Genomic DNA, 144179 nt, shown 5'->3' with positions numbered 1-144179 from the left:
TACTTTTTTGCCACCTAATTGCAGAGAAAAAAAGAAAAACAACCATAACTTAGGTCCTATTATGATGTGCTACAATGGTTTTTATGTAACAAACCAACAGCACTGCTCGTGTTTGGCCAATATTGTTATTTAATTTTAAAGCCTTCCTCCAATGACTTGTTCATATCATCATGCATCCCGTTTCTATACCCTGTTTGTTCAATTGTGTGTGTGCCTTGTGTTTTCAGAAAACTGGGCCCAGACCCCAGTGTGTCCTCGCAGGCTCCGGGCTCCTCTCCGTCCCAGCCTTCCTCTGATGGATCAGAAGGGTCTCCGCTGCGCAGAGCAGGTGAAACATCTGACATCCAACCATCACTGTCACTGAATCAGTAATTTAAATGTTCAGGATAGAAATAAAGAAATTATGAATTGAACATATTATTCTTTATTCAAATGGTAAATATCAGTCTTTCCCAACCAACATATTACTCCACAAGTGTTTTAACAGTTGTTTAGGAACCATTTGTCCTACTTCCTACTTCCAACAACTGTGTTACAGCATTGATGAACTAACCAAAATCCAAGACATTTTTATTGCGTAATCACATCCCGTAATGTTTTTGGACCATTTTATTATCAGCGCGACATGGCATGAAGTAACATTCCCCCTGTTGCTTTAATTTGTTAGCGTCAGAGCCCAATCTGAAGGTGAAACACAGGCTGAAGAAACACCTGAACACACGCAAGAGCCCGCTCACCCGCAAAGAGAGCGCCCCGGCCACTGTGAAGCACAGAGTGCCTGACACACTGGGTAAATACACACATCTGAGTGGTGATGCATGAATGTTATTTGTGTCATTCAGTGACTTTTCATTCTTTTCTTCCTATTATTTTAAGAAATGATGTGCTGATCTGATATATAATGTAATTGAAATATGATAAAGAGGCATTATCCTATTGTACACACTGCGTGTCTCCCTGCAGACTCCTCCCCCAGCAGCAGCAGCACTCCGGTCTCCGGCTGCAGCTCTCCCAACGACAGTCTGCCCAATGAGAACGGGCTGCTGCCATCTGCAGGCGGCCTCTCGCATGAGGTGAGCAGCACACATATTGTTGTTGTTGTTGTTCAATATACATAAATTAAAACAAACACAGTGATGGACAGTTAGTAAGTATATTTACTCAAGTATTGTACTTGAGTTCAAATTTAAGCTACTTAAGTATTTTCTTTTCATGCAACTAAATACTTCTACTCCTACAATTCAAAGGAAAATATTGTACTTGTTACTGCACTACATTTATCGTACAGCTTTATCTATTAGTTACTTTAATAATTAACATTTTCTGCATCCAAAAACACAAGCATGAAAAGACAAGAGATTTTAGTTCTATATGTAAATATCCAACAGTTTATACAGTTACAGCTAAACAATTAATATACTAATTATTTATTGGCAGACTGAGTTGTAGCTTATAGGAATCCATTCACGTTTAGGTCTTTTTTTGCATTTAGTACATTTTGCAGATTATACTTACTTACTTTTACTGAAGTAACATACTGTATTAAATGCAGGAACTTTTCTGTAACAGAGTAGTTTAACTCCTCATCTGAGCCAGATTCATCCTGCTCTCAGTTTTTCCTTGCCAAATATAGTTGACATTTTTAGGCACTTGCAGGCAGGATACACCTCTTAACGTTTATGTTTCTTTACCGGAAATAAGAAAGGTACATCAATACAATAAAAGTTTCTCTTTAATTACGAAATCAGAGGAGAGGATAGATACAAAGAAAAAATCTAACTTTCAGACGGACTCTTTATTAAACAACGATTTAAACAAGTCGGCACACAGTTTGATTAAAACAATTAGATTTTGTTACATGCCCATGAGCTGCACCCAGATGCTGAGTAATGACATGTTTAAAACAACGACATCGGAGCACAGGAGCATTGAGTTTGTCAGCTGTTTGTACGTTATTCATTTAATCACATCCAGTCAACCTGTGTCACACCTGCCGCAGATTGCTGACTCATCATTCTACATTGTCGAGACAGCACACTCCTTTCAATCCTTTAGGCTTTATAACATGACATTCAACATGTGTGGCCTTGGTATCAAACAAGTGAATGGAGCATTATGTCCAAATAATGATTGAATGCTTCAAACAGTAGCATCTAAATGTAAAATGAGAGGTTTAAATTGAAGCTTTCTTTATTTTTAGACTGTTATAAGGTTTGCCATTACAGTTTAGTGCGACATGATTAAAATGTAATTATTTAAATGAGTTTATAATCTTTATTATAGAATACATAACCAGCTCATGTCTTCTATGATAAATGGGATTTTTTTATAATCCTTAAAAGTGCATATCATTATGAACAAAATTTTATTCAGATTTAAAGATAAATGTTTGATGTTTGTCATCTACAGGCGCAGAGGCTGCTGCTCAGAGACGGCACTCTCGCTAACTTCACCATCCAGAGCCCCTCCACCCTGCCCACTATCACACTGGGACTGCCAGCCAATGCCAGGGTAAACACTCAACTGAAACTCATGTGTATAGTTCTTTCGTAAAAGTGGAGTAATCTCATGATATTTTCACCTGACTAACGCAGTGATCTGCTCCATCTAAGGCTAGACATTACAGGAAAAAACACAAATCCATTGAGCCCTCATGACACTCCTCTTTTAGACTCAGAACACATTCACCTTAGTTTATTTGTGTCTGTGCTGTACATATTTTCTAATTGCATCTCATTTGATTATTTACCATTTTTAAAAAGAGATATCCATAATTCCCTCTGTAAAAACCCTAAGACACATATTTAAATGTTCTTTAACATCTTCATTCATACATTTGAAAGTCTCAGTTCCAGACACACTGTGATAAAATAGATTTCAAAAACACACATAGCATAACAACCCGTGACTTGAGTAGCTCAATAAAAATGATGAATGAATATCCTGTATTAAAGAGGACGTACATCAAATACAGTAAGCACTTTGCTCTTTAAATGTTGTTTCACTAGGACATTTGGGTCTACGAGTGCTACATATTTAAATGCGAGTGGATAGAGAGTGTTGTTGTTTTTCTCAAGCCACCCATACAAATTATTTGTGCAATCAGCATAGTACGCATTCTGAACATCTATATCTATGTCGGCCAGTAAATGTAGCTGTGATAAAAGGTCAGATCAGGAAGTTATCTGTTGCTATAAAAGCAGTTTGTGTGTGTGTGTGTGTGTGTGTGTGTGTGTGTGTGTGTGTGTGTGTGTGTGTGTGTGTGTGTGTGTGTGTGTGTGTGTGTGTGTGTGTGTGTGTGTGTGTGTGCAGGCTGAAGGAGAGATGTCCTCTCTGAGGGTGGGCCGGGTGCCCGTGGTTACAGCCGGGGGCACAGCGGTGTACCTACCCCTGAGCAGAGAGGATCAGGCTGGGCAGCTGAACCCACATCTGCCTGTCATCATCCTGGAATCCTCAGGACTGGTACACACTCCGCTGCTCACAGGTGAGACACACACACACACACACACACACACACTTACAGTATACTGCCCAACCAATACTGCATGTATAGATAAATAGATAGAATCGGAGGATGAAACCCTCTTTATTTGTCACATACATGCACACAGCAGAGCACACACAGTGAAATTGGTCCTCTGCATTTAACCCATCCTAGTACTAGGAGCATTGGGCAGCTATTGTGCAGCGCCCGAGGAGCAATTGGAGGTGTCCGGTGCCTTGCTCAAGGGCACCACAGCAGGGCCTAGGCGGTGAACTGGGACCTCTCCAAGTAGCAGTCCACTTTCCATATTTCAAGTCTGTTCGGGGACTTGAACCGGTGACCCTACGATTCCCAGTCCAAGCCCCTACTGACTGAGCCACTGCTGGACAGTATACTGCCAGAAGCTGACCAGTTTAGGATGTTGAACAACAATATGTTTGCATTCTATAACTGATGTTAATATCAGGCTAGAATGAAGTGCCATAGCCACAAAAGGAACGTTATACATGGATCTACTCTCACCATTGTCTCAGGTGTTAGACCACCATCTAGTGGTTTGTTTTCATTGATTGATCTGTAAGTAAACTAGTTTTGGACAAAGCAATTCATAAGTGAAATGATATGTTGAAATAAACAATATTGAAAAGTAAACAAAGATGACTCAATTCAATCAATTTACAAGGCAGCAGGTGCAATCCATACATTGTTGTACATACTGTACATGTTACTCTGTTTCCATGTGTTCCATTCAGTTACATCTTGTCCTTTTTGTCTTTGACCGGTTCCAGGCTTGGACTCCGTCCCGCTACAGTTTGCCTCCCAGTTAGATCACCTGGCCACTGGAGGCGCTCATCCTCACAAGCCCCTGAGCAGAACACGCTCTGAGCCACTCCCTCAGAGCACACGGACCCTTCACTCACATCTCCTCCAACAGCAGCACAACACACAACTACTGGAGAGGCTCAGACATCAAACTCACCTGGGCAAGGTATGGAGAAGTGAAGAGAGACACTCTTAAAGAATAATCCAAATAAATGTTTTAAGAAATAGTCTGTGTTGTCCAAAATACTGTACTCTACCAAAATATTTTTAAAAATGATTTCTGAATTGTAACCCTTTAACGGGCAGTTTGTTTACATATATCACTGAAAATGGCCTACTACAAGTTTGAAGCCAGGACTCTGTATTGAAAGACAGTCACAATAAAATGCAACATTTTTATGCTGTAATAACCTTGGGATTCAAAGTTGTGCTTTCAATTGGAGCATTCTTTTCTCTGAAGGCTGTGTGTCAGTAATAAGGCCACACAGTTTATCATAGACTAATCAAACATGAATACAGCAACGTTATATCCTGAATATTGCCTTTTAAGAATTGTTAACTGTTTTTGAAGGTGTTATTTAAATAAAGTTTTTTCATTTTTCTTTTTTTTAAATCTGCAGCTGATGTCTAAGTCCAGCGAGAAGCCCAGGTTGCATCAGATCCCCTCTGAGGACATGGACTCAGAGGACGGCGGAGCGGCTTCTCCCACAGAGCCAACCTATCAGAGCAGAGTGAGGGTGGAATCCCTGAGGGAGGCAGAGCCAACAGCATCCAAGAGCCAGGAAGAGCAGCTGAACCTGCAACACGCACTCATACTCAACCAGGTTAGTATCTCATGAGGGAATGTGGATGGAATGAAACTCCACCTGTTCTTCATCAAACTGTCCTGTAGGTGGCATCCTCACACTAGCATGATCCTGTTCCGTGGTTCTGCGGTTTGACAAGCACTCATTACATCAAAGAGGTCATTTCAGCATGGTATGGCTACAGGTTACTGTTACTCTTTCAGCAAATGTGTCAGTCACTGACCAGACAAACCACACAGTCAGGAATCCGGCTTTGTTGGGAGGTAGTGAATCGTTTTAGTGACTTGTATTTAAGAGAGATGACTTCCAGATTCAGAGCAACTTGATATTGACAGACCCAGACTGCTCTCAATGGAGCAGGTCGGATCAGACCAGCTGAATAAAACCATCTGAGATTTTATTGACATTAAGCTGGAGGGAGTTCTGTGGCTTCCAGCACTTTATATCAGTCTTGAATACAAATCACTTAGAGAGCCATGTACAGCTGCATACCACATGTGAAGCGCTGGAACTCAAGGTTATCCTCATAACATTCAGACGTGGCCAAACCTTCAGATTGTTGGCCATACAGAAAAATGTAAGGCATCACGGGCCAAGCATTAATAAATACATAGTTGTGGACCAATATCACTGAACGGAATTCATGTATTTAGACACAAACAACCTATTTAACATAGAACTTGACAAATGTGATGTGTCTTTAAAAATTACTAGAGTATGCAGCATTTACAAACAGTTAAATATTTGTCATTAGTATTTTATTGGTGGGCCCACATACTAAAAAATGTTTCTGTATCTGCTGCTATTAGAATTAATTTAAATGATTTGATACTTTGTAACTATAATACGGTGCATAGAGAGAGGTCACAAACAAAATGATAAAAAGTATAAATAAGGGAAGTTTAAACAAAAACGATCAAATATTGGTTTCTGTACCAAGAGTTTATGATTTCACTAAATAAGTCCACATTTAGTGTAAGTACATATGAGTGTTGCCGTTCCAGGCTAAGAAGAAGACCTTTAAAACTGTTTCTGTTCTACACTTTCATCTTAACTGTGTCTTCTTTTAAGTTTAAGGTTGTTAACTTATATTTATATATTTGACTTGACTCTATTTGTTTTGTATCGCGCTTGCTCTTCTTGCAGTCGTTGCTGTGGGAGCAGCAGAAGCAGCTGCAGCAGCTGCATCGACAGATGGAGACCCTCGCAGTGCCCATGTTACGTGGCGGTGGGGGGGTTGGCAGTGGGTTGGGGATCCATCGGCCCCTGTCACGTACACAGTCGTCCCCGGCCTCCACCTCTCTCACTCTGCCTGAGAAGTCCCTGAGCCTGGCCGCGCAGGACACCAGCAGCAAAACACGCTTCACCACCGGTGAGTCACATATGTTTATATGTTAATAAAATATGTAATGATACGATTTTCATAAAAAATATTTAAATCTTAGTGACCGAATGGCTCAGGGGTTCAAGCACAGATTAGATAACGGCATTTATGGTCCCAAATAATAATCACAATAATAATAATGACAAAAAAATACATTTTATTTTATTCTGAAAAAAAGATGCTTTGAACGAATAAATATGTAGGAAAGAAAGTCACCAAACACAAGTTCGTATACTTTATATTGCTTGTACAAAATGAATGTTGAAATGAATTCTGATTTTGTGTGTGCAGGCCTGGTTTATGATTCTCAGATGCTGAAGCACCAGTGTACATGTGGAGACAACAGCAGTCACCCAGAGCATGCTGGGAGGATACAGAGCATCTGGTCCAGACTGCAGGAGAGAGGCCTGAGGGGGCAGTGCGAGGTACGACAGGAAACACCATGAAAAAATCACATTTTATTTATGTCTGAAAATAGAGAGGTTGAACCATAATCTTGCTTTCTGTCTACTTTAACATTATTACGTCTACATCGTCCATGTGCAAAATATGATGGCTTATGTTATGTCACATTTATAGTGCTAACCTCAATTTAAACTGTTCATATAGACTATTCGTGGTCGCAAAGCCACTCTGGAGGAGCTGCAGTCGGTCCACACTGAGCGCCACGTGTTGCTCTACGGCACCAACCCGCTCAACAGGCTCAAACTGGACAACCGCAAACTGGCCGGTACGCAGCCCCTCACACTGCTACTTTAGTAAATTATTGAAAAGTATTATTAACCAGTGCCTCACTTCCAAAACTGTGCTCTGATGTAAGATAAAGGGTTAACATGACAAATAAATTAACTGAAATATATTATTATTATTATTAGTATTGTTATTATACACCAGACACTTAATTTACTTAGACTAAGTATATCAAAAATGAAGGAAAAAATATGCTCTACCTATACCAGCTGCAACGCTAATGCGATGAACACATTAATGCATTTTATTATAAAATCCAGTAATGTAATATATATATATGTAATATATTATTCTAAAACCGTCTGTTTCCGAATTATACCTCCGTTATTTGGTAATAACTAAGAGTATGAATGCAGCACTTTATTTGAATGTAGAAAACCATAAAATAAATAAATGAGAAATGTACTTAATAAATACACTTAACATTTAAGTTTCTGTTTCTCAGGAATCCTCTCTCAAAGGATGTTTGTGATGTTACCATGTGGGGGAGTAGGGGTAAGAGAAAACACACAAACACACACACACACAAACACACACACACACACACACACACACACACACACACACACACACACACACATGAATCTATTTTTGATCATACAGTTATTCTCAAAAGCTCTTAATGAAAGCTATGCAAAACTGTATTGATGAAAGATGATATTTCTTCAAAGCAAAGCAACAGATGAGAGAGAGAGAGAAAGAGACAGGGAAAGAAAGAGGGAAAGAGATTTGGCTTATGTTTGGCTGACAGTCCGTGTCGGACCATGACAACTCAGAACTAATGAGAACAACATGTCCATGACCGGGGATAAAAGAAATGCCTTGGATTTCAGTGTCAAAGCCAGATGGACAAAATGCTAGTTTGTGAACAAATAGAGAAAAGAAATAAAAATAAAAATGTTTTTTTTTTTATATCTGGACCCTCATCTGTGTGTATGATCATCCATGTCCAAGAGAAAGCCTTCAGTTTTGTGTTATTGTCCCATAGGGATCAGATATTATAAATATGTCCATGCTGTTTGATTTTATTCAGTCAGTCACTGGCCTGCATCGTTTGTCCCTCTCATTTGGCAGGTTGATAATGACACCATCTGGAACGAGTCGCACACTTCAACAGCGTCACGCATGGCAGCGGGCAGCGTGGTGGAACTGGCCTTCAGAGTGGCCAAAGGAGAGCTAAAGGTGAGAAACAGAAAGCATCACACGTCATTTGTCAGGCTCGTCCCCAAGTTTTCATTTAATTTAATCTGGAGTTTTTCGTTTGACTCACCCGTCCTGCTTTAAATAGGCCCTGTTTTGATTTAGGATTGTCCCTGTCCTGTAGTATGTTATAGTGGTTCTTTGCATGTAAATGGTCTGAAAAGGCTAAAATCTCTGTGTTTCCTCCAGAGGGGGTTCCCCCACTCCTTTAAGCACTATCTTCTCAAATGCAATGCGAGTAGTTTAGAGATTTCAAACTATGTTTTACAGATGTATTGTTCCCAGAGTTTACCACAGACTCTATGTACTGGTGTCACAAAACAATGTGTAAGCTATAGTACACAATAAAAAATATTATAGTGTTTATTACTGTCAAAATAAGTAAGAGCATCTCCAGTGCAAACCCTGTGATGGCAAAATGTTAGTGGAATGGTGGGTAATTTATTAAATTTTCGACATTTTACCCCTATGCACAAGTGTATACAAGTGAACACTATATAAAAAATATTTTTACCACCATACCTTGTGTCAGACAGCCCTTTCCGATGGGGAATTGAAGCCGTTATCTACGATGTCTTCAAACCTACAAGACTGTAGGACAGAAACATTTCCCCTCTTTGAAGCTGCTGGTACTGCTTCCTTGATCACTTATTTTGTTTGTGTGACTTAGGGTTTTAAAGGGTTAGATTAACCCAACTAGCCCAAAGAGTTCTCCTGTCTCATCGTGCTTTCTTTTTGCTAGACATGAATTTGTTCTTGTTTTCTTAGTCAGATTGGTCAAAAATATGATTGACTGAAAGTATTTATAGCTTGTAGCTTCAAACCACACAGTTCTAACCTAAAAAAAACAACAACAAAAAGAAGATGTAAAACAAGGCAGCCGCTTTACAACACAGAGAATGACAAACATCGTCATAAAGTTCAGTCTATACCGAGCAGTGGTCGTACACAACCACAGGAACAACCACTCCGCTTCAAAACAGCTGTTTCCGAGCTATACATATGGAAGGGAATGTATACTCTATATGTATGTACAATGCTACATAATAAGTAACTCGAATGGCCTCCATTTTGCATTGTATTCACATTGCAACTTGTCATGTGTTTGATCTCATGTTTACTCAACATTTTATGCTTTTTTTTTTTTTTTTTTTTAAACAAATATATAATGATCAACATTAAACAATAAGATGAAGTTCACTCTTAATTTAATTAAATGGGTTTTTAAAAAAAAGGAAAGTAAAGAAAATAAAAAACAAAGAAATTACAGCTTAACATAATTCTTATTTTTGGGTAGGCTATGGCTCAGGGGGGACATGGGGCTCTACCAATCAGAGGATTAGTGGTTCTATTCCCAGTCCCATGTTGAAAAGTGCTTGGGCAAGATGTTTAACCCTTATTGTAAGTAGGCCTATCTACAGTATTGAAGTGTAGCTAAGTTGCATAATAATAACAACAACAATAATAATAATAACAATAATAATAACAATAATTATAACAATAATAATAACAATAATTACAATAATAATAATAATGATAATAATAACAATATTAACAATAATAACAACAATAATAACAATAATGATAATAATAATAATAATGATAATAATAACAATATTAACAATAATAACAACAATAATAACAATAATGATAATAATAACAATAATAACAATAATAACAATAATGATAATAAGGTTTGCAGTCATACAGTATGTGAACCTTCAAAAAATAACAAAGAACCTGCATCGTGTGTTTTATTAGTAGGAATACATTTTGCCATTTAATTAAAATGGCTTTCAGTTATATTATTGGATAAAGGGTTCATAGGTACTTCAAATACAAAATGTCAATATCTAAATAACATTTGAATGTTTGTTTTCTCTAAGGAATATTTTTCTTTATTCGTGCGCCAAACCAACTATCTTCCTATACATCATATAAGCCTTTAACTTTGAAAGACGTTAGTGTCTTGACAGCCTAACTTTGTATACCATCAAACATTGATTAATAGCGTCTTCTTTTTCTGCACAGAACGGCTTTGCTGTGGTCAGACCGCCAGGGCATCACGCAGACCCCTCCAATCCTATGTAAGTGTGTGTATGTTTGTGTCTGAGTGTGTTTGTGCCAGTCACAGCCCCACCGCAGTGTTTTGTTCCTCTCGTCAGCAGCTTCTCTTTGGATGATACCTATGATGTGATACAACGAAGTGACACAATAAGGAAGATGAATAGTTTTTCTGTGGATGTGTTTTCCTCTTGCTAGTCTTTTTTAGGGACTATTAATCTTCTTCCTGTTTATCAGTACAGTCTTGTACAACTACTGTACTATTTGCCGTTTCATATTTATGACATAACCAACAGTAATGGACACATCAGACAGCCAAAGCTTAGTCATCCAGTATTCCCATGACTGTCTGTCCCTCTCGCTATAATTGAGCAAAATAAATGACATTTAAAAAAGACATTCAGCATTTTCTTTTCTCAGTTGAAGAGTTGTTATTATCCATAGTAAGCATATTTCCTTCAGTAGATGGGGGTCTGCATGCCCCAAGTTTGGAGAAATAGACAGTTAGTTATAGCATTGAATAATATTACACTGGCTGTAGTTAAGTACATCATACTACCATACTTTAACAATCCAAACTTTGCTTTTAAAGTCTTTGCTTTCTTAAGCACTGCCTTCAAACTTCATCTTGTCTTTTTGTGTCCACCAGGGGTTTCTGTTACTTCAACTCTGTGGCCATAGCCGCCAAGCAGCTCCAACACAAGCTCAGCGTCAGCAAGGTCCTCATTGTGGACTGGGTGAGTAGGCCTCATGCTGGTGGCTTCACTGTTGTTCTTTATACTGATGAAAAGCCACCGTAGTAATCCTGTGGAATCAGAGATCCTATATTTGTCCCACTGTAAAAGTATTCTATATTTAACAGATCCTAGTGTTTGAGTTCAGTGCCTTGTTACAGGCTAGTTAATTTGAAGATATCTCCTTTGGTATTGCTATGTGTAATATTCAAATGTGTTTCCTCCGTTTGCTAGGATGTTCACCATGGAAACGGCACCCAGGAAGTGTTCTACAACGACCCCAGCGTTCTCTACATCTCACTTCATCGCTATGACGATGGAAACTTTTTCCCTGGGAGTGGGTCGCCAGTGGAGGTGGGTGTTGTCCATGCCATGGCATGGGAGATACATATATATATATATTCTCATTAAACAATTGCCCTGCATGAATACAATATAACATGTGTTTTATTTTGGGTTCAGGTTGGGTCTGGAGCAGGCCAGGGTTTCAATGTGAATGTGGCATGGACAGGAGGCCTTGACCCCCCCATGGGAGATGCTGATTACCTCGCTGCTTTCAGGTACACCCAACAGCTCTGTTTGAAACACTGCAACACAAGCTCACATTATAAGAAACAAGTTCAAGTTGTTACTAATTTAAAGGGTTGATTCACAAAAAAGCTTGATTCTGTTGGTCCCTGTAAGTCATCAGGGTTCAAGCCGTGCATCAAAACAGCCGGGATGACTTATTGGCCACAAGTTTATAAACTTAGCCACATTGATCATTTCAATCAGGCGCAAAAAAAGAACATCATACACTTCTGCCAAACGTTATGGCTGTGTTTGTCTTTCTGTCTCTGCATTTCTGAAAGTTAGCTAAGTTAACCCCATAAATACTGAAGCAGATTTGATATGTTTCACGATTTTGAAATATAATGAGTTGTAATGAGTTGTAATGAGTTATAATGAGTTATAATGAGCAAATGAGTATTTGCACAACCCCTCTGTTGTCCTTCACACTGAGCCACAAGAAACACAGGTCGATGATCAGAGGCTCAGCAACACACCACCTCTGACGCACTTCCTACGTAATTAATAATCCTCCTCATTTGGAGAGCATGTGTCTGGCGCTCCCTGTTTCCAATAACTTGCCGTAAACGGTCTCCAGGTCCCGTGTTTGACAGACTGCGGATCTTTACTTCCTGTTTGTGGGTTGGATAATTGTCATCAGGGGGTGTTTGGTTCCAATAAAGTTTCAGCAGTGTGGGCTCTTTGGTCGTCTGATGCATGACCACAAGGTTACTGGAAAAGTTGCAGACATACAGTAATGGGGGTAAATGTGCGTATGCTCACAAGCATGCATATGTTTGTATACAGTAGCCTACTTGGAGACAAACACATGCATAATGTGTGGGCCATGATCTTAACAAAATTATGAAATTGAAAAATAGTGGGCAACTTTAAACAATGATCCCCTTCTGTTAGGTCCCTGTTGACCTCATATAAGTGGTGGGGACATTTTTTATACACTGAAGTGTTTGATCAGCGCATTAGCATTTTTGTGTCATTTCATCATCAGTAGGCTAAAGGGGGAATTATTTTAAGCTCCCATTAGTTTTTTTGACAACCGGTGCAGTGCCTGTGCCCCACTACTGCACAACGCTTACGTTTCCTTTTCTTTTTTCTAAATGTACTATATAAAATGTGTCTCACGTCCAAATTGCACCACTTGGGTCCCCAGAAATACATCTGAAAGTGTGGAAGGACCAACTGTTTTCAAACATGATCTTTTCAAATAACTCAAAGTGTTTTCATTTATAAAAGAAATAGTGTGCACGGTACTTTTAAGAACATTTGTTAACACATTATAGTTTTAAAAAGTAGTGTGGAAAAATTCGGCCATTTCAAAAAGTGGTGGGGACATGTCACTTGCGTCCCCAGTCTGAATGACACCTGTGATTCACTTGATCACTACCAACCAGTGTGAGATTCATTGAGACCTAAACTGCTCATTTGAAGAGTTTTAGATATGTCAGTAGCAGGCATTCTTTCTTAAGTGTTCTTGAGCAAAAACACTGATTCCTCTCAGCTCCAGGCCTGTTTCTTTGCAGCGTGAGCCTGACCTCTGACTTTTCCTTGCTATAAATTCCTATGAGAATAATTCTAAGCAGTGGGGGTAATACTCCCAGTGTTTTTGAGGGGGAACAATTCACCTCCATGGCAGTCTCATGGACTATTTTGCCAACGCTCAAAATATACTTTGAATATACAGCTGCCAAAATGAGTTTGCATTCTTGTTGGATTTATTTATCCATTTGCTCAGAATTGAGATTAAAATCTCTTCCTTTCTGTTTGTGCCTTAACATCAGAAGTGAAAAAGAGACTTCTAGATTTATGTAATGCTGGCCTCAGTGTTTAGTTTTCGTGGTGAGAGACCTTCCTTTAGTTTTGGACTGTGTAGAGTCTCTTTGTTTCTCCAAGAGGACTTGTTGTGTAGGTTTCTGTTTCATATCATGACAAAATACAGTCTCTTAAGTAATCAGATCTGGGGAGAGTTGAGCAGGATGGACCTTCTCTAGTTCAATGGAAAACCACAGAAGTGATTCAAAGTATCATTTTTAATGCCAGATGCATGGCCAGATCTGGACCTAATATTAGTTCTAAGTTATTCTCTCTTTGTTTGAATCTGCCCGAAGCCCCAGATGGTGAGAGTTTACCACATCAAAACTCTCACAGAGTTCTCTCACAGATAGAGAAAATAAAAATGTGATACCAGAGTTGGAATCACAGATACCAGGGGAAACTTGATCTGAATGACATAGAAAACTAAAATATTTCTGTAAAAATACAAATGTTAAATACATAAATGTTATACAGCTCTGGAAAAAATTAAGAGACCACTCTTAAAACTCTACATGTATGCCAGCCATTCCAGTGTCTGTTGAATTCAAACACAGAGAAATGTTGTCTTTAGTTTATAGAATACAATACAAAATCAAATAGAAATAAACCGGAGAAACTGCAATCATGTTAACATACAAAGGTTAACTGTAACATTTATTCATGCTAAACTTCAACTTGCTTTTTAAATATAAACATAAAAAAAGACTCAAATCTCAAGTTCAAAAAATAAAGAACTGTACAATTAAAACAAATCAACAAATAAAATAAAATGCTTGGGCTGAGTGTATTGTATCCAAGTACTATCCATTATTCGCAAATAAGTTTGTAATAATTATAATAATAATAATAATAGGAAAACTCTGCTAACAAGGAAATAAATTACATTAATATAGCAATTTGATATTCATTATGTAAAAAACAAAATAAAAACTATTCAGTTTAAGAGCATAGAAGCACACATTTTAATGCATGTTCTTGTTCAGAAGTCAGCCCAGAGCTATCACTGTTTTGCTGGTAAGAGCAGAGGTGAAGAGTAAACTGCTCTGCATTTACCCAGAAGTAATCGCTAGTAATATTTTAGGCTGTTTTGAAAGCAGATTTCTAATAATTATAATAATTACAGTAGCCAGCCGCTCCACACAATCTCTTGTCAGTTCAGAATGTGAAGCCACTACCTTAACCCTCTAAAATGAGCATTTCCCTTTCATGCAGTCAAAATCCTCCCACCCCCCACCCGACACTTATGCCTCCCTTTTGTAATTAATAAAGTTTGAAAATGCAAACCGGTCTCTTGAAGTCAAAGCCATTTAATGGATTACATTTTATACGTTTTTGAGTGCTCCGACTTCAGAGGGGGATCCTTGTTGCGTTTTCACCTTATCCTTCACTCTCACCCTGCCTCCCCCCCCCCCCCCCCCCGCCACTCCTTCTTTTTCCATCACCCAGACCCTCACCACCACACACATCCTCCCTCTTCCTCTCCTCCCTTGATTGATCTTTAATAAGCGTTCCCTCCTCTACCCCCACTTCCCCCCTCCGTCTTTCCATTAGTTTTGTCTGTAGTTGCTCTCCGTGGGGGGAGCGTGGCAGCTTTAATGGGTCTACAGGGGAGGTGGGTTTTTTGCGGTTAAGTGTGTGTGCAGGGAGGAGTGGGGTGTGTGTGTGCTCTGCTTCATATGCACAGGGCTGCGATGAAGGTTTTTATGGATTGCAATGACTTTATGAATCAAATCTTAACACACCGCCAACAGGACGACGCAGAAATCTTTTTTTGGTCATGCATGTGTGAAAACGGATCCATGTGTTGCATACATCAGTGTGTATCTGCGTGTGTATGCTCATGCTGGAATGTGTTTGTGTGTTTTATCTCTGTGTCCTCATTTATGTCCATGAGCTCATGTTGTCCATCTGCATGCAGTCAGGGCAGCAGTATGTGTTTGGATATATATGTGTGTGTGTGTGTGTGTGTGTGTGTGTGTGTGTGTGTGTGTGTGTGTGTGTGTGTGTGTGTGTGTGTGTGTGTGTGTGTGTGTGTGTGTGTGTGTGTGTGTGTGTGTGCATGTGTGTGTGTGTGTGTGTGTGTGTGTGTCAGGGGAGGGAGGGAGGTCTCCAAAGTCCCCAGGCAGAATAATGAAGGTAAATGGATCCCAGATGGACAGTTTTTTTTCCTCTTTTCTCTGTGTTGTCAATGACGTGAGGAGAGTGACAAGCCTCTAATGGGAAACAGACTCACACACTCCCACTTTGATCTCCGCCGACTGCATCGCGCCGCAGAATCAAGCCTCCCTCTGCCGCTCTCTTCCTAACAACAATAGCATTAAGGAAGTCTTCTGTTTGAAGTCCACAAACAACACTGAGTAGCAACAGCACTGTATGAGAGTTGACTTGTGTTACTTAAGGCCTGCGCAGGTTTTCCAACACAGAAACAATAGACCTTTGTTGGCTGCTGAGTCCAGCATCAGCCAAACCTTTTTAGATTTGACCATGAATTTATCGTCTTAAAAAGGAAGAAGACGTTTGGAAATGCACTGTTGGATTGGGCAATATTTCACTAAATATTATGGACAGCCTTCACAAGCAAACTTATGAAATGAAACCAAGTTAAAGTCTATCAATCAGTGACTTATAAATCAACTAAGATGTGAGCTACAGCTGATTGTACGAGTGCTGTTTCATGTTCTTCAGTTAGGTCGAGATTTGACTCTTTTAAAGGAACGGTTTGGATGTTTTGAAGTTGGGTTGTATGAGGTATTTAACTAACTCAGTGTGTTACCCACAGTAGATGACAATCATCATGCCTCCAGTTAAATGAAAAAGAGTTCTTCATGGTGGGAAAGCAATGTACTTCTGAGGGCTGCAGAAAAATACATTTTGCAGCCTCAAAGAAAGACCAACCAGATTAAAGTTTTGGTTAAGGCTACATTTCAAATATTGTAACTGCACTCTGACAGAGCTCTCATCCTGCTATCTATGCTGTTGGCAGGAAATAACAAACATGAGAGTTTTTGGTTTACCGCTGCCTCGATGGGTTTGTTTGTTCATATTATTGTGTGACTTTTTTGATGCCAAACTAACCAAAGTCACACAAATAATCTAACCGACCGAGGAAGCTAAAACACAGATAACAGCTTTAGTTTCCCAGCAGGCTGTCTGATGGCAAGGTCAATTGTTGGAAATATTCTTAAAACTGCAAAGCGTACACTCTAACAGATTTATTTGAATACAGTCATTGAATCATACCAGCACAGAAGCTAAGACACTACAATGCTCTTTTTAGGATCTTAGAGACTATATTGAAGCATGGACTTGTTTTGGAAATTGTTTTTCCTGTCACTGCATAGCTGTACTCTACGGTATTCTGCTATTGCTTTTTATATCACTTTTTTATTTCCTCTACATCTATTCTTTGTGTTGAGCTCTATAATTAAGTTTCATAAAGAAGATTTTGTTTTTCCATGGAGCAGTGTGTGTCTGATATATTGTATTATATTTTATATGTTTAAAATGTGTTATAATAAAACAATGGCTGTGTGTTGCAACATGGAGATTGCACACATGCAGTTTAACAGATATTACTTGTCAAAAAAGAGCTAATTAGCATACATAATGGAACAAATGTACAACAAAATGACACACTTGCTCTATTGTTATATATTACTTACTTAGCAGCAACAACAAAGTTTTTCATTGGTCTGTATTTGTGTTTGCATGTTTCCCTGCAGGTCTGTGGTGATGCCCATTGCCCAGGAGTTCTCTCCGGATGTTGTTCTGGTGTCAGCCGGATTTGATGCCGCTGAGGGAAACCCTGCTCCTCTGGGAGGCTACAAGGTCTCCGCCAAATGTAAGCACAGCTCTCCACCAAAGCCTGTCCTGCAGACTTTGCCTCGGCCTCGATTTTAGCAACAAGAGCTTCATGCTCTTGTGGAACACTATTTAAAGATATTAATAGATTATTACTGCTCCTGTCAAGCCCAGTGCAAGGCTTTTACCTTCACTCGCTGCATCACTGATGTACAGGCCATAATTACAGTCATTAGTAGTTGGCGTTTTTGCTGCGGGAGGATCCACAAGATAAAAATAGACATTTGTTTTTATAGAGTATTGGAAATTATAGCGAGACTCGATTTGGTTAGTCTTAAGTAAGGGGTCTCATGATTGCAGCTGACCTGTCAAACTTTGTTCTACTCTGCCTTAGCATGCTTTATAATTTGTGTTAACATTTCTGTGTGTGTTTGTTTGTGTTTGACAGGTTTCGGTTTCCTGACCCGTCAGCTGATGTCTCTGGCAGGGGGTCGTGTGGTGTTGTCCCTCGAGGGAGGTCACGACCTCACAGCCATCTGTGACGCATCTGAAGCCTGTGTCAGTGCACTCCTGGATATACAGGTAATGCATGCTGGGTAATGGAGTTCTATTTAGATGTTTGCTTTAGATTTATCTGTTTTACCAACCTTTCCAGGGTTAGTGGTATTTGACATTGAAGATAATATAGTTTTCAAAAGTCGTAGGCAAGGAAAGATGGAAAATATCAGCGATTGCTCCAAGCTTAGTTTAAGTTATTCCATGTGGCAGGAGTAATCCATCATCTGGAAAACTAAAAAATCTAGTTGGGATGTCAGAATTCATGAACCCATTTACTTGAAACACTAGCATTTGCCTATAAACTCATATTTTATACAAACAAACAAACTTTATTTTACTGGCAAGTTATCACCAGTGTTAATTAAATGGTACCTTGTTGTTTTTTTATACCTATAAAGTTGGACCTGATAACAATTGAATCTAACTTTTATAATCATATCTCCTAAGTCAATATTAACAAAGCTTTTATCCACTTTAAAACATGAATCAGAATAAAATACAATTTGGTTATCTTCATGGCTGCCTCTCTGTATCGCAGGACCCACTGTCGGAAGAAGTCCTCCTCCAGAGGCCCAACGCTAACGCAGTGTGCTCCTTGCAGACTGTCATACAGATACAAAGTAATTCATATTCTTTTATTTGTCAAAATTTGTGTGAATTCCCCTGAGTTTCATGTTTTGTTTGTTTTTTTTTTCTCTCTCTCTTCTTCCTCTTACCCCCAAACCCTTGAAATCGGCATATGTATTCAGATAATAATAGCATTCCAAAAACAGTAACCTGTTTCTATGTGGTTGTTGCAGGTCAGTACTGGCAGAGTGTGAAGGCCTACAGCGGATCCGTGGGTCTGTCCTACCTGGCTGCACAGAGGAGAGACTGTGAGGAAACTGATGCTGTCAATGCTCTGGCCTCCCTCTCTGTGGGAGCTCTGTCCAACAAGAGGTACAGCACACACACATTTGTATTTAATTTAATTGTTTTACAAATATTTCTTCCTTGTCCCACCCTACTGTGTTCTGATTTGCTTGTATGTCTTTGCACAGTAGAGCAGGACTAGGTGTTAAAAAAACACTAAACAAATACACATTTAACAATCAGGCAAAGACTAAAATCACTGGCTTCATGTTCCCAGCTCTTCACTCACTGCCTGTGTCTCCCCCTCCAGCCTCCCTGACGAGCCAATGGAGCATGACAGTGACTCCATGTAGAAAGATCAGAACAATCACCTCACTGTCAGCATTTGGGTGCTTACCTGTAGTGTTGGATGTCCTGCGCTGTGAAACCACCATGAAGGGGGAGTGTTTGTAATGCCACTGAGCCCCGCCCACCTGCCTTATTCACACACCAACAGACACACAATGCTGAAACCCAACAGGCCTGCAGTGTGAGCACGTCCAAGCTGGCAACCACTACCTTCTGAAACCTCACCAAAGAGCAATACAAGACATTTTTTTGTTACTGTTTATATCCACTTACTGACAATGGATGGTGTGTGTGTTCAGAGGTCCAGGAACCTTTATAGGAACAGACAGAATTCTGATGTCCAGCTCTGAATCCTCTTGAAGCACTATGTACCAGCAGCCTTAACAATGCCTTAACGTAAGGACCAACGGAAGGAAAAGACTTCCTTTCTCTTCAGGTGAAGATACACCTGATGGTTGCTCAAATAAGGAGGAAGGAATATGGAACATAGGACATGGAGATTGTCTGTTTGAATGATTTCTTTGCATGCAGTTTAACCACTATAAGAAAATGAAGACACAAACTGTGGTTTTGTAGAAACAAAGAAAAGGAAAATGTCCTTTTTATTGCACTGTTCATTCCATAATGTGAACCGTAAGAGAAATTCCTAAACTCTGGGATAAAAAAAACAACTACTCCTCTGTAGATTATTAAAAAGGAGGATTTGGATGACATTTCGTTCTCTGTATATCTGAGATGTCTTAAGTGAGGACACGTATCATCCTGATACTGTAGACTGTATTTCCTATGAAGTTAATCCAAAAAGTAGGCAATATTTTTACGAGCAGGATTATTTTTCCACTACTGTTCAGTGTCTCATACACAAATGGATGATGAACTGTCAATGTACCACTAGTATTGAAGACTGTATGTTATTGTTTATATTTTAGACTAAAGGAGCATTCATTCCACCGTGGCACCACTGAGGACCATTCGTACTGTTCTATAGTAGCAAAAATGTTAATGCACTTAAAGGATTTCACCCAAAGAAAACTGCCTTAAGACAGGACCCAACACAAGGGACAAGTATGGATTCTGCTGGACTTTTCAAACACAACCTGTGGAGCAAAAAGAATATCTTGTATGCAGACTTTTGTATACCGTCTATTTTGATAATGAATGTTTTTTTCATTTTCTTCAAAAAACAGCTTTGGAGATCCAGGCTCTCTCAAAGTGTAATTAAGGAAACATTGTGTTTTGTTTGCAACTGTAGCAGCTCTTCCTGTCACTTTACAATCAAACTATACAGTGCCATGCTAAACATGTCGGCCCCTCGTCCACACACAGGTCATGTCGCTTGCCCGTTTGAAGAATTCTTCCAACTACCCTGCTATAGGGGCATGTAAGGGCTCTGCATTCCAAAAGTAAAAATAACAAGATCGTGTTTCTTAGTTTGGAGGTTTTATTTTGAATCCATTTTTCATGCACTCTTGCTTTGACCAGGTTACGGTTTTGATGACCAATTCTTCCGTTTATTAGGTTACAGCTGCAGAAAACTGCGACAAAATGATTCAGTTGAAATAACGTGGCCAAAAAACAACAACAAATTCCATAATAATTCCATATCTTATTTTCGAAAAGTGAATATATACACTAAAGCTCTGCAATGAACTTAATGTTTGACTGTTCACATGGCTTTGTCGGAGGTTTTAACATCCATGATTGGATTTAAAGCAGCACAATCAGTTTTTTTTAAAAGTCTTATAGGAATTAAAAACAGAATGTAAAAGAAGCTTTGTAAATAGAAGAATAGCTTGAAATTAGCACAGCAAGTTAATGTGAATGGTCTAAGGAAGTGTTGGTTAGCACCCTGGTTGGAAACTGTGAGCGTTGCTTTAGTCGGACCCTGGGCATCATCTGCCCAACAGAAGGCCTCAAAGAGTTTATAGGAAGCAATATGATAGAAGAGCGAAAACTTTTCTCCTTAGCAGAAGTCCCTGTGAGAAATATTGCAGGTAGGGTTCTGTAATGTACATAGTATTCTTAACAGCAAGTGACGGCATTGAAACAAAATGCTGTGTCTCTCTTATCCAGCAGCAGGTGCATGTAGTTTCTATGAAGTTAATATTGAGTGCGTGTTTGTCCGTCAAATACTGTAAATGACCTCCTGTATTATATCCCCAGAGGCCATTATTGCCTCAACTCTTAATTCCCTTTAATACTGATGAAATGTGTACATTCTCACTGTAAATAGAAAACCCCAAGACCAAAATACACACGTCACACATGTGCCTTGATGCTTTCAGCAGGATGTGTATTGGTGACTCTTGACTAACTGGACTTACAGTAACTCTGTATCTATAAACGTGACCTTGAAATCTTTGTTTCATGCTATTCTTTATTATTTACCTGTATTTCTCCTGCACATTTCCTACCATGTGTATGTATAGAAAGATTCTATTTTGTACTGTTATTTTCATCTTTTCCTCTTGATTAAAACAAAAGAATTTCCAGTATTTAAGACAATTTGTGTTGTTTCTCTAAACTTCATCATATTAACTTGTATTATTCATGCATTCATGAGCATAACACAGACACTTTACAAAACCTTGTTTCTATTTAATTGTTAACTGAATAAGAAGAAAAGGAGAATCATTTATTATATTCATTATGAGCTGTTTATTTCAAAACACTAATTAGAGTAAATGAAAGTATTACCAGAATTGAAATATATTTAAATAAGCACATTTTAAGATAATTATCATCATAGGATTCTTCTTCCAAATGTATGGTTTGGAAGAGAGGAAAAGGAAATATTTTTTACCAAAGTGTACCAAGTAATGAAATTGAGTTTACTGTGATTTTCAATAGTTAGAGGCTATAGAAGAGGCTAACTAGCAATATCTATGAGTGCAGTTTTAATGACAGCCTCCATCTTGTCTCTAGCTGCAAGCTAATTAGCTCAGTACATTTTAGCTGCACTGTTAGCAAGCAGATAATACTGTATGCTAGCCTTAATGCTAGCTTTAGCCAATTATGACCACACTGAGATGTCCTTTTAATATTAAGGTTGAAAGTTTGGTTACAACAAATTGCGAAGTATGTTGCAATAGCCTTAGCTAGCTAAAAAAAATAATCACCTGTTTTAGTGTCTTCGTTATTTATGAATGTTGTCAGACAAGTTACTTAAATTGTGTTAATGGTAGGAATGAAAAGCTATGTGTTGAAGCGACCTTCAGTGATAGCTATAGTGTGTTTATTTTCAATGTCTTAACCTTTTTCCCATCCATTCCCTATGAGGTTAGAGTGGCATTGATCCCAGCTGTGTGAGCAGTCAGCTGCTAGAAACCTGGATCCACAGAGCAAGCACACTTCTCTGGTCTGTGAGATTTTCCTTTTTCTTATCAATGAGCATGTAACTTGTCTACTGACAAAGGGCAGAACATGAATAGTTTTTAAATTAAGGCAATATACACATTTATATTCATAATTTCCATCACAACTCCACTCTACTCCTACCTCAGCAGAGGTCTAATCAGATAAACTTGAAACACCCTATGTTAGCAGTCTTGGTTGCAGCACGTTTTTGCTCTTTTACTGAAAATAATGCACATTACAGCAAAGATTTTGATCAAAGCATAATGCGTTTTTTGAGAGGAAGATGAGTAGCAGTTGAAATCAATGTTAAGTAACATCAAATGTTATGATATTTAAGCCATTGTATTGTTCAAATCTCTACCTTTTAAGTGAACCCAAAGCATATTCAAATCTGTGAGACTCAATCTGTAAAAAATGTAGGTACTATTAAGTCCAACAATTCCACAGTGTTGATTAAAGAATGCTATCAGAAGACAAGAAGAGTAAAGTTATTTTTTTATCATTTGAATAATAAAAAATGGTTGGCAGTTCATGCCAATTCTGATAAATGTCGTTATGCCACACTGTAACTGTTCCTGTGTGGATTAACACTGTGAAACCTTAAATGATCTAACTCTTGCTAATGGATACGCAACAGTAAAGCTGGCTGCTGGCCAGTGTAGCATAACTGCAAAGATCAAGCTAAAAACTATGAATTTGAGCCCAAACAGGCTATAAATTTTCCCGGAGCCTTTAATTGCACATTAACGTGTTCTTTTTGGAGGAATTAACTGTTCCTGACTGACCAGGCAGAGGCACACAGACCTCATTAAAAAAAAAAGACCGGGGGAAGGAGGAAGGAAGGGAAAACAAGAGAGGCTGTTTAACAAGAGAGACAGGAGACAAAGAGGGTGTGGCGCCAGTATAAATCTTTGCACCGTTCATCATCCACTTTGAGCAAAACAACAAGAAACTCGTGAAAAAGTTTGAAGACAGTTTTATTTTTCAGACAAATGATTCATGTTGCATCTATCACTACGTCAAACATGTTTTCTGCTTGTGATATCCAATCACACTGTATCAGTGTCACTCACCACACTGTATTTTCTTCAAGTAAATTATCCTTAAAAACAAAGCCATGCTCTGATTGTAAACTGGTGAACAAGAAATTAACATCAATTATGTCAGAGATTATAGTTTGCTTCAACTGCAGGTAAAGTCTCTTAATACACTTTTCTTGTATTATATACAGGGTGATAAACACTTCATCTAAACAGTAAAAATGTTCCCGCTATTGTCCAGCTAAAGCTCTTTGATGGTTTAGTTTCTCCAGAAATGTCCTCTTGCCCCATATCAGTGTGCCCTTTTGATTTTCCTAAACAGTCCGTTTCTCCCAAAGTGAAGTAACTGAAAAGCTTCCATTTGCATCAAATGATTTAAACTTGATGGTAGCATGAACACCAGAGAAGATCACAGTCAATTTATTCAGCAGCTGGAAAGACAAAAAAGACAAACGTGTTACTGTTGATGAGTTTTTAGCCCTACAATTAAAAAACATGTATCCTTGTTCCATAAAAACAAGAACATCAATGGGGCAAAGACAACCAAAAACATTTAATTTCAAAAAGTTATGTCATCTATGGAAAATAACACAAAGAATTGTCACCATTTTAATTCATAACAAGCTAGAGTTAATATCCTAATTCAGAATACTTCTTTATGTAAATATAATAATACAAGGTTTTGCATGGGCATTAAACTGGGGGTTCAGTATTGACAGTATTGGCAAATCATTATTGTTGGGAATTTTCATATCACTGAAAAAAAAAAAAATTGTACCTGTCAAACAATCAGTTATTTTCCAACTGCTGTTTTATACATAAAATGCAAAGGGGCTGCTTTTCTCTTTTGGCCCGGAACAAAAATTATTTTGAAATGTCAAGTGTCTTCTAACATGTCAGTGGATGTTGGTCCTGTGAGACCACACTGTGCTTACTGTGAGCCTCAGTAAAAGCGTTCATTAGTGTTCACAGGAGCTGGAAACGTTATCCACCTCCCTGGGACATGCTAATGATCGGTTGCAGGGCTTAATGCATATTGGCAATGAGGAACAAGTGGTTTGTCATGGATATGTATTGAAACAAACAACATGTCAACTATCATCTCTAGTTTGGTCCTTTTTATAGGAATAGAAAGCTAAACTCTGCAGGTGATGTTCATTCGATTGGTTAAAATGTAGTTTTTTATGTGTGTATTTCAATATTTTAAGAGACCGCTTTCAAACCCAGACATTTGGAATGTGTGTGTTTCTGCATGGGTGCGTGCACAGGGCTACACCTATAGTTGTGCACATTTGTGTGTGTATAAATCAGCTCTCACCTCCTCCATCACTTCCAGTGGTTTATGGGAGCCCAGCAGGGAGCCACATCGGGCTCCTCTTTGAAGGTGACACGCATGATTCATGGCTTTTCAAGACCGTTTGTTTTCATTACGCCTCCTCGTCAGCTCGCTGTAGCTGCATCACTGTTTCGTGCAACGCAGGCACATTTGGGCCAGAACGAGAGGAAAGAATTTCAAGAGGAGAGTTTTTTTTGGCACTACAAGAAACAAAGGGGCTTGGTTTGGGTACAGAGAGAAGAAACTTAAATCGGGACGACGGCTGCCCTGCCCACAGCTGCTTTTTCCACCAGCGCTTGGGTTCAGAGGTGGTCAGGGAATCATGATATGTCTTGGAAAACTAGGAGTTCAAGGTTTGGAAAAGTCAAAGGTCCAATCTCTGTTGGAACATCCAATTTTATCTTTCCAGTTCTTCCTTTTTTTCTAATCCCTCCTCTGCATAGTGGCTCATTATATAACACAAAACGTTACACACTTTCTAGACCCAGGCTACATACCTATGAAGATGATGATAAAGACGGTGCGAAAGGTGGCAGTTATGATGATAAAATCAACAGAAATGACACCTGAGTTCAAGTTACAGAACCCGAGAAAGCCAGTGGATTGAATGTTACTATTGGTCACCTGTGATGTCCAGTTTTGGGATTCATGTAAACAGAGCACAAACATTGTCAAAAAGAATCCTTAAATAAGCTTGGAATCATAAGCTGAGCACAATGTCCCTGTTGTACTTCTTTAGAATGCTACTATTGGCATACTCGAGCAATTATATCTGCTTTTGGCAAACAAAATAAAAGAAATACAACAATCCATCTGGCTTCTCAACAATAGTGGCTTTAAAATCAGCTCCTTCCAACTTCAAATGTCAATGTTAATAAGTCTTTCTGACATCATTGAGGCAAGAGGAGAAGTTGAGGTGATAAATAGTCAACAGGTGAGCTGACACTCCTGAGCGCCTTTGCGTCAAGTAAGAGTATTTCCTTGTCGAGTGGAATTCATCATACGATTTACGACAACAGTCAAAAGATAAACTTTAGGAAGGGCTAGTGGCCAGCAGACATGGACGACCAGGCCCCCTCCATCCTCCAGACCGAGAAGGCGTAGCTCAGTCTCTCGTGGGCCAAGTAGTTACATCCGGCCAGCTTTGTGTCCATCTCGTCATTCTCCAGAACCTTATACAGGAAGTCGATGTATCGCGACGCCAATTTAAGGGTCTGGATCTTGCTCAGTTTGTCTGAGGGGAGCGTTGGGATTATTTTACGCAACGATGTGAAGGCGTCGTTCAGAGATTGCGTACGCTGTCTCTCTCGGATGTTGGCGATCACCCGCTGCCCGTGAGGGTCCTCCTGACTTCCGGGACTGTGGCCAGGAGAAAGGGACGGTCCCGAGGAAGGCGACCGATGTTGAGGACTCTTCTTGAGTCTTTTGGGTCTGGTCAGGGTGAAGGTCTGGATGTCTTCCCCTTGCTTGACCTTGCCATCGTGTGCTGATGTAGTGGGAGTTGTAAGTTGATCGTCCGCATTTGAGCCCGTCTGCCGTTTACGCCCGGTGACCCCAGGTGTTGCTACAACAACAGGGCAGGCGTTAAAAGGTGGTCTTCCTGTGTTTTCCTCGCTGGAAACCACCCCTCCCTCAGGGTGGTCATCATTGGACTTTTCCTGCTCTCTCATGCTTTTTTTCTGTCTTCTCTTGGGGCTCTCAACCCTTCACTTCCCTGAATATATCCAGTGCTTCTCTCTTGCGTTCAATATATCTCTCTCCACTCCCCCCCTTCTTCCCTCACTGTTTTCCTCTTGTCTGTTTGTCTTCAGGGAACTCCCTCTGTTACGTTTCTCCGGCCTCCTGATGTGTTGTTCTTCTTTTCCGAAAGTTATCAGCTTTGCCGAACATGCCAATTCGAAATGGGTAAGTAATCAGCGCTTGGCTTTGGATAACCACATTGCCTCCTTATCCACACATGTGGAAACGAGCCAATGGTATCTTTCAAGGTTCTGTCAGTGTGCACTGCATCGGCAAATCCAACCGTTCTCATGTCCCGCTCCTGTGGCTGCATGTGAGACAACAGCAACCTGAATCTGACTTTTTAAAGGGAGGGAACCATGAAACGTTCAGCTTCCCTCCCATCTGAGTCACCGATTGGTCCGGAGAACTTTTCTTGGACAGCTGAGCTGAAGACAACAGGAAGAATGAGCCATAAGCGATTGGTCGGATCAAAGAGACGAGGCGGAGACAAAGGTGCGTCGTGCAGCCAACCAGATCGAACCCTCGTGACGTTCGCTTCTTGTCAGAGAAGTTGCCCAAGTTTATAGGTTCCAGATTTCCTCCAAGGCAAGACGCTACCATCCCCCTTCTCACAGCCTGGCTCTCCTTCCCCCCTGCCTCCACTCTTCCACAACTCAGCACCATCATCAAGTATAGTTCAGAGAAAAGAAGAAAAAAAAACTGTTAAAAAAAAGGATCTCCACAAATGTTTTTGTTTCTGGGTTGAAAGTCCCATAACTTCTTTCTGCCTTATAAATAGTGAAACGTGGTGATTCTTTAACCCGTAACATTCCTGGCACATGTTGTAATGGTTAAATACGTGTTAAATAATTCTTTCATGGTTGACATTCTGGTTCCTTAGAATTATAAAGAAGTTACGATTGTGGTACGTAGGTCTGTCATCATTAATGATTGAATAGGAATAGACTAAATTACTAAAGGTTAATACAGAAATACAATAGTACCCCTTCTTAAAGTTCCATAACACTAACTCTGGCCTCCAATCAGACATCATCATAAGGCAAAAAATCCTTATTGGTGTTCCAAGAAATTATTGGAAAAGTTCCTCATCAGCTAGAAATGTCACACCTTCTTTATGAAGCAACAAAGACGGTGTGTTTTATTTCACTGCCAGTGACTTGGCTGTTATTTTTCATCATAGACCTGGAGGGAGGAAAGAGCTGGCACACTGTCAGCTCTGCAGCACTGAGGTCTAATCCCAGCATTAGGGAAAGAATGAGTTGCGTGGATCAGTGGGAGGCCTGCTCCACTGAGCTACATCTAGAACAAGCCTCGGTCCAGGTCCAACGTGGACTTTGCTCTTAAAACTCCTGGGTGAGACTCAAGCATGACTAACAGCCACACATCGAAAATGAAATGGCCTATTGTTACCTTTTTGTGATTAAGAGACAAAATGATTCCCTCTGAGTAAAAATGATTTTATTCAGAACTGAAGGTGTCTTCTTGTGAGCTTAAAGATGACGCTTATCTACATCAAGAAGGGACACTTCCATTTATCCTGCTCACTTTTGTGTATTCTTTTGTTCAACCAGCAATTGTTGGACTAATACATAATATATAACATGGAGTTCCAGTGATCCAGCGTTTTGTTTTTCTTCATCATCCTCGTTTATACCCTTGTGCAATCCAAGCCTTCATACAGAACCTAGATTTTCCAATAACATACTGGAGTTTTATTCCTATCCCATTGTTAATGTAATGAATGCTTATCCGTTTTCAATGTTATCAGCCCATTAAATGTCTCCTATCAATGTTCTAGGCCAAAACGACTTTGCCTATGTTTGTTACGGAACAAACCATTATGTAAATTACGAACGCTATGTAGCTGTGCTATCACTGATATGTCACTCAACTTTTGTTTTCACATGGGACAATGATCCTCCAAGGGGACATTCCTGTGTTTGTTTGACCCAATCATCGTCGGCACATCTCCCACTTAACCTTTATCATTTTTTTTTGCTACTTTTTAACCTGATAATTAACCACATTTGTATTTGTTTCTGGAAGCTTTTGTGTTAGTAATTCATAACGACATTCTGAACCCTTTCTGAACTTGATGAGGCGCTGATGGATTGAAGACAACATTCTGATGAGCTTAACCTGGGAACTGGATATGATGACTGGAGGTACATAGGGTGCAGGAGGCCCACAGTTAGTTTTGACTGCAGAAATGATTGATGATTGGCTGTTGCAGATTGTGGCAAAATGTAGTTAGTTAACAAAAATGGGGTACATCTATGATCAGCTTATTAGAAGCAGCAGGAGGAGTCAGACAGAGATCATTTAGAAGGAATAAATGTGAAGGGAGTCTCCCTGATTGAACTTGTGCAGAGCTACATGTGGCTGAGTTACGTTTCAAGTATTGAGATGAAATAGGATTAGTTCTCGACAGGGATTTATAGGTATAAGAACTCCTGAGTGACCAAGGTACTGAATCCTGTGTTGCGCTGGGGCTGCCCATTGCTTCCAAAGGGTTACCAACATTTGTTTCCAAGTATTCTGTGAACCAGAAGAGCAAAATAAGTTAAAATAATATAAGCGCCATATTGGAAAGGTTGTTTTTAAGTCCAGTCCTTACTCTTCTTTTAGCTCTGTTAGGTTTATCTTTTATCTCCTAGATGCTCAACCATGTTCCCCACTACATGTGTCTGCTGTTCAGTGTTTCTGAGCTCTTTCACAGAAAACATCTGGCTGGAAACAGGGTCAATGAGAGTAAAGTTGAAGTGCGGAAAACGACAACAATATGCTAAAAGTGGCTTAAAGCAATGCAGAGCAACATCTTTCACGCAGACATCAGCATTTGATCCATTATTAATATAAAGCATCTTACTTAGTGCAGCTCTAACACATTTGAAAGTTTGAGGTTTGAGACTCTGACGAAACCAGGCGTGCGATCACACAATGACCAAATTAATATAAACACAATCAGTCTAGTGTTGAATGACTAGAAATATTTACATCAGAGAGCCGGAGTCAAAGTAACAATCCTTCTCTCATGCAAAGCTTTGAGTATTTGTGGAAATTAGCGACCATAAATACAGCTGAGCAGCTACACTCATTGATTCCGTTTCATCTCATTTTCTGTATCCGTCATCAGAGCATGCGTCCTCTCCGCGGGCGATGGGGCACCTGTGATGGATCAAAACTATTTACACATCACAGCTCCCTCAAAACTCTTCCTTTCTTGCTCAAAAATAAATACCTCTTAGCAACGGGAGTGTGTGAAGGAAAATGGATATCAGGTCTTGATATAAACACACGTATTGGGTCAGGGAAGAGGGGAGGGGGCGGGCCATGCTCACAATGCTCGGTCTTGTCTGGGAAGGCCCCCCGGAGGCTGACTCATTGAGAAAAAAGGGAAAGAACACCGGACCCCGTCTGTTTGAACTGCATGCTCAAATGAGGACTTAGCATAAATATTTCCACCCAGAGAAATGGGAGAATGTTATCACATGTGCAGCTTATGTATACACACACGGCACACACACATGCTTGCAAATTCATGGGTTTACACTGTGGCATGCATTTACACACACGCACAAATAAAGACAGTCCAGTACATAAACAAATCAGTTAAAGGATGTTAGGTACACTATTTAGTTTGTCATTTCATAATAGCATTTTTTAATAAAACACCTTTTGTTGATTTTCATTTTAAAAATGTTGGTAGATTTGGTGTCTTTCAAAATATCCACCATGTACAGATATTTTTTTCTGAAAGGGGAATAATATATTGTTCTAAACTGTCTTTTACATAGAGTATTCCTGACAAGTGCCAATGTGGGTATTGTTTTTTTTTTCGGTTCACCTAACCCTGAAGTTTCCCCTCAGCTTCACGTAGCGTTTAGCTTCTTTCAGCTCATTGTTTTAGGTTAAATGTTATGTTTTGTTTCAGTCCAACAGCGTAGTCAGAAAACAATCTGATATACAGTATAACCTACCATAGCATCTAAAAGCAGACACACTGTGTAACTTATAGCAAGTTAAGACCTAATTATAGAGGATCAGACGTTAGTTACACCTGGAGTAAATTCAGCAGCTACCCTGCAGTATACAAAGTCATTAAAACTAGCTGCACCTTTACCAGCTTTGACAACGCTTTAATGATCAACAGGGGCGTCACTAGGTTTTAAGGACAGGGGGGGCTCAGCCCCCAGGAGATGCACAGGATGTGAGCAAACGTTTAATTTCACAAACAGCTAACAAAAACTGAGAAATTGCCTTACACTTTTTGGACAGATTTAACAGATCCTTTACTGTGTAAATGTTTCGGGCCACCATTACATCTTTAATACAGTACAACAACAAACACAGGAAGTACTGTATGTTCACAGCATTAACAACAACAAAAAAAGAAAAAATCACATAGTTACAGTGCCCTATTTAATCAATGCTTCTTATTCATTAACAGCCCACATGTATTATCCAAAACTATGCAAAAAAAAAAGAGCACTGTGTTCTCACTAAGTACATTTAAAATAACATGGCTACAATTGGCAGTTACTTGGTGGGTGGAAGCATCAAAGAATGTCGTCTGTTTTTAAGGGTGGCAAAGGCCTCTATCACTCTATTGTGATTTAGGTGCTGAAGTGAGTCTTTTTCAATTGACATGACTGCAAGACTGTGAAGTCTTTTCTGACCCATTGTTTGGCGTAGCCAGGAGTGCAGCCGGCGCAGTACACTAAAGGACCTTTCACACGAGCAGCTGCTTACAGGCACTGTTAAAGCAACTTGGATGGTTGCCTTCAGGGAGGGAAACATGTCTGAATCAAGGAGGTTGTGCACAGTCAACATATCTTTGGGTGAACATCCAGCCTCTGTTTTCCGGGCAAGAAAGTTTCTGGCCACCAGAACCTCCTGTTTTCAGGTCAGTGCTGTAGTGTTTTGCAAGTTCATTCAAGTGTGATTCACTCAAGAAGTTCTCAGATTTCGGACTGCATGCCTGGATGCCTTTTAGTAGCCCTGCATCTACACTGCAAAATCGTTGCTCAAGCAGGGAGCATTTCGTTCATTAATTACATGGGACTTTCTGTTGTTAGCTGGGGGGCTGGAGCTAACTTATTGTCACCAACAGCAGTGATCAATAATTACTCTCTTGAAAAAATGTCCTATATCCATTCATGTTCACGTTCTTCTCCTTATTCTGCTCAGTTAGTTCTGTGTGCTCCGCTCCGGTACATGCTGCGGGTACCCAGATGCAGAGACGAGTGCAACCTAGGTTGCAGTGAAAACGTGGACTGGATTTCAGTGATGTGGGCGTGCTCTATGAACAAGTGGAATGGATTGGATAACGACGCACTGACCCTGACTCTCTACCTTTCACTATAGGGAAAATAAGATTTATGATCATATTTAAGTGAATAATGACTGGTTGTATGATTATTTATGTGAACTCATATTCTGGCCACATTATATTGAATTTGTCGGCATTTAAAAAAAACAAAACATAACATAAATAAATAAATGAACATAAAATATTTTAGGGGGGCTTAAGAATATTTTAGGGGGGCTGAAGCCCCCCTAAAATAGGCCTAATGACGCCACTGATGATCAATACTTATAATCAAAATGAAAGTGGACCAATCTGCATAATGAATATTTTTACTTTTGGTAGTTTAAGTACATTTTTTGCTAATACTTTTTTACTTTTACTTGAGTAACATTTTAATTGCAGGAATTTTACTTGTAACAGAGTATTCCTACACTCTGGTACTTCTACTTTTACTCAAATACAAGATCTGAGTACTTCTACCACCTCTGTCCCTGTGTCTGCTAGATCAGTGCTTCCCAAATTGTGGCACACCACTTGGTCATGACATCTGACACAGCATCAACTTAGTGTTTGTTAAACGCTTGTTCTGGTTTTACGGCCCTGACTTTACTGGTTTGCTTCACTCTCACTTTTCCAGCTGTAGCAGGGAGACTTCTTCAGTGACCAGATAAACCAGCTGGGTGCAGCCTGCTGAGCTGGACTACTGTAATGGTGTCTTTACAGGTCTCACTAAGAAATCTATTAGAAAGCTGCAGCTGATTCAGAATGCTGCGGCTCGAGTCCTCTCTAACACCAAGAGAGTGGATCACATCACTCCAGCTCTGAAGTCTTTACACTAAGAGAGTGGATCACATCACTCCAGTTCTGAGATCTTTACACTGGCTTCCTGTCTGTCAAAGAATTGATTTCAAAGTGCTGCTGCTGGTTTATAAAGCATTGAATGGATTAGGCCCAAAATACATTTCTGATCTCCTACCACATTATGAACCATCCAGAACTCTCTGGTCTTCTGGAACGGGTCAGAAACTCCCAGAAACCTGCAGGTCCGCTGCTACTCTAACTACTATTAAATCCAGGCTGAAAACATTACTATTTGCCGCTGCTTTTAATTGAACTGTTCTTATCTAACATTGCGTTATAACTTTTATTCATGTATTTTATACCTGTTGTGTTTATTTTATTATCTTTTCTCTTAAATGACTGTTTTTAAATGCCTTTTTATAATGTGTTTCTGCTGCACCACTTGTAAATGCTCTTAATGTCTTTCATTTTTGTAAAGCACTTTGAATTGCCTTGTGTTGAAAGGTGCTGTATAAATAAACCTGCCTTGCCTTGCCTTGAGCGCTAAACAGCAGACAGACAAGGCTAGTGGATTCTAGCCTTAACCTGAGATACGGCTAGAGAGGATCTGTCTCATGTAAATATGAAAATAACCCCTGCGCAAAGGATTGTGGGTCAGAACAGCATGACGAATGATAAATATAACTTGATGCAGTATGACATTCTTTTTGGCATGATGCAATTGACATACTATATATTGGGACATACAAAATATTTTCCTGGCTTGCTCAATACCGTGGTATTATGGGATTTGGAACGCACAGTTTGTGAGAGGACAGATCTATGCATGACAGCATGATACATGCTTGTCATTTTAAACTTCTCAAACATTTGATTACCTTTTCTGGGAAACAAACAAACATGAATTTTGAAATACTGATGTTAACTGTCAGAAGTTTAGCACAAAGTTAGGGTAGTCCCCATAACTGACTATCAAAGGCAAAGGATAATGGGATAATCCATAAGGATCCCACCTGATTCCGAGAAAAGAAGACGTTGACTGCAGAACACACGTTATAAAGTTCCCTGAATATGAAATAGGCACTTTAAGCTGTTTGTCCTATTCTAAGGATCATTGAGTTTATCTAGACACAAACACATGTGTTTATACATTTCTAGATATCTGTCAACAATACAATCACAAATAAAAATGTGAGGCATCCCACAGACGGGAAATTATATCCAAGCATGATGTACCAACAGCAGTTCAAACTTGACTTGATAGGAGACTGTTGTCTGTTCTCTGCCAACACTTTGTCTGTTTCTTATAAAAGAAAACATTGTAAATGCTCTTGAGATTTTTGTGTTCTGCCAATGCAGGTTGCAATGAAATATTGCTTGATTCCCTCACGAGGTCCAAAGTTTGGTTGCCCCTCTGATACAACAATTCCAATTTCTCCATCTTATTCATTTTGATTGACATACGGCAAGTGTAGGCTACGATGTTCGTCGAACAGCAAGTGTAGTAATGTTGTATGATTTTATGATAGTGTTAAATCAATTGCTGTCAGTGTGTGTGCTGCTCTTAGGAATAACAACATTGAGGAGTGGGCGGGAGATGTTCTTTTCCATCAAAGAAGAGATTATTTTTGAATTCTTTACATATTATCTCACTCCAAGGACATCATTCACTATTATCTGTGCAACACACACCTCCAGTATAATAAGTACAACGCAACAATTCATACAGTGTCAAGTCGTTTTATTCAGTAGAACCAGAGGGTGTGTGTGTGTGTGTGTGTGTGTGTGTGTGTGTGTGTGTGTGTGTGTGTGTGTGTGTGTGTGTGTGTGTGTGTGTGTGTGTGTGTGTGTGTGTGTGTGACTGTCTCCCCCTGCAGGCTGGTAGCAGAGTGGAGGAGCAGACTCAGGCTTTCTTTGAAGTCTTCAACGAGGTCCTCTTCTGCAGTACCCGCAGTACTTTGATGCTAAAGATCTCAAGGTATGGAAAAACTCTCAGTACTCTTCTATCATGACATTAGGACAATGCCTGAGTAATTGAAATTTAGGCTCCTTTCCAGGGTGATTTTTGGCTATATAAATCAAATTATACTCAACTTAGAAAGCTTTATTGAGTATTGTGTCTGAGCATGGCAAAAACGTTCAACTTGACATTACTCACACCTTAATTAGACTATACACGATATGTTTTTCTTGTTAGATAACACTGTATCTAACCCTGAAAATACTGGATTTATTCTTTATTATTATTATTACTATTTGTTTTTGACATCTCCTCTTGTAAAAGCACTTTGAATTATCTTGTATTTCTCAACCTTATTCTATTTCTATTATTATGTCCTTTCCATTTACACCAGAATCACTTCTGTGTAAAACAATATAGTTTAACAGCATTAAAAACTCCTTCAACAAAAACTGAATATTATAACAATGATTAAGGTAAAGTCATTGCAGGAATATTATGGTTTCTGGGCATATTCTTTAATTTATTAGACATTTACATAAATTAATACAATCAAGTCACAAATGTAGTATTTCAACAGGAATACAACATTTCTTATAGTTTGAATTGCTGCCATCTATTTGTCTCTTTATGTATCTATTTCTAATCACCTCAAACTGAGATTTGTGTGTGTGTGTGTGTGTGTGTGTGTGTGTGTGTGTGTGTGTGTGTGTGTGTGTGTGTTGTGAACTGGCCCTTTAGGAACACAAGGGGGCGCCCGAGAATATACTGGATGTGATCAGATGGTCATGTTGAAACATACAGTAAACCAGGGGTGGCCAACCCGCGGCTGTCGAGCCGCATGCGGCTCTTTGCCCAGTCTCATGCGGCTCCTCAGTACATATGGAATTTTAATTGTGTGGTTTTTTTTGCGCATATGTATCCAGGTTCAAAAAGGGTTAACGACACACAAGTTCCAGGCCAATCGTTACACAGAGTTTTCGACACAGAAGTGCTTTAGCCAATCAGAATGCAGATCCTGCAGTACAGGAGGCGGGTTCTACTGCACTCGCGATGTGACAGGGAAGGGAGAGATCTGCTTCTGAACGGCGAAAAATAAAACTCAGATAAAACCGTAATAACTCAATACAAAGTTGTCAAATCAAAACGGTAATACTTTGCAGTTTTAGATGTGTGTGAGAGGGCCTGTTCACGGAAAGCTGGCCACCAACACAGAAGGACTCATGAGTTGCTGAATCGAGATAACGAAATAAATGAGAGAAAGTGCATCTCTGTCAGCAGAGCTTCTGCCAGTCTTAGGGTTAGGTAAAAGTTGAGATAGTTATCATCCGAGGATAATTAACTTAAATACACTTCATTTATTTTTAAATAACTGTCATGAAGCAGTATTTAAATCAACCTTAGTCATGGGTTTGTTTTAAATACAAACATTTAAATATTGTAAGCCAGATTTGTAAAGGAGTGTTCAACGCAATGAATGCCAACTTAGTTAAAAAAACAACAACAGCATGCATAGGAATACAAAAATAGTTTTCACATAATTAAGTGAGATTGTGTGTGAGGCAGTGCACACAATCTTAATGGCTGAAAATACAGTAACTGGCCTCTGGTGTTAATACTGATTTCTGTCAATATCATGGTGTGTGACATTTATAAGGATTCTGGCTGAGCAGAGGTATGTGTGTCTGTCTGTGTGACAGAGTGTGTCTCTATTGGAGTGTGTGTCTTTGAGTGTGTGTGTCTGTGTCTCAATTATTGTACATTTTTAGATTTTCATTTTCTATGTGTGAGAGATAGAGAGGGGGCACAGAGGAATAGGGTGTGGGAGCACACCAGTGGCGTAGTTATACCTATTTTAGGTGAACTTCAGCCCACCTAAAAAAAATAAATCCCACCCAAATGAACATTTTGAAATTGAAAAGAAAAATGTATATATATATATATTTTTTTCTCACATTAGTGTTGAGAGTTGTGCCCCCTCCCCTTACCAAGACCACACAGTTCTATTAGATAGCCTCTTAATTTGGCTCTCAAAGTGCACCAGAAGCATGCAATTCACTTTAAAGTGTTTTTAAAAATCTGCCCAGGGAAGCATGCCCCCGGACCCCCCTAGAGGATGTGAAGTCCACCCCACTCAAACTTCAAAACTAGCTATGCCCCTGGAGCACACAGAAAGGGTAAGAGCAAAAGAGAAAGGGCAAGAGAGAAGTGGGCGGACATACATCCACGATGTGTGTATGATGTGGCTCTTTGCAATAACACAGTCAAATAATTGTCTCTTCGTCTCTGACTGGTTGGCCACCCCTGCAGTAAACGATACACATACATAGGTGTGATATTTTCCTTAAAGATAAAGTATGCAACCCCCCAAAACAATGCACGGAAAATATAAATGATCCCTCTCAATCATTACTTTAAGATCTACTAGTGTGTGGTGGGGTCTGTGTCAGCATTGACCCTGCAGCCCATGCCTCTATTTTCTCTCTTCTATTTATTTTTCTGCCTTCAGGAAGTTTTGGGCATCAACAAAAAACCTTCAACCCCACCTGTGGCAGTAACCCCCAGCTACTAGGCCGGGTGTGGTGTGGACACAATGTTGGTTCTCGGACTTAAAATAAATGACCACTCGTTTTGGTTTGAAAATAGCAATAACAGTTGACAATTTCCCGGATAGGGCCTAATGTGTCAGTAATTTAAATGAATTTCTTTTTTAAGTCAAATTTTTTTGTGAACTGCTAATAAATACATTTGTATTCCAAACTTCTGAAGTTTCATACAAATTGAACAATTCCATTTGCTGATGAAGACCAAGTAAGCGGTCGAAGGCTCATAAAGCTCTTTTTATAATTTGAATTTAAATGTATTTTCGTCATTGATGTTTCTCACTGGCTTCCTCTTTCTCTGGCTCAGTGCACCCTTCATGTCCTTACTGATGTCCTTGTGTCACATCAATGTTTGTAGTCTAAAGCATTACTCATATGTTGTCAAACCGGTCAGTGGAAAGGTGTGAGATGCATCAGGAAGGACAAACCAAAACTCCATGTTGATCTTTATAATAGTGGAAAGTTGGGGATGGATGGAAATCATCAACAAGATGTGCTTGTATATTGAAGCATGTCCGATGATCTCATTTGTTATGAAATGTATTGCAAACCACCCAGTAAATATTATCTCTCTATTTTAGGAACTACATTTTAGGCTTCAATATACTGTATTGAGGTTTATGGGTTATGTTTTTGTAAAGCAAGGATAAAATACCTCCAGTTGAAGTTGTTTTGGAAACGTTCGGAGCCAGCACCTTCAAGCGGCTGGGTGTCTAATTAAAGATAATAGTTTTTACTTGTTTTTTTGGGTGGGTGATGACTAACCTTGAAACCTCAACTAAAGTCTCTTGAATGCATACAGATGTGACAACACTGAAGCGAGCGATGAGTCCTAGGAGATTCCAGCATATGTGATTTGTGATATTATGCAAACACGCCGTTTTAAATATCAACAATGGACCAAACAATATTGATGTTAGATCAAACCAACATCACCAGCATTTCCTATTTTCAACAAAGAGTTGTATACACCTTGTGGATTAGGTTATGGGATTTTAAAGTCTAATCCATGTTGTGAAGGGGCAAAGTCCTGCACAGGATAGGGAAGGTTACACCCCAACCTTAACACTAACCCATGTTTGAATCCACCAAACCACAAAAAAGTAGTGGTAAAAACTGGTAAATAATGTGTCCATTTATATAAATTCATGGGCATGGGTAAACTGAACTAAATTAGTTTTGGTTATGAGATTGAGAACATGAATATAATACTGTTTTTATGGGGGAAATCAGATATATATATTTGTAATATGTAAATGTTTAAGCATGATTCGTTGCAAAAAATAAATGAAATCCTAGCAATGATTGTGCTGACCATTCCAGCAAGCCAGTAAAAATACTTTTTCTCGGCTGGATTTGTGATTCAATATCGGAGAGCCTGCTCAAACCAGATTAAAAAATAAAGAACCTTAAAGTGAGTGTCGCACTCTCTCCTACGAAGTTAAACGTATTTTGTCCTGGATTAAAGTTGCCATTTAAAACATTCGTGAATTGGAACCGAAATAAAACAGAAAAAACAACAAAACTACTTGGTTAGCTTAAAAAAAATGATCAATATTTGGTTAGTTAAGTAACGTTCATAATTAAGCCAATGTTGACTCTTGGTTTCACGCAGGACCCAACAGTCCCATGATCCAGAGTCCTGTGTTTGTGGACTTTTGATTAGAAATGTAGTTGTTATTCTTCAAAAACAAGCTGGATTTTTTCTTGTTTTTTCTTGAGACTTTCTTGAAAATGTTGTACAGCATGGGGTTTTCTTCTTTCAGTCTTGCAGACATTCACGCACCTGCAATGCCTGTGCAAAGGTGTCGGCTCCAGAACTAGAACAAGATGTGCAACTTACATTATCTCGAGTAAGATCTCATGCTCTATGGCTTCATATGAAGATAGTCACTGAACTTTAATTGCTTTACATGACTACTGTAATGTGACACGTTTGTTTATACCATCAACCGCCACACCTACGTTGGTGGGAATTTCCGATATCAGGGACAGCATGGCCTCCTGGAAAGGAATGCTGCACTGCACACATTGTGGATACACCTCCTGCTATTCTGGTAATTTGTTATGGGCTGCTGACTTCCTTGTTTGCTGTGTATACTGCCTGTTGTCACTATAGACTCACCGGGTGGAAAGCAGAAACAAAGTAAAGAAGAGAATCTCAGCACAAGAGGTGGAGGCTAAGTTGAACAAAGAAAATACAAGAAATTGGAAATTTCCAACCTCAAACTATGTCTTTGCCAAAGCCGGAGGAGCAGCTAGCCTACGAGCTAAGCTGCCCCATCTGCCTTCAGCTCTTCTCCGATCCCTTGGTTCTCCCCTGTGGACACAATTACTGCCGATCCTGTATCTACAAAACCACCGACATCAATGGCAAAACACTTCCACGGTGCCCAGAATGCTGTGAGGAGTATCAAGGGTTGGAATCCCTGCAGAGGAACTTCAAACTCTGCAGCATCATCGAGGGTTACCGAGCCACAACTCTGCAGCTGGACCGGCAGCCTGACACTTGGAGGGTGGAGGTTCTCTGCGACCACTGCATAGACGAGCGGTTGGCGGCCATGAAGAGTTGCCTGAAGTGTGAGGTGTCGCTGTGTTCCAGGCACCTACAGAGGCACAATGAGAAGGAGGGCTTCAGGGCCCACGCCGTGGTGGAGCCCATGAACAAGCTGGAGCCCAGGAAAGAGCTGGAGATGAAAGCCTGCGCCACACACAGGCGTCCCTTCGAGTATTTCTGCTCCAACGACATGACCTTGATGTGCAGCACGTGCTTCATGGAGGGACAACACCACGACCATGATGTTCTCACCTTCAGCGTCGCCGAGAAGGAGATGAGGGCGGTGCTGGAGAGCCGCAGCAAGGTATCGCTTGTTTCATTTATGTTTAATAGAGTAGAGAAATGTGTTCCTTTTTTATCGTAATGTTAGTCTTGCAAACATTGAATTTGGGATAGAGTCAAAAAACAGGGTAAAGTTTGACCCTAAAGGAGTTTTATTGACAGATATTGACATTGGACAGATACAGAACCATTACCTCAATATGTTTCGATTAGAAATAAAGACTGTTCAGTATGTCATCTTCAAATTAAAGAGGTCCTTTTATGCTTTGTGGGGTTTTCCCTTTCCTATAGTGAGTTATAAAGGGTTGGGTACATGTAAATGGTCTACAAAAGCTAAAATCCCAAAGTTCCCTCCGGAGGAAGTATCTTCCTAGAAAACATATTGAGAAATAATACACCTGAACAATAAATTGATAGCAAACAGAGAACACTAGAGATTGCAAAATGAAAACAAGACTTCTGCAGTTTGAATGAAGTGGCTAGCGGCTATCTGGCTCACTGCCATGGTGCTTTGGAGGAGTATTGAATCATAAGAATGCAAAAGTTGTTCGACTGGTGAGAACCACCCAGTGACTTCTGACAGTGTTGGCTTGAGTTCACGGTTCCAGGTGACTAATTATATTACATCTGTGCCAGGAAGAAGTTCATAATCATTTCACTGAAATGTCACGTAGAAATAATTAGGCATCTATTTCTTTCAGTATGGAAAATAAAAAGTGCTAAACAGGCTAAATGTGCTCTTTGTGTGTGCAGGTGGTTTCCTTCAGGCTGCAGATCACAGAGAGTCTCCTGCAGAAGACAGCGGAGGAGAGAGGAGCGTTTGAAGCGATCGGAGACAAACTGGTGAACAAGGCGGTCGCCATCATGGACAGTATGGTTGCACTGGTGGACAGGTAACATACTGTAGTATTAAGTATAAGGAATATGCCCAACATTTGTGTTTAATTGCTCCAAAGTCTTTAAAACATGTCAAAGTGTCTAACAGTACAACTTCTGCATTTCTAAATCACGTGAAGGCTCCAACTTTTATTTAAATGTTGGAAAAAAGTATTCTAGATTAAATATTTTCTGCATTGCATATGTGAGCATTTCACTTGCTATAAGTTTATTAATGCCCCATACTTGATTGTATTTAGATTCCGATATAAAGCCATGTTCTCACCATTCAAATTAAAGTAAAAAAATAACCTGCAGTGCCTTGTGCCCAAAGACTCAAAGGAGAATATATATTAAAAATTCACTTTAAGGGCAAATCATAGACTGTGTGGTTCAAATGCATTGAGTGATTTAAAAAATAATTTCTTCAGAATTTGTGTTTAGTGAAAGCCCAGCTATCACACAAATTAAAAAAGTGTTTTATTACAAGCAGTATTAGTCATGAAAACACATGTTCTGTTTTGGTTACTTCATATCAGAGGTCTTACGATTCCTGTTTTTGCCCCCTCCCCTCACTGGTTGAAGTTTGTGACTTAGCTGCAGAATTGTGATGTCACATAATTTCATGGCCAATCAGGATTTACTTCCATTTTAATCAGAATCTGATGACTGCTGTTGGGTTGTATGTTTATCTTTCTTGGCCACTGTCAATCAAATCACATCAAACCTCACCCTGAGTCATGATGAAGCAAATTAAGACAAAGCTGTTGTCCAATCACAATGGAGCCGGCAAGCTGACCAATCAGAGCAGACTTGGTTGTGGTTTCAGACAGAGGGTAAAAATAGGTCATGCAGCATAGGCCTTATGAGAAAAACAAAGAGCTTTTTGAACATTAACCATTAACCTGAAATAAACATAATAGAGCCACTTTAAAATGAACATGACAGCGTTTAACTGTAGAACCATTGTAGTTTTTAAGTGGACACTAAAGAGGAAATGTTTAATTGGCTTCTAAAGCAGAACTGCACAGTAAAATAGTAAAAGTACCATGCCTGTACTAGGTTATATGATTCAAGTGATAAGTCAGTCTGAATACAATTGAAAGCAGATGTTCTTTCAGGCTTGAAGAGTCTCTTTATGCGATGGATCCAGTTTGTCAGCATTTTAAGATTGCTTGGAATTGCTTTTTGACCTAAGTTATCAAGTGTCATAGGCTCTTTAAACACACCTTTCAACTTGCACTATGAAAGTGAATCTCATGTATTACTTTTATCAGAAAAAGACCTGAAACATTCAAATGTGCTGTCCTTGCACATAAACACTCTGTTAAGAAAGGCTCTCCAAAGTAATACACAAACAATGCAGAAAAAAAAGGGTAGTAAATCAAATCTGGTGGAAATTATGATTTTTCCCAGTTTACCATGTTTTTGATATACTGCTGCTGTGTTGTGTTCAGGTACAGGGAGCGCCTGCATGTGCTGCTGGAGGAGGAGAGGTCCCTGCGCAGACAGAGCTGGCAGTTTGGACTGAATGCACTGGAAGAGCAGCAGCAGCAGTTAGTGGAGGTCCAGAGAAGTGCCACACAGGTCCTCAGTGAGACAGACACATGCGTCTTCATACACAGGTACAACAGAAGAATATATTGCCAAAACACAAAATGCATTTACATGTTTTTTTAATATATACTGTATATATACAGTATATTCGTCCAAAATCATCTGATAGAAATAGTTTCTAAACATATTCAAAACAAACGTTTCCCCTGATGAATTGACAGCATGTGTATTTTGATATTTACAAAGGTTTCCACATGTGCCATTAAACTAGATTTCATTAACAATAAAAGCTTCACAAACTACGGAAGCCCTGAGAGAACACTGAGAAAAAAAGTCTGATCAGGAAAAAACCTTCTGACTTGAGTGACGCATGAATTATATTTAAAAAAAAGTTTTGGTAGCAGTTTCTCATAAAAAAAAAAATGTTTGTTTATCGGTGAAACTGGAGGTAAATGAATGCTTTGCATTGTGGCCAAAAAACAGATTAACCAAGTTTTTTCTCTATGGTAATTTTTTATACACTTTTTACTAAAAGCAATCATGTTTTCTTTCAGGTGAGTTTTAATATCTCTAAGTACTTGATGCAAGCTCTGAAAAACCATGTCTTTATTCCTATTTAGAAAATAGAATAGTGATGCACTTCAGCCTCTATTGGCCAAAATGAGTATTTCAGCAACAAATAGGCCTACTTAAAAAAAGGTATCATTACAAAATATTTGCTAAGAATATTACATAGATTATCCATAGAAAATGCATCATTTTTTAAGTCATAAGCACATGTTATAAAGAAAAATCTGAATTTATGAATCACCAGAATGTGTTTTATTTCTCACTTGCCTCTCAGGGCTTCCATAACAAGTTGACATAAGATAATGTTATACATAAAAGTGTGCCAGATAATAACATGAACTATTAGCTATTAACAGTTTTAGGTAGGAGTTTAGCAGATAAATCGTCACATGTTTCTGCCTACTTGAGAAACGACATGTGATTCCAGACCCAAGCATATGGATACATGGTCACATGGTAACAACCCTCAACTGAGAGATTTCTTCTGCTCTCCAGGTTCATGCAGATTGAAAATAAGCTGAAAGGAGTCGCCACAGCAGGCAACTTCCCCTCCGTGGTCTCCTTGAAGGCCCCGCTGAACACCAAGCGTCTGCAGGCAGGCCTCAAGACCCAAGACTTCCGCTCTGAAATGATCCCCCTCCTGAATTCCCTCCATATCCTCCTGAACCCGCTGGACCTCACCTTCAACCTCTGCACCGCCCACCCCAACCTGATAGCGTCTAATGATTTGCGCACGGTCAAGTACAGCCCCAGCAAGCAGTCGTACGCGGAGCACCCAGAGCGTTTTACAAGCGCACCCCAGATTCTGTGCAGCCAGGGGTTCTCGAGTGGGGAGCATATATGGGTGGTAGAAGTGGGACCCAACAGCATGTGGTCCATGGGTGTGTGTTACAAGAGTATCCTTCGCCGTGGTGACCACAGTCGCTTGGGACACAACTCTGTTTCGTGGCGTCTGCAGTGGAAAAACAACAAGCTGACGGTGTGCCAGTCCTCATGCAACGTGGCTCTGGGGGAAATTACCAATCACCCACTCAAGATTGAGATAGCACTGGACTATGAGGCGGGGACTTTGATGTTTCATAACATCAGAAGGCACAGAGAGCACCTGCACACCTTCAGGGCTGTGTTTAAGGAGCCGGTTTACCCAGCGTTCAGTATCCATTCAAACACACAAGAGTCCTGGATCACACTGAACAGCGGGATGTAAACACAACTTCTGTTGTTTGTTATTTTACATGCTTAGAATACATTTGGGTATTCAAATTGCCAACTTTTGTAACTCTTGTATTACTTTCTCCTTGTTAAACGTCTGTAATAAAATGAACGTTTTAAAATTGGCAGATTTGTTAGGAATCGATCCTAAATGTTGCTTTTATGTGTCATTGTAAAGAAAAATATTTCCCCACTCAGAAATTAGATTCTTGTTGTTGTGAAGGCCTATCTATTAAATCCCTATAGCTTTATCTTTCATTAACACAAATTAATGCTTTATAATGCCATGCTTTTATACGTAACCACGTCTGTCTTATATTAGCATTTTAATCACACAAGAAAATTGTTTACAAAGCATTTTTGGTTATTGATATGGGGGATTTTTGTGGAGTATGTTAATTTTTTTCATACATGAATTTGGTTTGTGGGATTTTCTTTGTCATTTTTCTTAGGTATATAATTTTAGATGTTTTATTGTGTCTATGAAGTTACCTTCATTTCTTTTTAATTGTGTGTGAATTGTCCGTCTATGATCTTTATTTCCAGTAAACATCGATGTGCGTGAACACTGACCTTTGGGATGAATATGAGACACATATTTGTGTTTATGCAACAAATCAATACTTGGGATAATGATTGTGCATCCAAATGTATGTGTGTTTTACATTCCTGCATGCAATATGATTCGCTCTTGGCAGCGAAAAATACTGCTTTTTTATCACTGAAATAAAGTTTATTGTATTACATTAGGGTTGCCAGGTTGGGCTGTTAAGTGGTAACTAAGAGTCATTTTACAGTTTTCACTTTAATTAAACAAACATTTCATGATGATTTGTATTAATAACATGCATTTGTACAGGTACTTGCTCTTATAAAAAAGTTTTAAAAAAAAGTATGCTCCGTGTTTCACGCCTCTTTGAAAGGGGGATGGTTTAAGAAGAATCTGGCAACCTGCATTTAATCTGTCACACATTTTGTCATTGGGCAGGACAACATCAATTCATGTTAGTAATACTTTTCTATGCAAGGTCGCCTAACAGCAGAAGATATGGGTTCAGGAGAGAGTACGACCCGAAAGGTATCTTTCGGTGTCGATGATGAGGACCGAGTCAGGATTCTCCGTGGTGTCAAGGTAACGCTAATCAAGCTAGCGTTTGATAAACCATGCTAACATTACTTTAATCTGACGGCTAGCGCTAACTAGCCGTTAGCTGTTGCTTCACAGCAAATGAAGTTATTTATTATTCTGTGTTGCATATACGTTTGGTTTACAACCATTAAAGCGACTGCTGATGTGAGGAGGATGTACAGGGATGGAGGGGCTGGGACAGGTTGATGTGTGATCTGAAACAACCCTTTTTTCTTACACCAAGCTTATATCGTAAAATGACTCAGTTAAAGTTGTACCCTGTTTATTGGCAAAATAACATAATATAACGGATAATCAAGACCATCTAGGAAACTTCAGGTTCTTCTTGTTAATTCGGCATATACATTGCCCATCCAGAAGCACTCCATTATTTAAAATCTTACATTTTTACAATTCCCAAGCAGCTGTCAGCGTTTGCTACCAACGCTAAAGATAATACGTTTAGGTAGAAACTAAGCGAATGAATCGTTGAAGCTTGCTAATATTCAGTTGGAAAATTTATAATTGCTCAGTAGAGACATTGCTAACTCAAAAAGATATTAAAATATGTTGTAGCTATGAAGATATTGTTCATAATGTTTTGCGTTATACATTGGAAAATCTCGAATGAGGTTTGGTGTGCTGCTCTGCCTCTGACACTGCTGCTTTCAAGTGCAACTGTAAATGTCGGACTTTTAATTTACTCTACGCTTATACCATTTTCACAGTTGCATCCATTTATTTCACAGGTTTCCCAGATATATTTTCCAAATACTATATTTTTTCAAAATATAATAAGTTTGTTTCACTGAAAAAGACGTGCAACTCAAGGGCTTCTTTCAAAAATAAAAGTATTAAGCCACAGGCATGCACACACAAAACGGGCACAAAAACCTGTAGCGTGACTAAAGCCATAGCAATTTCTTATGGGAAATATTAGGTGTAGTGACCAAATGTCCTATAAGATTTGAAGGCACCGTCACATCTACTGTAGCTATACTGAAATGCAAGCTGGTCGAGTTTTACAGTAATATAAAAGATACATATGAAACTCAAGAAAATTAGAACTTTATAGTTGTTTTAGTTACAGAAATCATAATCATTGTTAAAATATTTGTAAAACACGGAAAGAACGAGCTTCACAGATAATCCTATTTACCAACTCTGCTTGCACATTCAAATCTAATGAGTCATAGGTACAGTGAGTCAGTGCTGCCTACTGTGGTTTTAAAGAAACAAACCATTTCCTTGGACGGACACACACGCTGCAGCTAGAGCTTCAGCTTTTATGCTGATTTGCAGGTTTATGTCTTATGCCAAAAGGTGTTACAAAATTACTCTATTTCCAAATGTTTGCACAAAGTTGGGTAGTCTTGTGTTGTTTAATATCTGTCTTTATCCATCTTTGCTTGTTTTTAAATACATGGATTCTATTTTTCCTTAGCTATCAGAAGATGTTCTCCAGAGGATGAGAGGAGTAGCCAACATTGCGCCAGAACGCCCCAACTCACCAACCTCAAGCCCTCAGAAAGACACAGGTATCATGCACCTTACAGTGTTCCTAAGAGATATAGCCATTGAAAGTCACATGCTTACCAGATGCATGCCACTGCACATACTGTATGCACACATTATACATCCTGAGAAAGCAATACAGTACCTGTAGCCTTATGTTTGCATATTAATATATGAAATAGGAACTAGGTTAACCATAGGTTGGTTAACTAGTACACATAAGTAAACGCTATTTGAAATCCGTTAACTTTACCAGCTCCTTCAACATTTTTTTTTATTCCTTGCGTTATAAAATGCTGCTACTTATTTTTTACCATGATGTACTTGTGTTTTTTTAATGTATATACACATACAGTATAAACACATACAGTATAAACAGCAACACACACACACACACACACACACACACACACACACACACACACACACACACACACACACACACACACACACACACACACACACACACACACGTCCATAAATATTTGGACAGAGACAAAGTTTTTCTAATTTTGGTTCTGTACATTACCACAATGACTTTGAAATGACACATTTCAGATGCAGTTGAGAAGCAGACTTTCAGCTTCAGTGGGTTGAACAAAAAGTTTGCATAAAAATGTGAGGAACTAAAGCATTTTTTAAACCCAATTCCTTCATTTCAGGGGCTCAAAAGTTATTGGACAAATTCAATAACTGAAAATAAAATGTTCATTTCTAATACTTGGTAACCCTTTGCTGGCAATGACTGCCTGAAGTCTTGAACTCATGGACATCACCAGACGCTGGGTTTCCTCCCTTTTAATGCTCTGCCAGGCCTTTACTGCAGCGGTTTTGAGTTTCTGTTTGTTTTTGGGCCTTTCTGTCTGAAGTTTAGTCTTTAACAAGTGAAATGCATGCTCAATTGGGTTGAGATCAGGTGACTGACTTGGCCATTCAAGAATATTCCACTTCTGTGCTTTAATAAACTCCTGGGTTGCTTTGGCTGTATGTTTTGGGTCATTGTCCATCTGTATTATGAAACGCCGCCCAATCAAGTCGGCTGCATTTGGCTGGATTTGAGCAGACAGTATGTCTCTGAACACCTCAGAATTAATCCGGCTGCTTCTGTCCGGTGTCACATCATCAATAAGCACTAGTGACCCAGAGCCACTGGCAACCATGCATGCCCAAGCCATCACACTGCCTCTGCCGTGTTTTACAGATGATGTGGTATGCTTTGGATCATGAGCTGTACCACGCCTTCTCCATACCTTTTTCTAGCCATCATTCTGGTAGAGGTTGATCTTGGTTTCATATGTCCAAAGAATGTTCTTCCAGAACTGTGCTGGCTTTTTTAGATGTTTTTTAGCAAAGTCCAATCTAGCCTTTCTATTCTTGAGGCTTATGAGTGGCTTGCACCGTGCAGTGAACCCTCTGTATTTACTTTCATGCAGTCTCCTCTTTATGCGAGACTTGGACATTGATACGCCTACCTCCTGGAGAGTGTTGTTCACTTGGTTGGCTGTTGTGAAGGGGTTTCTCTTCACCATGGAAATGATTCTGCGATCATCCCCCACTGTTGTCTTCCTTGGACCTCCAGGTCTTGTTGCGTTGTTGAGTTCACCAGTGCTTTCTTTCTCTCTCAGGATGTACCAAACTGTAGATTTTGCCACTCCTAATATTGTAGCAATTTCTCGGATGGGTTTTTTCTGTTTTCGCAGCTTAAGGATGGTTTGTTTCACCTGCATGGAGAGCTCCTTTGACCGCATGTTGTCTTCACAGCAAAATCTTCCAAATGCAAGCACCACACCTCAAATCAACTCCAGGCCTTTTATCTGCTTAATTGATAATGATATAACGAAGGAAATGCCCACACCTGCCCATGAAACAGCCTTTGAGTCAATTGTCCAATTACTTTTGGTCCCTTTTAAAAGAGGGAGGCACATGTTAAGGAGCTGAAACTCCTAAACCCTTCATCCAATCTGAATGTGGATACCCTCAAATGAAAGCTGAGAGTCTGCACTTTATGTCCATGTCCATTATATAACTATAATTGGAATATGTTTCAGTAAACAGGTAAAAAAACTAAACTTGTGTCAGTGTCCAAATATATATGGAACTAACTGTATATACGTGTGTATATATATATATACATATATATACACATTCATTTTGTAATAACGTGTTCTTACCTTTTTATAAGTCTACGCGTTCTCTTTTTGCCTTTTTATTGCCTTTTTTTCCCGCTTGGGGATGAATAAGGGAATTCTGATTCTGAACTGTATAGCAGTGGGGGAAAAGATTTTTACTGTTAATCTCAAATTTTATGTCCCCAACTTTGTTGTTTTAACACAAAGCTCAACTTTTTCTTGTTAAATGACAACTTCCTCCTTGTCATATATATTAGGACTTTATTTCCCGTAATGGAATAATGTTTTTTTGTAATATTACAACCTTTTTTGCCTGAAACATTTTAATTAAATTATGACTTTATTCTTAAAATCTTGGAGAACTCTTAAAATATGAACTTGTGCTGGAATTTTGCTCAAACACATAAGCTATTAAAATCTAGGGGTTTATAATTCAAATCTATTTATTTATTTAATAGGATAGCCGTTAGCTGATTCATACATAAATTATCGCTCTACATGTGTGGTCACTTGACTGGAATATCATAAATATTTAAAAGCATTACAGGATGCCTGAGAGCTTTACTGCATTATATTCCATTTTTATATCTTCAAATGTTATCTGATGCCTGAATGTTGTCTTTTCCTTTAAGACATTTCCACCTTACATTTATGAAGAAAAGGCAGGAATGAGTACACATTAACTGAGTGTTTAACGCTTACTCTTTTGCACGCCCTTATTGAAATATTAATGCAGCTTTTTTCCTGTTTTAATTCGCTATGTCTTGTCCAGGTGCCTCTCGCAGCGCTAGCTTAAGCCCCCCACCCCAGTCGAGCCCCAAGCAGCAGGCCCAGCCCAGCCCCCAGCCCGGCCCCCAGCCCAGCAGTAGCAAACCTGCTTCCTACGCTAAGGAGGAGCAGAAAAGGTAAATGGTTGACAAGCATTCATTTTTTCTGGTGATAATTAAAGAGACGTTGAAAACTTATGTACAAAAATATCCACATCAGACTTCATGTGTATTTATAGTTACTAATGCTGCGTCTTTAATTAACTGTAAAAAATGTGAAGCTTGTGGGTTGGCCACTGGCTGCCTATCTTTGTGCCAACTTAAAGGGCACGCAAAAAGAAACCGTCCCTGGTAAGTGTTAAGGCCCCAACAGTGCCCCTTTTCTGCTCTGAAATCATAAAAACTAGTCTAGCTGATTAAATAAAGCTAGGTGTTACAACTATGCTGCATTGTGACAGCATTGTCAGCCTGTTATGAAGGTCAATGGCTACTACAATTCACATATGAAGCTACAAGTATTGTTTAAAAAAACATACAATTTGTACCTTGCTCTCAATGAGCTGCTTATTCCATGTTCCCTTTGTGTGAGTACTTTTTCTTTTTGGGGAAGTCCGGGGCTCAGTGCAATATAAATGGATGCCTGTACATACGGCTAATGTAAAGTCATATCGTTGTTACCACATTATAGCTAAGGAATTTAAATGAAGTTACATTTTGGGTAAAATGCCCTCAATATTTTAAAATTGGGATAACACAGTATGGTATTTGCATACTCATGTTGACCTAAAGCAAACTGACACGTTTTTGCATCAACCTATGGTAATATACAGTATATACTCTCCTAACAACTGTAATAGTTTTAAAAGGAAAAAAAGCCTCATCAAAACAACTCTTTTTGAGTCCAGGAAGCAATCCAACCCATAAAACTGTTGGACAATAAACCTTTAATCGAAAAAAAAGAATAACCATCAAATTAGCATAAAACAAAGGTTGTAAAACTTATTGAAAAGTTCTGTATCACTGCTGTAGATCAAACTAAAGATTAACCAATCAAATCCATATTTAACTGCCTGGTTTATCAATCACTCTGCTATTTCTTATAACAAAAGGAAAAATATATAATTTCTTTAGTACAGTTTATATTCTCCATGTATTTGACTGGTCTGGTGAAAGTTGGTATATGCTGCCCCCTTGTGGAAATATGTTCAACAAAAAAAGCATTTAGAAAGGTGTGTGTGTGTGTGTGTGTGTGTGTGTGTGTGTGTGTGTGTGTGTGTGTGTGTGTGTGTGTGTGTGTGTGTGTGTGTGTGTGTGTGTGTGTGTGTGTGTGTGTGTGTGTGTGTGTGTGTGTGTGTGTGTGTGTGTGTGTGTGTGTGTGTGTGTGTGTGTGTGTGTGTGTGTGTGTGTGTGTGTGTGTGTGTGTGTGTGTGTGTGTGTGTGTGTGTGTGTGTGTGTGTGTGTGTGTGTGTTTCAGGTATGAACGGCAGCAGACTGCGTTGAAGGAGGAACTGGCCAAAGTGGAGAAAAGAGAGAAAGATGCAGCGAGAGATGAGATGACCAAAGCCTTGACGCAGAAACGCATGGAAGCTGAGAATGCCAAAAAACTGGTACACACACACACACGCACACACACACAAATTGCCTTTGCTCACATTAATGGTTGTGCTGTTTGATGTCATAGAAGTGTTTTTTTTCTTTTTATATTTTTATTAATTGAAATCGAGCGTCATTTTCAAGACCAATAGTCCTAAAGACAGAGACGCCAGTAATGGTTTTCAATGAATATAAAGTTGCTGCTCTCACAATAACAGGCAGGAGCCGCTCAACATAAATAACTACTAGAAATTGTATTATGTAAGGGACTAGTTTCTGCACTAACCATTTACTGTACACAAATTGTTGGTCCATAATTCTTGATGCTGCGGAAGTTTGCTAAAGCATGTTTACCAATAACCCTCATACACACATCAATTGCATATTTAAAATGCAATGCATGACAGTGCTGACTACATGCAATGTTGTTTCGTGCTTTTGTTTGTGTTTAGCACTGCGCAGTTAGATGGTCACCCTCATGTCAAAATTTAAACAAGAAATGTATTGATGTAATGCAGCCCCAAGAAAACAACATAGAGTATGTGCACACGTTTTCTAGAGCAGGTCAAAAGTCGATTTCAAAGTTAATATTAATAAAAGCCCTGTTGGTAAACAAATGAGATTCAAACTGGATTACATGGCTTTTATACTCTTGAAAAAACTGCATATGAGGTAGAGTTAAAGAATTCTGCTGTGATCCATGAACTTAATAGAAGTTGTCAAGTGATTTCTTTAAAAATATCCTTGCTATGAAATAAGAGGTCTTTATGTGCTTGTATGTAATGACCCCTCTTCCAGTTGTGCATTACAGCCAACATGCATCATTTTAAGTTTGTTTTGGGCTGTCATTTACAGTTTACTCGACCTAGGACTGGGTGATATGAAGAAAATCAATTATCAAAGTGCACTTTATTGTCAATTCCTCTATTTGTGTTACACAGTTATTCTAAATGATGTCTCTCACCATCCCAGAGAATATTAAAAGACATTTCTGTAAATGTCTTGGCCAATAGTTAGGGTATTTTTTATCTGTATTCCCTGGACAGACTACAACAAGTTAACAAGTCAATACAATCAGTGAAAACTTGCAACATAGAGGCTTACAATACATAACATGCTAATATACCACCCCCTCCCCCCAAAAAAAGAATTGCTGATAAATAATCACCAGGAATGTGGAAAGAAGTATTATCTTCTCGCTGTAACTTCCACAGCTGACCTGCGGAGCTGTCGTAATCTTTGTCTCTTTTTAAAAGGAATTCATTGTAGCACCTTCGAGTTGAACACTTGGCTTTACATGCGGTTTAGTGATAAAGCTGTGTAAAAGTGGATTTATTTAAGTAGCAGGAGATTGGTTTGTTTTGTCACATTTCCTGATTACCTCTGGTTTAATCACACGTTGGAGATAAATGAAGACTTCATATTACATTTCTATTTTCCATAGTGATGCTCCTCCTGCCTCCCCCTCCTTTCACCTCCTTCTATCTCCCCCTCTCTTAACCATTTTCCATCTCTCTCTTTTCCTTGCTGTCCTTCTGTCTTCTCCCCCTTCCCCCCACCCTCAATCTCCCTCTTCCCACCCCTGCCTATTACTCTCCCCTTCCTGCCCTGGAGACGGTATTATCAGTGCAGCGCAAGCGGTAAATTGCACCCTGAGAGTTTCCTGCAGCTGGAGATAGAAGCGGTGCGGGGTTAGAGGTATAGGCGTGGGAAGGGGGAGAGCTTGTTCTACACACCTGACGGCTCCTGTTTTCATGTGACTCTTCCTCCCTTCCCCTCCTCTCCTACCTGTCTTTCCCGCCTCCGTTTTGAGACATGCTGTAGTACCTGCCTTATCTCCACTCCAACACACTCCCTCCGCTAATAGAAAGCCACTGGAGGGACGACGAGAACTGAATGACTGGTTGAGCAGCACACCCCCCCCCACCCCACTATACTGAGAGCTGTGTGTAATTACTGTTGCTTGCGTTATGAATACATCACAAACATACTTAATATTTGCTCATATACATTTTTTTCACCGCTGTGGAATCAGAGGGCCTAATCGTCTACTTGCAATTTGTCCTATTAAAATACCACAAAACTTTTCTTTTTAATAATTCACAATGTGATGCAGTGGAATTTTAGTTTCAAAGGCTTAACTTTAATATGCACGATATCTACACCATAATTGTTGGCAATGAAAATCTTCTACCAGTGCAGCAAAGAATATACTTAAGACATTAAAGGAAAAAAAGTGCAAATGAACCAGTGGTGCAAAATAAACTATGTATGTAAAACAGAATAGGATAAAACACAATGTACAGTTATATGCTGTACAGTGAAATACTATGCTTATCTTAATAATATGTGGGTTGTAGACAGATGTATTTTCTCTAAGAAAGTGATAAATAAGTTGTAAATGGACTGGTCTTTACATCCCTCAAACGCTTTACTTTCTACGGGTCGTCATTGACCCCTTCACCCCTCATTCAGACAGAGCATTTTTCTCAACTAACCTAACATTCACACACATTCTCACACCGTTGGTCACGCTATTGAGAGCAACTTTGGGTTAAGTGTCTTACCCTACAGACATACAGCCACAGGTTGACTGCAAGTGGCTTTGGAACAAAACTGTCCCAGAGTCTGGTGGTCTGGGTCCGGATTTAACCAGGGTTATGGTCAGTGTATGCAATCGTTATTTCAAACCGTGCCAATATAAACCTTCCTTTTTTTTAATTGAAGGCCCTGTTTAAAAAACAAAAGGCCTGATTTTATGATTTTAAACTTTGGTTGCATTCCACACATGAATAGACATTTCTCAGAAGTTATTTCCTATTTTAATTATAATACAAAGAATGACATTTAATTTGCATACCGCTAAAGAGATGATACTGTTGAGTCTTTTAATTTCCCTCCTAAATGATTCATAGTTAATTCTAAGACAATACAATCTGTGTTTCAATATTCTTATAGTTTGAAGTAATATAACCATAAAACAAAGAAGGAACAATTGGTTTGGCATTTTCTACACCTGATTTATTGTTAGTAAATTAAAATGTCAGTTTGAATGTAAAATCAGACAGTGTATGAAATCAGATTTCAGGGTAAAGTAATGGCAGCGTTTTGCAAGAAAGTCACAGCCAATCAGTAAACACAATTATACAGAATCCTGTTACTTCTGCAGTTGCGCTGTGCTGAAGCCCCACGTCCAATCTGCAGCGTCACGGGAGCGCCACGTCCAATCTCAGATGTGAAAGAAGAGATATTCAAGTATTGGGTATTTTATTAGCTAAGAGAAAACAAATATATACAGTGGGGCAAAAAAGTATTTAGTCAGCCACCAATTGTGCAAGTTCTCCCATTTAAAAAGATGAGAGAGGCCTGTAATTTTTATCATAGGTATACCTCAACCATGAGAGACAGAATGAGAAAAAAAATCCAGGAAATCACATTGTAGGATTTTTAATGAATTAATTGGTAAATTCCTCGGTAAAATAAGTATTTGGTCACCTACAAACAAGCAAGATTTCTGGCTCTCACAGACCTGTAACTTCTTCTTTAAGAGGCTCCTCTGTCCTCCACTCGTTACCTGTATTAATGGCACCTTTTTGAACTCGTTATCAGTATAAAAGACACCTGTCCACAACCTCAAACAGTCATACTCCAAACTCCACTATGGCCAAGACCAAAGAGCTGTCAAAGGAGACCAGAGACAAAATTGTAGACCTGCACCAGGCTGGGAAAAGTGAATCTGCAATAGGTAAGCAGCTTGGTTTGAAGAAATCAACTGTGGGAGCAATTATTAGAAAATGGAAGACATACAAGACCACTGCTAATCTCCCTCGCTCTGGGGCTCCACGCAAGATCTCACCCCGTGGGGTCAAAATGATCACAAGAACGGTGAGCAAAAATCCCAGAACCACATGGGGGGACCTAGTGAATGACCTGCAGAGAGCTGGGACCAAAGTAACAGAGGCTACCATCAGCAACACACTACGCCGCCAGGGACTTAAATCCTGCAGTTCCAGACGCGTCCCCCTGCTTAAGCCAGTACATGTCCAGGCCCGTCTGAAGTTTGCTAGAGGGCATTTGGATGATCCAGAAGAGGATTGGGAGAATGTCATATGGTCAGATGAAACCAAAATAGAACTTTTTGGTAAAAACTCAACTCGTCGTGTTTGGAGGAGAAAGAATGCAGAGTTGCATCCAAAGAACACCATACCTACTGTGAAGCATGGGGGTGGAAACATCATGCTTTGGGGCTGTTTTTCTGCAAAGGGACCAGGACGACTGATCCGTGTAATGGAAAGAATGAATGGGGCCATGTATCGTGAGATTTTGAGTGAAAACCTCCTTCCATCAGCAAGGGCACTGAAGATGAAGCGTGGCTGGGTCTTTCAGCATGACAATGATCCCAAACACACCGCCAGGGCAACGAAGGAGTGGCTTCGTAAGAAGCATTTCAAGGTCCTGGAGTGGCCTAGCCAGTCTCCAGATCTCAACCCCATAGAAAATCTTTGGAGGGAGTTGAAAGTCCGTGTTGCCCAGCGACAGCCCCAAAACATCACTGCTTTAGAGGAGATCTGCATGGAGGAATGGGCCAAAATACCAGCAACAGTGTGTGAAAACCTTGTGAAGACTTACAGAAAACGTTTGACCTCTGTCATTGCCAACAAAGGGTATATAACAAAGTATTGAGATGAACTTTTGTTATTGACCAAATACTTATTTTCCACAATCATTTGAAATAAATTCTTTAAAAATCCTACAATGTGATTTTCTGGATTTTTTTTTCTCATTCTGTCTCTCATAGTTGAGGTATACCTATGATAAAAATTACAGGCCTCTCTCATCTTTTTAAATGGGAGAACTTGCACAATTGGTGGCTGACTAAATACTTTTTTGCCCCACTGTATCTGCTGATTTACAGCTGTCTCTTTCTAAGTTAAAGAGGCCATATTCTGCATTTTAGGTTTTCCCTTTCCCGTAGTGCTTTATATAGGTTTTTGTGCATGTGAATGGTTTGCAAAATTCCCAAAGTTCCCTCTGCCTGAAAAAGTCTTGATTAGACTCCTTTGTTTATCTCACAAACTTAGTGACATCACTCTCGCTAAGGGGAACTATACGTTCCTAAATGGCTGATTGTATCTCGACAAAGTTGATGCGCTCCTATGGTCAGAAAGCTATATTTAGCAGGCGGCCCATGTTAATATCACAGCCTCTGAGGGGGAAGTTTTTGCGCTGACAGTTATGCAATATTGCCTGGAGAAACAGGATGTGGAAGACTAAACATATGAGAAGCAAGAGCTGACAGCTGATTAAGCATTTACTAAGTAATTGGGAGCAAGAAGGATATGAAGATGAAAAAGAAGTGACTGCACATTTTGTGAATGTTGACAAATGAAGAGGAGCCAAGAATAAATGAAAGAGAAGATGACGTGCCTTTCCTGTATCATTTAAAGTGACTGCAGAATCATGAGGAAGTGGCAGAGCAGAGCAATGGGAGGATGAGAAGTAAGGAGCGACTAATACTGAAGTTGCTTCAGTGCTTTTAGGAGAGGCATTGGGGAAAGAAGGTTACAAGCTGATATTTTGTACAATTAAGAGAGCTTAGAGAAAGAGGACAGGAAGGAGGAGTATTGACAGGAAGGAGGAGAGAAACACATTGCCCGGCATTCACCTTGAAGAAAATGATGTTTGGTGAGTCAACATCACTGTAATACAAACGGTTAAAGAGGCAAACCATATTAAAGATGACAAGTGCTCTCCAAAATTCTGCACTATAATAGGGTTTCATATTCACTGCTTTTGTTTCAGTTGAGAATAAATCTTCCAGTTGAAATATATGAACTTTTCCGTAAACCCCCAGTGACTTCACTGTAGATCTGGTGTAGAAGCTTGTTATTGAACAACACGGTCAAAGACCTAAAGCCCATTCGTTTAAGCGTATCGGCCAGCAGACACTGGACAGTGCTGCCAGTGAGTGTTGTACTTGTATCGCCTTACATGTACATGTGTCCTACTGTCTCTACAGTCGAGAGCTTGGACAGACTCATTTATACAAATTGTGAGAACAAGAGATTCCATTTGTATTAATAAAATAATTTAAATATGTAAAGGGTAGCAGAAATAAATAATAAAAGTCAAGGAGCAGAAGCTAGTCTGTCATACAAGATCAGTGATACTTTTTTGAGCTATCGTTGTCATCTATCCATCCGTATTTCCACCCATGGTCAATTGTTTATCCAGAGTCGGGTCATGGGGGAAGCAGTTCCAGCAGAGGACCCCAAACTTCCCTTTCCATGGCCACATCAACCAGCTCTGAGTTTGGGTTTCCAAGGCGCTCCAAGACCAGTGGGAAGATAAAATCCCCCAGCTGTTCCTGGGTCAGCCCTTCGGTCTCCTCCCAGCTGGACTTGCATGGAACACTTTCCTAGGAAGGCATTCAGGAGTCATCCTTACCAGGTGCCCGAACCACCTCAACTGGATGCCCGAACCACCTCAACTGGCTCCATCCCAGTATGACTGAACTTCTCACCTTGTCCTTAAGATTCCAGCCATCCTCCGGTGGAAACCCATTTTCGCACTTGTATTCGCAATCTCATGACCCATTCTTCATGACCATAGGTGTGAGTAGAAACATTGTCAAAGAAACACTTTTGCACGCTCTGCCCAGCGCCCTGTGTCAAAAAGACTATGTGGACCCTACCATTGTGATGAATTAAAATAATCGATCAGCCCTACAACTAACTTTTTAAAGTGCAGCTAACTGCAGGAAAAAAAGGGGTTAGTGTGAGATTGAAAGAGTGTGCAATAGGTGAGTTGAGGATAAATTGGTAGGGGAAGTGAAATGTAGTATAAACGGTAGAAAGGAAACACTGTATGGTGTGAGTTTAGCCTTGGGTGTGGAACAAAGGTGTGAGGAGAAAGGAGAGAAGGTGCGTGGGAGCTCCGAGTCATGAGTCCGACAAGAATTTTTCAGCTATGTCGTTGCGTCCTTCTTTTCTCCTACCTTTCATTTCCTATCCGGCTTTTGTCCTCCTCTTGAGTGAACTCCTGCTCCCACCATTCCTCTTACCCTTTCTTCATCTTTTAGTCCTCACCCACTGTGCTGCGCAATGTGAACATTCTTTGTTAATAGCAAATCTTCTGCAGATTAATTTCAGAATGAGCGAGGGGAACGGGAGAATGTGAAGAAAGGAAGCAAGTCGAACTAAAGGGCTAAAAAGGATTTTCTCTTTTTATAATGTGTTAATGGCCTTTTGGTGCCTGTTGAAAGCAGGAAAAGGGTTATAAGCCAAATTAGCATAAGGAAAATCTCTCTCTCTTTTGCAGAACAATTAGGAATCGTATTTTATTAGCTGCCCTTTAACTTCCTCTGATGGAGTCTCAGCTAATTCAAAATGCCACTCAGCTTTCCTCATTCTATAAAAACGCCCTGTAAAGCACAACTGAGTCACGCAACAAAGAAAAATGTAAGCTATGTGTACATAACAGCTTTCTTTTAATCGTTAATCTTATAGAATACATTTTTTAAACAGATTATTGAAACACTGGATAACATGGACAATTGGTCTATTCATCCTTACTGTTTGAATCAGGATACATCTGCAATAACTGATTTTTTTTTTCACAGTTAAGCAGCAATCAAAAGTTGTATAACCCATAGCATTGATTTCACCTTTTAGGATGCTTTTGCAAACTTTTAACATAACCAAAGCAGTAAAGTTATTAGCCAACAGCTGAAAGAGGCTAGAAAGCCTATTGAGGTCAAGATGAACTGATAAATGCCTTATTCCCCATTGTTTTGTTGTTGATCCAATCACGGTCATATTACGGACTCATGTTGGCATCATGGCTTGTTAGTAACCACCTTTTTAAACACACAAAGCCTCATACATTGAACAGGGGGTGTCTACCGATGTATTTCATGATGTAGAAGATAATGTGAAAATCTTTATAAGCTTGTGTTAATCACAGACCCTTATTTCATCCTTCTAACCAAATACTTGTTTTAAAAACAAATGACTATGAGACGAGGGGAACTCGTCTCAAAGAATTTCTCAAAGTAGTTGCTCAAATATTCCGTTCACTGAGAAATGTGTCACAGTACAGATCCTAAAAAAGCTTTCTCTTTGGTTTCGCTGAGACTTCAATGCCAAATTGAGCTGTAGATTGACGGGAAATGTTCTGCGGATATTTTAAGACGAGCCAATCATGTCTTCATTTGATACATTATTTTTACAAATCCTTGCTTTAAGCAACAATGTAGACATACAATACCTGAAAATGTGTATGTTAAATTGTATAGCCGGGCAGATTGATAGACATTTTTGAACACATTTTTGGAGGCAAATTTCACCTGTATTAAGCCTGCATTTTAAACGTTAAAGCTCCATAAGATGCATCATTTGGCAGGTTTTACCTTTTTGGTAAAAACATATTAGACTCTATTTACAGTTGTTACTCAATGGCAGCTGTTGAAAAATGCTGGATTTACCGGTTCCCCCAAGTGACACTAGATGGCAACCCAAGCCTATTCCACTTTCCCTCTCTCTTCATTTCTCTATTTGCTGTCTGCTGCTTTGTATCTCTGCACATCATGCACTATATTAAGTTAAGTGTGAAATTGTCTTGTTGAACAGCCACAGTCACAAGTGGTATTGCACAGGTCCCCCGTGTTAATCTGATTTACCTAATCCCTCTCATAAAATGACCTTTCATCTCTCAAATTGTTTTTATTGCTTCAGGTGCGCCACAGTGACAGGGAACATTTTATCGTGATGTTTAAATGACTTCCAACTAAGAGGTGAATTCTGCCAAAAGCTGTTGACGGTCTTTGTCTCACCTGCGTTCGTAGTGATGAAAGAATATCAATCAAAATGTATTGTTCCACGGATTGTAACACGCTTAATAACAGTCACTTTGAGTTTCAGTCACTATAGTAACTAGCTGTGTGTCTGCTTGTTTCTCTGCTGGTTTAACAACACTCTTTCTCTGAGTGTGTAGTACAATCTGTTAGTTTATCCAACTTTCTCTTTTTAAGTAAAATACTGCACTGCTACTTACCTTATTTACCTGGAAAATTGTGGCCCACTTAAGGCCACAAAAGTTACATTATTAAAAGTATACAATGGATACGTTCAGGTACAGTGTTGATTGTACGTCACTTTGGTTTTGACAGATTTTATAGCCAAATGACTGTTTTTATGCATGAGAAACGAATGAAGATGGACATAAATCAGCAGAAGAGATATCAAGATTTCTATTCCTAAATTTGGGTCCAACTTCCAAAAGGATTGGAAACTTCCCATGATTCAATTGAAAATATATTTTACATTAGACTTCCTTTCCTGATACAGGCCCACCTCCGTGCCAGTTTCCAGGAGGCAAGCACGCAGTCTGCACTTTTATTTTGGTCTAATCAGGACTTTGTTTCCCAAGTCCCAGTATGTTTAAAGTTCTCAAGGCAAAAGCCAAAACCACCCTGATGGAGATGCGGTTTTGGTTTGCTATACCTTCTGTTGTTTTAAAGATCTGCTCTGAATTTGCACGGTTTGAGAGGTTATCAATGAAAACGTAATAAAAGGTAGAGCATTAGTTGTATTACTTTGAGAATTTAGCTGCATTTCCCTACCTTTAATCTAAACCGTGCCATAACCTTATAACTCTTTTAATTTCTTTACTGCTTTGATAATCCTCGTTGCACTACCACATCAAAAGCTCTATCAAAGATTGTCCACGTCTCAGAAATACTCCCCTTAACAACACTTTACAAAGAAGACCAAAGTGAAGCTGAATCCCAAATGTTTTATTCCCAGCAGTATTCTGAGGCGTCAGCGTCACTCCAAAGCGAGATAGCGTTGTATCCCTCCCATCTTTTTGTTTGTGCCGCAGCCGTGCTGGAATGAGCCAGATGTTGTCTCTGATTGGACAAACCCGTATCCCTTGTTTGTACCTAAACCCATGTAATCAGCCAGAGGTTCTCTGCTGATGGAGCGGCAGTGTTGTTTCTCTCACACACACTCAGGAAACTCATTCAGACTCTGGGTACGGGTGTGATAGAAACAGCTGTTTTCACACACACATACCTAGGAGAGAAGCAGATGGGGACATGGTTCATTATAGCCGTACATATGAGCTGGTGAATGGCTTGATGTTTTATCATGTACGCCCCTGACTGCTTATTTAGTCAAACATATGGTAACACGCGGCGATTATGCCGTTTAGATGAGTGAAAAACAGGTTAAATGAGTTGCTTTGCTTTGCATGGGTTTCGACTTGAATTTCAATAGATTTACATCCTTTGAGCAATCTGAAGATTCTCACTGTATGAATACAAAACACATTTTTGCTTTAATTTTGTATTTATGCAAAGGAAATATATTCAAATAGACTGTGAATTCATACACACAGAATTAGAAGGTAAGAAGGTGTAAGAACAGTAAGACAGACAATCTAAAGATATTAAGAGAGTAAAAGAAAAGGATGACCAGATCATAGTGAGAATGATGGGAAAACAGGGTTTCGAAGTGGGTCAAGGAGTTTGTGAGGTACAGATAAGCCCACAGTTGTATCGGTAATTGTAATCTGCAGGAACTGACACGGTTCTGCATGTAAAGTCATTAGACTGCCTGTGAGTGCTGAAAGATTATCTTGTAAGATGAGATAAGTTAGCAGGCAGACAGACAGGAAGTCCAGTTATTATTTGTTACTAAAGAAACAGACTGATTAAAAAAAAAAAAGAATAGATGTCTTTTATCTCAATAATGCAAACTTTACTAGTCCCAATCCACTTTTAGCTGATGCCTGAAGTCACATGTGTTCGCCGTTACTCACTGAATCTATAGTGTTGTTCGTTGAATAGGTTTGATTCCTCTGATGCCTTTTGCTAAATAACTATTGTTATTATTAAGATACTTGTTAAAAGTATTTTAGATACTAACTTGAAGTACACATTAATCTTTGAAAAGTAATTTCTTTCCTAAACAATCCCCCTTTTTAGTATTGCTGATTCAAACTGCAATAAACCTTACAGGAATGAAAACAGAAGGGATTTATTTGTATATGGAAAAACCTTTTGTTGAAATTTGCAATCATTTTTAAATGTAAATATGTGTAAAAAGCCCCTGAGTTTTCTTCTTTTTTTAATACTGTAGCTTAGCAAATTTAACAGGTATAATAGTGGTCTAATTTCATACCACTATAGCCCTAACCCTGTCACATTAGACCACATTTTATAATCATAAAATACTGTATAACAACAAATTACAACATGACAGAGACAGTAGTCAGGCTAAAAGAAATAGATGGAATACAGGAGTAGAACAAGAAGGACCGTTATTGTCCTACTCATTTCTCTAGCTGTAATTATCAGGCAGATTATTATTGAGAGCTAATTTATTGCCTCGCTGGGAGCTATGTGTTAAATAAACGCAGCAGAGTAAATAGAGAGAGAGGGGGAGAACAGACTGCTGCCGCTATCAGATGGCAACACAGCGCCCAAAGGGAATGAGTGAGACGCGTAAGTATCTATTCATACGTGTCAGTCCCAGCGAGCCCAAACACTAGCGTTCCATGTGTTGTGTGCTGATCCATTGGACTGGGGACTTTGGTACGCCGCCCTCCGATGCTCTCTTCCTGGCTCCTTCTGTATTGGGTCGCGGTGTTGGCCCTCCGTCGCTGATATCACTGTGGCGTCTACCCGGCAGACACGCCGACTAACAGCTCAGCCAGCCGCCATCTGTTGTCCCTATAGCGCAGCCTCAAAACCCGCAGTGTTCTGAGCACTGTAAAAAAATATGCTCCAAATTACATTACACGTTATTCAGCTGATGCTTTTAGCCAAAACCACTTAAAAACTATTCAATACCATAGACATGAATACGGAAGCCATTTGGGATTGTGTATCTCCGACTGTTCTGCATGTTGACTGCAGGGGGTTGAACCACTGACCCTCTGATTGGTAGATTAGTGCATTTAACCCCCTCAGCCATAGTTTGGGTTTATGCCGTCTGATTTAGACATTCATTAAGGCTATATTCCTCACATGTTTAATGAGGTATTAAAGCTTTCTTGTGGTACGTGCCATACTAGCGCCTAAAGTGATCAGTTATTTTGCTTATCTAAAAGTACTAATACCTGCATTCAAAATCTTTCAAAAGTAAATATTCAAAGTTATTATCATTAAAATATACCTAAACTATTAGCATTTATAGTACTTGTTAGGCAGGAGGGTCTCTTTCAGGGACAGGATATTATATTATTTCATAGCTATTTTTGCACTGTTCAGTAGTTCAGAATAGCATCATATTTTTTTTATAAAATAACCGGTAACTAAATATGTAGGATGGATATTGAGTATTGAAATACTCAAAGTAAAATTACCTCAAAATAGTTGTTAGTACAGTTCTAAAATAAATGCACTTGTGTTACTTTGCTTATGTGATGAGTTAAATGATAATATATTAACATTTCTGTGAGAAATGTAGGCATATTTCCCTACGATACCCTTACTAACAGGAGAAGCCGGTATTCTCGACAGTAGCGAATACTGGCAACCAATTCTCTGTTTAAATAAAAAAAAACTAAGAATTGTTTTTTTAAATTAAAAAAAATCTAATCAAAGAATAAGCAAACTAAAAAAATGTATCTGACAAGATAAAAGTTTGGCCCAGGTTGAACCTATGGATGGCATTGTCCAAAATGTCTTCCTTGCCCTATGTTTGTCCTATGTTGCCAGGTTAACATACTGTAGGTAATGTATCCGTATGATCCATATTTGCTTCAAATTGTAATGGTTGTTTTCTTGTCCCATTGCAACAACTATCCACCACATTTCATAATAATGGTGTGAGTTATTGTTCCTGCAACCTTGCTGAAAGACGTACTAACAACTCAAAAATATGACTTCTTGGCAGAGTAACAATAATACAATTAAATTCCTTACTTCGCGTGGGTACGATAGTCTAGAGATTGATCCTTGTGCTTCACAGAAGCAATACGTGCTTGTAAAGGATGGCAATACCTTTACACGGTTTTGTTTCGATGTTAAACACACAGATCTTACCTTTGGTTGTACATGCATACATTAAATGGGAGATCCCTTCTGAAATTTGCGGTCCAGCATTCAAAAGAACAGCATTACGAGTTTTCATCCATCAATTTCAATGACAACCCCATTTTTACAGAATCTATAAATCATATTTGAAAAATTTGCAGGAACAAAGTGTGCCAAGGGTTTTGCAACAACTCCGTCTCCAGCTTTTGGAGCTTTTAGATTGTTAGAAGAACCGTCACATTTATCTTAAAAAAGTATCTCCAGTTAACAAGCAATTGCAAACAACTGCTTAAATCTCTGTGCTTGATTTAAGTTCTGCAGTGAGTTTCCATGACAAAAGGTCTCATCTCTCCTTCCTGTGTGCTCACTAATTCCTGCTGTGATTTTTTTTCCCTGTCATTTATTTGTTTCATTAACCCGTCGCTCGTTTTCCCTCATCGTCTTCAGCTCATATCCCCCTCACTACTCCCTCTTGCTTTGTCCTGTCTAGCACATTAACACATTTGTGTTCTCTCTGTGCAGCTTCTAAATAGAAGCTTCACACCTCTAGCTGTGATCTGAATTGATTCATATGTAGAAGGTGTCTGAAGCAGGAAGAATGTGCGATAATATATTTGTAAGCTAATCTCCTGTTTAGCTCTTGGCTAGCAGCTGCCATATTCAATTATGCACCTGATTAATAACTACGGATGTTTTTCTCTGCACGTGTTTTCATTTGTTAAGTATCAAGTCTTCGTCTTGTTTCTTACCTTACCTTACCTGTCTTACCTTGTCATCTGGATGAGTTCTTATTCTTTTTTATTGTTTAATTTTCAGCCATTAAGGACATTTTCCGGCAATTTGAAAACCTGTCAGAGGAGAATGAATTTGATTTCCTGTATGACAAAAGTCAATCTTGTAAGACATTCACACAATGACGTTGTTTGTGTATTGTCATCATAATGGTTCTTTAAAAGCTATTTAAAAAAAAAAAAATCTATTATGTAGTCACATTGCACACATTTTTTGTCTTTAAACAGGATAAAATGAAACATCTTTATAGCTTGTTTAAGAGCAATATATCCTGGAAATGTTCACACTGCTTGCAAACATCACATCCAACATAATTTATTTTGTAAGCTGGATCATTTGGTCAATAAACTGATGGTTGATGTGACAACATACTGTAGTAAAACACAGGCATTGCACTGGGTAAAGTGTTGAGGAAAGGGGAGTAATTTAGTTTTTGAGGCTTGAAACTGTTTCAATAGTACCAAAACTGCCAATGAGGCATTAGAAGATACAAACTATAATTAATAATATTTTACAGGGTTTTTCTTTCTTTTTGAATGAAACAATGCAACTATTGACTCCAATAGTCAAAAACATGACTTCCTATTTATCTTATGTATTTTTCTTGACCTTCAAGGTAAATCAAGTAAAGATGTAAAGGATAATTCATAAGTACTTCAGAAAAGAAGGATGTTTTGAGATTATCCAGTGTGCAATTACACAGCACTGACTGTTTTTTTTTGCCAGTGATACGGCACTTCGCTTTGAAATTACTGCTTCAAAGAATTATGGGATGGCATTATGACCTTTCCTTTGGTAAAGGATGTTCATGCGGTGTCACCTAGGTATAAAGATATGAGGATGGAAGCAAGAAAGCACCTTTTCCTTAGATTATGAGAAATCAAATAGCTTTATTTCGAAGTTATTACTCTGAGCTATGAACATTCTTAAGCCAACATGAGCATTTGAGAAAGACTCTACGGACGGATTTCTTGTCATGTCAATGCTTAAATGCTGATACTGACCACATACTATTTTGGTCATCTTAGTTTAGCATTTAGTTGTGTTTAACTGGTGGCCAAGAAGATGCTGCTTGAGGCAAAATCAAGATATTACAAAAGTGACTACATTGCACCCTAAAGGGAAACTTGATTGTCCGTACCAAATGTACTGATTGACTTCTGTCTAAAATCCCATGGCAATCGATCCAAATGTGTTTTACAAAGAAGCTAAAAGCGGAAACATTAATCTACCAGTGACAATAGAGGATAACAAAAGTTAGTAGGCTTAATACTATGGGGACTATTGACCCCTGTTTAAAATACTATGGCAATCCATCCAATGGTTGTTGATTTATCAGTCAGGAAGGAATTGGTAGACCGACCGTTGGACTATCCAAATCTAATCCAGTTAGAATGTTGAGTTGCATACGAATTGAGTCAATTATTTTGCTGTATTATAACACTAGAGAGCCCTCTGCTCCAGCAGTCTTAATTTTTATAAAAATAAAAGAGGCTACTGCTAATAGAAAACAGAATTACAGATGGACTCAATGATACACATGAGAACCGACATGTTAGAGTGAATAAATGAAGGACCAAGGTATCTCACCAGAGAGGTGAGCATATAAGCCTAAGCAATCCTTTTGTGTGTGTGTGGTGTGTTGTGTGTGAAGTCACGCCTGGCTGGCTGTTATCTACCACAGACTCGCAGGTCCCTGGGGGGACGCCAGTGGAGTCATCTGATTCCCTCGCAGTTTCTTCTCCGACTGCAAATTAAAACAGGACCAACATAGACACTGATAGAACGGAGAATTGAGTGGTTTTTTTTAATTAAATACTTTCAGTTTCTGCCTAATCGTTGCCGAACAGATTCTTGTCTTACATATACAATTAACACATGTATAACACAATTTCAGTCCCTTTTTTTTTACTGATTCAACACAGTATGTCGTTTCTGTAACAAGGGGTCTTAAAATCGAACATAACAAAAGTTAGACTCTGATAATGTGAATTAGCGATTAGTTATTGGAGTTGCTGCCCTCAATGTTGAACCACCATTGATGACGTGACTCAGAAAATACGTTTATCGACGAAGTATTCGAAAACCTAAACCTTACCCTAATGAATTAGCCATAAATAAGGTAATGTAAGATATAAACTTGTGGGCAGTAAGTACACAACCCTTACAAAATGTATGTCATGAGTGTAGCCTTTTGTAGACTCACGCAAAACGTTTTGTATTACACCTTTTACCAAGCAAAAGCTCACACCCGACAGTGAAAGTATTTCTCACATCAGCAGCCCCCCCACTCTTTGTCTCTCCTCACTTAAGGTCTGTTTATGAAACACAGACGATCGGCTCTGATTTGATATGATTCAGCAGCCCAGATAATTATGATGAATCTTCCTTCCTATGTTCGCGTGTGCATGTAGACTCTCTTCACTTTCAGTGCTGATGCTGCTTTTCAGTGCCACAGTGCCGTGAGTCTGGGACAATAGTGCCTTTTTGAATGCTCCATTTTAATATTGACTGGCATTAATTTGCTAGGTGTACCAGATGTGTTAGATTTAGCACATTAGTGTGGTTCAGACAGGCTGTCAGTCTCAGAAATACTTATTAAAACGTTCCACATGTTGACTTTCCCAATGTGACACACGCACCCAGTTTGCGTCATTTGGATTCAGTCCTGCTGCTCTTTAAAGCATCTACCCCATGATGCGCTCTTCAGTTTGTACATTGCTATACATATTCTTCCCAGAATGCACGCAAATGAAACGCCAAATGCTTCCAAAACACCCACGAAACAATCTATATCTATACTTGTGAGGATCTCAAATAGATAATGCGTTCTGTAACTTAACCAGGAGTGAACATACTGTAGATGGTAGGTTAAAGTGCACCAAGGTCAGTTAAATTAATCTTTAATTTACAATTGTATCCCCACTTGTTATTGCTTGGGTCAGCAAAAACAGGGGAGTACAATAATGCATAATGTAATACTACATATATTTAGCAAATAATAAAAACAAAACATGTAGAATAATAACGTGATTAATTTACCAATATTCTTTTTTTTGTGTTTCAATTTAAATAATAAACATCATGGTGTTTTCTTACCATTAGTGCTTCTCTCTTCCTCCTCTGGTCTTTCTTTTCTTAACCTGGTTGTGTGTTTACCTTTTTCTACCCTTTCTCTTTCCCTTTTCTATGTCCTAACCTATAGTCTCCAGATGAAATAGATATGATGGTAAGCTCCTTGATAACCCTCCTGCTTTTCTGTCCATACCATCCATCCCACCATGTCTTATTTCCTCACTGGGCCGTGAAACAAAGGTTAAAACTACAATTAGTCTAGAGATGATTGTCAATGAGCCTTGGTATATACATTTATAGATCGTTTTGCTTTAATTTCTTTCCACACCACCCTGTCTTCGGGATGGCTTCTGGTTTTATCATCCCTTCTGCCCGTCCATTAAGATTATACCACCCCTTCTCTCCACATGTTTACCCTTTTCTTATCATCCATCATTCCTTCTTATTATTATTTCTTCTATGTCTCTGTCCTGCATGCATATTTCTTTACTGTGTGTCTCTAGTTGTCTTTTGATCCAGTGTCGTAAAAAATAGCATACATAAAGGTCATTACTATCATTAAAAGACAACCTTATTTTCCCTTTTTTTTGGAGAAACAGTGTTGCTCCTAAAACAAAACACATGTTGTATTACTTGCTTGTCCACAGTGTACATGTAAAGATCCTCAAAACTAATCTGGAGTTGGTGTGTGTGTGTGTGTGTGTGTGTGTCAGTCATTATATGATTTTGGAGAATTCTGTTTTAGTGCTATAAATAACTAATAATATAATTTAAAGAAAACTTAAAATAGTAATCCAAATGGTAAACACATATTGGACTCAGATGCCCCTCCCTCCCACTCACACACTTTTTTCCTCCTCAGACCTACAGTATGTAGCCCACTTTTGGGAAACACTGTTGTATCAGGTTGTGTAACAGAAAACTATCACTAAACGAATATAATAACTAAGATTGGAAGAAAAATTGTTAATTATTTCTTATGAACGCTTGACTGGTCTTCTACCTTATAGGCAGAATACGTAGTAGTACAGAGCGTTTAATCCCTTCTCTCTGTGTGTGTGTGTGTGTGTTTTGCAGGCTCAGCAGCTACAGAAGAAAGATGCACAGCTGAAAGCGTTGGATGCTTTCTACAAGGAGCAGATGGCACAACTGGAGAAGAGGGTACCACACACACACACACACACACACACACACACACACACACACACACACACACACACACACACACACACACACACACACACATACACAATCATTTACAATGACTTTATTAGAGGCTTTCACATATTCCCAAAGTTGCACATACTCTACACACCAAACTATAGGTACACACAAAGTCTACAAACTTCGGACACACTCAACTTTGTCACTTAGAAACACCCTCAGACCCTTGTACAATCACACAAATGCAGGCACAGTACACATACGATTGTCCACATCATTTGGGAAAGTTCACCCACTTTTGATTAACATAAAGTTGAACTAGCTAAAAAGAAATAGCAAGATCCTACAAAAATCCACCACAAAAGCATAAGGGGTGTCGGTAAAAAGGAAACACAGATTCTAACTTACCTGAGCTCTTCCACAGAGCCCTCACAAACCCTTTCATCCCCTTTCATCTGCCTGTCTGACATTTAGCAGGCAGGAAAGGTGTGGAAGCCTCTAGTTAAGTCTCAGCTGCACAAGATGGACCTTTACACGGGCACTCTGAGGGAAGCACTCCTATAGTTATTAAATGGCGTAGACCTTTGCCAGACAATATGTGTAAAATCTAGGTGCTAGGTTCTGTTTGCCATGGCTAATTGAAGCGTGTCCTGCTAAATTAGTGTTGGGAGTGGATGGAGTCACACGGGGCATGCGAGTGCCATCACTGCAGTGCAACAGTTACCCTCTGTTGGTCATATGTTTGGAGCTTTGTGCTGTTTAGAAATGATAATACCAGTGTTAAGAAGTAGTACCTTTGAAAAGAATACCAACAGACTATTTCATTCCCCTTTCTTTTTTCTTCCTCATTGTAACCCATTATGTGAATTCAGTTGAGTAAAACGCCAACACCAATCCTACCCTCAACATATTTCAACAAATATACAAATACAAGGGTTGAAGTCAAAATACATTTAATTTAAAATATAACCACACAGACTGTATGCGTTCATCAAAGTGACGTAACATTAAATAAAAAAAAGCCAATACTTTTTTTAAGGTATATTGTACCGATGTCAAGTCCTAATCGATCACAGACTCAGTCTATGATGGGGCCCCATTTTCTCACAACTCAGGTTCATATAAGGGATGCACCGATTGCAAAAATGTCGGCCGATGCCGATACCGATGTTAAGAATAACATTTTTGCCGATACCGATGTTAAGAATAACATTTTTGCCGATACCAATGCCGATGGCTCATGTTTTACTATGTAACCTGTAATGGTAGCACAATGCAGACTAAGGCAGTCTATCGCTTTTATGAGAGAGAGTGGGGGATACGTGTGTGCATGTGTTAGCGTGAGAGAGAGGTTGAGCGAGCCATAGTAAGTTTCTGGAAGTTAACGGGAGTAGCAGCAAGTATAACAAAGTCACAAATATATACCACGGCCTCCCAAGAACACTGAAGAATGGATTTAATTTACCGATCCTCCAGACACCCGGTACACGGGGCAGAAGTCCTGCAGCATGCGCAGCGTGCAGCAGCAGCTCCTCACAGAGGAGAGGAGACGCCCCCCCTCCGAATGACTTTAAAGTTACGGCAGACCCACAGTCACTGTTCTAATCCTTTAAAATTATGATTTGATCTGTCAGATTTAAAAACAACGATGCTAATGCGACTTTTCCCGGTCACGTAGCAAAACATAAACATCAGCGACTGCCATCGGTGATGTCACCTTATCTTACCGATGTGCCGATGGTGGTAAATAGGACTAACATCGGCTGATGCCGATGTCTCACCGATGTATCAGTGCATCCCTAGTTCACATATATATTTTTGCCTCTATAGAAGTTTGTACATGCTTTTAATGTTCAAAAAGGTCTCATACTGCCTGTGCTGCAGCACCTTTTTTCACCCTCTGTCTGAAACCAGAGCCAAGTCTGCTCCTATTGGTTAGCGGTCCGGCTGTTGTGATTGATCAATTCTTTAGAGATGTCCCATCCATCAGCCTATCACGTAGAATTTGTTGGAGCCCTAGCCAAATGGAGCTTGAGTGTTGCATAGTGATGTCATTATGTTACGGGAGTAAACAAAGGAGTTCAGTGGAGGCAATTCAGACATGGGGGGAGTGTGTAGGAGAGAAACTCCCTCTGGAGGGAACTGTGATTTTAGCCTTCAGAGTCTATTTACGTGCACAAAAACCTATTGTGCACTCTACAGGAAAGGGAAAACCCCAAAAAGTGCTGTCCATTTTTCATTTTTGAATTCCAAAGTACTGTTGGAAAATTTAACGGGAAAAAATCTTACAGCAGGTCTGGAATAAACCGTGTGCATATGTGCATGTCAGTTTAGTTTATGTTTAGTGTCTGCCATAAGCTACCATAAGCGGATAGAGTTTTTGGAAGCCACTGACTCGAGCAATGGGCTTTTTTCTGTTTGGCTAAATCTGAAGTTTGGACTTTTCCGAACTAGTCATAAAAAGAGCGAAAGAGAAGGAAGAAAAATGATTTCGTTTTTTCTTTCTTTCTTTCTTTCTTTTCATGCTTTCCCCCATGATTTTTTTTCCAGCATCATAACATAAAATCTGCGTTTTAATTATCATTCATGCAGCCTAAATAAACATTGGTTACCTCAATGAATATTCTTTAGACACATTTGAAACACACACACACACACACACACACACACACACACACACACACACACACACACACACACACACACACACACACACACACACACACACACACACACACACACACACACAGGTATTGGAGTCAGAAGCCTGGCTATTTGTGTTTGTCTCATTAGTAGCAGGTTGGGTTTGCAGAGGGAGTAGGAGGCTGGCAGGCTGGTGTACGGGTGGCACAAGCTGTGTTTGCTGTTGGGCTTAGGATGTTTGGAGACAGAACCCTATGTGTTGGTATATGTGTGCGTGTAGATATGCATGCATACTGTATATTCAGGTGCATGTGTACTGTATATGTAAATGGGGGAATTATGTCTCTATCCAAAGGCTCAGTGTGTTTGCAGACCGCACCAGAAGCCTGATAATGCCGTGGATTTCCTCTGTTTGACTGTTCCAAGTGTTCTCAATGCCTGAGGTTTAGTTTTCTCAAATTGCTCAGCTGAACTCAACCAAGATGGGCAAAGGGAAACTGAGCTAGGCTTATAACTATGTTACAGTATCTTACACCTTTGCATTCACATACTTGCTGGCAAGAACTTGTTGTACATTTGACAACATGCATTGGAATGCATTAGAATAAAGATGTTTTTTTTAATGAAAACAACTTGAATGACACCAATACCAAAAACACAATGTTCAGGGGTAGGGATGTGTTTTTTGTTTCTGATATCATGACATTAGTTAAGAGAAAATTACATGACATACAGCAGGCGCCAATCCTTGACCCAATTAGCTTTGTTGCCAAATGGGATTGGCTTTGTTGCCGTACATTTTTGAAGCACTACCCATTTCATAATGCTGACAATTTAATGTTGTGTGCTGCCAATGACGTTCCTGTTTGCTTTGTTAAACTTTATTGCCGCATTTTGGTCATATCTTCATTGAATGTGCTTCAATTGATCGGCTACCAATCTTTATTGGCCATTTTCCCTTTAAACAGTTGATATGTGGACAGTCACCTGACTTAATGATTCTGAATTGATGATATTTGCCTGCTTTCTCGCATGTTGAGTAACTCACTGGTCCTCAGCGCATTAGCACCCAAGCTTCCATTAGCGCATAAGTTAAACTAACTGATCAATTGTTATTTGACTTAAAGAGCAACATGCTTAAAGCTGCACTCACAGGATTCGTAATTTGCTCAAGCGAGTTTGGGCGCCGAGCCAGATCCAGAGCAGGCTGTGAAAACAGCAATTCCCATTTCATTTCTGTGGTTGAGTCCCCTGCTAGCTTGCACTGCTACATACAGCTCTCATCTGATTGGTGGCGCGTCAAAAGGTGAGCTGTAAATGAGGTCAAAGTTTGAATAATTTGAATTATTCGAGCAGAGCTCAGTGACAATATTGGGACCAAGACGCCGAGGGTAAGGCTTTGGCCTTGTTGATCGCACCGCTTTCTCCGTAGAAACAAAGCAGCAACGTTAGCGCAGAGCCGTTTCACCGCATATCATCAGCTTAATCAGTCAAAAATGATCTTGGTGGTTAACCAGTTACAGCTCTCTTTCTAATGTTTTAACAAACCAAAAGTGTTGTTGTTGGAAAAATCCATCTTTGTCTTTCAATTTCTTACAAATGCCAATAAAGGAAATGCATACTATTTGTTTGATTTTTGCGCATGTCTATTGTTAGTTTCACATGCAAGTTTTGATATATATGTAACTCTTCCTCCTCCCAATTCAACTTCTCGTCTTGCTTGCTCAGTCTCTCACACACACTCCTGTCCATGGCAAAGTATAGTTTGAAACTGGTGGAAATAGAGCATACAGAAGGAGATAATAATCCTCCTTCAAGTCTGACAGTTTCCTTGACACGCTGACAGCGGGCGCCTCCATGTAGCGCACCCGAAATATCTGCACACAGATACACACGCCCCACACACACACACACACACACACACACACACACACACACACACACACACACACACACAGCACTAAATGACGCCAATGGCAGTACCTTTTTTCCTGGTCAAACAGAGAAGCGGAGAACCTATTTAAAATGGGTATGCACATTCTGTATATTCACATATACGTACTCACAAGCTGTAACTATGACACGTTGGCTTTATAATCAGAACTTTTTTTAGTACCGTATTAAAACTCCACTTTTCTGCTGTGTTGCACTTTCTTATGGAAATGAATACACCCTGGGCCCGAGTCAAAGTTTAACGCTTTCCTCCTGCTCAATATGCTGCAGTGAGGACTTCCAATGTGACTATTAGTTTAGCTTGTTAGCAATATTTCCTCTGAGGCTGCACCCATCTGGAGATGAAGATAAGAGTTGCAAAATAAGTTTACATCACTAAACTTTGCAGAGTTGTGGCTTCCATTCCAGATACCTCATTATTTTTGCCTTAGCTACAGAATAAAGTGCTTCTGTACGTTGTGATAAACACTCTTGGGTTACTTTTAAGTTGTGTTTAACACATTTTTTTTGCTATAAAGTGCATGATTTATACTGTGTTTTATATCTGATAATATTTAAGTTTAACATCTGCCATTCACAACAACATCTTTTTTCTCTTATAGTTTCTTTACCTTTAAATTGAACTTTAATCCACTCTTGATGTTTATCTTAAACTTGCATACTAAAGCAGAGATGTTAGATACCTTTTTACACTATGTTGTCCATAAATGCTGTACGGGTCTAAGCTAATGTTGCCAGGGTTGTAAGTCATAACCATTAGCTTACTAAGTTTTCCATTAGTGCCTTCTGTGACCCCTCAAGGGCTAGAGAACAGTATACAATATACATTAAGACATGCACACCAAAGACGCAGAATGATGAATAGAAGTACATTTATTAAAAGGATTTAAAAAATGCCACATATATACAGTTCTCGCCCAGGATCAATTATTTTGTGTGTCTAACCAAAAGGTTAGATACTGTTTTTAATGTGTTCAAAAAGAGGACATATTATGCTTATTTTCAGGATTATTTTTGTATTTTGTGCCACTACTGTGACACGTTAACATGCATTAATGTTCAAAAAGGTATTTATTCTTCTCATACTGCCTGTGCTGCAGCACCTATTTTCCCCCTCTGTCTGAAACAAAAGCTCTGATTGGTAATCTGGTTGGCTATGTTGAGATTGGTCAACTGCTTAGAGATGTGTCGGAAATGTCCTGTTCCTTACTGCTGTCCTACATTAATCTTTGTAGTCCTACAAATACTTTCAGCCAGGTTAAAACAACCTTATCAATGCCCTACATGGACCAATTGTAGCGAGAGTGAGATCCTCTATATCCTGATCTGAGCTCAGTATTAGCTCTGACATAATTAATCTGTTTAAAAGAGCTATTAAAACAAATATACCTCATTACTTTTGAGTCTGCTTTTCACTCTAAAAAAGCACCACATTTAGGATCCCATAGCCACATTGGGGTTGTAAACCTATGTAGACAGCTGGGGAGAAAGGCTGCAATCATCATCAGTAGGGAAGAAGAAATATGTTTGGCTATTGATGGCTGATTTTCACAACTAACAGGCTTTTTGACACTCTACACATAGGCTGTGTTTTGCACGCTTCGATGGCCATCTTTAAAAAGTAATGAGCATTGGTTTCTCCATCATTATCTTTTTTGCTTTGCCATGCACATCACTTTTCCACTTGCTTTTCCTGGTCAGAAAAGGGTCCATTCGCTCAAAATATTGACCATACACCACAATTATACTTGCCCTGAGTATTTAGATAGCATAACGACATTCAGAGCTTCAGATGTTGGAACCACCTGTTTTTCCTAAAGACTGCTGGTCAGAAAATCCTAGCAAAGTTGACTTGAACAACTAAGCTACCAAGAGAGGGCAAGAGAGGTCTATATCACGTCAAATGAGTGAACATAAAGAGCATCTAGGAAATAGGAAAGTGCCAATTCAAAGGCTGCAGGTGGCCTTATAGTTGTAGTCTTATCTATGCAGCATTAAAAAGGAAAGTACATTGGAACATTTGTGGTAGGAAAAAGGAAGCAAGCTGGTAATAGTTGGTATGGACGAAGCTTCAATGACGTGTGTTCCATTATTTCCTGTTTTTCCTTTTTATACCATTTGTTGATTTGTCTGTTCAGACTCAAAAAGCTAATGCTGTGCCTCATTATATTGAGATAAAAACAAGATTTAGCTAATCTCAGTGATTGAATAACATTGTTACTCAAGCCTTTATAAATCCATCTTTATCTCTTTTAAATTGATGCTTTCGTCCATGGTGAATCTCTAATCTTCATCTGTGTCCGATTTTTATTGAAGCAGGGTAGATTACTTTTTTAAAATGTTTTTGTGGAGCCTCACACAAAATATTTCCATTACATAGTCGATTCTACTATATAATTTTTTTTTTGGGGGGTGGGGGTGAGGTTGAATAGGGAAATATACACACAAATGACACCCGGCTGCTACAAAATCAGAACACACAATTCTACACCAGTGATTCAGGTCCGATATCACCAAGTACCACTGGAAATCTTCAATTCTGTGCGTCATGGCCTTCTTGTAGACTTTTGAAATCATCATTCAACGTGATGTCTTGGAAGGCATTATGAAGCAAATCTTCCTTCAAGCGCTTGGATTTGTTAGAAGTACATGCTTACAGAATGTACCGGTAACGGATTTGTTCAGGTCCTATGCCCTGAAAAATGGGCTATACGTTGACCCAAACAATTCAAGATCAACGGTAAAATCAATCAGCTATGAGGGGTGGTCTTGCCAAAATAAACAGAAGGATTCATAATAAAGAAAATCAATAATCCAGGCAACCACATGACTTCCTGGAGAAGCATTCATTTGTTGAGCTACTGTTGTCATGCGTCACTGTTATTGGCAAATTTGTTTCACAGGGACCATTGAGAACATGTTTATTAATTGCTAAACCTAAGATCTATGTTTACACAGCTGCTGCAATGACATGAACCAAAATAGCAGGTGCTCTTGGAGGCGCCTACGACCTGATCTGCCACCATGAACACACGATTAATTTGTTCTCATTTAACTTTGTTCTCATTTAACTAGTGCAATGAGTACTTTTTTCTTCATGCGCACTTACAGCATTAGGACCAAATGCTCTGACTTAAAGTCTAATCAGTTGAATTCATTCTCATCGTTTGCCATCCCATTTTTTTAACACAAACAAATACAGGTATGTGGCAGGATCAGGAATGCTACTGGGGCACACCCTAGCAAGTAGTGGTCACTCGTTTGGCACCAATTGCTTTGTAAGGAACCCTTCATGAAAATGTCTTTCCAGCAATCATAAGCCATCCTTAGTTTTGTAATCTGTTTTTACCTCAGTTACATTCAGTTTTTTGTCCACTGCATAAGGAATAAATAGTGTACGTATGGCTCTCCTTTTTGTACCTTGCCTACCCTAGACACGTGCACACACTGGGCCCAACCCAATGTAAGAAGTAAGGGCAAACACAAACATTCTCCTGCCTCTTACAGACATGCCTTGTGCTGCTTCTCTTTCTTCATTCCTCTTTACCTCCCCTCTAGCCTCTTTCCTCCCCAGCTGGTACAGTTTGCTGGTTAAATATTTGGGAGTTGAGGAGTGGGTGCTTTGTGCTGGGAGGCCTAAGCTAGGAGGATCAGCAAATGAAAGGCTGCAGTTGTTGTGGATTAGCTGCTTGTTTTATCATAATACCACTGCCTGCGTGCTTGGGGTTTTGTGCTCACCGGGCAAGCTGCACAGTCAGAATTGTCCAATTCTTTAAAAATGAATGAGTAATGCATCTTGCAAGTGCTGAGCTTCAATTTTGCCAGAAGAAGCTGGATTTGCATAGCTTTCCTGTGGATGAAAGTACAGCTCCACAACTTTTCCTTCATACTGTAGCTTTGTTTCTTTTTTGGCCTGGGGTCTCCCGTGTGGTTCATCTCACAGTCAAGGTAATAGTCAGGTTAAATCACAGGTGGAATTCAGAGTTGCAGCTTTGAACTCATAAGTCTGGAAGTTCAAAGCCCGGAAGGTGCAAAATGGAAAATTGAAAGACAAGGGAGAATGCTATACAGAATAGGGGAAGAGAAAGCTGGGAGGAGTGCCGTACAGGAAATAAATTATTTCGTCATATATAGGGGACATTCTCAAGAGTAAATCCATGGATATGAGGTTAGGAAAAAAGGATATTGGATTTGAAAAGAAAGACGAAAAGGGTAGGATTCAGAAAAAAAACAGAAGTGATTTTAAGACTCTTTGCTCCAAAATACAATTACTTTTAAACAAGATCCTATCTTTTATGTCCAATAGTCTTTGTCGAACAAGTGTACATCATGAATCTGGTAACCAAAATTTAATTGTGATGATGTTTTGAAACAAAAAAAATGAACACATCAAAAAACATAAAGCTCCACTTATGCATTATGTTTATGTCTCCCTGTGTCGTCCTTTAGAATTCTGAAAAATACATACAGAGCAAGGAGGAATTCCACAGTGCTGCCTCCAAGACGGAAGCAAACGTGAGGTAAGAGAGAGAGACAAATACACACACACACACACACACACACATTTTCACACGTAACTGAGAATGCACACAGCAGAATAATAAGCAGAAGTAGATTGTGATCTGCTGTTTTTTTCAGTCAAATTCAAACATTCTCTACAGCACACCTGACTAATGTGATAAGTGTTTTAATTGGCTGCTTTAATTAAGCTGAATTTAACAATACCCTATTTCCCCATCCTTGCTTTTCGCTGTGGACTTGTAATGAGCCACAGCCTGGGAAAAGCAAGCTAATTATTGCCACTGCAGTCTGTAAAAACACCCAGGTCTTGACCTGATGTTAGGTTTTGTGTCACACCAGCAACTGGGCTTGCCAATAACACGAGTCATGCAAGTACTTATGGATGAGGGGAAAATGAGCTAGATTAGATAAGAATTACTTTATTAATCCCAGACTGGAAAATGTTTGCATTGCAGCAGCATAATACAATACAAGTCATTGCACATAGTAGAAAATAAAATACAAATAACAAATAAGGAATTCTACAGTACAAAAAACATGTTTCAGTTAGTTATTTAAACTGGCTGGTGACTAATGAGAAAAACTAGACTTGCGTGCAGAAATCTGACATGGCTGTTTCCATTATTTGCAAATAATGTGTATCCTTCCCTTGATTTAGATTAAAAGAGGCCCTATTACACTTTTTGGGGTTTTCGCTGTCCTGTATTGTGTTATATAGATTTTTTTGCATGTAAATGGTCTGCAAAAGCTAAAATACCAAAGGTTCCTCCAAAGAGTTTCTCTCCAACCCATGGTCAACCGTCACCCAAATTTGTTCAGTTTTTTTGTCCTGCTGAAAGACAAACCAGATAATCGACCACTCAACAAAAAAACATAACCTCCTTTGAAGATCGAACGAAATAAGAAGGTTGTACCCACCAAGTCACATAGCAACAACAGGCAAGAAACACACAGTCTGAAGATCGTACATAAGTTCAACCAAACTTTTAAGAAAACGTTAAGTCAATCAGTAAAAAATGTACCAAAACGTACGGCTGTTGATGGTAGCTTACATACAGACTTGAGAGCTTTGAATCTTGATCTCATATTCTTCCCTAAGCGTAAGTATATGTTTGAACTCAGCTCAGCTGGTAAATCAGGTGCCCTAACCGTCTGGTATGTTTCCAGTGTTTAGGAAACTTGACGTGAAAAAAAAACGTGATACTCGAACTCTTTTTCATCAACAAATATAATGGTTGAGATAGACTGCTGTAACTGTTAGCCTCTTTAGAACCCATATCATCGCCTGACAGTTTGAGTTTCTTGGCCCATCTGACTTTTCTAGAAATGCCACCATGTTCCCAGATCTCAGAAAATAACTTTGGAGAGTGCCATACTTTTATAGCCAACTGAAAAGATGGCCAAAGATCCAAAAAACAAAAGCCAAATTGGGAATAACTAATTATTCATGACAATAAATAACACATACGCCTGTTACCAGTAGCTGACAGTACCCTGCAGATGTACTGGAAGTAAAATATGAGGAATATTTCAATAATGTAGCATCAGGGGTGCAGAATAAGCATGGTCAGTCAATTCCTGATAACATTCCTGCTACACCTTCACAATGAAGCCCTAAACTTCAGTTTTAACAATAACAAGAGAGGGTTTTAGGTTAATTTGAACGCTGTCATCTGCAATTCAGGAATACCAGACCCCCAGTACAGAAAGATTTAAAGCAATACCAACATTCTTTTGATCTGTGCTGAAGACAAGGTGATCTTACCTCTGAGGGATCCGTACTGTAATACCAATAATCCTCCGCCGGTTGGGAAATGGTGTGTGTGGAGTTGAAAGAAGGTTATTCTTAATTCACAAGCGTTTTATCAGAGAAGATAAAATGATGCGAGCTTCCTGTATTATACGTTTATGGACAATTATATACAGGCTTTAGAGGGTGGATTAGGCTCTCTGTCATTCTGTAATCTAGTTTAATTCTTACCTCCGGGGAATTCAGTAGTGTTTCTTTGATGAGTGGTTAAGGTGAAAGGATAACAGTGTGTCTGTGTGTTCGGTCTGAAATAAACATTGTATTTCACCTATACTATAGTGGCTACAACATGTCGACTTCAACAGTACTGAGCCATTGTTAATGATACAATGCCAAAAATATGAATACAGTGCATTTTTTTATATACAAGGAGCCCAAATAAGGTGGGCAGTGAAGAAACACTTCTTCAAGTGTTCCAAGTAGATGTACATTTATTGACTTACTGCTCCCATTGTTTACGATTTTTATCTTCAGACTTAAGGGAATCCTCTTAAATAAATTAAATTTAGGATGCAAAAAGGCTGGACATTGATAGACCCTTTGAATCATTTGTACATAAGCAACAAAACAAAGTTCCATTATCTTACATTGTCAACCAGAGATTGTCCAAACTTCTTACAGACTCTGGCTTCAAAACCGTTTGAGTGAAGTTTCACATTGTGGATGTCTCCAAACCCCCTTCCCCTGGCCACAGTCTGTGTCCTTCTGTGTTATGTTTAAGTAAGTGTGTATACGTGCCTTTATGTTTGTGATGCGTTAATCCACAGTTAAATCCTTGGAGCAAAAAAGGAGCTTTAGCTGCCAGCTCTCTGTGGTTTGAGCGGACCCGAGAGCACCAGGCCACTGTCCTGTAGCACTCAACCGAGGTTGAACAAAAAGCCTATATAACGTTCCTATAGTTCTATTTCTTCAAATTTGTCAATAAATATTTGGTTTTTCCCATGCTATAGAACTTCTTAACTTAAGTTCTGCATGAGGTTAGATGAATTTAAGAGTCAATGACAACTGTGGCAGCAAACATTGAGACTACTCTGCATTACTTACAACTTAACAGAGGTATTTAGCATTGACAAGCTTGACCTAGCTGTAGAATTACAGATAGAGCGTGAATGAAATGACACTGAAAACAAATGTATTTTTTAGTCTTGATGCATTTAGTGTGTGAAATTAAGCAAGACACCTTCCTCTTCAGTTGAACGTATTAGAATGAAAGCGAGATGGAGACAGACCAGAGGGATAACCCTGCGTCAAAATGCTCATGTCAGTATCCAAGGAATTTTAACAAGGCCATCTGTCTGTTACAGTTGTAGACGAACTAGACTTAATAGTCTGCCTTTGTGCCTTTCAGCTTTTGTCAGATGATACCAGCCTATGGAGATCACTCAGCGATAAGGCTGGAAACATTGACAATCTAAGTCCATAGTCCAAGTTAAAAAGGAAGACTACTACGCTATTTCTTTGTGCTTTAAGAGGCAACAAAAAAAATGGCAGCACAATTAAATCTGATTTCGATGTATCTTAAAAGTGTACGTTTCATGCCAGTGAACTTCCGACAGAACAGTTATAAAGCAGCTTGATTAGGAAGGAAAAGGAAAAAAACAGTTATGCCACTAAGGCCTTTCTTTAATTTAAAACGGTCAGGATTGCTCATTAAAAGGTATTCATCATGTTAGTGCAAATCATTTGGGACATAAAATGACTGAAAATTATAGTAATTTCATGAATCTGACGTGCCAAGCTTTTACAATCACATTTTATATGAAATAGTAGAAAGTAAAGTTACCAAAATTAAAGCTGTTACATAGGGGTCAACATTTCTGAGCAGCAAAAAAAACAAAAAAACAAACTCTTAAAAAAACATTTAAAAAATACTTAAAATGTTTTCTATTTAGTATAAGCTATGACCATTTTGTAGATGCACCTAAAACAATTTAAAAGAAAAATACTATTTAAAATAGTATTTACAAAAGATTAGCAAAAGTAAGGAGCTTTACTGAAATGAAGCACTTTACCTCTGCTTAAAGGCTCGAGACAAGTGTAGTGTGAGTACTATAGAGGACCCTGTCTTCCTGGTTGGGATACAAATGGATAGATGGAGGAGGAGGACTGAAGAGGTTTGGAGATACAAGATGAGGAGAAGAGGATGTGTGCCCTCAGCCAATTGAAAAGCTGTCAGGGTGCAGGTGCATACAAGCTACAAGCAAGAGATAAGAGGCCTCTCTGTCTCTTTTGCTGTTTTCCTCTTCACCTCTCCTGCCCTCTTTAGTCCTTTTTATCATCTCGGTTTTTCTTTTCACTTCACCACAACACCAGTATTTTAATCAATTGGTTAATGGTAAAACGGCCTGTTCAGGAATTCTGGCTCTCTGAACATGTCAAATGCCATTTCCTGCCTGGATAGATAAGGGTGGACCTGTTTACTTATCCATTTCTCGTTCGCGCTTCAGAGCATCAAGGTTCTTTTGGGGCAGTGAGAGTTCTTCCTCTTTTCTGTCTCTATACACCAGGGATTCAACTATTTTTTTAATAGGAGCTATCCAATCTTAAGGAAATTATTTCCACTTCTCAAAAAATGCTAAATATTTCAGAAATTCTGAAATCCTTTGTTCGTCCCACAGTGGGGAAAATGTCCAAAAAGCAAAGAGACAGTGCAGATAAAGATAACATAAAAGTGTAGACTAGCAATACAAAAGAGGAAAGCACACTTTAATGAAATACAAATCCGATAAGGTAGAAAAGAGAGGTAGCAGCATTATAAAAGTAAGTAATCATATAGAAATAATTAAGTAGCACAATTTCAACCCTATTGGGAAGCTTTAAAACATGTTCTATTTCTAACAATAAGCAGAACCAGGCTACGTTTTATTTATTTCAAACTAAAGTAAGGTTTAGACTAAAGGAGTTTTGAGATGATCCCTGATTCAGCACACCCGACAATCAGAAGAGCCATCTTTTTCTAGGGCCTTGGCCTGTACCAATGTTGGGCCCTAGCAATGTGTGGGGTCTACATATCTAGTCATGTACATCATTTAGGCCACCTTGATATTTTGAATCATTTAAAGACATGACGTTGGTATCTATCTTTTCATCTTAGAATCAGGAACCACGTACTGTTTCTCTGTGTATTACCCAAAATGTTGGATATTGTCTTTCTCTGTTGATCTTGGATCATTTAATGGAGTTGTATTTCCATCTGGCCAATTTTTAAGTAAAGCCACCTGTGGCTTAGATGTAACCAATATGCCTTCTCTATAAAATCTCTGTACACCCTGGTTGTGGACTGTTCAAGAGAAGACTGCATTCGCAACAACAACCACGATGCCCTTGGCAACAAAGCTGGGACAAGGACTTCACAAGAGTTATAGTTGGAAACTAGAGCAGAGTTTTAAACAGAATATCAAACATGATTATAATCCTGACAGTGTAGGCTCAAGTTGTTTAGGGATACGAGAACTACCAGACAAAATGCCATGGTTTAATGATAGGCAATATAGATGCCTGACCCTATAAAATGTGTAGTATGTGATATTAAAACAGTTCTTGCAGCACTTTTTGTGAAAAATTGAAGATGTAAGACTAAGTGATGGCCCATACCAACCACCCTCTTTTTTACTGGACCCACAACCTGGATGTTTTGTCGGGCTCTTATTACCCTGGTAATAAAAAGACAGAACATTTCTATGGGCTGTATGTTGTGTTGTTGGAATAGCAAACTCAAACCTCACTCCTGAAGGATTCAATAACCTTTAATCATAAAACCAACTACGCTCAACAGAACCACCATGGATTCCTCTTCGCAAAAAAATGTGATTGAATCAGATTATAGCATTTCTCTTACAAAAGTAGGTCCGACCTAATTATGACTTCAGCTATCGACCCATTGCCCGAATAAATATCCGGTTCTACAGTGGTCCTCTAACAGCTCAATCTGATAGTTTTAGGGTTAGGATTATATATGCTTATGCTGTTTGTTTGAGAGTGCAAAGCGCACTAGTGTCTATAAGTGATTGAAAGGGTACTACAATGGCTTTATCCTTTGCGGTTTGTGTATAGTTTTAAAGCTTTAACTCTTTTCTGTTTTAAGTGGCATTATTTTTTCCAATGTCTAAAGTTAAAACAGACATTTAAAGATGCAAGTGTTTTAGTTTTTGGCATTGAAATACACAGCCAGAGACAAACAAAATTAAATAAAACACTTTAGAACATATAAATAATAAACTTTGTCGGCATTGTAGCCCTTAAGTCAATTACAATATTGGATTTTCTTAATTTTCCTTAGGCGCTACTTCCTTTGAGATGTTAACACACTTTTCTAATTAGCTGCCTCGAACACAGTACAGATACCAATACTTTGTAGTTGACAGGATAAAAATAAAATGGTGGACAAACAATGCCTCATATGCATAGCCACAGCCAGTAAGGAAAACACACAGAAAAAACATCACTTACTCTTAGAGATGCATGGTTTAGAGGCGATAAAAAGCATCTTTCTTATCAGTCTCGTAGCTTTGCCAGAGGCTTTTGTAGTTGGTGCTGTGTTTTGTGTCTTTTCCATTTTCAAATTTCTCCCCCTTTCATTTCTCTTTGTCTCGGTAAGCTGGTTTGCGTGGTCCAGAAGTCTGAGGCCTCTGTGTTCCAACTGCCTCCGCCTTCGCTGCCGGAGATTAAAAATAATGGGCAGCACCATTAATTAAGCAACTAATCTTGCTGTTTATGTTTTGTCATATTTACCGCTCACAGATGCGTGGAGAACTCTCCCAAAAAATGACTGCTCCCACTCACAAAAAGTGCTTTCGTAGCACATACGCACATTTACTTCAAGAAAAAATACATCGCTTGAAGCGCTGTCAGGGATGCTGCTATACCTCGTTCAGGCTGAAAAACCAAAGCCACCCCTCTCTCTCACTCCCTTTTATTTATTTATTTTTGTAAGCGGCTCAGTTAATATTGTTGATTTAAGACCTCACCTTCAATTTGGTGTGGCATGTGGACGGGGCTTTAGCTTTCGCTGCGACAGAGCCAATTTTCTGCTCCACGCGCCTTTAATAAACCGACACAGCGCTATCAGGAGACTTTGGCTTTCCCTGATGAAGGCCATTTATTTCAAATTAAAGGAAAGTTCCTTATCTTCAGTGGCCTCAAACGGCGAGAGAGATAAAGATGGCGCACTTTGGTGTCGTCCTCTCTATGTTGTTAATGTGATGAGAAAAAAGGAGGGGGGACGAGGGAGGGAGAAGTAAGAAAGGAGTTGGAGGGAAGACGGGGACAAAATGTGGAAAAAGACAGTTTAATAAGATAAACCATCAGAGGTTGTATGAGGGGGGTGAGTAATCTGATAGGCTGTCATCATTTGGAAATGGGCCTTGTGAGAAAAATACCACAGACTGCATTATTCCTTCCCTTTCATCGTTTTATCTTACTTCCTTTATATGTTTTTTCTGTTCCTTTTTCTCTTTAACCTCTATCACCCATGCTCAGATAAACTCAGTCGTTTCATTCACGGTACTGTCACTGATGATAAAATGTCCGTGAGTGCCTGTGTGGATATGGATATGCTGTAATTGAAACGTGGGGGTCAGCGCTTCTTTATGATTCAAAGCCATAAAGACCCTTTAATTTGGCTTTCAATTAAACTAGTGTTAAATGCTCCTTACTGAGAAACGCAGGGGGAACTGCACAGAGAAGTCGGCACGTGGGGAGGTATGCACAAGTTTGTGGTGCTTTCATGTTTACGGTGTACTACAAATTGTGTGTAGGTGTGTACATTTGTGCGTGCGTCTTTCGTGGGCGAATATAACCCGCTTGTCTCTGCTTCAATCAGTAAGAATCCATTACAGCGAGGCACCCAGGCAGCAGGCCTGTCATAGTTAACAATCACAAAGATAGACAGTCAAAGACCAATTATAATACAGCCCGCATATCAAATTAAGCACGGCTGATTCTGTCTCTCAAGGCACGCTTTTCTGCTGTATTTGATCAGAACAATGTTACCCACTCAATTAAATGTGATTTAGGCCTAATTGCATGATTTGCAATGAACCACGCACCACACACGCCAGAGGTTGTAAAAAAGGTGTCAGTGGTTGAGGTTGCTAATTGTTTTTCTTCTTTGGCTTGCCTCTTTTAATCAGACTTGTTTCTTTTGCATGTTTTTCTCTTTTTAATAGTTTTTATTTTTTTCATGAAGTTGGACAAAGCAAACTGTACCAGTAATGCAGATTTTTTAAGTCAGACATTGTTACCATTTCTGTGTTAGTAAATGTGTTTTCTCACATGTAGAGAAGAAAAAAACATCTCCAACTTTGAATTAGTATTTAATGTCATCATAAAAACGTATACACTGTGTCTAAGAATGTAGTCACTATGACAAGATGGTGAAGTACAACCAAACTCAATCCGATCCTGTCAACACCAAGATAGCGATTTTCAATCATCAAATAGCCACGTGCTAAATCATACCCTGCTTTGTCGTGTAGTTTACACTAAAATGCACAGTCATGGTCTTAATGAACATCATGCCGTATCAAGTAAGACCAGAAGAAAATGTTTGCTGATGTAACGAATGAAGTGAGAAGTCGGATCATTTTCTCCACGACTTCTATAAAATTGACCTCTAATTCACCCACAGAAGTTTGGCCCCTGCTGCTCATTAGAAATAATGCAGGTTTAAGGCTGCTTTTATTTTTATCAGCTAGAAGGTTCAGGTTACTTTTTGAAAAAAGTGGCAAATCATTTCCTACCAAATCCTAAGAAAAATATCAACATATATGCCCTTCAAAATGTTCCCGAGTTGATCTCTAACTGTGTCTTTCTGCTCTTACAGTATAGTGTTAGGGTTCATCATTATTTATTTTAAGTATTTCTTACATCTTATAAATACCAACAGAAAATCCAAGTCTAAGTAATATACAGTACATTTAAACAATCTGTGCATTTGTCTCAATATTCAAACAACCTGCCTCTGCATATTGAACAAAGCCAAACAAATTAAAGTTTAAAAAAGACAGCTTGGAGAGGAGTGTTGTTGCTCTCTTTTAAGGACAGAAATTTAAAACAGAAGCATAGAGGATGTGTTTTAAGTTTATTTTGTAATTTGTTTGTTTTTGTTCGAGAACTACTTTATAATAATAACTGTAGCTAGTAAGGCCTTCAAGCACTATCATCCTGGATTTTCGTTTGTCATTATGCTCTTTGGAGTTGTTATTATTTAAAATAGTAATTCAAATGTTACTAATGTCACTTATTCCATCTTTGTTTACCTCTGTGTTTTCTGCAGGTCTCGCAATATGAACCCGGTGTGTTCTGGCCTGCAGGCTCAGATTTTATCCTGCTACAGGGATAATGGAGACCAGACCCTAAGGTGTTCAGACCTGGCCAAACAATATATGCAGTGTATCAATGCAGCAAAGAAGGTGAGTGTGGAATGTCAGGGAAAATCCAAAGGGTTAATAAAACAAAAGTATCATCACAAATTGTACTTACTCCCATATATAGTCATATCTTTTGCAACCTTCCACTAAAGATAATAGTTATGTAAAAACAATATCATATTGTACTTTACTTGTAGAAAGTTTGCTACATAACAATCCCATCAGAGTGGTGGCTTTTGAAGTTTTCCATCGACAGACACAGTGTTATTTTCAGGGCTGCACTGTGTCTGATGTAAAAGAAAGAAACTCCTTTTTTTTTCTCAAGTTGTCAAACTTATTCTGGGGGAGTTAAGGATCCAAAAAAATCAAATTGAAAGGATTTTGAGTGCTGTCACTTTAGGTTTTTTACATGGAGAAAAGTCTTGTCATTAGAAAGAACTTTCCAAGTGAATGACTGATGTAAAAGTATGAAATGCAATCCTCCAGTGCTACAAAACTTGTTTTCCTTCCAATGCTGAAAATGACACCTTTTTCAAACACAGTCTAGGTTTCTGGGATGGCATCAGTCCTCAGTCGCAGTTCAGCTTGTCACTGCAGCTATCAGCCTTTTGGGTCTAATTTTATCAAGTTTTTGGTCTAACAAGCAGTACAAGTAGACATTTTCCCACACAAGATTAATGACATCTTGGATATTTGTTGAATATGACTGCAACAAATTGCATTAACATTGCCAGAATTGAAAACAAATCCTTATAGTAGTACATGATTTCAAGTAAAACAGATAGGGTCGTAAAGTCAGACGCAGCATTACTTACTGTAGACTCATCATTACAAATCCACTCTTAGATTTTCTTTAAGGTAAAACTCCTCCTTTTAACCCAGTCTCTAATCATAAAAAAGAGGACGACATATTATATATAGGCTATATATATATATATATATTTTTTTTTTGTTGTATTATTATTTTGAAAAAGCCAAATTAAAAAGATGGGTTTTTAATTTACTTTTAAAAATGCCAATCGAGTTTGCTGTTCTAAGATTCAATGGGAGATTGACAGATTTCTTGTGAAGTACTCTTAGTAGTTCTAAAAGAAAGACATTGGAGGATCTGAATGTCCTTGTAGGTTTGTAAAATCAAAGGCAGTCACTGATGTACGTAGGGGCCAGTTTATGTAAAGCCTTGTTAAAATCTATTCTGAAAACATCGGCAAGCAGTGCAGTGATGCCAGCACAGGGGAAATGTGATCGCTCTTTTTAGTGTTTGTTAAAATTCTGGCTGCAGCATTCTGAATTAATTGCAATTCCTTTACAGATTTTTTAGGGGGACCAGTAAAAAGAGAATTGCAGTAGTCCAAGCGACTTGTTAAAAAAAGCATGTAAAGCCATTTCAGCAGCATTCTAAAATAGAATGGTCTGATCCTGGCAATGTTCCTTTTGCAACTTTGTTGCTTAAAACATTAAGATCACAGTCTAAGATTTGATAATTTAGTCAAATGATAAAAACATTAACAACATTGTGTTATATAGGTTTTTATAAATGGTCTGCAAAGGCAGAAAATTCCAAAGTTCCGTCTCTAAGCAGATGACCAATCACAACAGAGCCGGCCAGCTAACCAATCAGAGCAGACTGGGCTCTGTTCAGACAGAGGGTGAAAAGAGGTGCTGCAACACAGGCAGTATAAGAAACATAAAGACCTTTTTGAACATTAAAGCATGACACAGTAGAGGCACAGAATTCAAAAACGAATAAATTGATTTAGCTGTTTTCTGATAGTAAAAGTATTCATCTTACAGTTAGGGCTGTTTCAAAGTAAAATCAAGTTGTTAACTATTTATTCAGTGAGTCAATGACATCCCCCCTCCTTTCTTTGTCACTTTTTTTGCAGTTTTCACCCATACTGAAACACAGTTAAGAACCACTGCTTATGCATGCACTCTGTAAAATCCGTCCTTTGTACTTTAGCTCTCAGCATTCCTCAATTGGCTCTACTGTTTTATTATTCAAGAGAAGACAAGGTTTCTCTCCTCAAGCGTGTGCAGCAGCTTTAAGTTACAAATGCACAGAAAGTTGGGGAGAAAATGAGGAAGTGGAGGGGGGGGAAGTTGCAGGAGAGAGAACTGGAAGCTTGCCCTTCGAAAAGTTAGTACAGTACAGGCATCTGAAGGTGTAGGTGCTCACCCCGCACCTTGACAGCGTGTTACTCACATCTTCCCTACATTGCTCAGGCGCATTGAGGCTTCCCCTGGCATAAACTAATACAGCATGTGATAATCAGCTCGCTGCAACTTGATTCCTCTGCTCTTATGCTGGTGTGTTTTGCTGCGTGTATATGTGTGAACTTTTAATGCCATGTATAGCTTTGTTTCTGTCTTCTGTAAAATTCATATAAACTCACTTTTGTATACGCACAACTACTGTGAAGCTATGAGTCAAATGTGCTTAAAAGGATTGATATTGCGTGCGTGCGTGCGTGCATGCGTTTTGCTTCATTATATTAGCTGGTGTGAGATAACGAGGAGTGAAGGGAAGAGTCTTTGAAGACTGTCTTTAAAGACTGTATGCAGATCATACAGTGTGTGTGTGTGTGTGTGTGTGTGTGTGTGTGTGTGTGTGTGTGTGTGTGTGTGTGTGTGTGTGTGTGTGTGTGTGTGTGTGTGTGTGTGTGTGTGTGTGTGTGTGTGTGTGTGTGTGTGTGTGTGTGTATATGGCTTGAAACATGCATTCTGCTTTAACCTACACATCAATGTCTTTCTTCCTGATTAGCCCCTCAGGCGTCTGCCTGACTTTCACCCAATTTGAACGTCAATTACAAAGTTTAAAAAGTTTTTCCTCCGTTATGTGTCTTTAGAAGCTGTCACAGTTCGGTTATCACTGATGACTTGGTTTTGCTTTTCTAGGGGAGTAGATACAGAGTAAGCCTTGAATTTACTGAAAGAACCAAAAGGCCTGGCACACTGTTGGTTTAAGTAAATCAACTCATCATGTTGAACTTATGTTTAAACAAAAAAATAGCCTTATCAATGCAAAGCTACTATTCGTTAATTAATGCTTATTAATCCTAAGGTACTAAGTAAATGTATTTTGGACAAGAAATCAAAGAAAATGTAGGTTTTCTTAGATTTTCATATATTTATAATATTAGGACATTATTATCAAATAAGGTTTTTACGTTAGGTATGGTTCCTCAGCTACATTTACAGTTGCTACTAAAACTAGCACTCGGAAAACTACAATGGTAGTTGTAGAGCATAGACCTATGCAAAGGCCATCTGAAGGTAAGTTTACGCGCGTATCGGCCCATGGTGCAGAATGAGTCCACAATGTAAAGGGTTCTTCCTTGGACCATTCACGGTTTCATCAAGTTTTATGAAAACGAGCATATATATATATATATATATATATATAAGCTGTCATATTACTGTAAAGCATACTCTACTTTAATGTCAAATCTTGGCTTTTGACTTTTTTTGAAGTCATTTAATGCTAATTATAATTAAATTCTATTGCAGATTCCAACCTTACAAGTTTGTTTTCCGTTGATGCGTCTATTTGTAACTGAAAAATGCTGCCAAAAAACATTAACATTTCAACAATCTGTTGGGAAATACTGATGCTGTGATAATACATTTGTTTGCATTTAAAATAATGTTTTCATTTCAGTTTGAATCATCTTAATAATGACAGTTGATAAGTGAGGACTTCTTATTTGCATATAGGACTTTAAATCCTTTCTAAGAGTTGGAAAAAGCAAACCAATGATGTGTTGTCCCCAGGCTTACAGTGGGACTGAATGTGGTCCAGTTTTTGTTTTGAAATTCCAGCCTAACAGAAGCGACTGTGATGTGTTTTGATCAGTGCCTCAGCGGGTAAGTGCACAGGCCGGCAAATCACAGATGTCTTCCCACTGGGTTACAGCACCATCTTTGTGTGTGCTTGTGTACATGCGTGCGTGTTTGATGGCAAATGAGGGGAGGATCCCACAGAGACCGAGCAGACGAGCTCCAGTCATTATCCTCCGGGAAGTCTGGGTCTGACGTTGGCACTACTACATGTAGCTCTGCCCAGATTCACGGCAGGATTTTCTAGTTATTTGTCTGCAATTTCGGATGGGAATACATATGCCACACAATCATGCAAGCACTGTCTATGTGCATGGTGGGATTCTAAAGTCATTTAGAGCCAGTCTCAGAAAGAGGCCTGCTCTGATGCTGATCAATGTCAGAGGCTTGGCTCACAAGGAGAGAAAGTGGCAAAGAGATACAAAAAAAACAATTGAAAAAGGTGAGAAAATACCAGAAAGGAGTGGAAAAGAAGAAAAGCTGAAGGATATACAGGGAGTAAAAAGATTTGGAAGAAACATAGAGAGATGAGGGTGTCACAGGAGCTACAGTACAGTGAGGTCGGGATCTGACCGACCGCAAGTTGAGACCTCAGAAAACTTTAAACGCCGTTATTTTCCCCTCCAGCAATGCCAACTACTGAAGCACACCCACACGTTGAGGTCTGGAGCCCTGCTGTGGAGTACAGACATACAAGACTTTGGGTCTAATACCGAGGGAGTTACGGCTAAAATTTAAAGCTGCCTGTCAGACTGGAGGAATAGATGGAAAAGAGTGAATCCAAGAGAAAAAAAACGTTATAGAGTGCCGAAGAGCAGCCGAGCGATTGAAAAGGAGATTTGGAAACATCGTGTTTAAAGAGTGATTGGTATTGATCTCATGCATAATGGCCATATAGAAACAAATGAGGGACGTCCAAATTACTTTTCCCCTGCACTGTTTTAGTGCTTTGGTGACAGTTTATTACCCCAGAACTTCTGGAAGAGTGTGAAATGCCTTGCTTTTGTTGCTCATTTGCTGCAAAATGCTTGCAACGTTGGCTAAAGTACTCTTAAACCACCCGTTCCTCTGGTGCCATCCATTGTGATCAACTCTACAGTTGACTGAGCTTTTAACAGCCAGGCAGGAAAATTGCTTTTATTTTATTTGAAAAATATAAGAATGCACACCATTACTTTACTGAATAGGTAGGACATCTGATGTTTTCAAGTCACAGATTTAATCATATGCGAAAAATTTAAATATGTGTGTAGCCTGTTACATGAGTAAAGTTAAGGGTGGCTGTTCTGCATGTGCAGTTTACTGTGGTCTATATAATAGAAATGTTATCTATCTATAAGAATGCACCCAACCGCCAAAACAGTCGTGAATAACAGTTGACTAGCAGACATACAACAAAAATAAGGAATATCAAGAGAAAATAAGGCTGAAAATTATTTTTCTTGCTCTATGCACAACAATAAATGAGGACAATAAATGAGATAGATATGCTCAGCCCATGTGTGCAATCTGTAGATTCTTACTAAATAGGACCTGTTGTTTTGTAATTTGCCTTTCCTATGGGTTTTGTTAGCTGTCGAAGTAGTTGAAGTCCTTGATCCCTGACAGCCAATGTGAGGGACAGTAGGAGGTCTTGCTGATTAGATGTCAGATTTGTCAGCCATCATACTGTAAGACATTCACCCAAAAATTACCCAGTGCATTAAGATTGACTGTCCTTCTCCTCCTGAGAGGCATTCAATTACACCTTTAATTCCCCTTTCTTCTGCTTAGCTTATAATTTAAGATGTTCGACTTTTCACTCGCTGACAGTCTTGACATCCAGGTTTAGTTGAAACAGCGGAGGAGGTTTGACTGATGACATGTCATGTCCTCTGTCCATCAGAGGCCACTTTACAGATTTATTAAGTGCTGTGTTAAGATGGAGTTGTATAATTTGCACATGAATCACATCCCACTTTTAAATGTCTGTATCGTTAAATTAATAGAAGTGACCCCATTCGCAGTAAGAGGATCGAGAAAAGTGAAAGCAAAAAAGAACAGTAGACTGGGGCCTTACCATAATGTTAAATACACTTTAAAACTCTGCTGCAGAACTGATTTTCGTGCAATAATTTGTTCCATGTAGCAGTTTGTGGAATTGTTCCAATTACTTCTAGTATACTCGGAACAATTAAAATGCCAATGCCCAACGACATTGGAAAATGTAGTGAAACTAGTAATCTACACACTCTATTTATGATAGGAAAACACACCGCACAACGTTAACGATATATGATAAGTCTTAATGCTAGCTGAGAATATCAATTCGCTAGCCAGGTTGGCTTAGCCTTTCTTGCAAAAAAAGTTATCAGATTGCGGTAGCAAAGGAATGAGCCCTGCTTCCAGGCTAATGTTGGCTGGGCTTGCATTGCAATAACTATCTAGTCACACTGCAGTTAGTTGTTTTTTTAAGATTACACAGCAATTTCTTTGGAAGATATTTGTGTATGGTTTCTTATCTCTAAGGCCAGGTAGGCATATATAATAGGCTAGTTGTATTGTGTTATAACATCATTTGAATCTCAAAATCTGAAGTTGATATTATTGATATACTATATTTAATGATAATATTATGATATTAGTATACATAGATAGTATGCACCTTAGCGGATCAGCAAGGACAGCACAGCAGCATTGCATCAATGTGAGAGTCTAGGCTAGAGATGTCCAACTAAATAAGGAAAGGAATCCAGATATTACACAAAGTGTTAAGAGAGTGAAATGTTGCTTTACGAATTTCAACACTTGATACCGTCACCTTGATTCCAATTTCAGATACCTGTATTTGCCTAAATGAATTAGTTTAAAGAGAGAAAACATTTTGACTAAAAGTTGACTAAAATGTAATGATTTTTCATTGACTAAAACTGGACTAAAATGTTTGAGTTGTCGTCCACTAAAACTAGACTAAAACTATGAAGGATCAAATGGACTAAAAGGTGACTAAAACTCTTAAGCATTTTCTTCTAAAGACTAAGACTAAATCTAAAATAGCTGCCAAAATTAACACTGGTATTATCACAATTCCACGCAGTGCTTGATAAAAATCACATGTCCTGTGTTAGTAATTTCCTTGCTTGCCTTTGTTGCAAACCAGCCGTTGTATTTGTTTTGCTGAGAGTTCCTGGAACCTAAGTTCTTTAGTGCGATCTTTAGGCAGTGTCAACATTTAGGTTCAGAAAGTCACCCACAAAACAGAACCGGAAACATAGTATACAACTAAAGTCAAGTTCAGATCAACGATTGGAGCCTTTAGAACGTTGATATGTTTCAGCTGAACTTAAAAAGTGTCTGAGTCGCAGGCAACACCATCAAACTGCTTAAGTCACCAGTGGTTGGTTTTGGTACATAAGTAACAAATTGATATCCGTTCAAAGAGCAGTGCTCTTGACATAGGTAAGAGAGGACTCTCTCCTCAAAGAGTTTGAGGAAAAGCCATGTTTGTTTGAAACAAGGCTATGAAATGTGATCAACAAACCAAGTGTCTTTGGTCACATTGCACAATGGTTGGACTGCCCCGATTTGGCCATCATTTTGTTTATTATTTTCACTGTTTCTCACCAAGAAAGTTAGAAGTACAGTGATCGTTGCTATAGAAATGATACATATGCTTGTCTATTTGATGGATATTGGCATTTTTCAGATGAGTGTTTGAAAATGTCTACTTTTCGTTTGAACTGGGCTTTAAGTTAGGGGTCATTAAACCCCTGGTGTAGAGATGTCTTGATTTAACTGGATTTTCTTTACACCAAAGGAGGTATCGATTGACAACATTGCAATATACTAAGAAATGTATGCAAAGTTAAGTTGTTCCTATTTATGTAATTGGGGTTGTGGAGGGACGTTTTGTAGTCAATGCAGGCAAGCTTTCTACAGCCCCGTAGAGGGACAATGTACATTTTTTAAAAGACTGATGTAATTCAAAATGGTAGGTCTCAATAGAGGCATAACAACAAAGCCTTTCGTCCCATCAGAGACCAAGAGGATTAAGTGAGAGTAAGACTATTGTGCAGGAGTCTGTTCTGTTTCTGAGGCACGCTTAGTGTGCAAGTCTGATTCCCTGTGGACAGCACACCAGAAGATAAGGGGAAAGAGAAAATAGTTTCACCAAGTTTTGATAAGTCCATTCTCAAAAGAAAACCCTATGGACAATACTGATACACTGATAATAAATCTGTATCTGCGGCCCATCTGAATGCAAAACAGACTTTCACAAAGCCAGTGAATCACAGCGGTATAAAACCTTATATTGATTTTTTTTCCTTTTACCTTCAGTTTTATTGTTGATTGAACAGGAGTCATGCTGGTACAGAGATCACAGCAGCTCAGCTACTCTGCCGACAGATAGACAACAAAGAGATGAAAATACAAAGAGAAGGCTTTGACGAACAAAAAAAAAAAAACATGATGTAGATAAACCAAGAAACTGTTGAGAAAATGTGAAAGGCCAGTGATAAATAAATGGAGAGGCCTTGAAGAACACTGAACATAAAAACAGATGAATGGAAAGGAAGAAAAGGAGGGGAGTGCTCAGGCATGATGAGAAAGCACAGTGAACAAGAAAAGATTAGGTGTAGAGTGAAGGCTAAACGTTAACATAGAGTAGCTTGATATCAGTTTAAGTGAAACAAATAATGGAGCAGCCTTCCTCAATAGGCAGGATAAATGAAAGAGAGAGATGAACACTGTGATAAGCACTGATTATGGATTTATAAAGAAAACTGGATAAAGCATTGCTCAGTAAAGCATGAACCCAAAAATGGACTGACTATAAAGCATTTGCATTTGACTTTCCTTAGGCCCCGCCTTCAATCTGCCGGTCTCAGATCAGTCACATAAAGGAGAGGTAAAACAACTCTCGATTCGGCTTTTAGGGCATAATATCTTTATTTAGACCCTAATAATTTAGGTAGGGGTAACAAAAGGTTTGTTGGACAGATCTCCTTTTAGCAATGTTAGTCCTTGGGAAAAGTATTTTCGGGCCCAAATCACGGCATGTGTTGTACCACAGTTTGGCCACTACATATTTGCTTCAACGCGACGGCGCCATGCCTGGGATCTTGATGCTGATTTTGCTACGCTTGGAGAGACATTATAAAAAAATAAACTGGAAAAGTGCAGAACAAAAGCATGGAAGAATGAATATAGAGAAAAAAAAATGTTTTGCTTGGTTGGAAAACAATAAACAGTTGAAGAAGGAAGGGGAGAAAATAGGAGGGCAGCAAGTAGTTTGGGGAAATCCTGAAGAGAAGGAGTTGGACACTGAAGAACAGAGGTCGAGGCAGACAATGGGAGATGGGGTGGGAGCTTTGGTTTAGAGAGAAAATGGAGGAGAACGATTTTGAAAGATGCACAATGGGGAGAAGAGGGAAGGGTGTACCAGGCATGAGGCTCACGTCAATAATTGGATTATTGGGGGAGAAAGTGGTGAGCATTGGGAGATGGTAAGCAGTTATAGAGGAAGGGTTAGAAAGAGATAGCAGGCCCCTCAGCAGTCAACACTAATGAAGAAGAATGAGTGCTGCTTGCTGGACCTACAACTGACCACACACACACACACACACACACACACACACACACACACACACACACACACACACACACACACACACACACACACACACTATCACATACTTTCACTTAGGTATGAGCACCTCAATTTTTGACACAAAATGTGTGAAGCATACAAGTAGTCAAACTCCACATTCACCTTGTTGCTATGCGTGAATAAACATTACAAAGTTTCTTGCAGCTTCTTTAAGTTAGGCCTAATTAAGGAACAGAGTTTCAATTTTTATATTTGTTGAGACAGAAAAAAAAGAAAAGACAATCTTAGGCTTTGAAGTTTCCACCAAGCTTTCAAATGAGTGTATATTGCTCTAATTGGGGCTAAAGTGTTGTAGTGTTTTTGTATCCTCTTTCAAAGTGCCAAACTTTTCTACAAAGTTGATGTACCATGGAGCAGATTTTTAATCCTTTGACATTCTATTTGTGAGTCAGGGTGCTTTAACCATTGTGACTTCACTGAAAAAACGGGAATGAACAGACATAAAATATCAAAATTCTTAACAAATTTTGTTTTGCAAAGATTTCGTTTTAAAATGTAGTGTTCTTTTGGGGGATAATTTTGTCAGATTCTTGTTTCTGTTCTGCTCTCAGTTGAAGGTCTGTTTGTGCCTCATTAGCTGTGACTGCCTACAGACAAGAAAAGAAACAAGCTATCCTTTAACGTTTTTATTCCACCCCAGCTCACAGTGTTGAACCAAAGTTGACAGAACACAGCAGTAAGTTGTGTGGCGCAGTGATGAAGGTCGAATCACCAAAAGTTTTATTTTCTATTATATTCCTGAAGTTAAAACTAATCCATGAAGGTCAGAAGATGTAGTACATTTATGACAGATGACGTCACCAATGTATGAATGATGTTTCTGCTCGTATGGAGCTTTGATGGTCATAAGGAGCTGACAAACGTCATGATGCACGTCATATATTGGCAGCGTGTTGACTTTTAAACGCAATGGACCATCAATGTCATATGGTTTAGTCCTTACCTTTAATAATTTGAACCCTTTGACAGGACATGTATGAGCTAGAAAGTAGGTTGAGCTGGCTTAAAATAATATAGAAGCTTAAGATTGATTTTGTTGCTACTAGGACTTCATCAATCCGTTGGGAGCTCATTAATATCTGTTTAAACACACACACACAGACACACACACACACGGCATAAGAACACATACATATACACCACCAATACCCTTTCTCCACTGAAAATCAGTTGCGTTCTAGTTAGAGCCAGCATTGCTGCGGTGGAAACTCGAAGAACTGTTTCACAATCAGACACTGGCTCCTAACTGGCCCTGGAGATGCTGAAAAGGCGAGTGAGTCCAAGGTTTAAACATCAAGTCAAGAAACTAGGCAGTTTTACCTTAAAGCTAAAATACTTTATTCAGTACTTTGTAAAAAAATCTCCTATAAATACTTTATTTCTATGGTATCTGTACAAGGATTTGGTTTTCCTGATCTTTAATAAGGAAGTCTAGTCTGTATGGAAATATGTTAACCTTACCCTTTTTTACAGTACGTAACAAACATGCCCAACTACGCTTAAATCGGCTCCTAGAGTTTTTTGAAAAAGTTTTATCAGTTGGTTTATCTGTTTGTGTTTGCTGTAAAAAACGGTTCTCCTTTGTATCCATCTTTAATGAATCTTCCTTCATCTGTCAATTTTGTTTTTCTGCCTCTGCTTCCTTTAAACCAACGCCTTTCATCTAGCTTTTACTTCTGTCTGCAACTGTCTTTTTTCTTTTTTCTGGTTAACTCCACTCTTTGTCTCTCTTGTGTTATTCTGTCTTCTCCTATCTGTTTTCCTTTTTCTAAACCCCTATCTTCTTTTTTTCGCGGCCGCCTCCTGCATTTCTCTCTCCCTGCACCGCAGTTGACTTATTGATTTCATTTTCATACTGTTGGCAGTTGTTCCCTATGTCATAAACCATCAGCGTTGCCTCCTTTCAAGCCGGCATTGATCATTGTACAGCCGATCACAACCAATCACCGCAGAGCATCATTATCTGCTCTCGCTCCTTGTCTTTTGTTGTTTGTCAGCCTTGTATTGTGTGCTCTGTGGGTTTTATTTTTTAATGTAGCAAATCAGCACTCTGGTGAAATAACAATTTTGTACATTTATGTATTTAATGAATTAGGCTTTTCTTTCTTTTAGTTCTTTTTTTCCCGGAGGCGCTTAAGTGTTGTGAAAAATGCCTCATTCAGAACGACATCTGATGTCTTTAAAAGAAAACTGCATCACAAACCTTTCAGAAGAAATGAGCGCAGCCTCTTCTTGCAAAGAATTGAAACTTAACCATCCACGCAGATGCCTGTTTTTGACAAAGAATGTCCTCAACTACTTTAAGCAACCCTTGTGTTACACGTGTAACTTTCTCTTGCTTTCTTCTTCTTTGAGAGTCATAACAACTCCCAAGTCTCTCTGACACATCTCATTCGGCCTCCATCATCCCTTTTCTCTCCCCACTCCTTTATTTCTTGTCTTTTGTTGCACTGCTATCTTCGATCGAATCGGACATCAAGCCATATCTAGAGCCTCTGTTTCCCCTTTTGTCCGCCTCTTGGCCCCCAGTGGCCCTCAGACACCTCAAAGCCCTCAAACCAGGGGAGACTCGGGGGTGTGGAGACATAAAGGGAGGGGGTAGAGTTGAGGGTACTCACAATAGCCTCCTGAGGAAGTGCATTTTCACCAGCTTTTGTTCATCGACCTTTCCGAGCGCCACCACCCCTGTCGGCTCGCGCCACGAGACCCCCTGTGCTCTTTCCCTATTTCTACCTTCTCTGAGGGGGCACCCAGATAATAGTTCAACACAGCCCCCTGATTTGTGCTCCACTGAAAGCCACCTCGGCTGCATAAGCAATTGACACACTGGGTTGTTTTTTTTTTGTTTCACGCTGGTGTTTTGGCCGGCATTTCATCGCCCTCCTCTCCGACGTGCTTAGCAAGAAGTTTTGTGGAACCAAGACCACCAGCTGGGATAAGAGAGGACAACAGCAGGGCTTTTGTTACCTCAAAGCAGCCTCAACATTATCGGAACAGTCCACTTTGTACCAGCCTCTCTTTTGTGTCCCATTGTCACTCAATCCGTCAGTCTCTCCCCCTCCTCCTTCTCTTTATGAGTCGAGGCCTGCCTCTCCTTTTGTTGATTGCTCTTCAATTCACTCCCTGTACTCCCAAAGAGATCAATTATTTGTTTTCTTCTATATCTGGCCTTTTTGTTAATAAATAAATACCATTGTGTTATTGTTTGCTCATGTGAAACTTGGAAATTGCTTTTTTATAGCAGTACTGCAGGTGTTTACGATTCATTGTCTCGCCAATGCACAGAAGGCGGAAGTTTATTCCGAAAACCCTGGCTCATGAACTTGTCATTTGGTGTGTCCGGTCAAGTCTAACAATCTGTGCTTCCAATTAACATAGTACAACAGATTTTGCTACAATTAGCCTCTCGGTATAGTATGATATCATCTGCTTAGTATAGTATCCAGAGGTTAGGTTACACTCCTTCATAGTGATTTAAGTAGTAAAGTGTACTTACTCTACGTCTACTACACCCCTCCTGTCGTCTTTCTCAACAGTATAACTATTCAGAATGTCTCAGCCATGCTAGAGCCACTGCTAAGCTGTACTGACAGCGGTGCTTTGAGCTTCGTTGCACTTCAGGATGGTTGGTAGTGTGAGTGGGAACAATGGAGCAGCATGCATCTGGGATTTACGAGTACAACATTTATAAATACCTGTCAGTAAAAGGAGGAACATAAACAATTGCATTAGGATAATCATTTGGGGTCCTTGACTGACAGACAAAAATCTATTTAAAAAACTGACAGTAACCCAACAACTTACTCTTCTCTTAAGAACGTTTATAACCTGTACCCTACTGTCTTCGGCCAATTAGACGTTGGTACTCATTTGTACTTGGAGTAACAACAAAATAAATTAAATGTACCCTCTCAAAAGGCATAATCAAGAAATGCATAAAGTTAGTTAAGTTGATTAATGCGTAAACATTCCCTTTATTGGTGTGACTAACAATACCACAGAGATCCCCACAAAGACTTTTTGAGTGGACTAATGGAATTAGGGGCCTCTACAGAAAGATCAACAAATGTGTCAGTTGACCCGTCAAACAAATGTTGTATGGATGAGCGAGACCCTTTTAGTTTTTGCTCTCAGCATCCATACCAGAACATGCATTTTGGTAGTGGATAAGGCTTCATGGCAACCTACAGTAACTCAGAAAGTTTCACATCTGAATGTTAGCTAACATGGCCCAACTGTATATTCTAGATGTCTACTACTGTTTCAATCAAAATTAAGAAAAGTCAGAAACCTTGTCATTTTCTTTTGCTAAAGTTTTCAGTCCAGTTTTGTGTTGTACATTTTCTGATCTGAAGATTTGGAGGAGGGTAAATTCAGCCAATATGAAGTTTTGGTTGAGAATGCTAGCAACGTTTTCTTAACAGTCGAGAAATGTCAGCATAGGGACAGCTGGATTGGACGTTTTTGGTAAGTCTGATACCAACGATCCAAAAATCACATACACTTCAAACCGGGGAAGGGATTTAGAAGTCTGGAAAAAGGGTAACGAATCGTGATTTACAGGTTACATCGTCCACATTAGAATTTACGACTTATGTGTTCTGTGACATTTTACATTTAATAACTTTGGGTTGAAGATTTATAGATTATTTTAAAAATGATTAACAAATTAATTGATAATGAAAGTACCTGTTATTTGTTGTGTTTGCTAGTTTGGGAGGCACCTGGTTATCTAGGTAGCCTCAAAAGAACTTTGTTAGTGGAGACAATCTTTGCGGGTATGTGTTCTCCTCCACCCCCCTCTCCCGCTCCATCGTCATCCCTCAGCAGTGGAGTGGTCAGGCCTATCAACCACAGCGCCTCAGTCTATCACCTGAGATCCCAAATTGCCTGCCAGTCATCAGATAAAATGGATTTCCAATTGAGTCAACTCTGCTACACTGGGTCAGGCAGATTGGAGAGCAGGCAGACTTGTTCTAGCTCTCCTGACTTTCTGTTTGTTGTTAGTTTTTTCTTTCTCTGTTCTACTGTGTTTGGCCCCTCTTCTTCTTTCCCCACTATCCCTCACTCTCCCTCTGTTGGCTAGGTGCATGTGAAAATAAAAAAAATCTTGTTGTAAAAGGACAGGTACCAATTCGCTATCTGGGAGGCACTGTGGAATAACCCCAGCAAGTCTTCTTAGTCCATACTTAAATTCAGGATGGATCTTCAATTAAAGCAACTGGTGGGAAATCCATTTGTTTGTTAGTGGGTGACTTCTGAAGTGTTACAAGTTTTTTCGAATAGAGTATAAGACCACAAATACCATTTTCAGACCTTGTACTGAATCAATACAGAGATCTATAATTGTTCATTTCAGTCATAAAGTGGCTATCCTATACATTACACTAAAACTGAGCTGTCATTTAGACAGGGCCAACCACCTTTTACACAATTATCCATAGTATGCTAAACAGAATTCCTGCCTCTCAAGTATGAAGATGTACTACTTATCCCTGTTTGATATACATTTTATAACTTTTTTAAGTGTCTAATTAATCCAAACAGATAATGACAGATTGCTCGATAATGAAAATAGACTTTAGTTCTGGTATTTTTGATTGTTGAAGATAATTCTCTCCTCCACATCCACTCCATGCCATCAGGTTACCCTCATTTCTTATAAAATGGCATCAAATCAAGAGCTAATTTGTCCAGGCATTCTCTTCGCGTACTGATCTTTCGAGATGTAAGAAAACAAGATGACCTCAAAGTCCAATTGGATTTTTATCCTACATGACACAATTTGCAAATCAGTTGAAATTTGCCCTGTTGTCAATTATAACATTTCTATTTTCCAAAAGACTCTTTTTTCATGTTGGCTCGAAAGCTTCAAGGTGTATTGGACTGCCAATCATGCACAACAAATAAGAACAACACTCTTAGCACAAACATAAAAACAAATATCTTTATTGTGAAACTGCAAACCAGGTAGTTGGTCTCAGTTTAAGCTTTGAAAGATGTTCAAAGTAGTCTATTAAATGTTTGCATTTCACATTTCCATTTTTGTTTTAGAAACAAAAGGTTGTTTTTTTCTATGTTATTATAGTTCTACATACTTTTGTAAAATTGTTTTTTTTTTAAGGAAACTCTGAAATACTGACTCACCAGTATTGAGCTGACTGGTCAAAGGTCTCCACCTCATGTACTGAAGCTTTAATTGAAGTTTATTCAAAGACTTTTGACCAAATATTCAGTCATTGTAATTTAGCGTGTGTAAACATCTACTTGTCCAAGCGCAGAATAAAGCAAAATCAAAAGATGAGGGAGGGAAGAGAATGTAAGGTGAGGAGAGGAAATCTGAGGGATGAGATGAGAGGAGCCATATTGATCACTCTGCTCGGTGAGTCTCTCTTAATGGTCTCACTTTCACAGCTGGAACGGTCTCTGTGGTGTTTAGAACAGATAGCATGAGTCTCTACACACACATACATGCACCTAAAGTACATGAATGCCTTTCAGACAGGTCAATGCTCCGCAGGCCTTCAGTCAATTCAGCTCATTGCATCATTGCACACGGGTTACTAGAAGACTTCAGTGGGGCCAGTAGTGATTCTGAAACAACCTTCTGAAGTGAGGCAGGGCTAAACCTTATTGATTTGATTAAAACATAATATGGTGTTTGCTTGACTTTATGATAAAGAATCAATGATAAATAATATATGTTACTCTTCTATTGATAACTTGAATGGTCAATGCAGAATATACTTTTTGAAGAAAGCATTAAATGAAAAAATAATTGCCCTAGGAAATTTGTGTTTTTGGGTGGAATAAATAATTCATCCTAGATGTCTGCAGACTAAAGGTTGAAGATAACATATAATATAAATGTTCAGGTTCATATTAGTATTTTGTGCCTATATTGTGACATGTTTCCATGCTTTAATGTTCAAAAAGCTCTTTATTTTTCTCATACTGCCTCTGCTGCAACACCTGTTTTCCCCCTCTGATTGAAACCAGATCCCAGTCTGCTCTGATTGGTTAGCTGGCCGGCTCTGTTGTGATTGGCGAACCGCCCAGAGATGTCCCACCTCTTATACTATCACGTGAAATGAGTGTAGCATAGAGATGTCACGATATGGCAAGAGTAAACAAAGGAGTCCAATCCAGATGTTTCAGGCAGGGGGGGGGGGGGGGGTCTTGAAGAGAAACTCTCTGGCGTCTACTTTTGGACTTTTCCATCCACAAAAACCTATTTAACACACTAAAGGGGAAGGGAAAACCCTAATAGGGTGTCTTTAATGCATGTTTTAACCACCCTAATAGCTTGTATGAATCCAGTATGTGCTCTTTTTCATAGTTATTATTTGGAATAATAATGACAATCTGTTGACGTGTTTCCACCTGTTGCATGATCCTTCTTTTAAGAAATTTGCACTTTGCAAACACTCACTCAAATACAATTAAAAAAACTGCCTCTTCAGCCTTGTGCAGCTGTCCAAAAAAAAAAAAATCATGTGTGTGGAGCTGAATACGTCACATCTGCATTTACAAATCAAATGTAAAAGTCAGGGTAAAATCTTTCTGTGGTAATCAGCTTTTATAATTGTAGCTAGTAGCCATCCGGTTTTCTCACTTAGAAAACATAAGAAATAACCAAGGCAAAGAGTTTATCAACCTTCAATATTATTTAACACCTCTCCATGCTACACTATTGACACCATCACGCTAAATTGTGCTGTACATAACCAACTTTTGTTGATTCTTTTTAATAGGTTGCACTCAAGGTTATAGGAATAGGTCTAAATGGGGGCTCAGCACTTTCCAAATTTGTAAGTTCATCTTTGGATCCTCTTTCCGGGATTTGAAGGTGTTAATTGATCATAGTTGTCTGATGTATGCCCTCTCACAGTGTTTGAGACAAAATTGTGCAATGAATGATGAATCCTGGTTGTCAGAACTTTCCTCTTCTCAAAGTACACAAGACGCTCGGGTTTCAAGGACCTTATTGATCTTTGGTTGAAAGATGGAGGTTGCAGTGCTTGGATTGAATTGCTTTTTGCGGTTTTAAGCAGAAGTTCGGTAGGTCTGAAAGGCTATGCAGTAGGTCATTGCATCTCTTAGATGAGCATAATGCTACAGGTGGCAGTAAATGAGAATTCACCCAAATCTTCAATTATACATCTCACACGTAGTAGGGAGTTCTGAGTGTCACCACGAAGTCTGGTTCCAATAAATCAACACAAAAAACACACTTAAAACCTTAAGATTGGAAAAAGGTTAATCAGTTAAGCATTTTTGCTGCGGTTTCATACCCATCGTATAAAAAATAATGTAGCCACATGATGAATAGAAGCCTGGATATCCGATTTTTTGTGTTTTCTAAATGTTAAGTAGAACAAAATGGCCCAAACTTGAATTACATTGGACAAAATAAACAACATATGTGAAGAAAAGAGCCTTAATCATTTCTTAAATAAAATACCGAACACAGACTGCATCAAAAAAGACACACAACAGTTACAAGAAGAAGGAAACATTTTCGTCTTCCCGTAGGTACAATTTGTCCCAACAGGAAAAAGCCTGTGAACTATCGATGCAGAGCTGAGTAACATCTTTCAACAGGTTCACTTCCATTACTGAGATAATTAACCCTACTATTACCTGCTCTGACCTTTTACTTCTGCTCCGTAAAGGCTAGGAAAGCATGCCCAAAACACAGACAGTCCTTTAACCTAAGAGCATGTAAAAGGTCGGAGGGTGTGGCCCGAGTGCACATGGACTAACTCTCGTTTCTTTCTTCTTCTTTTTTTCTGTTAGAACCTGCTGGTCAATCACGGATGAAGAGTGGATGGAAAAGGGTAAAAGTGTTATTGACGTAGGCTTTCACTTGGGCACTAGGAGCGGCACTTGTCGCTTTCCTGTTTTGAATTACGAGAGAGTTGATTTGCTGTTAGCATGCCATGTTTTAAAAAATAAGTTCTTATTATGCTATTTATCTGCGGTATCATCCTGGAAAGTTGCTTTATTATTCTGCACTGCTACATTCTGCAGGGAAAGCTTTTCGAAAGAGAAACGAGTGAGTATTAGATTAATGGTCGGAGTCAGTACACTTTCAACAGTCATTCACAAGATCAGCAGAAAGTATTTCTGAGATCTGTGTTGTGAAGGTCATTCAGGGTCATCACTCCATCGTGTGAATGTGAAATTCAGTTTACGTCCAAACCTCTGCTTCCTTTGTCGGAATGAAAAGGAAGAAAATCATTTCAGGTGTGAGATGAATAGAGTGCATAAGGGCCGTCCTTGTTTCGATCTTTGACTGAAAAACGAAGAACTGAATCGGTTTTATTGCTTTTGAATTTCCTGGTTTTATATTTTTTTAACAACACAGGAATAAGCTCAGGTAATCCTGGCCATGACTCAAATCCATCAGACCTGTGATGTATTGTATCATTTTATTAAACCATTCATATCCTGTTTGTGTCCAAAGGTCTTTATTTTACACTACTCAACCTGCTTATATTTATACTTACAATTAATGTATTTTGTTTTTAAAAAAGCTAAGTATATTTAGTTTCATTTATTGATAACTAAAGAGAAAAGAAAATACCTTCAATTCTCCCCTAACCTATTCTCTTTGTATAGCACAGGTTGAATGAGTAGGTCAGGTGTATGTAGGTATGTTCATGAATTAGATGATTTATTAAAAATACAGTTACAGACGGAGCAAACCATTTGAAATCTGCAATCTTAACTAAGAGGCGTTGAACTTTTACAAATACTAACACAACAGGGTTCTCAGGGTCGTTGGAACGTGTTTAAATATTAGATGAACAATTGAAGATTTTGAAAATAAATAGAAAAGGGTCAAATGCTTAAAGAATTAAGATAAGAAATTGAAGTTCATATTTCTTTCCGCATGCTATACCTGTCGCGAGATGTAATTACTTTTGATTTGTGTCTCAATATGCCGTTTTTGATCCATGATTGTATCTTGAAAGTCCATAAAAAGTCCTTGAATTTCAATTTCAAGACGTTGTGGAAATCCTGAACTATTTGTATGCAGACTGTCCTAATAATGTGTTACACAGCATCATTGTTTAATGAAGTCATTTGATCCCATTGACTGTTGCCTCCTCTAGCAGAGCTTCTTAAAATGACTGCTGAAAAAAACTCCTACAACAGCTAGTTTACATTAAAAACTTTCAACTGGTGGAACTGGGACTTTTTTTCAGTCTGAAATATTTAGTGCTGACCACTATTATTGACCCAAAATGCTTCTACGACACTGTCAGTTGCCCAGTTTGAATAATTGCTGGCAATGATGGAGCAGCCACGGAGAGCTGTTGGACGAAAAGCTGAAGGCAACAGGCTGCACACCTCCAACTCCAAAAAGCAAGGTAATTATTTGTACTGTGGGGTGATGTGTTGAAAGCTACTTATTACAATCCCAACATGAAATCATTTTGTGAATGTTCATGGCGCGGAAAAAAACAAACATGAGATTGTTTTGCTGTGCTCTAAACAGACACCAGTTGCTCTGCTTCTGTATTCTGACAAAGTAGCGGCTCCACAAAGGTTGCTGCTTCTAGGTTTCTGAGACATGTAATATCAATTTGAACTTGCTGTAACAAAAAGACCACTGGAATGAGAAGCTGTGCTGTAGTACTTTATTTCAGGCGTCTTGAACTCCAGCCTTGAGGTGCAACACAAATGAGTAAGTATTATCATGTAGTTATGTATTTATAACTCTGCTATTCTTACGCTCCCCACAACTATTCAACTATTTACTTTTTGGCCTGCATTAACCAAAATAAATCATTTCCCAGCTGGATTAGCCTTTAAAAAAAAAAACATATCGGTGTAGTGACTGTAATACACATAATTCACCTCCTTCTAAAGTGTGGTTCTACACACTGTTGTTTCATGCCTGTAAGTATGACCGTTGGTTTATGCTTGAAAGTACAACTGTAAAAAGGGATCGTGGTCCCTTTAATTAATCTGTGTTTACGATGACGTGGAGCCCCATGCTTGTTGGTCAGGACAGCGCCATCTTGTTTTGTTAACTTTGACTGTGTGATTAAACGAGACACGCATTCGTGTGCTGAACTGTAATGAACGTCTCCTGCGTTTCAATACGATCTCCACATCGGCTATAATGTGTTGCACAAATGTGTCCTAAAACCCCCAAATGAGTTAGCATGTTGCTACTTCCTGTTCCCTCTCTCGAAGTCAATGGATTTTGAACATATTTTTGGTAGGATGTCTGATATAAGATCTTTGTTTAACAGCAACATCATTATATAACGCACTGTTGAATAACTAAAACTTCTATGTGTCTGAAAAACAGCAGTAGCTAACAAGTGGCTTAATGACACTACCGAACTGCTATCACCCTATTAGCTGCCTTTAGCATAGCGGTGGTGTTGCGCCTCCATGTGACCGTGATGTAGTTTGTTTACAGCTTAACGTTAGCTTTGTACTTCTGGGTCTTTCATTTTCTCTTAAAACATCATTAAGCCTTTACAGTCCAAAAATACAGGTAACATGAATAACGTTCTCCAATATTCATAGGGCTTACACTCAAATGTGTGATGTCCTCAAGCATAATGTCTAGAATGGCTCTAAATACAATTTATTGTGAGATATTTTAGGGTTAGGGTCAGGGTTGGCCAGGGAATGATCTCAGTGTGTAAGTGTATAATTTTGTGGTAAGGGGTAATACAGTACATTTTCTCTTTATGTTGTAAACCAACATTGTCTTTCATTTTCCGAAGCAAAGACGATACCAAAATGAAAATTTGAAACAGGAGGCAAGCATTAAGTTCAGTAGGGCCGTCTCACAGTGATGCAACAGATGGTTCGACAATGAATTTGAAGCAACGCCTTTTTGAAGACATCCATCTGTATTAGGATTCATATTTAATCTGTTTAGAAACAGCTGCTAGTCCTCAACCTCGCAGCTTTTTAGCCTGTGGGAGATTCAATGGAAATAATTAGGAAGACAAAGAAAACTGCTGTCCTCAGGCCTGAGCTGGAAACAAATCAAGACAAAGAAATGCGGGGATTGGAAACAGAAGTTGAATGCTTAAAACAACTGCAATTCACCTATTTTTGTTTAATAAAAAGGAGAAAGGAGAAGAAGAAATATGGGGGAGGATTATTTTTGCCAAAGCTGTGTGGACTTTTCCGTGGCAGGTGTGTGCCTCCTTTGAGTCAGACTAGGAGTACCCAGGTGTGCAATAATGTTCTCGATTGACTTAATGTAACAAGTTTGACTCGAGTGGCTACATTTTCTCTGCTCGTTGGTCATTTTACCTTGAGTTGTATCTTTCGATTCTGTAGTGAGGCTGTGGTAATTGGCTCGGATGTTGGCAACGCTCTGCTGCTATGCACCTCGCTGTCGGGCTGTTGCACACACGCACACATTTGGGCACTAGCGGCCAATCTTAATAAAAGAAATGACACGGGGGTGGAGGAGGGAAGGGTTGGGGGGAGGGGGATGCGGTCACGCAGATGTTGCTACGGTAACAGCGGTGAGCAAGGAGCTGGAAGGCAGCAGGTTAGGAAAAGAGACGTGAGGAAGACGACGTTCGGCGCATTCGAATGCATCCTCGCTCCCTGCACGTTGATCCCATGTCATACCCAATTACCACTGCAGCGAGGGGAAGGGGAGGGTGGTGCAGAGTGGGAGGAGGGGGGCTGTAGGGGGCCTGGGGGTGGGGGTTGCACAAGGAATACAGAAAGAGGAAAAAAGGAGTGTTATGGTGTAAGGTTGAACCTTTCCAAGCAGCGAGGTAAACACCCACGCTTGTCATTACGCGTTCAGAAGGGGAAGGTTGTGGCAGAAATCTCTCTTATCTGCAGCTTCAAGAGAATGTGCGCAAGGCGGGAGAAGATTTCTGTGGGTGACAACTTCCCTGTGATATGTAAAAAGAGTGTGTGTGGTCTACAGATTCAGCTCTATATACACAGTGTCCCCTGCACCATATTATCATTCTCCTTTACTGACGTGTGTTTGTTGAATATGTTTTTTTTTTTCATTTTAATTCCTTTATATCTTTATCCTAATGACATTCCACCAAGAAATATAGTAGCCTACCATACCATAGTTTGTGCCAGTATTTCGAACAGTCCTGATAGCAGTTTACTCATTACAACGTAGTCACGTAGCGAATGCAACAGGCCAGACAGCTTTAAATGGAGTAAACTGAAAAGTACTGCTCCTGTAATGTTGGTTCCAAATTGCACAGAAAACGAAATGGCAAGACAGACATAACATAGGGAAGTTGTTCGGTAAAGTGTGATGGTTGTTAAACAATAATAGGAATACTTTAGTAATTACGGTATTATTGCCCTAACTCTACTTGAATGTAAACAAAATATACAGAGATAATAGAGGCTGGATAAAGTTTGAACCCGGAGCGCCTCTGCAGCATGAGGTAATAATGCAGGGGTGGTTTTGGGGCCTTAATACCTTGCTTCAGAGGTGTATACAGTGTGAAGAAACATATTCCCAATGAATGACATTGCCACAATAACCTCAGTAGCTTAGTGTTCTTAAAGCAAAACCTAAACTCCTCCTGTTGCTTCCTTCATTGCCTTGCATATTACTTTAGCTTCCTGCCATTGGTGCCCTTTGTAAATGTTGTGTAGTGGAATAATGAACAAAGCAGGTCTAGTCCAAACTGAACATTTACTTTGAATGAATGCAGCAGTTTAAAAAGGAACGGTGGTTGTAGTGGAAACATGCACTTGACATCTTGTATTCTTTTTCAAAAATCGGAAAACACAGAGACTTGAACTTCAAAATAAAAGCATTTCCTGTCAAGCATTTCAAAATTAAATAAGGTAACAATATGCTTCAACATTTATCATGCTTATGTCAGTAAGCAAGTAAACAAATCATTTCTCTGCGTTAAAAAAAATAACAGTAAAAAAAAGTGCCATAATGAGCGGTCTATTAACCACTGACTGAACTGTGACATGGTTGAAGTAGAGCCCTTAGATCACCTGAAGGTCGGGGTATTGCCCACAGCAGCTGAACACTTTCACCCATTGATAATCAAGGCTTTATCTCAGCAATAAACTTGATGCTTAAATTAGTATTATTAATAATGGCAATGCTAGAGGAATAATGGACCATATAGGAAAACCAGATAGTCAACCACCTTGCTATTTAAGTGAACTCTATGTTTAATATACACATACTGCACCTTACCTCCATTAAAGCATTGTGGTCTACACCCAAAAGTGTGATCCCAACTAAAACCTATAACATTAAAACATATTATTGAATCTCAATCTCAGAAAATCATTTTTTTTCTCATTAATGCATGATATGTTTCTCTTCAACTTTAGTCTCAAAGAATAGTCATTTTTATTCTTGTAAATGTACTACCTTAATAACATTGTTGTCAGTATAGTACACCATTCCCCCTGCTAAGTCATTTAAAATTTCAAGATATTAGAATAGAATATATGTGTTGTTTTTCTTAGTTTAATATTTGTGATGTTTTCCTAAGGAATCTCGTAGTACTGCCCATTTGAATGTAGACACACAAATACGCAACACATGCTAACACTCTCACACACCTGCCACAAGGGAAATCAACGACTCTCTGTTATCTCTCTCCTCCATCAGATTATCAGAACACTGACATCTATTAGCCCGACACTCCATCTGCTGTGTGTGTGTGTGTGTGTGTGTGTGTGTGTGTGTGTGTGTGTGTGTGTGTGTGTGTGTGTGTGTGTGTGTGTGTGTGTGTGTGTGTGTGTGTGTGTGTGTGTGTGTGTGTGTGTGTGTGTGTGTGTGTGTGTGTGTGTGTGTGTGTGTGTGTGCAGAGGTCTTCCTCACTGCATTGCTCCTGCGATTAAAGACTTACACCTCTCTAATGCCTTTGGACGGATGAGAAAAAGAAGAGTGGATGAAAGAAAAGAAGAAAAACTGGACAGGGAGAGAACGGTCTGCTTAACCTCCGCCATCTGACAGAGCAGACCGACGTGCAGCGAGAGACCGATTTAATCCCTCTGTAGTAGCTCGGATTAGTCCTGCGATTTATCACTGCCTCGCTCCTTTCTCTGGGCCTCGCTGCCATTTTCTCTCCCTTCTCATCCCTTTCTTCATTCCCTCTTTCTCTCTGCGTAATGCGTCTGGTACTGAGTGGCTTAATGCTGTGTAATGTGCTGACTTCCCTTTATCTGCCTATTGTCATTACTCTCTCTTAAGGACAAAGGATTCCTGTAGTGAAGCCTCTGTGGAGCTGAAATGGTAATGTCTATAGAAATAACTGTCCATGAGCAGTTAGTACAGAAACAGCCTGATACAATTATAATAATTAAACGATGGAAATCACCGATTCCCACTTAAAAGGGCGACAAACATTTTCAGAAATGTGCTTATTAGTGTTCTCCCTAATCAAAAGATTGTCAGGATGTAAACAAAGGTTGCGGTTTGGTTTAAATCCTGGTCTAAGAGTCACAGTTTGCTGCAATTTTGACAAAGAAAGAACAAATGCACAATAATTTCTTTATATTTATTTTGAACAAACAGAAGTGCAAGTGTCAAAGACGGCATAGTGCCCACTGGCAACTCAAGTCAATTATTTTTCATTATTAACTAAGAAAGATTAAAAAACATATATATTACAATGTATGTTTACCAAGTGAGGTGTTCTGGAAACAGGTCGACCACGAGGGACAAATGTGCCCATTTGCTTCAATCCATCCAATTGTATCTCCCTTGTGTTGTGTATTTTTATGGGGAACTCTTGGATAACAGTGGGATGCATCATCCCCTCAAGGCTGCCAGAATTTGATCAGTGGTGTCCAAGATGACGTGTTTGACAGGCAGACAGTCCTCATACACCAGCCTTGTTAAATTTTAACAAACAGACTACCACTCCCATGCTGTCAAAATGTTTGCTCTCACTGGCACATTAAATGGCCTCCACCTTGTTAGGTCAAAAAAGTTCTGACTTGCTGTATCCTAATAAATTTAGCTTTAGGAAGAAAAGCTAAAGGGGAACTGTACTGTCCAGCAGCCTTGTTAAAACTGGACAAATCTGTCTCTGCATTGCAAACACACTTGTGCTGGGCTCAGTACCATAGATCCTGTTAGCCAGCAGAGCCCTTTTTAATATTTTTTTGTATATTTACTCAATACCAGCACTGAAAATATAATTATAATACATAATGAGAACCAATAGAACACTTTAAACTTCTGTGATATGCTAAACATGTTAAGTTAACTATGATAACTAAATGTATGATATGCTGTAGTAAAGCTAAAATATAAACTAGAAAATTCCCCTCAGATGTTGACTGTTTGACTGGCATTGAAACAAATATTTCAGGAGATATTGCAAGTGATGTTGTTAATGTGTCTGAATGAAGTTTCAATCACACATGCTGGACAGTATGGAATAGTTTAAGATAGTCTGTTTTCTAAAAAATAAAATAAAATTGCCATTTCACTAGAATGCTTAACGACCCACACTCTTAAGGAAGATTTCAGTGTGAAGATTGTAATAACAAAGCTTAATATGCGCTAAAAAACACAGTTTCTGACTGAAGTATACATTCAAATAGTGGCGTATTGTGGCACTGTTCACTTTCCATACAAATTGTGGCGTTGTTTGCATTTAATAGTAAAACAAGGTGTGCTGGTTCTTTTGAAAGTTACTTTATAAGTGGGGATAAGTAGAGATGTATTAGATTCCTTTATGTTCTGATTACGAGATGAAATGTAATAGAGCTAATCAAATAACGTTTTACAGTGATTTAGTTTTTAGCTCTCAATGAGCTTGTAAACTGGTTACTTGAAACAATCCAGTTGAATTAGTTCCCAACCCCAACTCCATTCTTGCTTAATTGCTAATCTCACTGCAAATAATGACTAACTCATGGAAAATGGAGCAGATACACCCAGATATTCCCTAGCTTTGCTAAAAAACCCAAAATGTTGCCCATTTCCCCAAAATGCTCAATGATTTTCAATAATAAATATGTTTAATTTCCTGTATAATGCAACTATTATCAATTCTACTTCACTAAAAGTTGTGACGTGTGGTTTCAGGTAACTTCCAAAATAACTATTTTTAAGTATCTCAATAATTGAACTTTCTTTTGGAAATACAAATATACTGGCCTAAAGGAATTTGATAGTGTGATTCTGTGAGCATAGCTTCAACAAAATGTTTTTTGGGAAAAGCCGCACTTTTGCGTGCATATCTTCATGTATGTGAGTAACATAGGGGTATTCTTAAAAGAGCAGAGAGGAAAAAGTGATAATGATGTGGGAGTAAACTGGGTCCATGTCTGCTATGATGACCCTCATTATAGAGCAACCTCTTACTTTGAGTTGCATCACATCATTATATGTGTGTGCATGGGGTGTATAGCTGGATCTGTGTATAAGAGAGATTCAACACATTGTTAGTAAGGAGAAGAAAGAATAATAGGTCATTGTATAAATAAAGCCTCTTCTATATGGTCATTAGCAGAGTTGGTCTTTTATTAAAGACTGAACCAGGGGACACGCAGTTAGTGAGGCTTCTTGGAAGTTCAATCTAGCATTATGTGGATAATATGATATGGAATATGATATGACTGTGAGAACTAATAATGGGGATACCAATCGGGGAAATAACTGGTAAGTTTTAGTGTGTAGGAATCTTCGTTTTTACATCTTTCTTTGAAAAAATGGAGACAAAAGTCAAACTCTCAGCAAATCAAAGAAGGATATTTCCTTCGCTGCTGTAAGCTTATGTTTGTTCACCCCTTACTGACATAGAATGGAAGGTATTTAGACTTCAATGTTAATTTGGCGCGTTTGTGTGGTATTACACCTCTAGCTCTACTGTACTCCAAGTGGCCAATGTTTTTAATCTTTGGATGACCCACACAATTGTTACTTACTCTGTCTGATTAGATTTGATCCTGCATTAATATCATTTGACTTTATCATTACAAGATTTAACTCATAAATAGTGTTTAGGTTAACATCCAAGTAGGCATTTTGACTGTGAAACTCTTTTCTGAAAGTTCTGATATTTCTAACTTTCTATCACATATTGGCTGGAGAGTGGCCTTGTCTCAACATGGGGTAGACAAATATCCCATCATGCATTTTACTTGTACCAGTGGCCATGCTGAAGGATTTTAGCCAGACTTATAACTGTAAATATGTTCTTCTACATAAAAGTGTATATATTGCTAAAAGTATTATATCTCCTCATTCGTATGTAATTGACTGAAAGGAATGACGTCTCTGTGGTGTTTTTGTACATAAAGATAGAATATCAATTGGAAAACACATTGTCTGATATATAAAATCTGGCATTAGTTGTGGCCAAGTAGGGATAACAGGTTTTTAGTGGACTGCATTTCATCGTCAGCAAGTTAAAAGCTCCAAAAATACTTTTTTCTGTTTTGAAAGTGTGTTTGTGGGCCAGAGAGTTGATTTTGGTCACGCACCAGTGGTTGAAATGTATGTTTAAAATGGGGATGTAACCTAAAGCAGTTTTACTATTACATTTATTTATTTTATTTATTTAAGACACAAATTCCAACTCCGACTGCGTCTGACTGAATCTCCCTCACTTTTCGTATCTTATCCCTTTATTTTTTCAGTATGTCAAGAGTGGGGACCTCATATAATTCCCATCATGGCTTCATTAGTTTAAATCTGAGCAGAGGTTTAATAAGAATAATGTAAAAACCCCTTTTATAGTTCAGGAAAACTAGGATGCAGTTCAGACAGGGTGAGGATCAGTAAAGGGGAAATTATTATGTTCAGTATAATTACAAATGCATGGATTTGAGCAAGATTTGAGTGATGCTGTATGTTTGATCGTGAGGAACTTGGCCTTAGATGTTATAATTGAAAGGTTCGGCAAACCTTTACTCATCCACCATGACACCTAGGATTGCTGGCAGATCAATAGAAGACGCGTCTCGTCTCTACATAAATGAAGGTATAAAACCGCTTGCATCCTCCTGATAGAGACCTTATCAGATCGGACTAAAGATGTAGCGCTGCTGTCTCTGTGCCCTGCAGATATGCCTCAGGTTTTCCTGTTATTTCTTTCAATGCTTTATGACGCATGCTGCAGAGAACCTATTTTTCAAGGCGATGCAGACAACACAATCCATATGTCTGATACCCATTATGGAGACTAACAAATGCCCAATGTCAGAAACTCTTAGGGAGTTTCATCATCGATGTCTCGCGCCACCAGGCACTGAAAAGTCCATAACTTGTGCAATGTTTCTGTCAGTGAGGCTCATATTGCGAATCTGTGACCCTGCATCCGCTGGGGACAGCCAATCATGACGTAGGCACTTTATCCTTGTGAGTTGCACTCTGCTAAAGATGTTCTGACATGCTGTGTTGATTCTGCTGTGACTCAACGACCGTTTGGACTGTCTAAACCGAATTATGTTTTAAAAGAAAAAAAAAACTTTCAGCGATTTTAGGAAAGTGGAGCAGGGTGGACCCAATTGCAGGAGGCAGTAACTTAGGACTGAAAGTAACTTTAACTTTAGGTAATCCAGGAAGGTTAATGCAAGACCAAACATAAGCAAACTTCTCAATAACAACATACAATGACATGCAGGGATCCAATCCAGACTAGCAGAAATAGTCTTGTTCTTATGTCCTTAAATTTGCTGATTTGACTGCATAAATGCGTCCCAATGGGAAAGGCAGTCCCAGGATGGTGCACTCACAACGGTCAAAAAATTGAGGGTGGATCTCTGGACACTTCTTGCACTCAGTGAACATCATTTTGGCTGTGTATAGCAGAAGTTACGCGACCAGCCGCAATTGTGATTGCTATTGTTAACATAGGACCATAAAGTTATAAAAGGGCCAAAAGGAGCCACTGTTAATTTGACAGGGTTAATAAAGTAGTCTGTATTAATTTGACTAACTAGCTAACCGCAGCGATCAGCACTTCTGGTGGGACGGTGTACGACTCGAGAGAATGCTATCCAATCAAAATTCACCCACTGAGAAAATGTTCGCAGGACACAACATACAGTGTAGGAAGGGAAATATCCAAATTAAGACACAAGCAGGACTCAAATACAAAGAGAAACTAATTAAGGAATTAAGTAGTTGATCAGGTGGTTGAAGGCCTAATGGGGAATGGATGAAACTAATAACGCCAGACAATAAAAAGGCAGGAAAACGCAGCTAGTAAAAACAGACATGAAACAGACTGAGAACACCTCAAGCGATCATGACAGATATTGATGACCTCGGAGACGTTCCCAACTTTTGGGTGTTACTTTATACAGATACCTTTACCCCTAAAAATACAGTAAAACTTTTTGTAATGGCCCTTCTCTGAACTAGAAAGCCTAAAATAGGAACATAATCATTTCAAAACACTAAGATAGTATGGCTTTAATAACAAAGGCTATATTAGAGCTGCAGAAATAAATCCAAGTAAACATAATGCCAGACGCAGCTCTCATTAAAAACACAGGATCTCAGGTTTGATGCCCACCGTTTTAATGAGGTTACCTTTGATCTTAAAACGTGTCTTTAGCTCCTCCCGCTCTTCCTTTTAATGAGAGCTGCGTTGAATGTGTAAATGTTTAAAAACCCAGAACTAACTCTGGCCTGGAGACTCAGCCTGGCATGTTGCTTATTAAACGTGTAGAGCCATTAGGGACTGGTTTAATACATTTCCTGATGTTTTTTAGCTGAAGGTATCAAGGTAGTCTTATGTTGTACCTGTTGCCAACAGCAACCACACAGATGTATTAGATAAGCGTGAAACCAGAAACCTTGACATCTTTAGTGATGAATTATTTTGAAAGAGTGATGTTGAATGCCTGCAGTGTGCCGAGATGAAAAGCTTGTGAAAGCTGAATTGGACACGCACTATATTTTATGCAACTATTATATTTGATTTTTCTTTTCATTTTGTGTGTATTTGGTTCTTTTGATGATTCAATTTCACTGCATTGATTTCATTTTATAATTTAGTATAGTAGGACTACAGTAGTTGCTGTAAGATTGTGTGGGTTTAATGTGATTTGTTTCACATGCAAAATGCCATAGTTTAACTTGGAGATTATTGTTTCCTATGTCTGTGTTTTCAGATATGTCTATGGCTTCTCTCACAATTGATAACAAATTAAGATTTGGGTAAACCAAGTCAGAAAAGGATAAGTTGAACAAATAAAACAAATTGCTTCATGTTCACAATTTGCAGAACGAAAAAATCTCCCTTTAAAAATGAATAATTTTGTGTTGGTCTAATTTTACTATTTCCAACTCCATTTTCGATTAAAACTGTTGATTGCTGTCCTTAAAGCCAACAAACCCTCCCCCCCAATGTTGCATCTAACCTCTGAACTCTCCTAATAGTATGCTGTAAAATGAACGCCATATGTTTAGATAAGAACAGTAACTGTTCAATATTTCTTTGACTTTAACATTGTTAATTTGTCAACTGTTTTCATTCTGTGGAGAAAGGTATATAAACAACTGCTGAGAGAAGACAATCATGTACAATTATTTTTTAGCGTGCTAGCCAATAGAATTGTGAGTTTTATATAGAAATGTCATCATATTACGGAAGTAAACAATGGAGTATAATGGAGGCATTTCAGACAGGGGGGGAGAAATAATCTCTAGAGGAATCTTTGGGATTTAGGCTTTTACAGGTAAGAGGAGATTCAAAATGCATACTAGGGGACCCCTTAATGTGTTATAATATCAGAACAATTATTGTTGTTCATATCCACAATTTCTTCAGATTTGGTTAGTGCCCATTCATTCCCATGATTCATCATGTTTTTTTTTATTGTTCTAATTTTTAACAATTTGTTTTGTATGAAAGTTGCAACACAAGGAAACATACATTGAACATTTGAGAACATAAAAAATGTATAAAAAGCGATTGTTAACTTTTGATATTAGTCATTAAAATGATTATATTTCCCATTCAGAGGATTATTTTGCCAGTGTTCGGCTTCTAAATGTCTTACTTACTGCACTTAGAGACTTCCAAAAAAGAATGTTTCTGCATTTGGTCCAATGTAAGGACATTTTAAAATGTTTTTATTCGAGTTTGTTTATTACACTGCAGCATACAGACTAACTAGCCTTGAGAGTCCATCCATCCATTTCTCCCGCTTTACCGTCAGGGTCACGGAGGTAACAGATCCAGCAGAGAGCCCCAAACTTCTCTTTCCCTGGCCACATCAACCAGCTCTGACTGGGGGATTCCAAGGCGCTCCCAGGCCAGCGAAGAGATATAATCCCTCTACCTGGTCCTAGGTCTACCCCTCGGTCTCTTCCCAGCTGGACGTGCCTGGAACACCTCCCTAAGGAGGCACCCAGGTGGCATCCTCACTAGGTGCCCGAAAAACCTCAACTGGCTCCTTTCAACGCGGAGGAGCAGCGGTTCTACTCCGAGTCCCTCCCGGATGACTGAACTTCTCACCTTATCCCTAAGGGAGATGCCAGCCATCCTACGGAGAAATCCCATTTTGGCCGCTTGTATCCGCGACCTCGTTCTTTCGGTCATGACCCATCCTTCATGACCATAGGTGAGAGTAGGAACGAAGATGGCCCGGTAGATAGAGCTTTTTCGTCACAACGGTGCAGTAAAGCGACTGCAGTACCGCTCCCGCTGCTCCGATTCTCCGGCCCATCTCACGCTCCATTGTTCCCTCACTCAAGAACAAGACCCGAGATACTTGAACTCCTTCACTTGGGGTAAGGCTTCATTCCCTACCTGGAGTGGACAGTCCATTGGTTTCCTGCTGAGAACCTTGGCCTCAGATTTGGAAGTGCTGATCCTCATCCCAGCCGCTTCACACTCTGCTGCAAACCGATCCAGTGAGTGCTGAAGGTCACAGACCGATGAAGTTATTAGGACCACATCATCTGCAAAAAGCAGTGGTGCAATCCTTAGCCCACCGAACTGCAGACCCCCTCCCCCACGACTACGCCTCGGAATCCTGTCCATGAATATCACAGACAGGATTGGTGACAAAGCGCATCCCTGATCCCCCTTTTAAAAAATGGAACCACCACCCCGGTCTGCCACTCCTTCGGTGCTGTTTCCGACTTCCACGCAATGTTGATGAGACGTGTCAACCATGACAGTCCCTCAACACCCAGAGCCTTCAGCATTTCTGGGCAATAGAGACTTTGAACACTGCCCCCTCAGGTTCAATGTCCCTAGCCTCCACAGGGATGCCTGAAAAGCTCTGCCGGAGGTGTGAGTTGAAGGCCTCCTGGACTTGGGATTCCTCCAGACATTCCCAGTTCACCCGCACTACACCTTTGGGCTTACCAGGTCTGTCCATAGGCTTCCCCTGCCACTCGACCCAACTCACCACCAGATGGTGATCAGTTGACAACTCCGCCCCTCTCTTCACCCGAGTGTCCAAAACATGCGGCCTCAGGTCCGATGATACAATAACAAAATCGATCATGGACCTTCTGCCTAGGGTGCTCTGGTACCACGTACACTTATGAGCATCCTTATGTTCGAACATGGTGTTTGTTATGGACAATCCACGACTAGCACAGAAGTCAAGTAACAAACCACCACTACGGTTTAGATCGGGGGGGCCGTTCCTCCCAATCACGCCCCTCCAAGTGTCCCCATCATTGCCCACGTGTGCGTTGAAGTCTCCCAGCAAGACTAAGGAGTCCCCTCCAGGAGCCCCATACAGGACTTCTTTCAGGGTCTCCAAGAAGGCTGAATACACTGAACTGCTGTTTGGTGCATAAGCACACACAAAAGCGAATACTGGCAAAATTGAACCAGTCTTAGTCTGGCCCCTTACCTGGGACCAAATTGCCATGGGAGACCCTACCAGGAACACAAGGTTCCAGACAACACAGCCCCCAGGTTCATCGGGGCACACAAACCTCTCCACCACGATAAGGTGCTGGTTCTCGGAAAGGGCCTTGAGAATCATGTATACAATATTTGAATTAGCAGAACCGACTTGCTTACATTCATATTAAATATCGAAAAGCTGGGTTGAATTTAACAACAGGGTAGTCAAATAGTCTGCTTACCTGCACCCTCAACAATTTATTATTAACAAGGAACCAGGAGCCAAAACATCTACTTATTCGCTAGCATCCAGTTTCCCTCAAACTGCCCCTTGGACATGCCATTATTTACCCAATTATAACAAGACTGCTTTTTTTGTATTTCTTTACCCACAGCTTTCCAACCAAGCTCCATTTAATGATGTATGACACAGTGTCTGCTTTGCCTCCCCCTATAGTCATCTGATTGGCAGACAGGCACTTAAGAAACCACCATGAGAAAAACTGCTTGCCTTTTAGAGTCAATTCAGTTTTTCCAAAAACAATATGTAAATATATCATATATTCGTCCCACAGCCTGGAAATACTAAAGTCTCACAGCAGCAAAGGGACAGTGCAAATTAAATACAACTATAAAATAAATAGGCTTATATATTAAATAGAAGGGGCAAACACAAACATATGATAAATAAAATAAAAAAGCACTCAACTTTGGTTGAAAAGTGCAAAATATAAGTAAGAGAACTTGTAGCCTATAATAAAAATAATAAATAATCCTAAAGTAAACATTTTTTAGAAATTAGCTGTTGTGTAGCTTTATGGGTGTCATTAAGAGGGAGTGCTTTTTGAAATATTTTTGTAATAATTGTAACCTTAATGTCATCCGCTCACTGTCAGTGCTCTAGAATTAACATGTATTAATATTAATATTGTTATTGTTATTCATATATTTATTCTTATTGTGATTATATTTGTTATTATTATTATATTTTTGTATCATTTTAACTATTTTAATTGCTTTCATTATTATTATTTACATTTCTATGTATGTAAGTGAATGGGAGATTGTGAGTGTGTTTAAGGTTTAGATGTTGTCTATTGTAGGTTTTCACACTGAGGAAAGGCTTGGATGACACACACACACACACACACACACGATGCTCTGAGCATAGATCAACATTTCACATTTCGCTTTGATCTCGTCAGACAGTTAATCATGTGAGGCTTTACTTTGTTAAAGTCCCATTTCAGACAAATATGCAAGATGAGATTTGTGGAATAAAAAGCCCTGTGGGAACTATGGCTGTGCGATTTCAACTGTGGCCTTCTAAATTTGTGTTGGCTCGCTTAATTGGGGCTAAGTCTTATCAAAACCCTGTAGTATATTTCTAGCCTAACTAGAGGTTGCTATGACAACATGCCAGTAGGTAACAGAGGTCTTAAACACAATTGGAGAAATAAGAAAATATCCTACAAGCTGGAGACTTCCAAAGCCACTAATGAGCCTCCAAGTTTGTCTTTCTTTTGTAAACTAATGAGCAAAACATAAAACTTAGCAATACAAATATAAATGCTTTACTTACCATATTTGTATTTATTTTTTAGAAGGCAAGAGCAGGCAATGAGACAACATATGATGAGAAAACAAATAGTCAGTTTGGTCTTTTGCTCTTAATAATAATAATAATAATAATATAATAATAATAATGGTATATTATTACAGAAAATAATAATGAATGAATAACTCTTTCTTATTTTCTAATTTTCATTATTATTATTTATATTTATTATAATATATGTTTTAACAATTTCAACCGAAAAGCTGTCACATGTTTTCCCACCAGGTGCATCATTTTTTAGATTGATAGATTGGGAGAAAAACCTCTGGACATCGTGTTTAAACACAGTAACTGTGATGATAAGAAAACTGAATGATTGCCTACACATTTATATTTTTTCATTTTAAAGCTGCAAACTGTCTCTTGAAGAGAACTCTTCCATTATCCTGCTGCAACTTCACACAACTAAGCCCATCACATAATCCAGCAGAATTGAAGCAAAACTAACCAGATATTTTTTAGCTCCAACACTCGTTGGAGGAATGCAATTTTCTCCTCGAGAACTTTATTGAGTCAGAAGTAAAGAAATATATTGGATTTGTACTCAGAGGCTCAGACTTGCCAAACATCATATTGCACTTTGTGGTGAGATCCTGCAGCACATATCGGATCTTTAGGCAAACAACTGCACTGCAGAGCTTTAAAGAAATAACAGCAATAACACTACAACATTTTTGCCTCATGTATTTGTGCTGGCTGGATTTGCACGGTATCGAAATGTTACCTATATTGAGTGCGAATAAAAAAAACGTTGTCCACTGGCTAATATTGGCATTTCATTAGATATGAAACAGCTCATCGGGTGTATCCATTGGAATCTCAAATACTTCATGCAAAGCTGCGGGAAATGGTTATAACTCAATCTAAAAGAGGCCCTTTATTCTTTTCCGTTTCCTGTAGTGTGTTATATATTTTTAAAACAATGAAACGGCTCCATTAGACTCCTTTGTTATCTTCAGTAACATAGTGGCATCACTATATGTACTGTAATACTCACGCTTCTATTGGCTAGAACTCCAACATATTGTACCTGATAGGCTGAGGGTCAGGATATCTCCAAGCGGTTGACCAATCACAACAGAGCCGGCCAGCTAACCAATCAGAACAGACCGGGCTCTGGTTTCAGACAGAGGGTGGAACGAGGTGCTGCAATACAGGCAGTATGAGGAAAAATAAATAGCTTTCTGAATATTAAAGCATGGAGACATCTCACAGTAGAAGCACTAAATATGAACATGAAAATTAGCATAATAGGGCCCCTTTAAAAGATTTGCTTCAGTTCAATCAACAATCATTTTAAAGTGCAAAAGAAAGTCACAGAACATGAGTTTGCCTTTCAGAAATAACATTTCCACCACCAGGAAATGTTTTATGGATTTGGAAACAATTTTCAAGTCAATCTTTCTGAATCAAAGAGTGAAATCCATTGGAACAACACTTTTGTATTTCTCATGCAGCAATCTTTCAGGGAGTCTAAGCTATAGCTGCAATGGAGCAGAATGCAATACAGCCTCAAGACATTTAGTCTGAGAAAGTGGCACGACTATAAGCTGTAATATTCTGAATCTGTATTTTAGGCTATAGAGTAAAGCCATTTCTGATAGAAGAGAAGTCACTTTTTATATTACTAAACAGCACATGGCGTATGATAGTATGAAAGATAAAACAATTCAAATAAATGTAGGAACAAGTAAAGCAGACTGAACACTGCACAGTGGCTGCATGCACACATGGTGAGATCACGAGTGAACGATAGATGGCAGTCTTGCCTTCACTTTACACACACACACACACACACACACACACACACACACACACACACACACACACACACACACACACACCGTGTCCTACAGTATAATGTTCCCTGAGCCATGAGTGTTTTTCACAAAACACCTGAAAGAGAAAAGGTATTAAGACAATTTTACCGCAAGAAAAATGTGAGGATTTATCCAAAGCTGATTAACGCTAAGTTATTATCCATTCCAAAACTACTAAGACATGCACACACAGCAACTGAGAGGCAACCTGCAGGCTACAGGCTAATCACACACGGTTTATTCCATGAAGAAATGACTTAGAATTGAACCTTGACTTGCAATTATGAATTAATCTATTTTAAATGTTTGTTTTCTCCGGCATGCAATGTATTTTGTTATATTTTTCTGGTCATATCTCTTATTACTTTTCAGATTTTATCCGTATTGACCAAACAAGAGTGCATTGGGATGGGAAGATATACAGTAGAAAAGTATTGGGTAGTAATGGAATAGAGAAAACATGTGGAGGTGAAGAGGGGGATGAGAGCAGGGCAATGGCGACTGGAGGAGAAGTATGAAAAGGTGGTGCAGAAGGAAAATGAAGGTGCAGAACAAAAGGAAGATGGTGTGAACATAAGTCCAGTTGCTGGCAGAACCAATAAGAAGAAGGAGGAAAGGTGGAAAGAAATTGAGTAGAGGTGATGTTCAGGAGGACGAGCAGAATAAAGTAAAGGACGTTCTAAGACGGAAGAAGCAAGCGCAGAGGAAGTGAGGAATTGACGAAAGGAAAGACGGTAAGCGATAGAAGGAAAGGAGGTAAAGAAGAACCAGGTGTAAAATAAAGGAGGTAAAACAGGAAATGGGGTGCAAAAAAGTGGTGAAAAAGAAGTGCTATAAAAGCAGTAGAAGCTGTAGAAAGAGGAACAGAAATGTAGAAGTGCGGAAAAAGATGAGAGAGGGCAAAGTGGTGGAAAAGATGTGCTAAAAAGGGAGAAAGAGCTGCAGGGAAGGGGCAGAAAGGATGGTACTGAAAATGACTCCAAGACAAAGGGTTACTGAAGAGATAAAGGAGAGGAAAGGAGAGGAAAACATATATTAAGAGAAAGAAGTAGGTGCAAAAACGAGAAGATAGAGAGGTACAGTATGTCCAAGAAGGAAAGAGGTGCAAAAGATGGAAGAATTGCGAGGGAAAGGCAGGATATGAAAGGATGTGAAAATAAAAAAAGAGGTGGAAAGAGAAAATAGGAGAGTATAGCAGATGCCAGCTTTACAGCAGTGCTCCACTAATCTGTGTCCGCCATGCTCCGCATATGAAACACCAAGTGATGACCGCTGTGATTCACTACTGCTGGCCACAAACCAGCCACTGGCCACTGTGTGTGTGCGTGCGTGCGTGTGTGTGACTTTCCACTCAGTGCAGAGGGCTCCTTTTAATAGCAGATCTGCTTTGACATGATTCATGACGACCTGCCTCCAGGGGGGGCACAAGGGACACAGGCGCACTCACAAACACTTTAAATGTTTGTGAGTCCACAAAATAGATTTAAATTTTACATAACATGTAAATCCTGCAGGAATCCAGCGTCCCTCAGGGTGCCATTACATGTCCATGCACACACAGAAGAGGGGGAAAAAAAGGTCTTCTCTTCATGTGGATCCAACATACACAGGTGTGTGTGGTTATGCAGGGCACACAATAATACACACACAGGCATTGGAGATTGTGAATATTGAGGGGGAAACACAGCGCTGTCATCTCACATCTACATCTACAGCAGTGGACCCCGAGCCGCCCAGCCAAGTAGCCACTAATGGAGCTTTGATTGACAGGTAGAGACACACACACTATCTCCGTGACTCACTCATCCACAGCTGTGTGTGTGTGTGTGTGTGTGTGTGTGTGTGTGTGTGTGTGTGTGTGTGTGTGTGTGTGTGTGTGTGTGTGTGTGTGTGTGTGTGTGTGTGTGTGTGTGTGTGTGTGTGACCCTTTGTCTAATGGAGTCAGTAGGAGCAGGTAGGGGGAAAAGGATATGCATCAGTGGAGGAACAAAGGGGGTTGATGCTTTTTAAAAGCTATGTACACAGATTTTATTTGGGTGGAATTTTACTCTATAATTCTGAGTAGACAATTTCTTTTGTATTACAACTTGTTGCATTGCACTTCTCTATAATTTGCAGTTTTTCCTTCATAGATGGCCTTGGTGAATTCAACCTCAATGGTGAGGAAATATTTTGAAAACCATTTTCCTCACAGATAAAAAAGCCAGATATTTGTGTGACTCAACACTTTCTGTTGCAAATAGAAAGCTCAAGGTAGAGTACGGAAATGAAAGGAACTATTTGTATGCTTAGACGAGCACTTTAAAGGGACAGCAAGAAGAATATGTATACAGTAAATGAGTCAATTGATATTTCTAAATACTTTGAAGTCTCTACAGTGTCTTAAATTATGGATAATATCACTTAATGTTATGCATCTCCAAAGACTACAGTTTAATTCCATAGCTGTTTCTTAAACTTATTAAGACTAAAAACACACTAAACAGGGCCTGTGTGGAAAAGAGACACATTTACATAATTTTAATTTCAGCAAGTTGCTAAAGATTCAGCATTCCTAATTAAACCTCCAAAGTGATTGTAGTTAGGATTTGACTCACAGTGTGAGCATCAACAAACACACTTGTTATGTGTAGTAAATGTATTTTTATTTCTCACAGTAGATAAAAAGCGATGAAGAAAATAACAAATTAGTAAACTAATTTAAAATGATTTGAACAAAATAAGCTTGTTTGTGATTTAACATTTGAAGTTGAGACGCTACCAGTGTGTCAATATTTTAACTAATAATATATATATATATATATATAAAATTGGGGCTTTATATTATGAAATATTTGCTATGTGCTTACATTTCTGGAACAGAAATCTGAACATCGTATAAAGCTATCTTCTTCTGGTTACATTGTGTTGAAATATTACAGTAAATGTTTTTCCTTCTTTTTTCAAAGGAAATGTTGGATGTCTATTTGTTTCATAACTTAGAACATAATGTTCAATTTCACCATATTTTTAGGAATATTATGTTGTATTAAACATAATCATATATACAAACCCCTCTGTTTAAAGCCCTATAGAATATAGATAGGAATACAAGTAAAAAGTTTGATGAATGTAAATTCTACAGCAGGTCTGAGCATGAGAAAAAAGCTCATTTTGAGAACAGGTAAAAAATGATGATGTCACAATGGAAATTCCATAGGTCCATTAGTTATATTAAGACACTAACACAACAATTCCCAGACATTTTGTATATAATGTATTGATTTATGTACTAATTGTGGAGCACTGCATTGTGCAATTGTTAGCAGAAGGTAACCATGGTCACTTCTGCAGTGTTTTTTGTTTACAATGCATAAAATGTACACAAAGAATTCGAACAGTCAAAAATGATGGCACACAGAAACTCCTGTTGCTGTTTAAAGGCAGCAGAGGACATGGTTCACTTTTGGCCACGCCCTAATCAGTGATGTCACAGCAGGTGTTACCAATCAGCCACCTAATCAAAAACACCTGCTGTGAAACAGTACTGCAAAGCTGCTCCTTCTGAAAGCAGAAAGCCACAAACTGATACATTACAAAGGCCGTTCAGGAGCAACACTTTGTGTAGGAATCCCTACAGTAGCTACAGCAGTAGCAAGTCATTTCGTTCATTCTGCCTTCCAGAGGCAGTGGAAGCACAGCAGCCATATTTTATTTACTGTACAAGAGCTCTACTGTTGGGTTGGGGTTGAAATGAGGAGAGAAGATACTACATGTGGCACAGAGGAAGATATCTTTAGGCTGAGAAAGAAGGTACAAGTCCACAAACACAACACACGCCTGTTTGTATAAGAGAAAGGGAGCACTGCAGCCATATTACTTATTTAGGCTGACAATCTTTAGCTTAAACATATTTGTGGTTAGCTTGCAGGCTAATAGCAGACATTTCAGTGGCTAATGTTAGCATACAGGTAGTAAATTGTTGGACATTGTGAGGGCTGCACCAGTTTCTCCATCTTTACTGTCTACCTGCTTTGTTGCTCCCTGTTTGGTTCTTCAGAGGGCCTACCTAGCAAGCCAGTAATCTCAAGCCTCAATATATTTATGGTTGGCTTTTAGGCCAATAGCAAACATTGTAGTAGCTAGTATTCGCGTGCAGGTAGCAAAATCAATGGAGATTTTGAGAGCTGCTTGCCATTTCCTTCCACTTTTGGTCTTGTTTTGAATATTTGTACAAATGGAAGTGCCTAAAAACATAGCATGTGTTTCCTAATCGTCATTGCTATGAGCCCCTGTGATTAATACAATACAGTAAGAGGTAGGTAAAATACTGCACTTAAAAAAAAGAAGAACTTCATCCTTTCTGTTAGTGCCATGTTCAGTTTCACTAAAAGAAAGTTGAATATAATTTCATTTTTTAAAATTCAACAAGAAATGTGTTCAACTTTAGCTGTATGAAAGCAGAAGAGAGGCAGAACCAAGGACATTTCTGTTTATTTATTGCAATGTGCAACAATGTTATTGCATGTTCATTCATATCTACCAGTTTTCAAGTCAAACATGTTTGGTTTCATTTGAATGTCAAAACTAGAATTACTTAAGAGCGCTTGGACTAAATTCCAAAGACCACCTTGTGCCAAACAATTCGGTGTAAGGCCAGTATAAGTATGCAACGGTCCATTTCTGTTTCACTAATGTGTGTGTTGCCTGGTGTGATCTGACCAAATCCAGCAAGTGGTTCCAGCTTTGAAGAGCAGTCTAACAATGCATCATCTTGTTTGGTGCTAGCCAACATGTGCTAGCAGCTGCTGTTGTATTGGTCTTGGCAGTCATCAGAGGTTTAGGATGGATGCAGAGCTGCAAGGTTTCCAGTGTCCCAATGTCACGCAGTATGTGCTTTGTGTGTTTGAGTTTTAAACCTCTGACTCCGATTGCCGTATGGTTGCTGATGATGGGCTTGGCAGAATGGCATCTATGTTAAGTCTTGGGATTCGAGCTTTTTCCAGTTTAAGCATTAAAGAAAGGCCAGTCATGACCACAAAGTTCAAGTTCTCTTTTTGTATTTTTGTCCGACATTGTGTGGAAGTCGTTTTCAGTGCTGAACTTGCTACAGACTGTCTCAATGTCTTTCCTACCATCTTTCCCTCCTCTCAACCTTGTCCTGCATTCATTTCAGGGTCACTCTGGTGTAAATGAGAGCATTGTTCCAGAAGGGGAAGGCGAGCTTTGCAGACAGGATTATCTGTTTGTGTTGAGCCGTGGGATTCAGTTCCTTCTGGATTATGAGCTGGTCAGCGAGCTGCAACACTAAGCTTGTTATTATTGTTTTGGGAGAAGGAGACTGAGTTCTAAGCGGAAAATGTAGAAGAAATGAGGATATAAAGTTAGGCAGGCAAGGGGGGAAAAAAAATGGAGTGATTATATGTTTAAAGACAGTGTAAAATCCAAGCTAAATATTAAATGATTAAGTGTATTTGGAAGGAAGGACAAAGATGAGTAACAGCAGAAGGATAGAAAATCACTGCATCTGCAAAAACGGTTGTCGGATGCAGGTTTTAATGGAGAAGAGGAAAAAATGCTTAGGTGTGCTTTTTCTACAAGCAAAACTGGTATAGGAAACCTGAGGAAAAATATCAGTGATGTTCTTTTAGGAAGCAGACATCCTAAGAAAGACACACAGTCAGACAGACAAACAGGAACTTGACTCCACAAAGGGTCAGGAGATACTGGATCCCACTGTCTTTCTGGAGAGAACGCACCAGAAACTTGCACCATGTATATTGACACAGCTCTGTGCAGAATATCGGGAGCCATGCTTTTTTATATAGGCCTATTGTTTATTCTGTATGGGTCTGTTGCTTTTTTTTCTTCTTAAGCAGGTGCTTCCACTAAACATGTCACCTTGGTTCCATGTCCCAAGCAGGTATCAATTCATTCATTGTGGCAGGGCAACTCACAGGTTGTCAACTTCAGTCATTAGTTAAGACAAGCCAAATGTCAAATCACTGACTGCAACGTAATCAAACTAGAAACGCATACTGTATTCATTTAGTTATTCATTTTTTGAAGTCCCATTGCAAAGAGCTTTACTTGCATAGTAGTCATCCAAAAATAACAAAATGGTAAATGGACTGTACTTATATAGCGCTTTATCCAGTCTTTTCGACCCCTCAAATCGCTTTACATACACTTTTGCTCTAGGTAACTACCTTTCATACACATTCATACACGTTGGCCATGCCATCGGGAGCAAATCGGGGTAACGTATCTAACAAGGCCCTTCTGAGATTGTGCTCACTATACTGGCTAACGCTCATTACCGGTAACGTTTTCAAATATAGTTTATAGCATTTTTGAAATCCATGTATTGTGACGTGTACACATTTTAAGCTTTTGGTGTCATTTATCTTCTCATTCCAAACTATTCAAATCCTGGCGCACAGTCCAGGTCTTAAACGTGATCCAATCCACACCACCTGGTTAGGTTTAGAAATTGACCCTAGTTTGTGTTAAAAAAAAAGTTAGAATTACAGATTCAAATGCAACCATAATCCAACTGAAATGAGTGCACTCATCAACAAAGCTGCTGAGCCCAATCACAATGTCCGTTACAGGGTGAGAAGCAGGATTTTAGCATCACAAGGTCTTTCGTATTTTTTGGCTATCTTTTTAGAGTAGGCTAGCTGCCAACATTCTCTCCCGATATGTTCACAAAAGAAATGACAGCTTGTTAACTTTGATCATTCATTCAAAGCTGGACTCTCTGTCCTCTCTACTGAAATGCTACAGATGCAGCAATGCCATGAGAGCAAATATGACCAGTTTGGTTATACAGTATAATAATGAGGTATATTAAATAAAAAATAAAAATAAAGAGTAATGTCCTTTTAATGAAATATCTATACACCCAATCTTTCCTGACTAACTGGTCTGCTGGTTGATTCCTCTTCCCATCTCCCATGTCCTCAGCCTGTCAGCGTTTTGACTGGGGCTGCTTCAGGTACTGTACTCTGCTGACACTGATGGTTGGACCGTGCACATCCCATGCACTCAGGCTGAAAACTCAACCTGGCATTTTCCTGGAGCAGGATTGGAGACAGGGGAGAGAGAGCACTCTCGCACTGACAGGTAGGTCCAGCGCCTTACTCATGACACAGCCATATCAAGGAAACCAGTGGCCGTAAAAATCCTCAGGATCTAATACTGCATGGAAACAATTATGCCAGAATGTATTCTGGGTCTTTCCTCTAAACCACCAGTGTACAGAGCTCCTTTTGCATCACAAATTACTTTCCTTTTTGGTTAAAGGTGGAATGTTAGCCTGCAGAATGAGACTACACACTGCTTGAAATATACGAAAATATTCTCTTGGATAGCAAAGGTATTCTGTTTGATTCATAACTTACTTTGTACTTAAAGAGTCATGAAACTAGGGAGGCAGCACTGATAGAGTAAGTGCACCAAATTGCTTGACAGCGGAATTTTACAATAAGGTTGTTTCAGCTTTTGAGATTATTTTAAATTGAATATCTGCAGGATTACCTCACACCTTTAGTGGCGTATCCAAGGTTTCCCCTGTTGCTCAATTGTGCTCAATAGGAGTGGTATGAGCCATCTGTCCACTTTTATTACTTTTATCCCTGTCCTGTTCTCCACCTTTTGATTCTGTCTGCTGCGTTCATCTCTCCACCTTCTGTCTCTGTGATGTCCTCACCTCACCCTACATCTTCTCAAGTTATTCACTCCCATTTATCCATTCGCTCCAACATCACCATTCCTTATTCCCTGGTGTCCGTCACTCCAGTGTTCTGCCTCTTTCGGCCCTATGTGTTTCTGAAGTTAATCACAGCGTCTCCATCACGCCACGAGGGAAATCTCCAACGCTACTCCTCACTTCATCTGGAATTAATGCAGGGGAAGGGTATGAGATCCTGAGAATGGATAGTGGGGGCACTTGGAGAACATGCAGAAAGGCAGGAATGCATTCTTTACATTAGATATGTACAGTACACCCAGGTTGATAGATGCTGAGTAAAAAGAAAAGCTGAAGCTGTTTATTTCTTATACATGTGTATTTAACTTTGAATTAGAGACAGGAGAAGATAGTGAAGACGGGTGCGTAGGTAATGAGTTTAAGGTGTGAAAGAAGGTCTGAAAGATTAAAAGAAAAGAAGATGAATGTTATTAAAAAGAATGGTTGAGGTAGAGGAATGTAGAAACATTATGCAAAAATATCTCTTGTGTCAAGCAGCCCTCATTACTTTTATGTTTTGCAGCTGTGATGTTTTTAATTCTGATCCCTAAAAGAAAAAGACCAAGAGATAGAAACAGTGAAGCAGAGAAAACGACAAAGACAAGGGCAGTTTGCTTCCTTGGGTCAGGACTGTTATATAAGGATGACATATCTCTGCGAAGTTGATTTGGACAGACTGTGTCAATCAAAGTTGTTTTAACTGCTCGAGGAATTTTCTATGAATTCTGCTTCATCATGCCTCAATATTACCTACACATATTGGCAGTGGGCTCACATGCTGCACTGTCCAACTGATGGTAACTGTAAGGTGTTCAGATTTATACAGTTTACTGCTTGGTTGATTATTTGTTTTTTTGTTAACGCTGCCAAGGAGGTAACATTTTTAGTTGAGTTGACAGGCCCGATTTTCATGACACATGGTGGCCAAGAAAAAGCAATTTCATGTTGGTGTTAAAATGTGCTTTATGTATTTTACACTTTTTTTTGGTACTCTTGAATATAGTAAATATGGAGTTACCATCGGCATTGATCTTATCCTAGTTATCATTTCTATGTCCAAAAGGAGAAAATCCAGCATCATTTGTATATTTTGTTAACGGACAAGTGTTAGTGTAAGATAGAATTTAATGGCCGGGATTAATTGCGAGGTAACCAGCAGAAACTTGAGGAAGTAACTAGTTTCCACAGTTTTTGTACGGATTAAAAACGTAAGGTATATTGTGTTAGTTAGTGAGCATTAGAGGTGCTTTCGTAGCATACTGTAGGCTCAGTGTAAAACTAAAATACATCTTTACTTCCGAATAACTAGCTAAATATAAAGCTAATGTCCTCGGTTCAAACAAAGACAGGAACAGTACACTATAATGCCAATCAGAGGGAACAGAAAAATGTTTCAGGTTATTTTGACACCACATGAATGCAGTACAAATGCCCTATCATGCAATATTATCAAACAACATGTAATTGGTTCATTTTGGCCCATGCTACGACCCTCCACCAAGTTTGATGAAAGTTGGGTCCGTAGCTTTTCCGAAATTCCATACAAGCAAACAGACTAACTGAGCCCTAAACACATAACGTAGGAGGTAACTACGGTTCATTATGATTGTGCTGATGCTGCAGACTATGTTGTATTGTTGCAGGCTGTAGCTTGAGGGTCTTGCTCCTTTGCAGCTTGTCTGCAGCCCCAGCTGGCGAGAACTGAGCTTCACCCACAACATCAGATACACAGGATTAATAATGAATGCATAGACAGCCATCTAGCCATCCACAAAGGCAGCCATCCAACCCTTGTGCCTGTCAACTCCCTGTCAGCCAGTCAGCCCGCCATGCAGTTGGCCGCCAAATCAAAAAGCAAGCCTGTTGGTCAGAAATCCAGCCAGTGAGCCTTCAAGCCTTGAAATCAGCCCGCCGATGACACAGCTTTCCACCTATTTATCAAGCCAAGCAGCCACACTGCCATCCCTGCAGTCATGTCCCCACTTGTGTTTTTGAATCCCACCGTGACCCCCATCGTCGTCTCTCCAGTTCCTCATCTCCCTCACTCCCTCCTCACTTGTTTGCATTGTTCCCCTATGACCCCCCTCAACCACCAACCCAGCGCTCTGTTCTCTTCCCTTCTTCGTCTCCCTCATCTGTAAAAAGGGCAGACCTGTCAGAATAGTTTAGCTACAATGCGTTATTTTCTCTGAGGCATGGACAGGGTCAACTGACCCCAACTGTGTATTTACTGTCGGGAAGGAGAAAGGGGGAATTCATAGCAGAAAGATCTAACTGCGGCTGAGTGTTTGACAATTCCGATATTTATTTATTTTTCATGAAAAATGGAATTTCAGGCCTCGTAACACTACCATTCAAGTCATAATTCTGGGATGAAATAACACAGAACAAATTGAATAATATTTCTTGACTAAATTTGTATAATTTAATAAAAAGTTACCTAAAGTGAAAAGGTCCAAATCTTAATGTGCCACACAATGTTCAACATGGTGTAAAATATCCTAACTGTGCTCTTTAAAGGTGTGTTGTCAGACTATGAACTCTGGGTAAAAGTATTCTAATGCAGTCCTTCAGTCAGTGTTTTCAACATGTTACAGGCTTCACAATACATCCAGGCAGAAAGGGCTTACTGGATTTGAACAAATTAATGTCACAGTTTACAAAAAGCCCAAAAGAAATTGGATGTGGTTTGCAGTAAGAGTTTTAAAATCAGCTAACTATCTGCGTAGTGAAAGCCACTATTGGAAGAGCAAAACTTTACGTCCCCTGTCAGTATCTACCCAGGGTGTGTTCAGGCGCAGAACTGCGTTGTGATCAGTGTTTTGTTAGCACTTGAAGCCTAATGCATGTGAACACAAATATATTAACATAACCATTTAAAGCCTTAATATATCTTCTGGGTTGTAGTCATGCAAGCAGCATTGTTACAGCAGATACCTTAATGCATCTCCAGTTGGCCAATTTCTAACAAGGACATGCCATGTTTTTTCTTGAGGACATAAGGCTCGATTTCTACCATGTACATTCTTAGTTTAGTATGCTAACATTTGTGAGTTAGTACTAAACACAAAACAGTTTACGACTGAGGCTGATAGGAATGTCGGACAATATATTGCTATACAATATAAAAACTTCCATTAGAAGATAACAATAACCAAGCCGCTGTGGCCCTCCTAACTGCTGCTATGGAGAATTTGACATATCCAAATGAATTCACATTACAACGTAGCGGTTAGATGTAAATTCAATGTTTCTTCCTTTGGGAAATGCAATCTGCTTTAGAAGAAGCCTGAAGAACTATTCTGTTTTGTTGTTGTAAACAAGTACATTCTTTTCCACAATCCCCCGCAATATGACTTGTTACATAAAGTAAGAATAACAACTGTCGCATCACTCAATGTCAGAAGAAGTGAGTGCACACATGATGGCTTGTGAGCTGTTATGTCATGATTCAGGGCAATGTTGTTGCAATGCAAAATAACAGTGCGAACAAGACCGCACAGTAATTCTCTGCATGTCCAATGTGCAATTGATTCTGTGCACCGGGCCGTGCCTGGGTGCTAACCCAAGATCAAGTCAAGCACGTCCTGGTTAAATTGCATAAGAGGCTGAACTGCCTTTTGGGCAAATTAAGGTTCTCTGTCGCCCTGCTGCTGACTGTACCAATCCTTCGCTGCCTCCTTCACCTCTCCTTCTTGCAATAGCTCTCTTTCTCCCGCCCTCCTTCCTGCACTCTCTGTCCCTTCCCTCCTTGTACAGTCTGAATCCACGCAGCCGAGTTGGCCAGGCCCGTCTGCTTGCCGTGATAGTAACGGCTTTAATAAAAACGCTGTTTGGGGGATGAGAATTGAATTTCATACTTGGACGCACTGACACTACATGTGTTTCTTTTTAATAAAGAAAGGAGAGCGAGCAGAGTCAGAGAGAGGGAGAGCAGAGCAGGGCAGAGCCACTCGGCCAAAAGAAGATACGCTCAGGCTTTTCTCATTTCTCCTCACATTCTTGCCTCCTTAAGCTCAGCTGTGTGCTTGCTGTTCCAAGGGGGAGCTGGAGGGGACATCTGGCTTGTCAATCAGTACATTTCCACACCTTTACAAGATAAGGCTTTTCAACTGTTTCTTTTTTTTTTTTTTATCTCAGCTTGTTTCCTCCTCCACTGTCTCTTGTTCCTACAGTGTGAGTCATAGCGACATTAAATAATCAGTAATTAGCTGTTTTTATTACTGATTATTTAATAACACATTACTGGTAAGCCTTGTATCCAGTTGCATTTTAGTTTGACTATTCTGGTTTGTTGACATGTAGAAATAACCTTTTGGTTGGTCTTGTGTATTAGCATCTAATGCTGTTAAAGAAAAAAGCTTTTTATTTTCATTTTTTTAAATTAATACATGTGATTTATTTTGCGCTTTTCCTGGTGCTCAAAGTCCTTTTTAAGGAGTAGAGGTAGGGTTAAGAAATGGTTAGTAATTGGAATGGTTTCATTAAGCTCATTATAAAAACTTGTGGGAATCTTGGGAGTTCAGGAGCAAAACAAGCGCAGCACCTTTCAAAAAGCACATCAGTAAAGACAGAAGGGGCATTACAGAGTTGTTTCTGACTCTCCTGAGTTCAGTGGTACTGTTGTAAATTATTTTCAACTGAGGTTGAAACTAAGCCTTTACAGTATTAGAACTGTTTGTAAGTCTCAACAAAGACCAACCTGCAAAGCCGTTATCCCGTCTTTTATTATCCCTCCATGCCGCCTAAAGCCAACATTAATTTGCTCATGCTGAACCACTAATTTGCAGAAGACAAATATTCTGTGAACTCTGGGAAATCTGGTGCAGCCAAAGATGAAGATAAAGTATTGATGGAGATTTCCCGTTTAATCTTTTCTGTATCAAATACAGTATTCACAGTAATACAAGTGGTACCTCTCAAAAATATAAACAATAATCTTGAAGACTGGTGTTTTGAACTGCTTCTTGTGACCATCTGCAGCCGTGAAGAAGGTTTACAGCATCCGTCATAACTGAAAAAGGAGACAATTATTCCAACAAACGAAAGAGAGAGAAAAGATTTGTCTCCTTGTCATTTCCATCCCTAGATCATTTGAAAAATTCATTTCCCACTGTGTCATTTGGGATAACTACATGTCACAAATGTTCATTGGCTCCATGGAAGCTGCCGCTGACTGGAGATGTAGTAAAACGGTAAAAAGCTGAGTAGCCTACTGCAAGCTTGTATTTGCACAGCCGCAATTTCAACGACACAGCAGAACTCCAGCACCAAAATATTGATTGCTTGGAATAGTGATTAAAAAAGCCTTCCTCCGACGAAATTATGACAGTCGTACAGGAAGCTCAATGTTTGAATTAATTTTGATAAACATGTTAGATCTGAGTAACTCTTTACCCTCTCTAGACATGTAAAACATTTCAGTTCTAAGAGACCCAGAGCCAGCTACTAGCAAAAGCTGTGTCTGAAAAGGAAGTCTAAATAAACATGATGTTGACCTCAGGCCTCTCTTACTGACCCTGCGTTGATTTCCTTAACAAATCTGACTTAAGCTCGCTGCACCGTGGAGCTGCATGGCCTCTGACATGTAGGTCAAGAATCACAGGCTGAATGATGCCCACTCAAAACAAATCACCAGTGGAAGAAATATAAGAATTATTAAAATGCTGGGATGCTTTCTTAACCATCGGCAGAGATTACAACGGGCGCAAAACCCAATACAATAGATCCCTTTCTACCAGAACAACACTCATTCATACATGCAAAGAGAATAATGGCTGCTAAGCTCTTTTAGAGATTGTGTCCAGTCACTGTGCGATCCTTTGAAATGAAGCATTCTGTATGAGAAGAAACTGAAGGGGAAAAAAATGTGAAAAGTAAAAAGAAAACAAATGGACACAGGCTAACACAATCTTCCTGTGGGCTTAGCTGAAGGCATCTGTCAACACTACCTGTCCACTTCAGGAGATGATCTGCATCACCACCATAACACATGTCGTTTCCTTGCTCTGACAAATAATGGAGGGATCCTGCCAGTCGCCAGATTGTGAGCAGTGTTTGTCAGGAACCCACTATTTTGTAACACGTTACAGAAATGTGATAACTTTTTAGTTTAACTTGCACTTTAGTAATTGAATTAAGGTTACGGTGGCCTTCTTTGAAACGGAATAATATTACCAGGGACTTTTTTTTTTATGTGATGTAAAATGTACCCTCCACATCTGCATTCACACTTTTTTTACTGATGTTATCTCCTGGATATGATGTCTAGGTTCTCCGTAACACATGAATATATATTTTTTAAAATATATATTTAGATTTAATATATAGGCCTATTAATGTTTTACATAATATTCACAAATATATCTATATTAAACTGCTTCCTCTTGAGGGGGTCAACTGATCAGTTGTTTTTTGTCTTAAGTCGATTAGTCACTTTTTCAGTGGGAATAACTGATTTTGCATCAATTAAATAAACCATAGTTGAAAAATACATTAGTCAACTACAGTAAGACCTTCTTTAGTCAGGGATCCCCCTATAATTCAACTGGGGAAGACTATCACATTAACTTTGGGTTTGGAAAATATGAAAGGAAATTGCAATGTCGCATTTGAATTTTTTATAATATTCTTTTAGTTCCAGACATGGCAGATTTGAACGGGATTAGGATTACAGTCGACCTGCACAATTATTGCTAAATATTTGTAATCCCGAGGGAATGCTAATCACATGTCAATAGGGCCTGACGGAGTTTCACAAACTATTGATATTTGTTTTCGTCTGTAAGTGCTCAACGGAGAGACTTGGGGGATACATGATCTTGTTGTGGGGAACTAGAGGTGAGGCAAGCTGTTATACTTTGCCAAAAGAACAGAGGCAGCAATGTGAAATACATCACTCAATAGAATGATGTTTTACTGTACCCAGATGATGAGCCTTTTACCATATACAGTGGGGCAAAAAAGTATTTAGTCAGCCACCAATTGTGCAAGTTCTCCCATTTAAAAAGATGAGAGAGGCCTGTAATTTTCATCATAAGTACACTTCAACTATGAGAGACAGAATGGGGGAAACAATCCAGGAAATCACATTGTAGGATTTTTAAAGAATTAATTGATAAATTCCTCGGTAAAATAAGTATTTGGTCACCTACAAACAAGCAAGATTTCTGGCTCTCACAGACCTGTAACTTCTTCTTTAAGAGGCTCCTCTGTCCTGCACTCGTTACCTGTATTAATGGCACCTTTTGGAACTCGTTATCAGTATAAAAGACACCTGTCCACAACCTCAAACAGTCATACTCCAAACTCCACTATGGCCAAGACCAAAGAGCTGTCAAAGGAGACCAGAGACAAAATTGTAGACCTGCACCAGGCTGGGAAAACTGAATCTGCAATAGGTAAGCAGCTTGGTGTGAAGAAATCAACTGTGGGAGCAATTATTAGAAAATGGAAGACGTACAAGACCACTGCTAATCTCCCTCCATCTGGGGCTCCACGCAAGATCTCACCCCGTGGGGTCAAAATGATCACAAGAACGGTGAGCAAAAATCCCAGAACCACACGGGGGGACCTAGTGAATGACCTGCAGAGAGCTGGGACCAAAGTAACAGAGGCTACCATCAGTAACACACTACGCCGCCAGGGACTTAAATCCTGCAGTTCCAGACGTGTCCCCCTGCTTAAGCCAGTACATTTTTTTTGCAAGTTTGCTAGAGGGCATTTGGATGATCCAGAAGAGGATTGGGAGAATGCAGTGGCGGGCCGTGCATTTCACACCTAGGCCTTCAGTGATATCCTACACAGTCCTACCTGAATTATTCCACCTCTTAATACCATCATTATGACGCCATGGCTCTAGAAACTATACATTTAGACAGAAACGCAGTATAACCGGGCGTTGCATCACCTTAACATAGTCAAGTACAACAGAGTTATATTAATATTTCTGAAGCATTTATAATCAATACATCAGCATTTACAGTTAACTTAATTAATCAGATTATCTGACAAACCGCTCCTTGACACCTGTGTCTGTCACATAACGCAGAACAAGTGCCAGCTGTGCTACATTACCCACATCTGACGTCTCGTCCACCATAACAGCGACAAAGGGTGCTTTTTTAATCTTCATTTTGATCTCTTCTCCCATCACTTCAGCAATAGCATAAATCAGGTCATTCTGTATTTTGCCTGACGTCCCAGTAAACATGTTGTTTGTGTACAGGTGGTAATGCAAATCTGTGTTGTTCTCAGCAAGAAAAGAAAGAAGCTCCACGTAGTTTCCTCTGTTTCTGGACTCGGCGCTTTCATCGTGTCCCATAAATGAAAGTTCCTGTTTACCCAAAAACAGGACACAATCAATCAGTCTTTCAATATTTCCCTATTTTTGTTCACCCTTTCGTTGTGGAGCTCCGTTTCCCTGCGCACTTGTTCGTTGAGCTGTAGATCCACTCGGGTGTCCCCAAAGGTTTTCAAAAGCACCAGTGCTTCCAAGTGCCCAGCTGTGCTTTGGTGTCTCGTTGCTGCCTTGGTTAGACAACTCAAGTTTGCAAATTTAGTGTGGCTCCAAACACCAAATTGATCTGTTGCAAATACCAGGCATTCCCGGCAGTACAATTTGCAGTGCCTCTCGGAGGCTGTGAGCCAGGGGTACCGCTCGTAGTTTCCCTGCTGTGCTAAGCTCGCTAGCGTTGGAGTTGGTCGTTCCCTTTTCAAGATGTGTAGCTTTACTTGAAAAGTTCGTTTTGAAAATGGCGTTGTAATTATTTTTTTGATCTCTTCTCCTCCTTCAGCCATTGTGGGTTGAAAAAAATAGCTTGTAGAAATCTACACAAATTAGCTCGCTCAAGTTTTAGTTCTGTTTGCTAGCTTTGCCCATAGACTGTATGGCTATGCCTACTGCCTAGCTCTGCCTCTCAATAGTGCGTATCCAATCAGAAGATGTGCACGTGCTAACGTTAGCGTACGCCTGCTAGCTAGGCCCGTTGTCGCCACCTCGAAATCTGATTGGTTAACGCCACAGTTTTGTTTGCGTTCACTTTAAGCTACAGGCGCCCGCACTGTTGATTCTGAAGGCCTAAGGGCAGATTTCTTTGACCCTAGCAACACATTATGGCTGAAATATGATTGGATAAAAGCTCTAACATAAAGGCCAGCCCTCCAAATCTCGTTCTGAGGCTGGAAGCAGCGCAGCCAAGACGAACGCTATAAAATGAAGAGAATAGACTATGGGGAATAATTTAATACGTATTTGTGGAAAAAAAATATCAAAATTTAATTTATATTCTGATGATGTTTAGGCCAGTAGAGAAGGCCTTGCTGGCCCTGACGGCCCACCACTGGGAGAATGTCATATGGTCAGATGAAACCAAAATAGAACTTTTTGGTAAAAACTCAACTCGTCGTGTTTGGAGGAGAAAGAATGCAGAGTTGCATCCAAAGAACACCATACCTACTGTGAAGCATGGGGGTGGAAACATCATGCTTTGGGGCTGTTTTTCTGCAAAGGGACCAGGACGACTGACCCGTGTAAAGGAAAGAATGAATGGGGCCATGTATCGTGAGATTTTGAGTGAAAACCTCCTTCCATCAGCAAGGGCACTGAAGATGAAGCGTGGCTGGGTCTTTCAGCATGACAATGATCCCAAACACACCGCCAGGGCAACGAAGGTGTGGCTTCGTAAGAAGCATTTCAAGGTCCTGGAGTGGCTAGCCAGTCTCCAGATCTCAACCCCATAGAAAATCTTTGGAGGGAGTTGAAAGTCCGTGTTGCCCAGCGACAGCCCCAAAACATCAGTGCTTTAGAGGAGATCTGCATGGAGGAATGGGCCAAAATACCAGCAACAGTGTGTGAAAACCTTGTGAAGACTTACAGAAAACGTTTGACCTCTGTCATTGCCAACAAAGGGTATATAACAAAGTATTGAGATGAACTTTTGTTATTGACCAAATACTTATTTTCCACAATCATTTGAACATAAATTCTTTAAAAATCAGACAGTGTGATTTTCTGGATTTTTTTTTCTCATTTTGTCTCTCATAGTTGAGGTAAACCTATGATAAAAATGACAGGCCTCTCTCATCTTTTTAAATGGGAGAACTTGCACAATTGGTGGCTGACTAAATACTTACAATACAAACCAAAGGCTGGCTACCTTTAGAACTACAATGTCTTGCTTTTTAATGTTGAATACAACCAATACTCGTGTAACTAATTTCATTAAAGGAGCAGTTGCCTTTTCAATTAATATTATATTTATTCAGTTACATTTTTACAAATTCCCAACAGTGCTTAGGAGGGTGTTCAAACATCCAATTTCTTTCCCAGGTTTGTTAATTGCTGAGTTGCAGTCATTGTAATTTGATCACTTAGCTATACATTTTTTCTAAATGTAATCAGCCAACACGTTTTTTTGTCTTTCATCAATAAAGCACATATTTTAAGTACAGTGTTGTATACAACATACTTAGAATAAGTGGTTTTAAATGAAAACAAGCCTTAAACATGAAAACAGACAGCCAGAAACAAAACTGAGGTAATATGAATCCTCACAGGCATCATATTTGCTGTAACACATACAGGAGCAGGTGACATAATAAGATGGCTCCAAGAGGCGAGGTGTGTGTGTGTGTGTGTGTGTGTGTGTGTGTGTGTGTGTGTGTGTGTGTGTGTGTGTGTGTGTGTGTGTGTGTGTGTGTGTGTGTGTGTGTGTGTGTGTGTGTGTGTGTGTGTGTGTGTGTGTGTGTGTGTGTGTGTGTGTGTGTGTGTGTGTGTGTGTGTGTGTGTGTGTGTGTGTGTGTGTGTGTGTGTGTGTGTGTGTGTGTGTGTGTGTGTGTGTGTGTGTGTGTGTGTGTGTGTGTGTGTGTGTGTGTGTGTGTGTGTGTGTGTGTGTGTGTGTGTGTGTGTGTTTCAGTGCAAGATACACTCCTGGGTAGCAGGTGTTCATGCTGCTCTTAGTAGAAAATGGCTGTTTTCGCCCATCTCATTTGAAATGTGGCGCAGGACGACAGTTTTTTAAGTTGCATGCCATCTCAGGCAGCAGAAAACCTCTTAGCAGCTCTGTGTGCGCACACATACACAGACACACACAGAAAGTCCTTTTCAACACTGACCAAGCTATCATGGTAAAAATGAATAAATGGAAGAAATGTGGCATGATTGGAAGGAAGAAAAATACCTGGGTGAAGAGGCATATGACAGGAGCAAGGGAGAGGGATAGCAAGGGAAGAAGATTACAAGATAGTAACAAGAGTGAGTAATTGTGAAAAAAGAGGAAGAAAACGGAAACTGGTGACAAATTGTAAATGTTCCCTAGCAGCTCTGACTGACAGGCCAATCATCTTGCAAGCACATCTTGAGGCAAAGCCTGGCTGACTGTTATTAATTGAAATGTGATTGGAGGATGGGGGGGTGGAGGGGGTTACCACGATGCTCACATCTAATCCACATCAGAGCAATTAATAACACATTCACTCCTCTTCTCTCCACCCCACTCTCATCACCATTGATATTTCCAAGGGTGACTAGAAATTAGAAAAGGAGGGAGAAATAATTGAAAAGGGATAATTCCGAAAAGGGAGCTTGGGGCAAATGATGGAATTGGGAAAGGGGATTAATTTGTGTAACAATTGAGAGGTCTGCCCAGAAGGGGATTTCTTTTTTTTTTATTCCCTGAGAGATTTTGTAATGGCCAAAATCTCTCGACTCACTTTCATTCAAGTCGGGAAAAAAAAAGTAGGGAGAGAATAAGAGCAAATGGAATAGAAAAGAGTTTCCAGGTTCATTTACTTTCCTCCTTCATCAAACTTTAAATAGGAAAGTA

The 144179-nt window shown here is 39.3% G+C and overlaps 4 protein-coding genes across 7 annotated transcripts in view; 3 read left to right on the top strand and 1 right to left on the bottom strand.

The window, feature by feature from the left end:
* The window catches only part of hdac7a (histone deacetylase 7a), a 63065-nt gene extending 41385 nt beyond the window's left edge, over positions 1-21680 (top strand). For all 3 annotated transcript variants that reach the window (XM_063885728.1, XM_063885737.1, XM_063885745.1), the window contains 21 exons: positions 228-328; positions 668-790; positions 964-1073; positions 2410-2511; positions 3313-3484; positions 4273-4472; positions 4927-5130; positions 6259-6484; positions 6788-6921; positions 7106-7226; positions 7692-7741; positions 8321-8428; positions 10478-10533; positions 11160-11247; positions 11479-11598; positions 11707-11804; positions 17349-17467; positions 17876-18009; positions 18524-18605; positions 18786-18924; positions 19148-21680. In XM_063885728.1, the coding sequence (XP_063741798.1) occupies positions 228-328; positions 668-790; positions 964-1073; positions 2410-2511; positions 3313-3484; positions 4273-4472; positions 4927-5130; positions 6259-6484; positions 6788-6921; positions 7106-7226; positions 7692-7741; positions 8321-8428; positions 10478-10533; positions 11160-11247; positions 11479-11598; positions 11707-11804; positions 17349-17467; positions 17876-18009; positions 18524-18605; positions 18786-18924; positions 19148-19190 (2530 nt within the window). In that variant the 3' untranslated portion in view covers positions 19191-21680. The remainder of the gene's footprint in view (positions 1-227; positions 329-667; positions 791-963; positions 1074-2409; positions 2512-3312; positions 3485-4272; positions 4473-4926; positions 5131-6258; positions 6485-6787; positions 6922-7105; positions 7227-7691; positions 7742-8320; positions 8429-10477; positions 10534-11159; positions 11248-11478; positions 11599-11706; positions 11805-17348; positions 17468-17875; positions 18010-18523; positions 18606-18785; positions 18925-19147) is intronic.
* Positions 21681-23502: 1822 nt separating this feature from the next.
* Positions 23503-26979, bottom strand: LOC134869848 (twist-related protein 2-like). The gene is made up of 2 exons (XM_063891820.1): positions 24901-26979; positions 23503-24013 (listed from the first exon to the last, which is right to left on the bottom strand). The coding sequence occupies exon 1, from the start codon at positions 26586-26588 to the stop codon at positions 25962-25964; it is 627 nt and encodes a 208-aa protein (XP_063747890.1). The 5' UTR covers positions 26589-26979; the 3' UTR covers positions 23503-24013; positions 24901-25961.
* A 7756-nt stretch (positions 26980-34735) lies between these two features.
* On the top strand, positions 34736-45136 carry LOC134866330 (E3 ubiquitin/ISG15 ligase TRIM25-like). The gene is made up of 5 exons (XM_063886444.1): positions 34736-34751; positions 39456-40197; positions 40929-41068; positions 42509-42676; positions 43674-45136. The coding sequence occupies exons 2-5, from the start codon at positions 39568-39570 to the stop codon at positions 44383-44385; spliced, it is 1650 nt and encodes a 549-aa protein (XP_063742514.1). The 5' UTR covers positions 34736-34751; positions 39456-39567; the 3' UTR covers positions 44386-45136.
* A 170-nt stretch (positions 45137-45306) lies between these two features.
* chchd6a (coiled-coil-helix-coiled-coil-helix domain containing 6a) lies at positions 45307-106842 on the top strand. Of its 2 annotated transcripts, XM_063886455.1 has the most exons (9): positions 45307-45522; positions 46964-47057; positions 49936-50068; positions 51405-51537; positions 68566-68589; positions 69513-69596; positions 78645-78715; positions 87803-87938; positions 106186-106842. In XM_063886455.1, exons 1-9 carry the CDS (start codon positions 45412-45414, stop codon positions 106207-106209), a joined length of 810 nt encoding a protein of 269 aa, XP_063742525.1. In that variant the 5' UTR covers positions 45307-45411; the 3' UTR covers positions 106210-106842. The 2 variants fall into 2 exon arrangements, with proteins under 2 accessions (XP_063742525.1, XP_063742533.1); XM_063886463.1 differs by lacking the exon at positions 68566-68589.
* Positions 106843-144179: the final 37337 nt, after the last annotated feature.

Source organism: Eleginops maclovinus, chromosome 1 (genome assembly GCF_036324505.1).
Source record: "Eleginops maclovinus isolate JMC-PN-2008 ecotype Puerto Natales chromosome 1, JC_Emac_rtc_rv5, whole genome shotgun sequence".
NCBI classification, from domain to species: domain Eukaryota; kingdom Metazoa; phylum Chordata; class Actinopteri; order Perciformes; family Eleginopidae; genus Eleginops; species Eleginops maclovinus.
Note: the sequence above shows the minus strand (reverse complement) of the source record. Positions and strands in the feature narration are given on the sequence as shown.

Coding starts and splice junctions, on each gene's coding strand:
- LOC134869848 (XM_063891820.1), bottom strand. CDS start 26,588: ATGAGAGAGCAGGAAAAGTCCAATGATGACCACCCTGAGGGAGGGGTG.
- LOC134866330 (XM_063886444.1), top strand. CDS start 39,568: ATGTCTTTGCCAAAGCCGGAGGAGCAGCTAGCCTACGAGCTAAGCTGC. Junction 40,198..40,928: donor TGCTGGAGAGCCGCAGCAAG/GTATCGCTTGTT, acceptor TTGTGTGTGCAG/GTGGTTTCCTTCAGGCTGCA. Junction 41,069..42,508: donor ATGGTTGCACTGGTGGACAG/GTAACATACTGT, acceptor TGTTGTGTTCAG/GTACAGGGAGCGCCTGCATG.
- chchd6a (XM_063886455.1), top strand. CDS start 45,412: ATGCAAGGTCGCCTAACAGCAGAAGATATGGGTTCAGGAGAGAGTACG. Junction 45,523..46,963: donor GGATTCTCCGTGGTGTCAAG/GTAACGCTAATC, acceptor ATTTTTCCTTAG/CTATCAGAAGATGTTCTCCA. Junction 78,716..87,802: donor AAGACGGAAGCAAACGTGAG/GTAAGAGAGAGA, acceptor TGTTTTCTGCAG/GTCTCGCAATATGAACCCGG.